The 138,093-nt window shown below is 38.3% G+C and overlaps 11 protein-coding genes and 2 pseudogenes across 14 annotated transcripts; 5 read left to right on the top strand and 8 right to left on the bottom strand.

Moving 5' to 3' along the window:
• Positions 1–3,206: 3,206 nt before the first annotated feature.
• On the top strand, positions 3,207–4,200 carry LOC121789977 (LOB domain-containing protein 21-like). The gene has a single exon (XM_042188293.1). It carries the CDS (start codon positions 3,372–3,374, stop codon positions 3,843–3,845), a length of 474 nt encoding a protein of 157 aa, XP_042044227.1. The 5' UTR covers positions 3,207–3,371; the 3' UTR covers positions 3,846–4,200.
• A 787-nt stretch (positions 4,201–4,987) lies between these two features.
• On the bottom strand, positions 4,988–7,622 carry LOC121789963 (uncharacterized protein At5g43822-like). Of its 2 annotated transcripts, XR_006048171.1 has the most exons (6): positions 7,286–7,622; positions 7,092–7,210; positions 6,541–6,720; positions 5,924–6,088; positions 5,526–5,593; positions 4,988–5,310 (listed from the first exon to the last, which is right to left on the bottom strand). XR_006048171.1 is itself a non-coding variant. In XM_042188284.1 (5 exons), exons 1-5 carry the CDS (start codon positions 7,415–7,417, stop codon positions 5,267–5,269), a joined length of 543 nt encoding a protein of 180 aa, XP_042044218.1. In that variant the 5' UTR covers positions 7,418–7,622; the 3' UTR covers positions 4,988–5,266. The 2 variants fall into 2 exon arrangements, 1 of the variants encoding a protein (XP_042044218.1); XM_042188284.1 differs by lacking the exon at positions 5,924–6,088.
• A 13,557-nt stretch (positions 7,623–21,179) lies between these two features.
• On the top strand, positions 21,180–22,052 carry LOC121793072 (ethylene-responsive transcription factor ABI4-like). Its single transcript, XM_042191282.1, has one exon. It carries the CDS (start codon positions 21,180–21,182, stop codon positions 22,050–22,052), a length of 873 nt encoding a protein of 290 aa, XP_042047216.1.
• A 20,860-nt stretch (positions 22,053–42,912) lies between these two features.
• LOC121761885 (GDP-Man:Man(3)GlcNAc(2)-PP-Dol alpha-1,2-mannosyltransferase-like) lies at positions 42,913–46,611 on the bottom strand. The gene is made up of 7 exons (XM_042157588.1): positions 46,220–46,611; positions 45,489–45,775; positions 44,353–44,539; positions 44,055–44,123; positions 43,756–43,949; positions 43,343–43,452; positions 42,913–43,272 (listed from the first exon to the last, which is right to left on the bottom strand). The coding sequence occupies exons 1-7, from the start codon at positions 46,520–46,522 to the stop codon at positions 43,028–43,030; spliced, it is 1,395 nt and encodes a 464-aa protein (XP_042013522.1). The 5' UTR covers positions 46,523–46,611; the 3' UTR covers positions 42,913–43,027.
• A 10,555-nt stretch (positions 46,612–57,166) lies between these two features.
• On the bottom strand, positions 57,167–72,745 carry LOC121789938 (clathrin heavy chain 1-like). The gene is made up of 30 exons (XM_042188269.1): positions 72,358–72,745; positions 71,905–72,109; positions 70,041–70,129; positions 69,856–69,934; positions 69,636–69,763; positions 66,154–66,252; positions 65,954–66,062; positions 65,754–65,833; positions 65,316–65,543; positions 65,163–65,228; positions 64,751–64,867; positions 64,450–64,647; positions 64,220–64,336; positions 64,049–64,108; positions 63,831–63,917; positions 63,583–63,666; positions 63,349–63,483; positions 63,196–63,258; positions 63,017–63,121; positions 61,882–61,994; positions 61,548–61,800; positions 61,328–61,464; positions 60,971–61,249; positions 59,882–60,884; positions 59,278–59,763; positions 59,002–59,172; positions 58,740–58,925; positions 58,149–58,271; positions 57,899–58,009; positions 57,167–57,707 (listed from the first exon to the last, which is right to left on the bottom strand). The coding sequence occupies exons 1-30, from the start codon at positions 72,400–72,402 to the stop codon at positions 57,543–57,545; spliced, it is 5,121 nt and encodes a 1,706-aa protein (XP_042044203.1). The 5' UTR covers positions 72,403–72,745; the 3' UTR covers positions 57,167–57,542.
• Positions 68,393–69,118, top strand: LOC121789951. Its single transcript, XM_042188276.1, has 2 exons — positions 68,393–68,584; positions 68,787–69,118. Exons 1-2 carry the CDS (start codon positions 68,569–68,571, stop codon positions 69,101–69,103), a joined length of 333 nt encoding a protein of 110 aa, XP_042044210.1. The 5' UTR covers positions 68,393–68,568; the 3' UTR covers positions 69,104–69,118.
• Positions 72,746–80,693: 7,948 nt separating the features above from the next.
• On the bottom strand, positions 80,694–85,053 carry LOC121762539 (annotated as a pseudogene).
• A 6,209-nt stretch (positions 85,054–91,262) lies between these two features.
• Positions 91,263–95,376, bottom strand: LOC121774551 (annotated as a pseudogene).
• A 655-nt stretch (positions 95,377–96,031) lies between these two features.
• LOC121770320 (protein ESKIMO 1-like) lies at positions 96,032–97,842 on the bottom strand. The gene is made up of 5 exons (XM_042167072.1): positions 97,458–97,842; positions 97,215–97,386; positions 96,946–97,145; positions 96,553–96,699; positions 96,032–96,454 (listed from the first exon to the last, which is right to left on the bottom strand). The coding sequence occupies exons 1-5, from the start codon at positions 97,784–97,786 to the stop codon at positions 96,106–96,108; spliced, it is 1,197 nt and encodes a 398-aa protein (XP_042023006.1). The 5' UTR covers positions 97,787–97,842; the 3' UTR covers positions 96,032–96,105.
• Positions 97,843–111,698: 13,856 nt separating this feature from the next.
• Positions 111,699–114,323, top strand: LOC121789914 (3-hydroxybutyryl-CoA dehydrogenase-like). The gene is made up of 6 exons (XM_042188258.1): positions 111,699–111,759; positions 112,344–112,412; positions 112,535–112,706; positions 113,018–113,239; positions 113,466–113,578; positions 113,790–114,323. Exons 2-6 carry the CDS (start codon positions 112,372–112,374, stop codon positions 114,127–114,129), a joined length of 888 nt encoding a protein of 295 aa, XP_042044192.1. The 5' UTR covers positions 111,699–111,759; positions 112,344–112,371; the 3' UTR covers positions 114,130–114,323.
• LOC121789925 (pleckstrin homology domain-containing protein 1-like) lies at positions 114,314–114,892 on the bottom strand. The gene has a single exon (XM_042188267.1). It carries the CDS (start codon positions 114,816–114,818, stop codon positions 114,402–114,404), a length of 417 nt encoding a protein of 138 aa, XP_042044201.1. The 5' UTR covers positions 114,819–114,892; the 3' UTR covers positions 114,314–114,401.
• A 2,690-nt stretch (positions 114,893–117,582) lies between these two features.
• On the top strand, positions 117,583–119,229 carry LOC121768089 (clathrin light chain 2-like). Its single transcript, XM_042164447.1, has 3 exons — positions 117,583–117,888; positions 118,477–118,630; positions 118,841–119,229. Exons 1-3 carry the CDS (start codon positions 117,635–117,637, stop codon positions 119,114–119,116), a joined length of 684 nt encoding a protein of 227 aa, XP_042020381.1. The 5' UTR covers positions 117,583–117,634; the 3' UTR covers positions 119,117–119,229.
• Positions 119,230–119,631: 402 nt separating this feature from the next.
• LOC121789891 (probable serine/threonine-protein kinase nek3) lies at positions 119,632–124,235 on the bottom strand. Of its 3 annotated transcripts, none has more exons than XM_042188234.1 (6): positions 123,916–124,235; positions 123,408–123,728; positions 123,059–123,179; positions 121,845–121,959; positions 120,262–121,314; positions 119,632–120,177 (listed from the first exon to the last, which is right to left on the bottom strand). In XM_042188234.1, exons 2-6 carry the CDS (start codon positions 123,568–123,570, stop codon positions 119,941–119,943), a joined length of 1,689 nt encoding a protein of 562 aa, XP_042044168.1. In that variant the 5' UTR covers positions 123,571–123,728; positions 123,916–124,235; the 3' UTR covers positions 119,632–119,940. The 3 variants fall into 3 exon arrangements, with proteins under 3 accessions (XP_042044168.1, XP_042044175.1, XP_042044183.1); XM_042188241.1 differs by having other exon boundaries at positions 123,940–124,235; XM_042188249.1 differs by lacking the exons at positions 123,408–123,728; positions 123,916–124,235 and having other exon boundaries at positions 121,845–121,977; positions 123,059–123,180.
• Between the last annotated feature and the right edge of the window lie 13,858 nt (positions 124,236–138,093).

Below are 138,093 nucleotides of genomic sequence, written 5' to 3'. Positions count from 1 at the left end.
GCTTCCTCTAGTATCTCAACAATTTTCATTCTTTTTTTTTTAAAAAACAATTGGGGTTAACTACCCTTTTCAATATAATGTGTTATTGATCACCCTACATGGTGGGACTACTCACTAAAATTAAAGTGCACCAACTCCTTAAATCAAACAACTAATCCATATATAAGTTGCATCATAACATATAATGCAATTCTTGAGAGTTGTGTTTCCTATTCATCGTATCATTCTTTATATAAAATCTTTTGCCAATATAAGTATCATCTTTTAAGATTGTACATCTTGTCAATAATTATCCATGGAAACCACCCAAGTCTTACCATTACCAGTGTTTTTTGCTTCTCCTCTTTAATAAATTTTGAAATGTCCTTTCATCTGTTCTTTTCTTCTATTCCTTTCTCTTGAATAATAATTTCATATGTGTATACATAAAAAAAGATAGAGCCGTGGATTGTCCTTATTGTATCGTGCACTAGGATTTGATACACAAAATTATACATACATAGCCACCCTAGCCAGGCCTTCTATTTGATTTAATTTAACGTTTTGCCAGTTTGTACTTTCTTTTCAACGGATTATCCCTTTTCTCATCCACAAATATGATTTTTATCACATGCAACAAAATATTATTTCAAAGGGGGGGTTTGATTTGGGGTGGCAATTTTGATATGATATTATTAATTTTCCAACAAGTCAATGAGCCACTTATACATTATCATTAACCCTTCGAAACATTGAACGAGAACTATTATAATAATAATATTATTATTAACTAATAATAATTAATAATAATGATATATGTTAGTAAATAGTCATACTTGGGTAAAATTTGAATATTATTTTCCCAACATTTATGCTTCAATTAATTCGTAGTACCGAGGCATTAATGAATTATTATTGAGGCATATATGTATGTCAAAGAGACCCTAGAATTTTCTATTGGATTGACTAATGCTTAGTGACTCAAATTGTGGTCAAGCAATTTGGGTGGTGGAAATAAAGTCATTGATGATATATTTGGTCATTTTATTCCTTCGTAAGAGTTTGTAACCTCTAACATGGGTTGGGATAGAATAATTAAAAAACTAAAAATTGCCGCACACACACAAAAGAAGCCGCTCAAAGTTTTGAATGAATGAAGGAGATTCTTCGAAATATGAATGTAGAAATTTCTCTTACAAATTGATGGCTCATTTTTCGAAAATAACATTTTGTACAAAAACTTAATTTTAATGAAAGAATAAATGCCAAATGAATGTATTGTTCAATTAAGTGCACAATATACACAAATTTTGACCAACCATATACCTTCATTAATTAGAGATACATATACCTTCATTAATTAGAGATCCAATGAACTTCACATTTAATATGTACTCTCTCCGTTCCATTATAAGTGAGTCACTTTCTTTTTTAGCAAAAAAATAATATTCCCCACGTCCGATAATAGATATCATAACTACAACAAAATCCAAACCAAACAAAGGTGAAATAGAGAATAATCAAAGCAACTGAGACACCAACTAACAGAGAACCACACCTAAATACTACTTATAAACTAGAAAAAGACAAAACCCTGCAACACCACGAGCACCAAAGTAGGACCTCCAACAACGCATATAATTAAGAACCCAAAAAAGTAGCGGGAAAAAGAGACAAGGGATCAACAAAACCTCATCAATGGTCTTTGGATGTATGCTTCGTGTTGCGACTGCCTCTCAAGCATCTTCTCACTTCAGCCAAATTCTGACTCATTTGCCCCTGTAAATAAGGAAATTCTAGGCACTACCCTTTAGTCCATGGCCCCAATCTCCATAGAATTAGCTCCTTCTCCACATTCCATATACCTTCAATATTTAGAGATCCAAGGAACTTCTACATTCGATATGAAGTACTCTCTCCATCCCACAAACTACAACCGAGTCACTTTCCTTTTTTTTGTGTCTTACTACGAGTCATTTTCCTTTTTAGCAAAAAAATAACACTTTGTATATCTCATAGTAGATGTCACACTTTTCTTTTTTGTTTGTTTCATAAAAGATGTCACATTTTCTTTATTGAAAAAAGTTTTCTCTTATATGGAAGAACCATCTGTAAATAGAGCTAAAAATTCTCTACATGGATAAAATACCCAAGTAAGAAGTAGAGATTAGAGAGAGCAATTATAGCTGGAGTTAGAAATGAGTGCTTGTTGTGGATGTGAGATGTTTCTCCACAAGGCAAGAGTCTCTATTTATAGGAAAACTTATGCAAAACTTGTTGGACATTTCAATGAGAACTTATTTATGAGTAGCCACAATTGTTGAAACAATAATCCTAGGAGTAGAAGTAGACAGTAGTTGTATTGACTTGCAATTGTTGACTCAAAAAATGAATCAATCTAACAAAATGAATTAACTGTTTTCTAATGCTTTTATAGTTTTAACGGTGATTGTCCTTTCTATGAGTTCGATATCTATTATACTGCATTGCACGCTTATTCTTTTGCCGATGGTAGTATTTTTAGGGTTTTATTATTTGATTGTTATTATGCATACCCTAAAAATCACAACATTAGGATCTATGAATAGAAGTGTAAGTTAAGTGATGAGATTTAGAAGTGCATGCATCACATGTATGCTAGAAACAAATAAGCGCCTGGAAATTATCACACTTCTACGGAAATTGAGTTAATATTTGGCCAAAACTTAATTTAATTATTATCCATTTATATTAAAAGACAAATCGAAAGCAAATGATGTACTAATGTTCGACAATATTAGGAACGATACTTTCAATTGTGCTACAGATACATATTCTGTTGATTGAAAGGTGATATGATATAGAGTGCCTCTCCATTTTGTAGAATTGAATATTGGAATTTCCAAAACTTATAAAAGCAGAGTGCATATATAGTATAGGCTTTGAGGTTTCCAAGCTTGTTGATAAATCAAATTTGAACTAGGGTTTCTTTTCTGGTGAAATAACTTTTCTTGAATTATATAGATATGTGAAACATCTCATCTAACTTTGTTGATGAGTCCATATAGGCCCCATATATTCTCATGAAGCCACAATTGTTTCGTCTGCTTTGTTGTTGAACTATCATATCCCATCATACCTGATTTAGACATTTTTCATCATTCATCACTATATGCCTAGGTGCCTCTAATTCATTACTAATGTGCCCCTAAATTACAAGATGTCTACATAATTAGAGTTGTTATACATCACTTAAATGTGTTCCACAGTGCATATCCACCCTCATGAAAATTAACAAACCAACTAATACATCTAATTAATCAAAACCTCATGAAAACAACCCCAAATCTAAAAAAACAATCTTTTCCTCTATAAATTGATATATACCCAACAACACTAGACACATAGATGAGATGAAGAGCCAGGAGCCTAGGTCGAGCTCTTCGTGCGCGGCGTGCAAGTTCTTGAAGAGGAGGTGCACCCCGAACTGCCAGTTCGCACCCTATTTCCGGTCGGACGAGCCCAAGAAGTTCGCCAAGGTGCACAAGGTGTTCGGGGCGAGCAACGTGAGCAAGATCCTGAACGAGGTCCCGGAGGAGCACCGGGAGGACGCGGTCAACTCGCTCGTGTTTGAGGCCGAAGTGCGCCTCCAGGACCCGGTCTACGGGTGCATTGGCGCCATCGCATCCCTGCAGCACAAGATGGTCGAGCTGCAGCACGACCTCTTCCTCGCGCGAAGCCGCCTCGCGTGCTTCCTCGACCACCAGCCCCCGCCCCCGGGCCCCTTCTTCGACGACATGCCCCCTCTCTTCGAGCCCCCCGTGCCCGACCTCTTCGACCACCCCACCCTCCCCTTGGACCATTTTGCCCCGTTCCACTACCCTTGACTTGATCTCTCTCATCAAATATTTATGTGTAACTGAGAAAAATTGAGTGAGCTATCGTTTTCATCGATACGGACATGTGAAAACATCTAGCTAACTACGAGGTACTATTAATTTTATGTTTATTGTCTAGGCCAAATTTGATCGATTGTGTTTCCATCATGTAAGGTGCAATGTTTTGCTTCATTTTTTGTGTGGTTGGTGAATTAGTTTGATTTTACGAGTATGATTTAATTGGTAAGACGCTTCTCCTTCAATCAATAGATCTTAGGTTCGAGTCATCTAGTGTGCTATGTGTTGTAACTTGAGAATTAGTTTTTTTTTAACCATGTGGATAATAAAGTTAGCTTTCTCTCTATCTTTTGAGAATTGGCTGGGTTTTTGGGCATTTGAGGCTCACTATTTTCATGAAACAAGTTAACATCAAGCTTAGACTAGGTAAGTACAGTATGTTGACATCACATTCACAAAGGTGTTTTTATTGTTCGTCATTTTCTGATTAAAAAGAAATAAAAATTAAATTTTGTGATATGTGATTTATATGAGATGATCAAGTGTTAGCTAGGTTGCAACTCGATCTTGTTTCAATTAATTGATTAAGGCCTTACTAAAAATTAGGAAAAAATAAAGAGATAGTAATGAAAGATGAAAACAAAAGCGGTTGTTTTAGTGTTTAACTTTATGGTCAAGTTTGAATGTTAATAATTGAAATGGCATGATGGAAAAGTTGAGGTATTTTGGGTTTTGGCATCCATAATGGAGTTTCTCCTTCCCATGTGCTACATTAACGGCCACCATACTTATGGGATAACATAACTATGATTATTGCTTCAAATTTGCCATAATATTTCATGCGACTACCCTCATCATTCACTTGGATCAATTTTAACTTAGCTGTATTTCAATTAATTAGTGATGGGACTTGTCATAGGAAGGCGGTTTCTTTCTCTTTTTTGTTACTTAACTTTATATGGAGTCCAAATCATTGGATGCACAACCAGAACCAGAATCCAAAGTCATTACAGTGGCCAACAATTTTTGGTCCAAAATCATCATCCACTGTTCCAAACCGCAACCATTTTTTATCGACGGACAAACAATAAATTCTCAAGCTGACAACTTTGATCAACAACTACTTATGCACATTTTCATACGAAGGATCTCTTTAAGCATGCAACTGAAGGTCCAAAACAACACATCATCACTTCAAAAACTGTACCTTACTTGGAATTTTCCAACGCTTGCTGGGAAGAAAAATTTCTAACCTTGTATAAGTAAATACAGATATTCTATTAAGCAAAATCAAAACTCCCGATTCAGTTCATGGTTAATGCTTCTTTCACCATTTCCGTTCAGTAATGAATGCTCAAGGCCATCAAACTTTCCTTCTTCACAATTCGACATTACCATGTACAACAAACACTTCAAGAAATTTCTTCAGCAAATATAATGTCATATATATATTGCACTGCACGAGCAAAAGCAGATACTGTCAAACTAAAATATTTGTTGACATTTAGCCATATTTGATAGAATCAAGAAATTTTTGTTGTTCAAATTGCAAAGCTGAGCCAACTAGCATTCTTGTCATATTAGTTAAACTTGATGAACATTTGAACAATCCTGTTATAAGAATTCTAATTTTAGGAATATACTAATGCTTCTGAGAGAAAGTTCTGTTACCTTCTTCTTGGGGGATATTAAGTTGATCTACTAAAAGCTGTTGAAGTGCCCCTAAGTCAGCACTTGCACTGAAAAGACAAATCCAACAATGAACTCATGAAAACTGAAAGCAAGCACATGACATGAACAAAGAAAATACAGTATGATTCTTAGAAATAAAATAGCAACCAGGTGCAAACTTCCTCAAGTCAACTTGTATGAACAAGGAATTACCCTTACTAAACCGTACAAGTATTAATAGTTACAAGAAGCGTCAATAAAGCATGATGGTAATCCGAAGATTTGATTTTAGTTCATTCTTCATTTGCATAAATCAAGTTTTTAGCTTGTCTGAACGAATTAATGATGGGTCCGGAATCATAGAGTTACGAAAAAGGATGCTTGGTCTGATTGTTTACCATGACATACTCGGATACTCCACACTAAATAATATTGTGCCCATCTTTCCAGAAGGCCATTAAAGGAGGCGGAGGTTTTAGCTAGATTATATTAAGAAGTGTGTTAAGCTGGGTTTCACTGCAAGGGCAGGAAGCGCTGACATCATACATAATTTGAGAAGGTACCTGACGAAAAATAATGAGTTACAATTAATATGTCGAATCTCTAAATCACGAAATACATTCCCTAAACATAAGACAGGGCGTCATGAGAAAAATCTGCGCCTACCTTAATAATTTTCAAAACAAAAATTTTAACTTCAACTATAATTACATAAAGATTGTACAGGATAGCATCTGAAATTAGTCTATAATACTAAAGCTAACTATTGATAGCATTAATCTCACACAACATGTCCAATACTCGAAATAATTATAACAGAACACAACTTCAAGTCTTTAACCACAACAGAAATTTCAAACTTTCAATGCAACTAACTTAAATTCAAAGCATAAGAAATTTATCCATGTACGATCCAGGACCAGGCTTGCCTAATGTTCCATTTTCTGGAACAAGCACCAATCAAGGTAAACGAATAAAACAACGTTGCCGGTAGATAGAATTGTGACATCCTTACTCTGATTGATGCATTTCTTCAAGAAGTCTAAGTCCTTCTATGCAATCTGCAAGAGTTGGTTTTACTCCAACCTGTAGCTTCAGTTGTTTTCCAGTCATCTGGGCAGACCCCACTTTCGCAAGCTGCTTGCTATCACGAACTACATTCTCAAGGAAAGAAACAATCCCACCGAATTCTTTCCTGAAAAAAAATTTACTCTTAAAGGCAAAAATTCCAATATTCCAATTTCAAAACTTCCTCAGTCCACTTGTCAAGGAAAATTGCAATGCTAATAAAGAATTACAACAAGCAACGCATGAACCTAAGTACTCCTAAAAGTTATTATAATCAACAAGCATCTGCAAACAAATTCATGCATATATTTCTTCAATACATAACAATACACATTCTAGTACATTTTGGCAAAGCTTTGTTTCTTATCGAGTGGTTTCAATTTTCAAATAAACATAGATATATATAATAATTCAAAAGTTACACGAAACACAAACATACAAAAACAGCTTGCAAATAAAATAAAACAGAAAGCAGCAACAAAAAGTAGAACACACTACATAGTGTTGTTGATGGTGATGATGATAGTTTGAAGGGAATCCATCTGCTTTTCCAACACAACATCTTCAACTCCCTCAACACATCTCAAAGCTTCATAGTTTTGCAAAATTTGAAACGCCTAAAATATCAATTAAATCAATAAACATTTCCAGAAATCAAACAATTAAACACTCGAAATTATAGAGAGTAACACCTGCAGCCTCTGGATTATGGAAGATGCGTTAGAGAATTGGGAAATAAGCCGAGACTGGAGCTCTTCACATCGGCTAATTTCGCCCTTAATTTTCCGGAATTGTCTCTGATATTTTTTCACTATTGACTCCATCCTTTCACTATTTTTTCACAAAGACTGCAGCATTCGTCATCTTTTAAGTCACAACACAAAATTCCAATCGAAATAAATAACCCTCCATGGCTCCACAAATATGCATAATGCAATTTGGATCGAATTGCATATATACAGAATTCAGTTTGTAGGCTTATAAATAATTGAAAGAAATTGCTTTTTACAGAATGGTTATAAACAGAAACAAAATATAATTTGAAAAGCAAACTGAAAGTGGAGAATAAAAGAATTTTTACTTGGAGTTAAACGACGCCGGCGCTGAGAGCATCTCCAATGATAATACGTTAGTCCTAGGCTAGCCATAAACTCCTCCTGTCACGTCATCAATACTAAAAACTTCTTCTATCACATCATCATGACAAGCAATTAGACAAGCAATAGGCTAACAATAGACTAGGCACGATAAACAAAATATAAAAAACAAATAATTAACAATCACACAAAATACGGAATTAAATTTACGACACAGATACGAGAAAATTCAATAATAATATTTTAATTAAAAAATACATTAATTAAAAAAATTACATTAATTAAAAAAAATCTAACGACGTGCAGTCCTCCGCACCCACAACTCTTCAATTAAATCCTTTTGGAGTCGAATATGAGCATCCACTTAGCGTATGTCGACATGTGCCTTGAGGCGGCCGACTTCATCGTGAGGTACCCTCCTTCGTACGTTGGGGGCGGCCACGCCGTGGCTTGGGCCGACTTCATTAGCATCGTCATTGGCCCAACTAATCAGTTGTACACCTTCATCTTCGACAATCATGTTGTGCAGGATAATACAGGCCGCCTGAAAAGAGGCGCCCCAAACCGCGGCTCCTCCACAAAATAGTCTTCATATAGCCGCTGATGTGCAGCTACGTGATCCCGATCAATCACTGCTCGTCGGTGGACAACGGGTGGAGGTCGAGGTACCGCCGGCTGCAAGGCCCTTTGTATCAACCGGTTTATCTCGCGGGACGTATAGGCCTCCAACTCTTAGTTCATTTGTCGTTCGTACTCCTCAGCATCACCACCACTACTACCACCCGCGTTACTAATTTCACGTTGTTGCTCTTGTACAGAAATTAAGATGGAGAGAAAACTCGTTAAAACAAGTGGTGCGAATGAAAATGACGTGCAAATCGCGTATATATAGTGTTTCGAAAAATTAAAATAAAATTTGAGCTGGTCGATCGCTAGCCGATCGGGAGCCTGCAATGGCGGCCAGCCGACCGGCGAGCGGATCGCCAGCGCCCGAAAATCGGCTAGCGGATCGGCCAGCGCCGGGAATCGACTAGCCTGTCCGCTCGCCGCCATTGGAGATGCTCTAAAGGAGAAGGGGCCGGCTCTACGCGAGTACGAACAAATGTACCATAATTTTGAAAATTTGTTTAACTTAAATTAAATAAGTTTAATTTATGATTATTGTCAATCATTTACTTTTGTTATTGAACGGTTATTGGTTCAGAATAGATAATCGAGACTAGCAAAATAGGCCATTGACTAGCCATAGACTTGCCAACGCCCTAGCCAAGCAAATAAATTTACAAATACGACTAATTCATTTTAACTGTTTGTGTTTATTAAATATTAAAAAAATGAAGTGCAATGAGTTGTAAATATAGAGTATAAATAAAAAAATTAAAAAAAAAATCGGTTAGCCTAGCGCTCGTCGCGCAGTAGGCTAGCAATCGGCTAACGCCTATTGTCCGCGGATGAAAGCTCGTCAGTCGCGTTAGCCTAACGCAATAGCGGACGTCCACCACACCTTTCACACTAGCCTATGGTTAGTCCGTGTGGACGTCCGCTACTGTGGATGCTTGCAAAAGTGCCCTTAAAACTTGTCCTTAAAATCAGTCATAACTCATTTTTCTCCATCAGTATTTTGAATTTCAGTCCCAAAACATGTAATAGTGTCCGCCCCAATTTCCGCCACAACTTAATATTTTACCAATTTTAATATTTTATTATTTTAATTTTTGATTAAAAAAATTAACGTCAATTGAAATACGAAAAAGATACGAGAACAATGAAGATATTTAAAGATCGAATAATGTATTAATATTGAAAAGCAAAAATTATATATATGATATTTTATTAAGAAAATTTATAAATATTTTAATCGACGGCGGAAATCGCGTCGCAATAGCGCTGCCACCTCAGCTGAAGGATATTCCCACGCCGCAACGACTGTCGAGTCCCAACGTTGGCAAGTTTATCGGTCCTATTGCGAATGACCTTGCCAATGATCAATTTACCATTTAAGTACCTCATATATGTGTGTATTTATTATAGTATTGCATTTTGACTAGTTGTTTAATCGGTTTGATTGATTGCACCACAATTGATGATTTGTAAATCATATGAATTTTAATGGGTAATTGGTAAAGTAATATAAAAAGAAAAAAAGATTTTTTTTAAAAAAGTAGATGAAATAGTGTAATAGATAGTGAGGGACATAAATGAGTAAAGCAAAAGTAAATGAGAAAAAGTGTTCATAAATGGATATGAATTAATTTTGATATTCAAGTTTTAATTAAGCCGATCCAGAGAATTATAGCAATATCGTTTCAAGTTTATAGACCTGAAAAATGCAAAATATTTTCAGTGACTAAATTTGAAGTCCACTTTATTCATAAAAAAGCGTTGATTTTTATTGTAGATAGAAATGAAGAATGCTTCACTCAATTATAATGTGATGATTTGAATTATTTGGAACTTCGAGAGGAAAATGAAAATATTATTAAGTACAGAATTGAATAAATTAGAGTGACATAAACATCCGATTTTTATATAGACAAAATGTAATAAGCACTAGAATTCAGACAACTCACTCCTTATGCAAAAATATTTTAGTATAACTCGAAGGATCGTTCAAATATCACAAGATTCACGAAACATATAGGCCATGTTTAATTGACAATAAAGTAAAGTTGGAGGGAAAAATAATTCCTACAATATGATGTCTAGTAAATTTAATTTCCTGTATTTAAAATTCTATTAATATTTTAAATTTTATATTTAATTTAAACACTAAATTTAAAAATGATCAATAATTTTATTTTTTATTATTATGAGCATAATTCAAATAATTAGATATTTGTTAATAAATTATTAATTTATAACATCATAATATAAATGATATAATAATAACATAATTACTATTATAATTATAGTTACTTATTAGTACTTTGAAATTTATAATTTTAAAATTTCATTAAGTCTGGCTTGATTATTTATTAATTTATCATAAAATGATAATAATAATAATAATAATAATAATAATTATTATTATTATTATATTAGTAATATTAAAAGTAAAATCATAATAATAATAATAATAATATTTAATATTATTATCATCATTATTGTTATTACTATTTTTATATTATTGGTTATTACTACCACCGTCCATAGAAAATAGAAACTTTTGAAATGCAAAGGTTTTAATAAACAATTGTAAAAGTACTAATAGATAAGAGAAGAGAAAAATAAGTAAAATAAGAGAAATAAGGAGAAAAAGTACTATTAAAATAGTACTCCTATTAGTGGACTGTGGGGTCACTTTCTAAAATAGAAAGTTCGGAAATTTTCTATTTTTAAAGGCCGGACCAAAATAGATTTAGTTTTATTTTTAACGCGACGGAGGTAGTAAAAAAGCTGGAAATCATAATTCTGGAAAATCGTACTCCCCACGTCCCACTGAAGATGACTCAATTTCATTTTTAGTTTTTTCCCACCTAAAATGACTCATTACTAGAAATATAAACTTTTTATTTATACTTTATTCCTCCTCTCTTTGTTTATTCTCTGCAAATAACACACAAAATAAAATTCAATAAAATCATGTGTCGCTCAAAGAAGTAGTCATTTTCCTTAGGACGGAAGGAGTACTATTTTCTTTATTTTTAAGATTCTAATTGTTTTTCAGTTTAATTAAAAATCAAAGCAACATTGAATTCTAAAAATTAAAGAAAATCGGATTACTTTCATTAATAGAATCCTCACAAATAAACATGGTCATTGTGAGTGTGTATTTTTATCTGTGAAAAGTGGAGCATGAGAGCACCCGCAACGCGTTTCGCGGGTGTCTCTTATCTCGTCCCTCCGAAACGAGACGGACGCGAGACGAGTTGCAGCGTCCCGTCTCGTCCCTGTCTCGCTGAGACGCCCGTCTCACCGAGACGACTGTCACGCGCCCGCGTGACGTCCACTCGCCGGCCCGAGAGTGGGCTTCGTCACACTGACGCAATAAATCATTTTTTAAAAAAATTCAAATTTAATAAAAAAAATAGAAATTAAAAAACGGTAATATGACCGTTCAACGGTCATTTTTTTTAAAAAAATATTTTTTTCTTTTTTTATTCTATAAATACTCCTCTTTCACACACACAAACACACATCTATTCTTCTCAAATCGTCTCTCTTTTCTCTCGAATTTTCATCTCAAATCATCTATTTTATTCTTCTCCCAAATTTAATCCATTCATGGATCCATTTGAGCAAATGCTTCGAATAATGGAAGAATCGCTTGAAGAAGATCGACGTAGGGAGGCGGAGGAAGCCGCGCCGCCCCAACGACGATCCCGGACTTACATCCATCGTAACCGGGAGGAAGCCGCCGCAAGATTAGTACGCGACTACTTCTGTGATAACCCGATATGAGGAGAGACCTACTTCCGTCGCCGTTTCCGCATGCGGAAACCGCTATTTCTGCACATCGCAAATACATTGGCAGCCCAGGAAGAGTTCTTCCAAGAAGGGTTCGACGTCGTTGGCCGTCCCAGCCACACGACTCTGCAGAAATGTACTGCAGCAATCCGTCAGCTTGCTACTGGACAAACGACGGATTTGTTCGACGAATACCTCCACATTGGAGAAAGCACTGGGAGAATGTGTTTGATGAACTTCTGCAAAGGCGTCCGGGCAGCCTTCACCGACGAATTTCTCAGGAAGCCAAGCACGGCAGATTGTTAGTTTCTGCTCCACCTTCACGAAGAAGTGCACGGAGGGGGTCATACACGAATGCATTACGAATGGAAGAATTGTCATGTGGCGTGGAGGGGGTCATACACGAGCGGCCGCAAAGGCACCCACCCCACCGTTATACTCGAGGCCGTTGCCGATTACCGGCTATGGATTTGACATGCGTACTTCGGGGTCCCCGGATCGAACAACGACGTCAACGTGCTCAACCAATCTGACCTCTTCGCCGAAGTTTTGGATGGTAAAGCGTCGGTCATCAACTTCATCGCTAACAACCGACAGTATAAAATGGGGTACTATCTTGCCGACGACATCTACCCGAAGTGGCGAAGCTTCGTGAAGACGTTCAACAGGCCGGTGAACGAAAAACAGACTCTTTTTGCGCAGAAGCAAGAGGTTGCTCGCAAGGATGTGGAGAGGGCGTTCGGGGTTCTCCAAGCGCGCTTCAACATTATCAAAGCCCAGGCTCGTACGTGGTTTATAGAGAATATGGTCTACATCATGTATACGTGCATAATCTTGCACAACATGATTGTCGCCGACGAAGGACCTGAGGCGGGAAATTGGTTCGACCCTGAAACCTCGGGAAGCTCTACCGCAAGTAGTCCGCTTCGCAGTGGAGTGCATCCGTCTATGCAAGATCGGTTGTCTATTCGGGCAACGACACATGATTCTACCGCCCACGCCCAACTCCAAGATGATCTAATGGAGCACATTTGGGCAAACTTTGGCAAACAGTAGAGTGCGCGGAAGAAATTAAATTATGTATTTTAAATGTTTTTTTAGGATTTTAATTATGTGTTTTTTAAATTTTTTTAGAATTTGAAGTTGTAATTTTATTTTATTTTATTTAATGAAGTGTGTTTTTATTAATTGAATTTGTTGGAAATAAAAATAAAAAATGAAATTGAATGAATAGTTAAGGGATGAGATGGTTAAGAGACGGATAAGAAATGGAGGGTTGCAGGTGTTGTCTCTTAGTTAAGAGATGGAGTGAAAAGTACAGTGGGGCTCATGAATAGTTAAGAGATGAGACGGTTAAGAGATGGATAAGAGACAGTGTTGTGGATTGCTTATTTCATCCATAACTTTATGTTATTATAATAAAATAAAATAAAATATTATAACTTATATCACAATTTCAAAGTTTATTGAAGTAGAAGTTTGGAATTTATGACTATCACTAAACGAATCCATGGTTATACTCTCTATCTACAAAAATAATCTTATATTGCGATCACATATATATAAATTATAAAAAAATCAGTATAATTAAATAAAAAAATTCATAAATATATAGAAATTTACTTTGATAATGATCTGATTATTTTTCATGTAAGACTATAAATTTTAGTACTATTAGAGAGGAAGCAAAAACTTTTAGTTATGTTCATAACTTTAAAAGATAATTAATGCCAAAATTATAAATAAAAGATTAAAGTCCAATTTTGATCCCTTACATTTTCTCTAAAATTCTTTTGGTCTCATACATTAAGTTTGTGACTTTTTGATCCTTAACATATTGTTTTAGTACATTATGATCCCAAACAGGGCCACAAACTTAATGTATGAGACCCGAAAAGAATTTTATGGAAAATGTACTGGACTAAAATTGGGCTTTAGTCCTAGATTATAATTAAGTTTTTAAATTGATCAAACATTTTGACTGTTAATTTTAACAGAAAATGGTTATTTTGGACCAAAATAATATATTTGAGACTAAAAGGTACTAAAATAATATGTTAAGGACTAAAAGATTACAAACTTAATCTATGAACTAAAAAGAATTTTAAGGCAAAAATAAAGTACCAAAATTGTACTTCAGTCAAAATGAAAAGCAAAACAATCTTTATGCCATATTCATCCCAAGCTATTTAATGCACGATTGTCATCAAGTCAAGCATATGTACCATAAATGATGACCGAATTCCTAGGAATGATAAGAATTGCGAAGCGTTCCTCGTCCAAGATTATTTAAAACACCATCAACTTCAAGATTTTGTGTTCCTTTCCTATGAGTTGATATCAAAATACTACTCCTTTTGTCCCGACTAAGATGACACATTCCTTAGCCGGCATGAGATTTTAGGAGTTATGGGTTAATATATTTAATTGGAGAGAAAAAATATGAGCGTAAGTATTAAAATAGAGAGGGAATGAAAGATGAATAATTTAATAGGAGTGAGAAAAAGTGGTTGGGTATATTAATTGGAGAGAGAAAGTTTCCAGAAAAAGAAATATGTCGTCTTAGTTGAGGCAAACTAAAAAGGAAAACGTGTCATCTTATGTGGAACGGAGGGAGTATGTTTTTCTATACAAGAAAAGTGATTTGGAAAATGAAATAATAAATCCGATCGACTCCATTATAAAATGGTAAACTAGTATGATAAACTTATATTTCATATACGGATTTGCATAACTGTAGCTAGTTTTATTTTTATATTATAACTATAGACTATTTAATTTGCATTATGGATGTACATTTATTGTATTTATAGATAGTTTGTTTTACATTATGGACAACTTATATTCATAATACAAAACTAATCAATTTATAATGCAAATTCGCCTAAATTTATGTTGCAGTCATCTACAACATCCACTAATTTGTATTACGTTTACAATTTTGCATGTTACGTGTTACGTGTTACGTGGCAACACGAGATTGAAAGTATGTTGTCACTTTAAGGAAGGATGCACCCTAATGCACCAGTGAGAACTTTTTTGAAATGGGAACTTTGAGAACTGAAAACCAAATCAGTTCTCTAATACGTTAATATCAATTGCATTACAAAACATATTAGTTATTTATATTGAGTCAGAAACTGATAAAGAGTCGTTAGTATTTAAGAATTATCAAACTGATATTGAGTTAAAAACTGATATATTTTGTGATGTCGACTGATATCAATGTGTTTGTGAACTAATATAGTTATGTATCATAACCGAAAGTTTTGCCATGATCCATCTCCTATACATATATACTTTTTTAAAAAAAAAATTAATGGCTCTCACTCTTAAAATATAATGAAGCACAAATAGCAAATTAAGAAGTAAGACCATAGATGATTAATTTGAAGTATAAATGTTGCTCCCGAAATTAGTTAGAGATGTTAGTCACTATACATCACAATAGATTTTATGCCATGAACAACATATGTAAATGCAATTTATTGATACACAATGAGCAATTCACCAACTACAATCAATTTTTAACTAAAATTTCAATAGAAGTAGTTATCAATTATTTCCAGTGATAGATTATTTTATCTTAGTCGCCTGGAATAAATTATCTTATTCTTTTATAAAGAGATTCAATAATGGTTCTATTTAATCTATACGTTGACTCGAACTTTTTACCTAGCTATATGTTAACGATGAAGGGTTTTACCAATTGAGTTTCGTTTCATTGTCTTCTTCGGTATCTTATTACATTTCTCTCTATGATCCGGTGTGAAATTAAGAAATATTGAGAAATTGGAAAGTTAGTTGAACATGAACCTTATATTCATATACTAATATATTATAATCAAATTTAAATTTAAAAAGTGTATATTATATGAAGTTTATTATTAGAACAATAAAACCAAAATAAGACGATTGAAAATGAACATTCTAAAATAAAAAAAGTTAGAACATGAAGGACAGACATAAGTAGTACTATAGTGGATTACGGGAAGTGGAAACTATAAGAGCATCCACAGTGGCGGGCCCTAAAGCCCGCCCTATGCACCGCCACGTCAGCATTTTATCCTCCTCCCCTTCCACCTGCAGTCTAAGCATTTTACTATTGTTTTGTTAATTAATTTAAATGTTTTCAAATATATAAATGCAAACTTAGAAAAAACACAACGATTAACTAAGAACGGCAAAAAAATCATTGATTATAAAAAAAAGTTACATGGGTTAAAAATAAAAAAAAATTGACTATCCTACAAAAGCCCCAACTTCCGGCCGGATCCGTATACTTCATAGGGCGTTGTGCATATCCAACAACGTCCGTGCCATCGAGGCCGTTGCCAAATCCGCGTAAGCAACTGTCGCCGGGGTCGGGGTCGGGATCGGCGATGGGGGGGCGGCAGCCGAGGAGGATGTCGCCTTCGCCTTCCCCTTGTTCTTCACAGCCTTGACGCCTATGGGACGCCGCCGGGAGGACATCGGTGTGTCGGAAGTCTCTTCCTCAATGCACGTCTGTTGAGGTCCACCGGACGAGTTCCGCTTTCGCTGGTCGTGTAACCACCAGAGTCGGTGGTCTTCGTCCTCTTCGCCGCACCGGTGTGCAGAATCCCGCCTTGGAACTTCTGTTTTTCCCTCAAGAGCGCCCAGATGTTGAAATGCTTGAAGTCGCCGTACATGGACTGGTACAACAACAGCGCTCTATCGCGCACGTCGCTCAAGCTCTCGCCGCTTCCCTGATCCCTCGAGCACTTCTCGTACTCCGCCGCGAACAGGTTGACTTGCTTTTTCACCTCATCCCAGTGCTTGCGGAGCTACTCCCGTTGGCGCTTGTACGCGCTCGGCGGCTTTGCCTCATTGTAGCGCTCGGCGATGCACTCCCAGTACGCGAGCTGCCTTTGTTGTTTGCGAATATCAGGTCCTCCGATATATCCACCCAACACCTCGCCAAGACGAGGGTTTAATCCGGCTGATAGTTCATACGGCCGGGGGCGTACTCTTCACAAGTTGTCGGAGGTGGCAACTTGTGCGCCCGGTGCTTGGTCCGCTTCTTTCTGGCCGGGGCGGGGGCGGCGGCGGTGGCGGCGGCGCGACGGGAAGCGGCGGCAGGGCGAATTGGAGACGACTCCATGTCGGAGAGACCGTATGAATCCGTACTGAAGTCCGGATCGTACTGCGTGTTGGCGTCGAACGACCGATATTCGCTAGGTTGTGTACCCGGCCACCGTGCGCCAACTCCAAACATCGGGCTACTAGGACTTAAGTATCCACCGGAATCCATTTTATAGCGTAATTTGAGAGTATAAAAGTTAATCGAAAAGTTACAAATGAAAAGTGAAGCTGGGGTATATATATAACAAAATTTTTGAATTTTTTTAAAAAAAACTAAAACGCGTTGCATCGTCCGCGTCGCCCACAGCTGGGGGATGATGGCGCGGACGATGCCCTATCGTAAGCGCTTCGTCCGCGAACTAAGCGTCGGGCGCGGACGACGCATCGTCCGTCGTCCGCGGAGCCACAGTGGCAGACGATAGCGCCCGATGCATCGGGCGTGCTATCGTCCGCCCCACTGTGGATGGCCTAAGATTCATGTATGTGTATGTTAAAACGACTTGCGTCATTATACTCCCTCTTTCCCCTCAATTTAACGATTTTGGATATAATATAATTTTAATTGAAATTAATAAAGTAATATAAAGATTAAAAAAACAAATTATTAAAGTATTATTATTAGAAAATGACCTATTTTATAAGAGCATTCGCAGCGGTGAGTGGACATTCGTCCGTCCGTGCCAGCGGCGCGGCACCACCTTCTCGACGCTGCGCTCTTGCCGCTGGCGCGGCGCTGCACGATGCATCGAGCAGGTCCGTGCCAGCGAGCAGCTGACGTGGCGCGTTCTGATTGGCCAACGGCATTTCCGTTGGAAATTCATTTTTTTAAATCGAAAATAATACCAAATTTAAAAAAAAAAATCAACTTCCCAAAAATATGGCCGTTTTTTAACCTGGAATTTTTTTGATTTTTTAAATTTTTTATTCCCAAAATCATCTATAAATACACACATTTATCATCGATTTTTCACATCAAATCATCTCCCATTCATCTCTCATTCATATTTTTTATACAACTTATCTACATCTTCATCTCTCACTCAAACCCTCTCAAATGGATTTCACCAATCTCATTGCGGAAGCGGAGCGCGAAGAACAAGAATACTATGAACAATATCGTGCCGCTTATGAAACCTATGTCACCGCAAATACCCCCACCCCTCCTCCTCGACCAACTAGATCAACTCGCCGCTACATCCATCGTGACCTGGAGGGAGCCAACGAAAGACTCGTTGCCAACTATTTTTCCGACCAGCCGCGGTTTCTGGAAGATTACTTTCGGCGCCGTTTTCTCATGTCAAAACGCTTGTTTATGCGTATTATCAACACATTATCCGCCCGTGTTGAATACTTTCAAACAAGTACAGACGCAACCGGTCGGCAAAGTCTCTCGGCGTTGCAGAAGTGTACGTGTGCCATCCGACAACTTGCTACTGGGCAAACGGCTGACCTTTTCGATGAGTATTTGCATGTCGGCGAGTCAACTGGAATCCTTTGCCTTAAAAATTTTTCCGACGGCGTTCGTTTAGCTTTCGGGGATGATTTCCTTCGGGCACCCACCACCGATGATTGCCAACGGTTGCTTTGTCTTCACGAAACAGTCCATGGTTTTCCGGGTATGCTTGGCAGCATTGACTGCATGCATTGGAGGTGGAAGCATTGCCCGACTGCTTGGAGGGGGCAACACTTAAGCGGCCACAAAGGCGGTGGCCCAACACTTATCCTTGAAGCGGTCGCCGACTACCGCCTATGGATTTGGCATGCATATTTTGGTATTGCTGGATCCAACAACGACTTGAACGTGCTCTATTTTTCACCACTCTTCAATGATGTTTTGAATGGTGTAGCACCGACGATCGACTTCACTGTCAACGGAAATGCATACCACATGGGTTACTATCTCGCCGATGGTATCTACCCAAGGTGGTCGACTTTCGTGAAGACGCTCAGCAACCCGCAAGACCCGAGACAGGTTCTTTTTGCGCAGCGTCAAGAGTCCGCTCGGAAAGACGTCGAAAGAGCTTTTTGGGTCCTTCAAGCCCGATTCAACATTGTGAAGGCCCCGTCTCGGCTGTGGTACGTGAAAAATATCGCCGACATCATGTACACGTGTATTATCTTGCACAACATGATTATAGCTGACGAAGGACCGATGGCGGATAGCTTTTACGATGAGGAGGAAGCCGGAAGCTCAACCGCAAGGTCTCCCCCAAGCCGAGGTGTGCATACGACGGTGGGCAAGAGGATCGAAACAAGGAACACAATGCGCGATACCCGAGCCCACATTGAGCTACAAGAAGACCTAATCAAACACATTTGGGCGAAATTCGGCCATGAGTAATGGGTTTTTTAATTTTATGAATTTAATTATATAATTTTTCATTTTTAAGATTTTAATTATGTACTTTAAAATTTTTAGGATTTTAATTATGTAATTTTTAATTTTTTTGTAATTTGTAATAGTATTCCACATATTTTTAATGCATTTTAATTTTGTGGAAATGTTTTTATTTAAATTGAATAATAGAATTATGGGACCCTTGAGCTTGTCCTTGCGGAAGAGCATGGATGTGGGTGTTGTGCTGTTGTCTAAGAGCATGGAGTAAAAGTGGGTCCGGGCCCACATCCGTGCTCGTTGGCAAGAGCACGGATGAGGATGCTCTAATAGAGAAAATTTTATTAAAAATAAAAATAGACTAATTTTATAAAATCAAAATAATAAAAAAAGCCTATTATTGGGGATGAATAGATGTCAAGTGAAGCGAAGGGCACAAAGGCGGCAAAGAGGAAAGCGAAGGGGAAGGCAACTGCGAGCTACTCCTTGGCCGCCGCCCAATCCTTCCCTAGATAAGATATCCGACTCTTTGTCAAATATGAGTATTACTTTGCGGATGGGCCAGCTGGCGGAGTTGACATCGAGGGATACATCGACAATGTCGGAGTTCGAGCTCGAGTTGCACCATTAGACGATCGGATACCTTCGCACACAAATGAAGAAGAAGTAGTTTTTAAAAATTTATAGGATTTGTAATTTTCTTTTTTCTACTGAAAAATGAATTTTCTCGGTTTTAATTGTTCAACGTATTCTATTTTACGAGTAAAATAGGTTGGAGTTGTGAATAGTGCAATATAATAGTTGTAGCCCGGGTTGGGGCCTGCAGGATTAAAGAAGTTGTGACCTGTGACTCAAATTTAGGAGAATGATGACATAGAGGAGAGTTGGGCCTGAATCTGGGATGGGGTTGAGATGCTCTTAGCACTTGATCAACTAAAACTGCTTTTATTACTAATCTAGTGGGGTTGTCTTATTTGAGACAAACAGTGACTATTGAAATAATTGTTTGTTTTTTTTAATTGTGAACAGTAATGTAAAAACAAGGGAGCGCTAGAAGAATTACTGATCTATAGTTCCCTTTTTTGTCAAACTCAATATATCTGTGAAGCTGCATTAAAACCCATCCTACCAAACTTGTAGCATGCATGATACAATAAAATCTTGATCGAAAATTTAACAATTAAACTGTTTCGCAAAGTATAACATGACAAATTAAGCATATTCACGTATGAAAAATCAAAAGAAAACGCTACCATCCCTAGTCACAATATCTTCAATTAAGTGAACCGTCATCCATTTACAATTATTGGTTCCAAAAACTACTTAACTTCATCCCATGTATAGTATCAATTCCAATTGTAAAAAATGAAACTTTTTTTTTATCTTCGGGATAGAGCAAGTCGTATACATAAATGTAAGAGAATAGGTAGAATTTAGAAATATAGGTAGAAAATAGAACACATATATAAGCACATGAGCACCGCCCTCTTCCACCATTTACAGTGGAACCCCTTTGAACAGAGGCATAAACACACCCAGTCTTCTCAATTGGGTAAACACAGAACGAGGCAAACCCATCTCTCTCTCTCTCGCTTTAATATTTCTTTAATTTTAATTTCCCACCTCTCTCGGCGTCCACTCACCATGAGCGGTGCTGCAATTTCAGACCCTAATCATCACCCTCCCCAAGACGATCACCCCAACATCATCAACCCCTCTCCCGCCGCCTCCAAAAAGGGCAAGGGCAAGGGCGGCCCCGACAACGCCAAGTTCCGCTACCGCGGCGTCCGCCAGCGCAGCTGGGGGAAGTGGGTGGCCGAGATCCGCGAGCCGAGGAAACGCACGCGCCGCTGGCTCGGCACCTTCGCCACCGCCGAGGACGCCGCCCGCGCCTACGACCGCGCCGCCGTCATCCTCTACGGCTCCCGCGCGCAGCTCAATCTCCAGCCCTCCGCTGCCAATGGCGAAGGCGGCGGCGCCTCCTCCCAGTCCTCGTCACGGAGCAGCTCCTCCTCCTCCTCCTCCGCGCAGACGCTCCGCCCCCTCCTGCCGCGGCCGTCCGGCTTCGGCCTCACGTATCCAGCGCCCAATTTCTTGCAGTACGGGTTGTACCCCAGCGTACAATACCCTAACATTTTGCCCCAATTAGCTCCGCACCAGCCGTCCGGAATCCCTGATTTGGGGATTTCTGAGTCCAATTCCCAAATTAGGGTTTCTTCAAATGCAGTTACAAACCCTTCCTATCCAAACCCTAACAATCACGATTGCCAACAAAATCAGAATCAAAACCAGAATAATAATCAGAATGCGATTGGTTACGATGCGATCAGCTCGCTCGTGTGCTCGACCGGTTCGCTGCTGTCGGATCCTGCGCCGGTGCCAGCGCTATCGGATCTGACGGCGGTTCTGAACGGGTGCGAGCCGTCGCCGTCGTGGCCATTGATGGCGCAGGAGGAGGAGTACCCGGCGATGAGCATTTGGGACTACGGCGATCCCTTCTTCTTCGATAGTATCTGAAAATTAGGTTTTCATCATTGCATGCAAAATTGCAAAGAGTGCTAGTGATACATTGAGGTGAGGTGGCGAAGATTTGGAAGATATATATGATTGTATGTATATGATGAGGTAAGTTGCATGGAGGGGTGATTTCTTGATTTTCCTGCATATTAATTATATGTGTTTTAGGATTTGGAGGAGGGGAATATGTTTCAGAATTATGTCTTCAATTCTTGATTTATTGTTCCTTTTTTCTTTGTTTTATTAGGGTATCATGTTATTTAATGTGTAATTAAACAGATGGTCTTATAGAGTAAGTTTTATGTTCTCACATTTTCAATATTAAGCCTTTCATATGTTTCTTTACCATATGCAATCTGATGGATTTGATAAATTCTTCAAGTAGGGAATTTAGGCTTCTTTCATGAATAGTGACATGTAGAAATTCACTGATATTTATTAAGTTTTTGAAGTATATTTTAGAGAAAAAAATCTACGAAAATATGTCAAATAATCGAGTATCATATCATATTTGTTTTATTTTTTTTATGAATTAACTTAATTTAAATTTAAAGGTTGGATCATTAATTATTGCAATAATGGTTAGTGAGCATCGTGTAGTTTTTATGAATCATCTTTCACAAATTTCTCCACTATGCACCACGTGTGATGATGGAATTAATAAAGAACGGTCGTGTAAGCTTGAATAGCAAGAACACTTGAATTTTAAAATTCTTGAGTTTTTCAAGTATGCATTCTTGCTAATTACACCTTTCATGCAAAATGTTTTACATTTATTTCAATTTAGTATTATGAAATGTTTTACATTTGTTTCAATTTAGTATAAAAAGTATTAAGTTTATATATTTTATATAAAAAATTTACTTAGTGTTCAACATAATACATTCCATCAAGTTCATACTACATCGTTACTTCTAATTATATCATACATACAAAAAGTTTCACCAATGTTTTAGATTTATACAAAAAATTTAAATTCAAACATTCCATTAATTATTTCAAACACATTTTTTATTACTCACAATAATGAAAAATACATAGAAAAATAATCACCACTCTTCACCATCAAATTAGCAAATTGCATTTTATTGTCGAAGCTTTCTCATGTAATAATGGAGAATACAACTAAAAAAATATGACTCTTTTTTGTAAAAATTAAATACTGACTTATTGACCATTCGAAGCTCAAATTAGTCATTTTGTAAAGATGAATATGGACTTATTTTATACCATGTTCTATAAAGAATACAATAAAAAGAAATAGAGTATAATGAGAGACATATTTTTTTAAACCACAAAATTGCTAGAAGAATTGATATTGACTGTTAGTAGTATTTTTTTAGAGTGATTAATTGTATTAAATCTCTAGTTATTCTATTATTATGCTTATAAGTTGGACAAATTAGAAACTAACTAACAATGTTTAAAATATTTAACTGAATGTATTAATTTTAAACACTAAGTAAATTTTTTGTATAAAATATGTGAACTTAATACTTGTTGTACTAAATTGAAACACATATAAAACATTTTGTATGGAATATGGAATTTTCCCGCATTCTTGATTTTTAATGTTTTTAATTATATGAGTAACTGGGTGCTCCTAATTGCTGATGAGATCTAGTTTCGGAAATTGATACACTTATTAGACTATCACCGAGAGGGAATAATACCTCTAACAGTCTTGTAAAGTCAATTATATTAGTAGGTTTTTGATTTAGTGTATTCTAAGTCTAAATCAAATTATATTTATCAAAATAAAATAGGAAAGGAAGGGAAATTAAAATATAAAGAACGGAAAATTTTATAGGAAGAAAGCAGTGTTGTGGAAAAGAAGATATGAAATAATAACCTGGAAAAGAAGATATGAAATAATAATCTAATTTAATTCTATTAATATTTGGTTAGTTATAATTAGTTGTCTGGCACATATTAATATACCATTTAATTTTTATTAATCACTCTCTCTATCCATCAATACAAAGCAAATTATCGGGCACATGTTTTAAGAAATGTAGTAGAAAGTGAGTAGAAAAAATTAGTAAAAGTTGAGTCATATTTTTATATATTAGTTTTATAATGAAATTTGAGTGAAATAAAGTCAATGGAATGTAAGATCCATTACAAATAGTAGCAAAAAAGCAAATTAGATATTTATTGGTAGATGGACAAAAATGGCAAAATGAGACATTTTGGTAGACAGAGGGAGTAGTTAAATTAATACTCTCTCGTCCCACAAGAATATGCACTTTTGGTTGGATACCAGTTTTAATGCATAATTGGTAAAGTAAGAGAGAAGTAGAAAAAAAGTAATTAAAGTATTGTTAGTGGAGAATATGTCTTACCTCTTTAGAGAAAAAAAAACGTTTCCAAATTTAGAAAGTGCATATTCTTGTAGGACGGATTAAAAGGGAAGAGTGCATATTCTTGTGTAGGAAGGAAGTTTTTTTTTAATTTTCTCTCTAATTAGGTGGGTACCATTTCCCACTAACACACATTTCTTTCTTTCTGTCTCTTACTTTATCAAATTTGAATTAAAACTCATATCATTTCAAAATTTCTTATTATTGGGGTACATAGGGGAGTATAATGTACTTCCTATATTCCCAAAAAATAGACAACTTGTATATATAACACCAGTTTTGATGTGTAATTGGTTTAAGTAAGAGAGATTGAGAAAAGTAAGAAAGAAGGAAAAAATATAGTAAAAGTAGTGTTAGTGGATTGTGAGATCAACAATTATTAATAGTGCGTAATTGATTAAAACTTTTTATATTTAGATTTTATCTAGTTTTGAAGTACGACTCAAACTGGTAAAATTATTTTATTTTTTTGGGATGGCGGGAATAATTGATTTACCAATTCAGATATATAGTGTCTTGATTTGAAGACTCTACTATGTTCTTATTTAGATATTGTTTACTCTATTGTAAGAACGTCTTACAAGTTCCTTCTCAGATTTTCTACAGTTCTACTCCCAATCCTAAAAGATAAATGGAACCGCATGATTTACACGTCTATCAATATATAAATGGAGAGTTTTTTAGGATGCCATGTGGCACAGTTTTGGTAAGAAAATTGTTCATTGGTTGAAATGTATTCATTAAATAAATAATTAATTGAAAAAAGAAAAGTAACTATTAGTCAATATGGTTGTCCAAACAGATGATAGCGTTTCACAGAAGTTTAAACCTCTGTAAAATTATCATTTACAAGTTCCATGAATTACACAGAAAAACAAAAAAAGAGCATTAACTTAGAAACCAAATCAATACTTGAATCAACTAAGAAATCTGCCGGAGCACACCACCACTGAAGGCAGCAGAGCAGGTGCAGGCGGGAGGAATGGCAGCTAAGCTGTGCGGAAGGAACTGGCGAGGTAGGAGGCATGGCGACGAGGCTGTGAGGAAGGAGCGCCAGCGAGAGCCGTCCGGCGACGCTATTGCCGGATAAGAATAGAGCCAAGAGAAAAGGGGAGATGGACGAATAGGGAGTTCAACCACGGCGAACAGCTCGCGACGGTCCGACGTCAGTAGCGGTGGTGGATCGGTGACGAGAGGGAGGTGACGACGGCTCTTATTGTCAGCGAACTGAACGGGCGAGGAGTTAGAGGGTGTGATGTTTAGAGGGTCTTTAATTTGAGGAGAGAAGAAAGCATGGGAGAGAGATACCGAAGAAAGAGAAGATCGGCGAACGGGGGAGGAGCTGAACCGCTTAGTACAGATCATAGGCGGAGAGATCTGTATGTTCTGATTTGGGGGACTGTGGAGGACCGATAGAGGGGAAGAGGCGTATGTGTTTGTATGTATATTATGTTTAGTTTGTAGGATGGATATTGGGGGGATTTAATAGTTTAAGTTTTGTAGATTTAAATTTATGCTTTTAAGTAATATATCACCTATCTATATTAATTGGATATGTGTAATTTAAATAGGCAAATAAAAAAAACTTAAAACATTATTGATTGCTTTCTGTAGCTTTATATTTACCTGTTCCGCGTTCTTCTAATTTGTTGATAAATTACACAAATTAAAAACTTAAATTATACCCCTACATTTTATATTTAAAAACATTATTATGAGATTTTAATAAAATTGCATCCTATTGGTTCACAATAAGATGAAAAAGACACTAACGTACGAGTTACGACATTAATTTATAAATTTAAATCATCATCCAAATAGAAATTTTGATAAATTGAATAATGTTTTTTATCTTGAAAAATACATTACAAAAATCTGCAGTATCTTTGCATTCGGTAAAATCTTTCAAAAAAATAAGTATTTAGTGACAAATTTAAAAAATATTGGAAGAGTAAAAGATTAACATGCTGAGACCATATAAAATTGGAGTATCATTTTCATTCTTAAAGGTGGAGCTCACGCACACCTCTATTTTCTTTTTCTTTTTCTTTTTTTATAAATTGTACACATGTCCGATTAATATCCCTTCTAACTTTCAATTATATGAATAAAATTGAGTGGTCATAATAGACATTTGTTATTACATATTTTTCAAATTAGGATGATTTTCAATTTTGGCAATTTACTTTAAACTGCTATTTGGATTTTATGAAACCAGTATAAATGTACTCCACTTTATTGCGTATCATTATAATTGAACGTTTATTTTTTTGTGTTTTTGCAATAGTGATATTACTGATAAAAATATTAAAAATTACTCCATCTGCCCCGCTCAAGATGACACATTTTCCTTTTTTGTTTGTCCCAACTAAGATGACACATTTCTTTTTTTTTTGAATTTTTTCTCTCCAATTAATATACCCAACTACTTTTTTCACTCCTATTAAATTATTCATCTTTCTTTCTCTCTCTATTTTAATACTTACACCCACATTTTCTCACTTCAATTTAACACTTTAACAAATAACTCCTAAAAATCTCGTGCCGGCCTAAAAATGTGTCATCTTAATCAGGACGGAGGGGGTACTATTATGTATTTTATGCAATGTTATTTTATATGTTAAATTGTGAGAGAATGAAATATAGTTGGTGATATTTAAAAGAGATATGTCACTTAAATGGGATGGATCGAGGAAGTAGTATATCTTTCATAATTAAAGAAATAATGCATGATCAATATCGATGCAAAGAACAAAAACTATTATAGCAACATAATTAAAGAAATAATGCATGATCAATATCGATGCAAAGAACAAAAACTATTATAGCAATATCAATAGAATCAAATGAAAAAATAGCGAGAAATATATTATCCAAAAGATAGTCCATGATCAAATATCGATGCACAGAACAAAATTAAGTTAATTCGGGTTTTCATATCGTCAACAACAAATAATATTATAAAGAGATGTTTGGTTTGCAAGATTGTATATCGAGATTAAATATATAATATGTTTTGTTCATACAATTGAACTTCACAACTTAATTATAGATGGATTATCATATGATAATTAGTTATAGGCAATTCCCTCTAACTAAAATTATCTTACAACTCAATCTGTATTATATATTGATACTATTTTATCTAGTAAATCAAACACCACTTCGTTGTTTCCGTTTCCAAGCTCTCAAGTGAATATTCTACCAAAAAGTCATCTTCTCCATTTTCCAAACTTGTTGATAAATGATGTCCGATATTCACCTCCAAATATTTAATTAAGTTCAAAATGAATTTTACCTTCTAGTCTTCAACCTAAAACATTTCAACACAATCACGAACAATCAAACTTTGTTGGGCTATTTGACTTTTAATTGCAATTTTGCAAAAGCAGTTGGGAGTGTTGGCCCAAACTCGCGCATAAACCATCTCTCATCTTCGTGGATAAGTCATTTTTATAGTACATTTTTTATTAGTAATTTATACTATGATGATAAGTCGTTTTTATTTTATTTCGATATTGATTTATTTTATTCATTATTTATTGTTCAAATTTTCATTAAAATAAATTCAAATTATTATCAATATGATTTTTTTTTTGATAAAACCATTTAACATTAATATTGTGTCACTGAAGGCAATAAACATTTCAACACAAAATTTTAGTGAGATTTTTATTCTTGAGAAAATATAATTAATTTTCTTATCCATTAAATATATTTCACTTTTATAGGATTTATATAAAAACTTAATAATGTTGAACAGACAATTAAAAAATTGATCATACTATAATATCATGAATCATATGGTATAAATATTTGAGAGATATTGATATTTAGGTCATATTGGGTATAAACTAAATAATGTTCCTTATTTTTGGATTAATGCATCTAAATTGATCATGCTTCTAGTTGATTAAAAAAATTCTAAGGCTTATGTTAATGACAAATAATTTTGACGTAAATAATAGATTGGTCTAATTAATCAGAAATTAGTTTTTAATTTCAAAAAGGCATTTGAAGTGTTCATATATATATAAACACTAAATTTTAGTTAGTACGCATTAAAAAATATCCATATTATGACAAATATCATACTAATACGATAACATTTCGATTGTTCTTGTGTTAATATATTTTTTTATGATGAGTTAATATTTATTTCAAAAACAATTTGGCCAAAATATCTCGAAACGTGAATGGTTATGGTAGAGATATATAAACAGAAAAATTCACAACTGAATAGTTCGATAGCTTGAGGATGTTTAATACTAATGCATATAATATAATGAAGAAGATGTGGTCTCTTGTGTAAAGTCTAGTTTATTGATGGTTGGGCGAATTTTTGATAGTAGTAAATGCAGGTAAAAGAAAATATAGATCACGACACAAGGGATTACGTGGTTCGATTTACTGAGGTAAATCTACATCCACGGGAAGAAAGGAGGGCAAGATTGTATTGCTTGATCTGGTTTACCAGCTTACAAATACAGACTTGCTATATGATCTTTGATGTCTAGAGAGCTCTTTTCTATCTGATCTAAGTTCTATTTATACATTGAACTAAGATCGTGGCTTGCATCACCACTAACTAGGTCGTGGCTTGCATCACCACTAACTAGGTAGTGGATGTCGTGGAGGTCATGAGATCCTGCATGGGTCCACTATCTCTTTGTTTGGTCCGCTATCCTGCATGAGATCCTGCATGAGTTGACACCACTAAATAGATCGTGTAGTGGAGGTCGTGGAGGTTCTGCATGAGTCCACTATCTCCCAGTTCGGTCGAATACTGAGACCGAACTTCTGAACTATGACCGAGCAGCTTTTGCCGATCTGAGAGTAGAGCTTGATTGGTCGGCTTTTACCGAGCTGTAGGCTGGGGCCGAACTCTTTGGTAATGCGGCTTGTTTAGTACGTACTCCATCACTACCCCCCCCGAAAAGCGAAGTGAATCACTTCGGCGAAGCGAGTCACTTCGGCATTCTGGATAAAGGTACGGGGGAGGCTGACGTCAGGGGACGTGCCTTGCGCGTGACTGCATTAAATGCGACAGTAAAATCCGGCCGTTGAATCCTGAAAAGGTGGGATTCGAAACGGTGCGATGATTTTGAAATCTTCTCCGAATCTGATAAATACGTCCTTTCTTCATCATTTGAACACTTTTGCTATTGCTTCTTCTGCCTTCTCTCTCTTTTGCGCAAAAATTTCCTTCCACTTGAAGAATTTCTTCAGAATTTCTTCAGACTTTCAAAGAGTAAGAACCATGTCTTCTTCTTCTTCTTCTGAGTCAGGTAGCGGTAGGAAAGGGGGTAAGGGGTCTTCTAGCCGGAAAGAATCCGGGGAGAAGACCGTAGAGTATTTTCACAGCATCTTGAGTAAGGATACTGTGATATCCTTACACGAAAAATATTTTTTTCCTGGGGGGAAGGTTGCGATTCCCGACGACCTTCATAGGGCTGACTCGCCGCCGGAGGGTTACGCCACCGTTTATGAAGCCGGCTTGGAATGCGGGCTTCGTTTCCCTCTTCCCCCTGCCTTTGTAGAGCTGCTAGATTTTTTTCAACTCCCTTTAGGTCAGGTGACTCCGAATTCTTGGAGGCACTTATCGGCCTTTGCTGCCGAACTCCGTAGGCTAGATAAGGATCTGTCTCTGCGGGCAATCCTTAATTTTTTCCAGTTTAAGAGGAAGGGATCTTGGTTTTACTTGATCCCTTTACAGCCCTTTAGAGCCTTTTGTAAAACCAAATGGCCGAAATGGCAAAATCGCTTCTTTTTTTATAATAGGACTTCGGCTTCGGACTTTTCCTGGAGAGGGCCGAAGTCCGTTATTCCTCATCCTCGGGTAGAACCGTTGGACGAGCTCGAGGCCGAGCTCAATAAGATTCCCATGATTAGGAAGCAGTACTCGGAGTCTGAGCTCGTCAAGGGCGACTTCGTGTTCGACTCCTCGTCTTCGGACGAAGAGACTGAGGGTGAGGATTTCTTTTTTATGCATTACTGCCTTGACGACGAAAACTAACCTTGTTTTCTTGCTTTTTGGCAGTGAACTTGCTAAACAAGCTTGGTCGCAAATCCTCCGAGCTTAAGAAGCCGGAGAAAGAGAAGGCTACCAGCTCGGCGCCTGATGCCGAGAAGAATCCGAAGAGGCAAAAGACCTCTTCTTCGGATCCAAAAAAGCCGGAGTCGACTTCGGCAAAGGGGAAGGGGAAGACCCAGAAGCCCCCAAGAGCGCCAGAGAAAGACGTGGTCTTGGCGCCTCCTTCGGAACATATCTGTGAGCCATTTTTATGGCCCACGGATTTTGCCGAGGTGAATTCTCTTCTTGATTTTCTGGCCTTGCTTTTTTCCTGTATTTTTTTGGTGGCCCCTCTGTTGACTCTTTCCTTTTTCCATTTTCAGAGGAACGATATGCTCTCCAAGCTCGTCGCCGTTGAACTCTCCAAAGCGTCCAACGATTATGCTGAGATGCAGAGGAAGTTGGCGGCTGCTCGTCACCAGGCCGAACAGGCTAAGGCAGACTTTGAGAAGGCCAGAGCTGCTAGGATCTCGGCCCAGGATGAAGCCCAGTTTGCCAAAAACCAGCTCGTCATCCAGCGAGAGCAGACGAAACGGAGGGATGCTGCCGCCGTGGTTGCCCAAGGGGAGGTTCTCCGTGCTTTCGCGGAGAAACTCTTTCTGAGCAATCAATTTTCGGCCTTTGTCGGTGATCTGCTGAAACTGATGACCGATAATGCCGAGCAGGGGCCCGAAGTCGTTCTGCCGCTGTACGGCCGAGAGATAGCAGCTCGTCTCCAGAGTCTGCCGCTCCTTGAGGAGCTTGCTTCGTCCTCGGTCCTGCTTTCTGCTGACCGAGTTCGTAGTTGCCGAGCTGACCGGGACGAGAATATGGAGGCTATCTTTGCCTCCTTAGGGTCAGTTTCACCCGCTCCAATTTTCCACGGAGAGGGTGAGACCGAGCAGCCTGATCAGCAGACCGGAGACAGGCAGGCCGAGCAAGAGGTGCTGCTGATCGGTGATGGGGGCACCGAGCAGGCTGGGAGGAGCAGGGAGGCCGAGGCTGAAGCTGAGGCAGACAAGGAGAAGGAAGCTGAACCTCACCGAGGAGCCGGAGACGAAGCTGGCGGAGTATGATTTCGTCTCCCTTCTCTTAGTTTAGTTTCTTCCTTGTTGTAAAATGGCTTTGAAGCCCTCCTTGTGTAAAAAATTTTTTCTTATGAATGAAAAAATTCTTCTTTCTGCACTTGTGTCTTCGTATAGCTTTTCGTACTCTCTTTTACTCCTGTTGTGGTTTACTACCTGCTCAGTAAACTGAAATGCCGAACTGACATAGCTGCTTTGTATTCTTAACTCTTAAGGAGCTGGAGGTACTTCACTGGAAGCGGCTGTACTCTTCCGCTTTAGACGAAGCTGAGAAAAAAGCCATAGCTGACCAGATGAAGAATGACGAACTCTTGGCTTGTTTAGTGAAGCTGGAGGCCGACAATAAGGACTTAGAGTCCGAAAAGAAAGATCTGGAGGCCGAGCTGAACACTGCCGTCGCTGAGAGGACTGCGTATGAGGATTTCATCTGTAGGCGCGGGGGAATGACCATCTCTGAAGTTCAGGAACGAGTTGACGAACTGTGGGAGGAATATCATGTACTCCGGAGGAACAATGCGCTGGAGAGCTCGGCTTGCCAACAAGTCGTGAAATTATTGCGGCGCTGGGCTTCTCGGTACGACATCATTCTTTCCCGGCGTCCCTCAATCGAGAGATTCCTTAGGCATTTCCCGCCAACAGATGGTCACACTCCAGCTCAAACCCCTGATTCACTTGCTCAAAACGACCCTACTCCAAGTCAGCAACGAACTCAGGAACAGCCGGAAACGTCAAGACGAGAACGGACTCAGGAGCAACCGGAAATGTCAAGACAAGGACGGACTGAAGTTCGTAGAGGAGCTGTGATTATGAGTGAGCAAGATCAACAAATGCTTCGTGAAGAGACTCTTCGCCGCCGAGGTGCTAGAGCTTCCCGGGCTCAGGGAAGAGGCGGTAGGTCGATTAGAGCATCTCGTCGACCTGCTTATTCTTCAGCTGCCGAGAACGCCCGAACTCGGCTTCACGAGGATTTTGTGAATAGATGGCTCAACTTTAGCAACCAGGGACAGTAGAATAGTCCTTTGTAATGGCGTAACGCCTTCTCGTAGGGCAGCAGGATTATATGCCGAACAAGATTTAATAAATGAAATCTTCATTTCGCTTCTATCACTGCGTATTTACAGCTCAGCGAAAAAATTTCATCGTGCTCGTCCTCGGTCTTATGAAGTAAACTTCTTTGACCGGACTCGTCCTCGGTCTTATGAAGTAAGCTTCTTTGACCGGACTCGTCTTTGGTCTTATGAAGTAAACTTCTTTGACCGGACTTGGTCCTCGGTCGTATGAAATAAACTTCTTTGACCGGACTCGTCTTTGGTCTTATGAAGTAAACTTCTTTGACCGGACTCGTCTTTGGTCTTATGAAGTAAATTTCTTTGACTGGACTTGGTCCTCGGTCTTATGAAATAAACTTCTTTGACCGGACTCGTCTTTGGTCTTATGAAGTAAACTTCTTTGACCGGACTCGTCTTTGGTCTTATGAAGTAAATTTCTTTGACCGGACTAAGCTTGTGTCCTAATTTGGCGAGTTTTATCGCTCGGATCGGACTTTCCCTTGTCCTAATTCGGCGAGTTTTATCGCGTGGATCGGACTTTCCCTTGTCCTAATTCGGCGAGTTTTATCGCGTGGATCGGACTTTCCCTTTGTTGCAGTTCGTTTCAGACGGACTGCTTGTTTCTTAAGCTGAATTGTGGTCTTGTATCCTCCTTAGAAGCTTGGACTCACAATCGTTGGCTTATATATGTTCTAAAAAGGGGATCAGCCTTCGAAGAACAAGATACCTCAGTAACATTTGTAAGAGACGACACGCACATAGACAGACAAAACGCACATAGACAAACAAAACGCATATAGACAAACAAAACGCAAGTAAAAAACAAAGAAAGCACATACCCCTAGGACCGAACTAGACACAAGACTGACTGACCGGACTGTCTCTTACAAATGGAACTTCATGAGGTTGGAAATGTACCATGTTCGGGGTGCTTGTTCTCCTGACATGTGAGTCAATTTATAAGACCCTTTGCCGAGGACTTCTGACACCCGATATGGACCTTCCCATGTGGGTTCGAGTTTGCCCAGCTTTTCTGCTCGGCTTACTTCGTTGTTTCTCAAGACGAGATCTCCCACTTGAAATTGCAGCTTTTTCACCCTTTGGTTATAATACCGGGCTACTTGCTCCTTGTACTTGGCTGCTTTTATGCAGGCCAATTCTCTTCTTTCTTCGGCAAGATCTAGTTCGGCTCTCAGTCCGTCATCATTCAGTTCTGCTGAGAAATTAAGAGTTCGGGGACTGGGTATGCCGATCTCAACCGGAATCACGGCTTCAGTGCCGTACACCATCGAGTTCGGCTCCGTTGTGACTTCGGTCATTTCGCCTGCCTCTGACTCCGGCTGCTGTGATTGCTATGCTTGATGGTGCCGATCTGATTGCTCGGCACTTTTAAGCGCAATCTGCAAACACTTGCTCTTTTTTGATCACCTCGGATGACCGCTATCCCTCCTTTAGTGGGGAAGGAGTTCGGCGAGGGAGCCTCTGATCGCTATGATCGGGCTTCTTTTTGTCTTCTCTAGATGAGCTGTCTAAAGACCGTTTTCGACGGTCTGCCTCATCGGCACGAGAAAACTGGTCCGCAATGTCCCACATCTCTTGAGCTGTTTGCGGACTGCATTCCACGAGCTTTCTGTAGAGAGCTCCGGGCAGGATTCCATTTTGGAATGCCGAAATGACAAGTAGATCATTGAGATCATCTACTTGTAGGCATTCCTTGTGGAACCTCGTCATAAAGTCGCTGATCTTTTCGTCGCGACCTTGACGTATAGAAAGCAGCTGAGCCGAAGTGATTCGGGCTTCCGCTTTCTGAAAGAACCTCCTGTGGAAAGCATCCATTAGATCTCGGTAAGATCTAATGCTGCCTTTGGGGAGGCTATCGAACCACCTTCTTGCGTTCCCGATAAGCAGCTCGGGAAACAGCTTGCACATATGGACCTCATTGAGACCTTGGTTCGCCATGTTATACTGATAGCGTCCCAGGAAGTCATGAGGATTCACTAACCCGTCATAAGTCATCGACGGAGTTCGGTAGTTCTGTGGCAAGGGAGTTCGGGTGATATCGTCCGAGAACGGAGTCTTCAATGCTCCGTACATGGCGAACCCGACATCTCTTCGGTATGGAGGAGATGGAGTTCTCCTGTGATTCCGGTACCGAGGAGGAACAGGAACATGTCGGGGTTGAGGATTCTTTTTCCTGGAAGACACGGCACTACTGCGGTAGTGACTTTCATGTCTGGATGAGGAGGGAGAATCCACCGTTTTCGTCTCCGGCTTTTGGCCCTTTTGCAGGAAAATTAAGAACTCTTCCTGCTTCTCGGCCAAAAACAACTTGACAGCCTCGTTCAAATCAGGCTGCTGGGAAGACTCGGTGCGATGAGTCTTTGAGCGGCTTGTTCCTTCTCCGTGAGAACTGGAAGTAGATTTCTCCCGAGGCTGTTTTCTAGACCTGCGGGCTGGACTAGCTTCCTCATGGTTATCACGGACGGAAGCACGGGTATTATGTGATCTGGTATGCATTTTTTTTTTTTGGTGGAAGAGGATCAAAAACTCGCTTTTATAACAGATTTGGTTCTCTGTTTCCCACAGACGGCGCCAGTGATGGTTGGGCGAATTTTTGATAGTAGTAAATGCAGGTAAAAGAAAATATAGATCACGACACAAGGGATTACGTGGTTCGATTTACTGAGGTAAATCTACATCCACGGGAAGAAAGGAGGGCAAGATTGTATTGCTTGATCTGGTTTACCAGCTTACAAATACAGACTTGCTATATGATCTTTGATGTCTAGAGAGCTCTTTTCTATCTGATCTAAGTTCTATTTATACATTGAACTAAGATCGTGGCTTGCATCACCACTAACTAGGTCGTGGCTTGCATCACCACTAACTAGGTAGTGGATGTCGTGGAGGTCATGAGATCCTGCATGGGTCCACTATCTCTTTGTTTGGTCCGCTATCCTGCATGAGATCCTGCATGAGTTGACACCACTAAATAGATCGTGTAGTGGAGGTCGTGGAGGTTCTGCATGAGTCCACTATCTCCCAGTTCGGTCGAATACTGAGACCGAACTTCTGAACTATGACCGAGCAGCTTTTGCCGATCTGAGAGTAGAGCTTGATTGGTCGGCTTTTACCGAGCTGTAGGCTGGGGCCGAACTCTTTGGTAATGCGGCTTGTTTAGTACGTACTCCATCACTTATCAATTTTACTACTCCTAATTGCTAAACCAAAAACTTTGTCCAAGGTTAGACTCTTTTTCACATTATCAAATGGAAAAACAAGAAAATTGAAAATTGTCGAATTCATAGCCCCATTTTTTTTATAAGTTATCAAAATAAGTAGAATTGTCAATTGCGACAAATATTTCATTTTTCTCTGCCTTAGCGTGACCAATTTCATTTCACCCCTATTATAGAAAAGTTTGCATAAATCTTCTTTACCCAAGTAGTTATCCTCACAATTATTAGCCAACTTCACTCAATCCCATTTTATCGAGCTCACTATAAACAACAGACACGTCTCCATGGTTACGTAATATAAAAAAAAGGCGATGCGTGTTTTAACGAAATGGTTTAAACAAGATTTGAAATGTGTGACAATTTTTTCATGAAGTTGAGGTTGTACACTAAAAATAATACTCCATCCGTCCCTATGTAGCTGAGTCGTATTCCTTTTATGGTTGTCCCATTATAGCTGAGTCATTTCCTTTTTCGGCAAAAAGTATTTTACTCTCTCTACCTTTTTTCTTTCTACTTTATTCTATTTTTACTTAACTCATTTAAATTAATTTTTCTTAAATCCCGCATTGAAAAGAAATGCCTCTACTACAGAGGGACGGAGGGAGTAGTAGTCTACAATGTAGAAATTAAGAATTGGGATAATTTCTGATATATTATTCACACTGCATTGTACATGTTTATATAGACTTAGGAAGAGACTATACAAGGTAACAACGTAAATAAGGTAAAACGTGTATAAAATCTTCCTAATTTCTTGTGATTGATTTCCTCTGATTTCTTCCTTGATTCCATATAATCTTCTTCTTGATTGTGCAGGATATTCTTCGTGATCTTCCAACACTCCCCCTCAAGTTAAGTGACGGGATTCCCGAAACTTAAGTTGCTCAAAACTTCTTGAAAGTTCTTTACAGATACGGCTTTGGTCAAGATGTCCGCTAGTTGGTCTTCGGGCTTCACATATGGGATTTCTACTATCTTCTCTTCAAGGTTCTCCTTTATGAAATGTCGATCAATCTCGACGTGTTTGGTTCTATCGTGTTGCACCGGATTTTCTGAAATACTAATCGTGGCCTTATTGTCACAGAGTAATTTGCACGTCTTTTGTGATTCAAGATTTAGTTCCTTCATTACCCTCCTAAGCCAAAGGATTTCAGTGAGTCCACTTTTGATGCCTCGGAATTCTGCTTCTGCACTTGACAGAGCCACTACTTTCTGCTTCTTGCTCCTCCAAGTGACCAAATTGCCACCCACAAACGTGAAGTACCCTCCTGTCGACCATCTATCAACCGGATTCCCTGCCCAATCTGCATCAGTGTATCCATGAATGTCGAGATGTCCATTTTTCCGGAACAGTACTCCATGTCCGGCGGTTCCCTTTAGGTACCGCACTACTCTAAGTGCTGCCTCCCAATGTTCGTCTTGTGGATTATGCATAAACTGACTAAGTACCCCAAGTGCATATGCAATATCAGGCCGAGTGTGGGATAGATAGATGGGTTTCCCTACTAGCCTCTGGTATCTTCCCCGATCAGTTGACGCTGCTCCTTTGATTATTTGAAGGCCATGATTCTGCACCATGGGAGTATCTGCTGGTTTGCACTCGAGCATTCCTATTTCCGTCAAGAGGTCAAGAACATACTTTCGTTGACTAATGAAGATTCCTTTTCCAGATCTGAGCACTTCGATCCCAAGGAAATATTTGAGATCTCCTAGATTCTTCATCTCAAACTCTGCAGCCAAATGCCCCTTGAGATCGTTTATTTCCTCTGCATCATCCCCTGTAATGATCATATCATCCACATAAATTATCAGACAGGTGACCTTCTATCCTCTTCGTTTGATGAACAGGGTGTGATCTGAGTTACTCTGCCGATAGCCGTATCGTTTCATTATTTCCGTGAATCTCCTGAACCAAGCTCTCGGGGACTGTTTCAACCCATATAGAGTTTTCTTTAACTTGCATACCTTGCCTTGTCCAAATTCCTCTGTGAATCCTGGTGGGGCCTCCATATAGATAGGATCCTTCAATTCTCCATGAAGAAATGCATTTGTGACATCATACTGATGAAGTGGCCAGTCTTTGTTTGCTGCAATAGACAGTAAAACTCTTACAGTGTTCATTTTTGCGACCGGGGAGAATGTCTCTGAATAGTCAACTCCCTGAGTCTGCGTATACCCCTTTGCCACCAATCGAGCCTTGTATCTCTCAATACTCTCATCTGGTCTCCGTTTGATTGTGAAGACCCATCTGCAGCCGACTGTATGTTTCCCATCGGGCAATGAGTCTACTTCCCAAGTACCGTTTCGTTTCAGTGCTCTCATCTCGACGAGCATTGCCTCCCTCTAGTCCTTGATTTTGAAGGCTTCTTCAAAGGTTCTCGGGATCTCTTCTTCACACAGGGCTGCATGGAATGCCCTTGCCATTTTGGATATGTTGGCTTCGACGAAGTTGGCCACAGAGTATCTGCTTTTCCTCCCTATCCGTTCCGGAGAGTATTTCTTGGGCGGAATTCCTCTCGTACTTTGTGGAGGAAGCACGTACTGCCCTGTGTCCTGATCAATAGTAGTATCTTCTTCCTCTTCTACTTCTGTACCAAGTGGGTCAGGAATAATATCGGAACTTTCATGATTCGGACTAGATATTACCTCAGATTCCGTTACAGTTGGATCAGAGGAGCGCGGCGGAAGCGTTGTCGGGATCGTCTCTGCAGACGGGATCGGCTCAGGAATAGTGCCAGCTTGTTCTGTTGGATCCGAATCAAGTTACTTGGCACATACCACCGTAGGGAGTCATTTTCTTGGGTCTCCCCCTATCTCACACTCTCCCCCTGAGTCCCAAGGTGGTAGAAGAATTCGGTTTCAAGGAAGTTGCAGTTCATAGTGGTAATAACCCATTTGGTTTTGGGGTCATAACATCTATAACCCTTCTGGTTAATCCCATATCCCATAAAAACACACTTAATTGCACACGGGAAAATTTATTTCTTTCATGCTTGGGAACATGGACATAAACAGAACAGCCAAAGGTTTTGGGTGGTAAGGATAAGGCTGAGGGGATTTTGGTTAAGGTGGAAAGGTGATTTAGAGGGGTTTTGCGGTTTAGGATTTTTGTGGGAAGTCGATTGAGAAGGTAAACTGAGGTGGCAACGGCTTCAGGCCAAAAGGATGGAGGTACTTTTGAGTCAAATAGGAGGGCTCGGGTCATTTCAAGGATGATTTGATTTTTTCGTTCTGCTACCCCGTTTTGTTCTGGTGTGTAGGAACAAGAAGTCTGGTGTACTAACCCATTTTTGGCAAAATTTTTTGTCATGGAACTGTTTAAAAATTCCCCCCCATTATCAGATCGTAGGATTTTGATAGACTTCTGAAATTGAGTTTGAATAATTTTATAAAACAACATGAATTTGTCATATACTTCATATTTATGTTTCATAAAATAAACCCAAGTAGCTCTACTGCAATCCTCAACAAATATCACAAAGTATTTAAAACCAAAACTTGTTCCTATAGGCGCTGGGCTCCACACATCAGAATGAATCAGGGAAAAAACAGTGTCAACACGAGTATCATTTGGTTTAAACGAGTTTCGGTGGCTCTTGGCCAAAACACATGCTTCACAAGAGAAGTTCTTAGGAACAAAAAGTTTAGGAAATAAGGATTTCAAATAACCCGAAGAGGTATGGCCCATCCGACGGTGCCAGAGCCAAGTATCTTGATTAGTGGATCCGTGAGCAAGCATCGCCGCACCATCTCGTCGAGCAATCTCATCCACAAAGTAGAGCCCACGACGCTCAGTGCCACGTCCAATAATCTTCCCTGTCCGGATATCCTGTAACATACAGAAGTTTGGGTGCATCAGTAGAGAACAATTTAAATCCTTAGTCACATGACTAATCGACATTAACTTCTGAGATAATCTAGGCACATAGAGGCAATTGGGAATATGAACATTAGGAAAAAGTTCTATAGTTCCCGCCCCTTCGACTGGTGTAACCCCTCCATTTGCAGTTTTTATATGTGACTCAGGAGTCTTATGAATTTCCAAAAATTCATTTCTGTCATAGGACATCGTGTCGGTCGCCCCACAGTCAAAGATCCATCCCGTGTCATTAACAATATCACAATTTTGGGTCTCAAAAGCATATGATAAATTCTCTAAGGGTGCAAAGGAATTTTTGCAAATAATGGGGTCATTTCTGCAATTTTCGATAGGCGGGAGGCGATTCCTAACATAATTATCAGGATGGGGTTCTTTTCCATAATACTTAACATGTTTAGATTTAATAGCAAAATCGGATTTATTAGGGTTAGGGCATGAAATCCCCAACCCTTTACCTCCAACTTCACCTCCGCCGTCGAGTCTGAGAGAGGCGATCATCGCCTCTGCCGTCTTTCCCCCACCGCCGCTGTTCTCGCCTCGCCCGCCACCGCCGGTTGGGAGACCACCGGTATCTGGTCTCTTCTCTTGGAATGCCACCGCCTCTTGGCTTCCATCTGTCTGGTTTCGGCCTCCGCCGTTGGTTCTGATGACGACTTTCGCCTTTCCGGCTTTCTCTTCCTCCCACCATTCTGGATACCCCACTAATTGGAAGCATGTTTCTTTTGTATGCTTGTGCATTCCACAATGGGAGCACCAGAGTTTGGATCTATCCGGTCTGTTGTTTCCCCGGCGGTTGGCGGCGGGGCGGTGTATCGGTGGTTGTCCTCTGTTTTGCGGCTGTGATGGGCGGTACTCTCGAGCTCCAAATCCGAATCCGACCCCCGATGATGTTTCGTTCCCGACGGTGATAGAGGTCGAATCGGATGCCGGCGACATGATCTTGAGTCGAGCCGCCTCCCGTTTCACCCATCCATACGCGACGTCGGCTGAGGGGCAGGGATCCTCCTTGAGGATCTCGCGTCGGACCGAGTCGTACTTCTCGTTTAATCCGGTGAGAAATTTGAATAATCGTAGTTCGGATTTGATGTCCCGGTATTGTGATATTCCTTTGTCACAGCAATCAACTGTCTTGTGTGGGCATCGATCGATGTCGATCCATAGCCCGTGGAGCCTGCTCCAGTAAGCCTCCAATGTTGAATCTCCTTGTATAATTCTGCTCGCCTTGTCTCGCAGGTCATATATGAGATACGAGTCCGCCGAACTTGCAAAAGTTACGGCGAGTGTATCCCACAGTGCCTTCGCCGTTTGGTGATGTGCGAAGTCGGCGATGATGTTGGTTTCCATGTTGTTGATAATCTAGGAGAAGACTATTAGGTCTATCTCCTCCCAATCGGTATATCCTTTCTCCCCCGGCTGTGGTGGAGACGGGACTCCTGATATATGGCGGTAGACTCCTCGGCCGCCTATAGACACTTTCATTAATCGTGTCCACAGTGAATAGTTTGAGCCATTCAGTTTGAAGGCTACGGTAACACTCTTGCTTGATCTGATTTTCTCTGCAACAGGTTCGGTTGTTTCTGGTTTATCTTCTGCCATGTTTCTAGCTGAGTTGTTCTTCTCGCCGTTTTGGCCGAGAGAGGTATATTTTTGGGGGCTATGATGAAGGTTTTCTGAGCCTAACCTGCTCGGATGCCATGTAGAAATTAAGAATTGGGATAATTTCTGATATATTATTCACACTGCATTGTACATGTTTATATAGACTTAGGAAGAGACTATACAAGGTAACAACGTAAATAAGGTAAAATGTGTATAAAATCTTCCTAATTTCTTGTGATTGATTTCCTCTGATTTCTTCCTTGATTCCATATAATCTTCTCCTTGATTGTGCAGGATATTCTTCGTGATCTTCCAACATACAAAAACATTGCAGTATAATTATTAGTAAAAATAACCTCTGCCTCCTCAGCTCCTCTTGCTGTGACGCGGGAGAGATGAAATATATTTATCACTCTGTTTTTGTTTTTGCTTTTGCATGCTTCCTTCCGTCTTTGCCTCTGCTTATCCATCTACATTGCAATTGATAATCCTTTTTGTTTAATTCAAAATCCATTTGATTTGGTATAAAAGAGAGGGGTGGTTGAGGTTTTATAGCACAAGTAGTCTAGGTTAGGTTACTTTGTCACTACTAAAATAAGAACGATATTGCCCGTGTCCTATTCTCATCCATATTTCCTACTCCCTTTGTTTCCTAAAATAAGAGCTTTGAAAACGATACAGATTTTAATGTAAAATTGGTAAAATAAGAGAAATCTCTTTGTTTCTCAAAATAAGAACATTGAAAACGGTACAAATTTTAATATAAAATTGGTATAATAAGAGAAAAAATAGGTAAAGTAAGAGAGAGGAAGATAAAAAGTACTTCCTCCGACACAACTAAGTTGAGTCGTTTTCCTTATTAAGATGTCCCAACTAAGTTTAGTCATTTTCTTTTTTGATAAAGAACAAAATATTCAATCACTTTTACTTTATTTCATCACCTACTTTACTCTCTCTTTATCTTTTGTACTCCTCCGTCCCAACTAAGTTGATACAAAACTTTTGGGCACAGAGATTAAGAAATTGTGTTGAACAGTAGGAGAGATGAAGAGAGAGTAAAGTAAGTGATGGGATGTTTGGTTTTTAGTCAAGAAAGGAAATGACTCAACTTAGTTGGGACATCCTAAAAAGGAATACGACTCAACTTAGTTGGGACGGAGGGAGTACTTTATTTCTCTCTCCTACTTTTCAACAAAATTTCTTAATCTCGTGCCCAAAAACTTTGATTCAACTTAGTTGGGCCGGAGGGAGTAATGAAATTAGTATTAATGGATTGGGGCCCATTTTCTGAAATGGAGAATATTTATTTTCAGGAACGGACTAAAAAAAAGAATTTATATTTTTAGGAAACTGGTGGAGCATGAATTATGATTAAATCGTCTTAAACCTAGTGCTACTATTTTAATACAACTTTTACTTTTTTTTTTGTTAAGTGAAAAGAATAAATATATTTCTATTTTTAATAATGGGTCATTATAATTTGGACAAATAAAAGAAAAAGTAAGTCATTTTTAGTGCAACGATAGGAGAGTACCTAATAGTACTATGATAATATATTAGTCCATTTATCTGTGGGGATGCTCAACAATAAAATAAAGAGAAAAAAGAACAAGTTATATTCTGAGTGCAAATGGAGGAAAATTAAGTCATCCTCATCCGTTTAAGTAAGTTGAACAAATTCTCCTGTTGAAGATTAGCTAAAATTGTGTCATGGTGTGGTATTTGACATAACTGGTCGAACTGCAGACTTGAAATCTTGATAAAATCTTTGTTCTGAGAAGTGTGAGGCTCGTTTCCTCGCAGCAGCAGCCATCTCAAGCCGTTGATATGCCGGCATTCTAATAACGTTAACGATGGCATCTGCATATTCTTCCAAATTTTGGGCAAGAAATCCTGTTTGCTTTCCTTCTTCGGGTAACACAATGTCCATCTTAGGGCCTGCTGAGTTATGTGCTGAAAAGAGGAATAAGAGAAACCGTGAGGTGAAGGCGCTTTACATAACCTAAATGTACAAAATACGAACCAATTGGTATGGCACCGGCAGCCATATATTCCACTACGCTGATGCCAAAATGCTCATCCACCATGGAATGAATTCCTACTGAAGCACCACCCAAAAGACTCACCAGCTCGCTGATCAGGATTAAGAGAACGAGTATCAAGCTTATAGTCGTAACGGATATGGAAGTAAACAAGCTATAGAAGCTATAGGCAGATAAAATGTACTTCAGGCTCGAGGACATAGGCAATTAGAGCACTACTTAAGCAGTTGCTACACTAAACACTCCAATGATAAAAACACAGTTGCACTGGACGACTATCACCTCAGTGTTTAGACTTTAGACTGCACGATAACTTAAAATCACTGGAAATGTCTATGATCAGTACAGTAATATAAGGTGGAATAAAGGCATGCATATAGAAAGTATTGCAGACCTGTAGGTTACATTTTTCTGGAACTCCACATCATTATCCAATTTAAGCTCTTTGGCTCGCTCCTTCAAGTATTGCAATCTTTTCTCATCAGCTTCATTCCTGCAGCTACCAACAAATTGTAGCTTAGGTCTTGGCAGGTCTGCATCCAAAATCTTGATGGCAGCAGCAAATGCCTCAAGTTGAAGCAAATGTGCCTGTTTCATAAGGAATCGAAATCTAAGTTGAAGTTCACCAGTGCAATGGACCATGAAATGAATGATTCCATAAGCATGGGTACCTTGGTCTGAAAAAATGCCCACCTTCTCTGGACGAAATTGGGCCACAGAAATAATCTTTATTGGCTCCACTGACCTTTCTAACGCCAGTATCTGTTTAGAGCCAATTATCAGGATTTATAGAAGCAGACATACAATATGAATCTCACTCACACCTAACATGTGAGCAACAAGATCAAATCCATTTCATAAACCACTAGGTAGACATGTTCAACTTATACAGAGCAATCGAAAGCAAGAATCATTAATTCATTTCAGCAAGTGAAAGAAGATCTGTGTAGATAATTGATAGCATGGCTAAGATGAGATATAAGATACACACCTGAAGACCAGAAGTGTCACAAGGAGGATAAACTCTCCTAATACGATCTGGAATCCCCCAAAGCTTTTGAATATGAGTTTGTGTCCATGAGGAATTAACCATTGCAAGATGTGCATGAGAGCCTACAATTCCGTACATCAAGCTGAATAGCTTATAATAGATAACTTTACACTGCGAGAAAAAGGCACTGGCAAGAGAAAGTAGAGTTAGCTTCATGAACACACAGGGATTTTCAGGAATTTATCCGTTTCTTAAGATATTTCATGCACATGCCATGACCTTTAATGAGGTGCAAAGATACATATTAAATTCATTAGTAGATCTGGGGCAGATAAATAACAAACTAAGAGGGAGATAAATAGCATATCATCATATATTCACCATGTTTTCAGCAGCAGGAAGATATAACAGAGCTTGGACAGTTGGACCTAGGGCATTCCTCTACTTTTATTCTGAGATTTCACAAAAGGAAACCTTTGAAGGGATGCAAATAAGTTTCAGTCCTCTTCCATTATTTTGGGGTTACTGTGCCTAGCTGCCAAAACTAATGGCCAAGTTGAATTTGCCTGGTGGAATCAGCGTTATATTTTTAAAATTTCTTGCAACCATAAAATAATCCTTACGCGTTTTGTGAGGTGCGACAAACAAAGTACCATTCGGTTTCTTTCAGAAATGGCATTATTGCATCATTTACCATAAAACCCCAGAATGCATTATTTTACCCATTCTCCCGCTTTTGTTTTCATTTTCTGGGTCCAACGCAAAAACAGAATTAGATAAAATATACTCCCTCCGTCCCATAAAAATATGGGCGGAAGAGATGGCACGGGAATTAAGATAAATTGGAAAAGTAAGAGAGAGGAGAAGAATGATATGGTAAAGTAAGAGAGAGGAGGAGAATGGTAGTTAAAGTAGAGCTAGTGGATAGTGGGACCTACATTATTAAATTGATATAACTTTTCAAAAATGGAATACACATATTTTTGTGGGACGGACGAAAATGGAAAGTGCACATATTTTTATGGGACGAAGGGAGTATTTTTTTTCTTCTCAATTCATGTAACCAACATAATATCATAGAAACCTGGATAGAAAAATACGCTGAAATGTGAACGAGATTACGGTAAGAACTGTACCTTTTAGCAATCACGGCGTCATTGTTATACATAGAGTTCCGTGCATTAACCCTGGATAGCATGTCTAAACTAATTGTTGGATAATGTGTGTAGCAAATGATTTTACATCCAAACATCCATGCAACTGGATATGTGAATGCATATCCACTGGTATCAATATAATACAGAGGAGTGAATGCGCATAAGGCTTCCCATGAAAGATACATTGAACCAAGGCTCTGACCAATCATAGTGAATCGAGGATATGTAGCTTCTTCAATCCATTTCCTTTTATAAAGATGCAACACCTGTCAAAGCAAAACATAACCAGAAACCCTATCAAGCAAGATATTGCTAGTCTTCTAATTTAAGTTCTCAAAGCCAAGGTAAAATGACACAATCCAAATCACCCTCCACAAATTTCCCACCTCTGAATTAGGAACTCTACTTGCATAATCATCTGCTATTTATCAAAACAAAGCAGTAGAAATGTAAAGTGATTTCCTCAAGGAGTGCAATAAAATCAATTCCAATATACCAAAAACCAGGTAAATCTCAAATCCTGACTAGAAACCACCATACACAGAATGAAAACATTGGTATATTTTGATGAGCATAAAACAAATACTCGATTTCCACTGCAGTCCACATTTACTAAACCGTAACAAAACTAATTTCTAAAGTAGAATCAATCAGAATTGCCGCCTAGAAAGATATATAATTAAAATAGCAGTTATACAAATCGAATGTACCTTCGGGGGGCGGATCAGCTTGACGCCGAATCTATCAATCGCTCGAGCGGAAAGAGATTCAGGCGAAGCGTCATGATCGCCGGTGTATACGACACAATCGAGGTGCGGAGACTCTTCTTGGACGGCTTTGATGGCGCACCATAGTACTCGCTCGCCGCCACCGCCGTCGTTGGTGTAGGGATGAAAGAAAGCGACGGAATTGCTACGCCTTCGCCGGTGATAAACTACAACCAAGGCAATTCTTAGGATTAACGCCAAAATTAGGGTTGCGAGAGGCAAAGTGAAGATGCCAAGTGCAGCCATTGAAGCGGAGTTGAAATTCAACGGATCTATAATATGGTTTCTTCTTTAATCATCATATAGTCTATATATTTTGTCACTCTTCATATTTCGAACTATAAACATTTTAGACTATAGTCCAAAATTTTTATCCATATTTAACAATTTCATGAAAAATTAATGATCAACGAGTGTTTTAAACGTGTTAGCTTTTGATCTTAGGTATTGTTTTTATTTATATTTAATTCATCATTCATGTAAAATGCATAGGGTTGACCATTAATTTCAGGATTACAAGTTAGTCAAATGGATGAAACCAATTTTGATTTGGACTTTAGTCAGCATTTTATTATTTACTTTTACCATCTTAGTCCATCATCTATTTTAATGTTTAAAAAATATACTTAATAGTTTATAGAAAGTGAATGAAAAAAAATATTAAAATACAAATTTTACTTTTATATATTAATTTTATAATAAAATATGAGCGAGATACAAGACCTAGTTTAATGTTTTAAAAATATACATAATAGAAAGTGAATGAAAAAAAAATTTGAATACGAGTTATATTTTTATATATTAATTTTATAATAAAATATGATTGAGATACAAGACCTAGTTTAACGTTTTAAAAATATACTTAATAGAAAGTGATGAAAAAAATATTAGAATACGAGTTATACTTTTATATTTAGTTTTATAATAAAATATGAATGAGATAAAATTAGTGTAATGTGAAGTTTATTATAAATAATAATAAAAAAATAAATGAAACATTTATTGGTGGATGGATAAAAATAGCAAAATTAAGCATTATTGATGGACTGAGAAAATACTTGTTAGTAGAATCTATAAAACTTTTGACTTAAAACTCCTTCATCCCCTAAAAATAATTTCCTTTAACAATTTTATCAATATAAGGTCCACTTTTTATTTACACTATTTTAACTATAATTTTTAATTTTCTCTCTTATTTTATAATTACACAATTAAATCATACCATTTTAAAAATCTCTAGTTTTATGGGAACAATAAGTACTAAAACTCAAGCCCATCCAGTGGCGGATCCAAAACTATATGGGAGTACGAATTATATGACAAATAATTATATTATATATTAAAAATAATAGTATAAAAAATAGTAGTATAACTAAACTAATACTTCTACTACTTTGTATTTGTAAAAAAACACAAAACAAAATAAGAAAAATAGCAAATTATTTAATTTTGAACTTTGAAATTCATACCTAAACATTGAAAATATAACTGAAATAAAAAATATATATATACCTAATTTTTGAAAGAAACTCAAATTGACAGAACTACTATTAAGAATATAATTAAAATAAAAATATAAAATGCAATATATGCCTAATCTTTGAAAAAAGAAAATATACTAACTGAATTTCAACTATATTTCAGATTATAGTAAAAATGCAATAAAAAAACTACAAAGAGATAAAAATAGACTGCAATAAATCATTTATAAATATTCTAGGCTGATTGAATTTTCAATTTTTATAGCACATTAAGAGTATAATTCAAATTAAAGTAAAATGCATTAAAAAACTATATAGAGATATAAATAAAATCAAATAAGATTATTCACACAAAATAAATTAAATTTTCTGAACGCATAACGTAGAAGTAAAATATACGCATAACGAGGAATCGAACACTGGCCAACAAGTAGGAATACTGAACGCTAAACCACTCGACCACAAGAGCTTTTATGAAATATTACTTCAATAATTAAGACCAAAATATTTGGGGGTACAGTGGTACCCCCTTATTCCCATGTGTCTCCACCACTGAGCCCATCATATCACGCCACTGTGGATACAATTATAACTATAAGACCATTCTTGGTAGATGGGGAGTGTTATATTATTAACTCAATACTTAATTGGTAACTATAATTAAATAATAGCCATTAGATATTTAAATCAATGGCCTAGATCATCAGAGCATCCACAACCGTGCTCTTGCCAGCGGCACGGTTGTGGGCCCGGGCGGTACTATTCATGCCTGCTCTCTGGCAAGAGCACAACACCCACAACTGTGCTCTTCCGCAAGGACGAGCACAATTAATATAAAATTCAATTACACAAAAACATTTCCATAATATTAAAATTCATTTAAAACCCACAATAAATATTACAAATGACAAATATAATTAAACATTGCATAATTAAAATCCTAAAAATTAAAAATTACATAATTAAAATCCTAAAAATTAAAAATTACATAATTAAAATCCTAAAAATTAAAAATGACACTACTCGTTGCCGAATTTCGCCCACATGTGGTTGATTAGGTCTTCTTGTAGTTGATTGTGGATTCGAGTATCGCGCATTGTGTGTCTTGTCTCGATCCTCTGGCCAACCGTCGTATGCTCTCCCTCCCGGTCACGATGGATGTACCGTCGATTTGATCTGGTTCGTTGAGGAGGAGGAGCAGGGGTATTCGCCGCGACATATGCTTCGTAAGCGGCACGATGTTGTTCGTAGTATTCTTGTTCTTCGCGTTCCGCTTCCGCCATAATATGGGTGAAATCCATTTGAGATTTTGAGTGGGTGATGAATGTGTTGATAGTTTGTATGAGAATTATGAATGAGAGATGAATGAGAGATGATTTGATGTGATAAATGGATGATGAATGTGTGTATTTATAGATGATTTTGGGGAAAAAAAAAATAAAAAAAAATCAAAAAAATTCAGAAAAAACGGGAAAAAAACGGCCATATTTTTGGGATTTGGAAAATATTTTTTTTATTTTTTAGCATTATTTATAATTAAATACCGATTTTTAAAAAAAAAATAAAAAAAAGTTTAAACACAACGGCTATGCCGTTGACGAATGGGAGCGCGCCACGTGTGCGTCCGCTGGCACGGACGTGCTCGATACATCGAGCAGCGCCGTGCCAGCGGCGCGGCTGCAGCGGCGGCGGTCCTGCGCCTTGCCAACGGCGCGGACGGCGGTGGCGTCTTTCGCCACCGCTGCGGATGCTCTCAGCTCCGAAGTATCAATACAATCAACAAAAAACGTTAATAAAGTATTAATGTCAATTTACAACAAATTAGTTGGAACTAAATTTTGAAAAATATAACATAACTTTAAAACGCATATAACTTTCTCGATTTAAATTATTTGTTCGCGGAACATATATCAAATTAAAGATAATTTCATAAAAATTCTAACGAGATCTCACTTGCATATGTTCGGATGTCAAAATTTGAAAAAAATTCAAAAAATATCAATTTTTTCGTACAGCAACAAATGTCAACATAGTAAATAATATATGTCAATATAATACATGTAGAATGTCATTCTTAAAGTAATGTGTTGACATTTTCAAAGCATTGTGTTGATATTTTCAAAACAATATATTGACGTTTTCATCCAAAGCATTGTCAAAGTATTGTGTTGATATCTTTTTCGATTTAATTAATAAAAACAAAAATTACACGTGGCAAATTTTAGACCACTAGATTTCTAAAATCCTATAGTCTTAAATTAATTGTAGTTAACAAAGAGTGAGTTAGCAATTGATCACTCCCCCTTGGAAGATAATGTTATTCTTACTTTCATTTGCTTAAAACAATGTGACGAAAAAGAGAATAAAATAAAAATTGAATAAAAATATCATTTCATTCATATTCTCATTCCATTCCCACCCTCATTCCGCTTCACTATACGAAAAAGAGCCAACATACTTGCAAGCTTTTATAAGAGCATCATTACTTAAAAGAGTGAATTATGTCAAAGTCCCTAACGTTTCCATTTGTGACATTGCAGGCCCCTAACAAAAAAAATATCGCCAGACAACCCTAACCTTAAGCGTAATCACATATCGTGTTTTTTGTGACTATACTGCCCCTTAGCCCTAAAAGGGTATTTCGGTCAGTCCAGTGCAATGTCTGACATGGACCCTGGCCTGCATGCTGTCGCGGTTACTGTGCCTGACGTAATTGATGGGTTGGTTGGCCGGAGATGTGACATAGTGTGCAGCCATTACGTATTCTGTGAGATAAAAACTTGGGGTCTCGGCGGGTATTTGAAACTTTTTCAAATAATTCACAATTCTCTTCTACACTTCCCTTCACACCACTTAATTCCAACACCCCTCTCAGTAACCTCCTATCGCCATTGACGGTTCTTGCATGAGTGGCGCCAAAACGTAAGCGGGTCGGGTCCTCTGGTGCCTCCTCCTCGCGAGGTGGGCCTCGGCGTAAAAAACATTCGCCACCACCGCCATCTCCATAGCCACCACGACCACATAGATGTGGACCGGAGGTCATCTATGTGGACACAGAAACATGGGATGTCCGCTATCCTGATCTGGATTTTTTCTATCCCGAAGAAGAAAACAATAAGTTACGCTTGAAAATTGCAATTTACAATTTCACTGGTAGATAGTCTCAGTTTGTGATAATTTCACTGGTTGATAGTCCCCGTTTGTGAATTAGGGCTCCGAAATTTGTACATTTTGGTAATTTAGATCCATGGCTTGGTTCGATTTTATTCCATTGCTCAGGTTATCAGAAGTTAAGTTATTTAGTTTTTGTCTTATTTTGAATAATCGCAACAGGGGACGCTCCTGGGAAGTTTTCCGCTGATGCCCATTGTTGAGGATGCACACCTAATTGAATTCCTCAAGGTTGCTGCTACTAGCACAAAGCTAGTTCACATATACGTGGTGGAGATTACCTGGACGGCCGCTATACTAAAAAAGATGAAAGATGAAGCGCAAGAGGTTCTCAAATTCTGGCCGGCGAAATCCGCAGGGGTGATTATTGAAGTGATTGAAGAACCTCAACCCACTGTCCCAAAGCATCCACCGAGAAGGAAGAGAATGCAGGAGCATGTGGTGGTGCAAAAGAAGCAGCCTTTGATGATTGGGTGGTATGATAAAGATGTAGAGTTTGAGGAATTTCTTATAAAAAGTCTAGAAACTGACCGTGCTAAGAGGAAACGGGAGGACGAGGTAGCACGTCAAAATTTGGAGAAAGCCTTTGAAGAGGTATCATCTGAGGCTGTGGAAAAAGTATCAGATGCTATACCAGCTTTGGCCGAGGTCGAAGTTATGCCACAAGTTGAATCAATCCCAGAAGTTGTTGAAGCTATACCACAATCAATACCAGATGTTATTGAAGTTGTGGAAGATGTCGGAGAAGTTGGAGGAGAAGACTACCATGCACACGTGCAAGAGGTAATTGGTTGTGATTTGCAATAAATGAGTATGACATATTACCCACGTTTGTGAGTTGTGATTTACATGAATGATTTAGTATCCCATTTGTGATTTAATAATGTTTTGTTTGTGTCCGAGGGTGTTTACTTTTGTCAGTGTGTTCATTGAGTTTTGTTTTGCGTAGGATGTACTTGGTTCGTCATGCGTTGGAGATGCAACTGTTGGTCTCAATGTAGTAGAAAATGTGTACCAACCGGTCATGGACAACATCTCTCAACCTCAGGCGGACATACCGGTTGACAGTTCATTCTTCCCGATTGTTGAGGACATTAGCCATGAAGAGTTCATGGCTGAATTTCAGACCCATGTGCAAGAGACAGCTCCAACTACTATAGAGCCAGATGCAGCCGAACCAACTGCAGGAGAAGTACCCCAACAAGTTGCCTAGGATAATGCTTCTTGCCCTACTGTCGAGTATGTTTTGGACGGCTGCCATCTTCATAACGAGGGATCTCCGAGTGATGATGATGATGAGGATGTGGTCGGCCATTTTATCTCTTTGGCAAACATGTGTTGAGATGAGCAGCTATTTACATCCTATTATGAATCCCTATGTCAGCAACAACCGGAACAACAAAGGGAACAGCAGCGGACTGCGGAAGCGGAGACCGAACAACAGGGGTCTGGACAACAGATTGGTGAGGACAGTGGAGGATCCAAGAAACGGCAAAAGTATTCCCTTGTTGTAGACCAAGGAACTCGACGGATGCAAACCCTCTACGCGAGCAAGAAACAATGGATGAACTACAAGATCTGCAGGATCTTGAAGATTTGGAGGGGTTAAGGAAAAAGGGCATAAAGTACACCCCATTCAAGCTGACCAATGAGCTTCTAGTTTGGAAGCCGGGTGACATTTTTAAGGATCGAGATTTCTTCTACAAGGTCATTCGCCAGTACGCGATAATGACCAGACGACGTGTCCATGTACGCAAAAATGATGGCAAGAGACTGCGTGCCAATTGTAGAGGCAAGGCATGTGAATGGTATGTGCATGCAAGGAAGATCGAAACCCACAACAACACCGATTATGTGGTAGTGAATATGCAGAGAGATCATGCTCACACGTGCTCGCAAGTGTTGGATCAAAGATGGCTCACGTCCAAGTGGCTAGCTGAGCGTTACATGGAGAAAATCAAAGCTAATCCCCACATTCCATTGGCAGCTATAAGGCAGTGTGTAGATGAGGAGTTCGGGCTAAGAGTTGGTAGGATGAAGGCATACCGCGCAAGAGACAGTGCATAGAAGGTATCTTTGGCAAGGTGGGACGCCAATACCGGAGACTGTTCGACTACAAATCTGAATTGGAACGGACACATCCTGGTTCCAGTGTGCATATACACTACGAAAACTTCAGGGATCCTGAAGCTGAGGGACCGAGATTCATGAGGTTTTACTGTTGCCTCGGGCCGTTAAAAAATGGTTGGACGCGGTTTTGCCGTCCAATTATTTTCTTGGATTCCTGTTTCTTGAGAGATATGTATCGAGGCCAACTTATGACGGCCATGGGGATTGATACAAACAACGGTTGGTGGCCTATTGTGTGGGCTGTGACTGAGGCAGAGAGCTACGATCAATGGAAATGGTTTCTTGCCTACCTCTCAGAGGACCTTCACATACATGAGAATGCACCAAGATACGTCTTCATGTCGGATCAGCAAAAGGTACGCGTACTGTGATTTCATTAAAAAAGTGTAAACTATAATTGTGATTCTTTGAATAATAGTACTTTACTTGTGATTTAATCATATAGCGTAATAGTTCGATTGTGATTATAGCTTTTGTGTTGTGGCTTATACATGTGCTAATTTGGTAGTTCTTGCAAAAGCCATCGTTGAGGATTTTCCACATAGCGAGCATCGCTTCTGTGTTCAGCACATCTACAACAATTTCAAGAAGAGATTCATCAGGGAAAATTTCAAGGAATTACTATGGGAGCTTGCATCCAGTACAACCCACGAACAGTACGTGGAGAGGATGGATGCGTTGCGGATTATATATCCGCAAGCGCATCAATACCTACTCGATGTTGCCCCAAAAGAAAAATGGGTGAAGGCATATTTCTCGTCACACGTTTGTTGTGACGTTATCCTCAACAATATCTGCGAGACCTTTAATTCGAAGATAGCAATTGCTCGCAAGTTGGTCATTATCACAATGTTAGAGGAGATCCGAACTAGTCAAATGGAGAGGATTCAGATCAGAGGCCAGTGGATCAGGACGTACGATCACGCACTGCCACCCATTATCAAAGAGATCATGGATAAGTTGTACGTGAGGGCGTCTTCCTAGAGATCAACATGGAACGGAGAGGATTCGTACCAAGTGTCGGGACCGGCAGGCCAGTATGTAGTGAACATGCGTGAATTTACTTGCTCGTGCAGATCGTGACAGTTGACAGGGATCCCGTGCACTCATGCCATCGCTACAATTAACAAGAATGGGAATGATGTATCAGACTATGTATCCCGCTATAATTTGCGGTCTACAATGTCGATTCTGTACGAGAATGTCTTGTTCCCAATCAATGGGATGGATAATTGGCCCAAGAATTCTGACGTTGGATTCGAACTGGCACCCCCAAGGACAAAGCGACAGCGTGGATGGCCAAAGAAATTGAGGCATGAAGAGCCCCAGGTGTGTCATCATGCGGATGGTTCTGAGTCACTACGACGCACCTTTATACTCAGATGTCGTCGGTGCAGACAAGATGGTCATAACAGGAGGACATGCACCAATGATCCCCGTGTAGATGCACGAACCGAAGTGGGACAGAGTTCACAGCTCAATGAGCCCAGTCAGCCCAGTGAGCCACCCACGACGGATGGTGGGGTCAGGGCAGAGTCGTCTACCATGTCTCAAAATCAAGAGGTAGTATCCGGTATCAATTTTTGACTTTTCTTTCCCAACCATTGGCCAATATTTTAATGGTTTGTTTGTTACAGACCAATCTGCCTAGTCGGGGACGACCCCGCACACGTCGGTCTACGCGGCCAAACGAAGAGGTAGTGGGTGGTGTCAATTTTTCACTTTTCATTTCCTGACCAATGGTACTCAATTTGACCGGTGTCTTGTTTGTTGTAGACTAATCCCACTGGTACAAGGACTAGCACACGTCGCACCAGGGGTCAGCCGAAACGTTGTGGCCGTCGCGGGGATCAGGATTGAATAATCGCGGGGATCGAGTTTGGGAACCTGAAAAATCTGAAAATGTTGTTGGTTTTTTGTTAGTGCTAATGTATGCAGTTGACAGCCTTTTGACAAACATTATGCTTAATGGGAAGCCTCTTGTATGTATTTGTGGTTAACTGTATTTTTCGTCTGTATTTTTGTACTATACTTGTGTGTATCCGTTATAGGAGAAGACCCTTCTTGTGTCTTGATAACTACCTATACATATGTTATTAATGAGCACTGCATGTTTTAGGTTTGTACATAGGATGTTATTTTACAAAATGTTTTGTACGTATTATTCAACAAAACGTCTTGTACGCATGATGGTATTTCACCCAAACATGGATACTTCAGGTGTTATTCAACAAAACGTTTTGTACGAATGGTGGTATTTCACCAAAATAAGGGTACTTCAGTCATTATTATAAAACTTGCGTCGGGAACTCACTTGCGAGGTATGTAATACTTCAATCGTGTACACTTGAGAGGTATGTAATACTTCAATCGTGTACAATAGTTAAAGTGTCTCTTATTTACCTACCTTATAAATATAGTGAAACTTAAAACGTTTAGTACTTAAGCTCCTGTTATTGATTGGAGAAGAGAAGAAAAGTGTTACCATTACATTAGGAAAAAAATTACAACACATAACAACAATATTAAAATCTTCATATTTCGAGACATTTTGGTGGTTTTGACAACTTCTACATTAAGACGTACACACTCCTCACTCTTCATGCTCAGCTTTAACTTCAGCTCTTCACATTCGTCACTTTTCATCCGCAATATTTCTTCAAGAACGCACACCTCAGTATTCTTGCATCGGAGTTGTTCTTCAAACTTGTCTCGTTCGAGCTTGATCCTTTGAAAGTAAGTGTCTTGGCTTGGCGATAGACCCGCATCAAACCAACGAAAGAATCTACAATCATCTTCCTTCCATATTGGACAACGATAATTACGTCGCCCAGGATTAGCTGTCGTCCTAGATATCACGAGCTCAGCCTCAAGATCATGCTTACAGTACACAATCTGTGGACGAGGCCAATCCCAGTTGAAACTTGAGCCGAAAGATTGAGAACTAGAGGACGACATTGCAAAAGGACCTGAATTGAAAAGTAAAACCAAAAAGTTTTTCACACCTTATACGCTATTATTTGTCAGACCACTCTCCAAGAATTGGAATGACACAGCCCAAAAATTGGAACGACACCCATAAACCCTACACTCAACACAACCAAAATCAACTGCGGGAATCACAACAAGCTTCATACAGTTATCCGGTGACCGTGGAAATGACCTAAATTGCGATGTGAAACTCAGACATAGAGATGAAAACACCCTAAATTGAACACAACCAAAATCAGACGCGGGACCTCACAAACAACATCCTACATTTTACCGGTCACGGTGGAAGAAATTACCTAAATTGCAATGTGAAACTCAGCTATTGGGATGAAAACACACTAAATTGTACACAACCAAAGTCAGCCGTAGGAACTCACAAAAAACATCCCACATTTTACCTGTCACAGTGGAAGAACTTACCTAAATGCCGATGTCAAACTCAGCGAAATCGAAGAATGAACCCTCAGTAGCGAGTGCAGGAATGAGTGCAGGTAATGACTGGAGGAATGAAGATGGGAATTCAAAATAGGAGAATTTGTGCCTTACAATTTGTATATATCATCGGAAAATTGCAGTGTGAAATGAAATGTGAAGTGTGAGAATGGAAATGAGTTATGGACTATGCGAGTACAGAGAGTAGGTCTGCAGTGGATGTCCTCATGTTAAAGGTAAGGTTACAAAAATGCCCCTAAAGGGATTTGGGCATTTTGGTCTGAAAAATGGCTACGATATTTTGGCGATATTTTTTTTTGTTAGGGGCCTGCAATAAAAATTGAATAAAAATATCATTTCCCACCCTCATTCCGCTTCACTATACTAAAAATAGCCAACATACTTGCAAGCTTTTATAAGAGCATCATTACTTAAAAAGATGAGCTTTCACATTTCACTCACATTATCTATTTATCATCACATTAAGTCCTTTCGAAGGCATAAAATAAGTAACAAATATTGTAAGATCATAATAATATTGTAGGATACAATAGAGGTATAGCTCATGTAGGGAATCAATGTATTTATCTAGTTAGACCAAATGAAACAAAAAAAAGAACTTTTATTAATAGAATTACTCGCATCAATTTGTGAAGAGAGAGTATAGCATTTGACAAAGTAAACATACCATCAGAAACGCTTTTAATGGAGAAGAAATCGAGACAGTTTATATACAAACAAAAATATAAGATAACAAATTAGTCCTGTAATATTTGTTTGTCATGTTCAAGTACTTACTTTTAAAATACAAATAACCTCAGCTTGCGGCCTAGACCTGCAAAAAAAATGCCTCACTACCAAAGAAAAGAATATTACAATAAGCCTCGCATCCCACCACCCTATCACAGCAAACACCAAATCATCTTTTATTTTCTATCCCCCATCTCTACCATTGGCCCCTTCAACTGTTAGGAAAGCGAGGTACTGTACTAGATAACACGAAAACTTCATGGACATCCATCCACTTCTCGCTCACCAACTATCGCACAATTAGTTCGAGCTCAATATGACCCCATTGATGGCATTCCAAATGGAGGCATTCCCATTCCCATACCCCCCATGGGCGGGGTTGGCTGACCAGCATAGCCCCCTCCCATACCACCACCACCCATGCCTGCCATAGGCGGGGCTGGTAAAGCAAGAGGCAACAGCTGGGCATACATATTCTGCACCAAATATCAAGCAAGACGAATCATCATCAGCATCCAATCACGTTATTCTCAAACCAGAGCATCATAGTGAAGACATCACGACTTAAGTACAAGAGCAGACGCAATGAATGAACAGCAGCAACGCTGTATCACCAGAATTATAATACCAACTCTTTCTCAATAAAGAACTTGCTAGTATATTATACCTGTTGCATGATGACATCTTTCTCCTCATTTTCTTTAGCCTTCTCTTCCTTCTTAGCCTCGATCTTGTCCTTGATTAGCTCATCAACTTTGCCAGAGTACTCGCGGATGAACTGCAAGATGGGAAAATATTGGACAGGGTTATGTATGAATCAAGTGATCAAGTACACATATTATTAATTTTGGTAGCTCTTTAAATTATTATGAGAAACCTAGGGATATATTATGAAGGTAAGGAGAGAAGCTTGTTACCTGTAACAGATAGGGGAAGGCAAAGTCAATCATGTTATTCACCCAGGCTAGTTCAAGTGCGACGTCTGGGCGAATCAAGTCGTAACAAACAAATAGGCAAGAAGCAAAGCACTCCTTCTTCCCCTACAAATCACAGAAATAATATGTAGACATCAGAATTACAAACATCCACAGTAACTACTTCACATAGCTCCACCAGAAAGCAAGTGAACTGCCCAAAACAAGAATATTTCATGCACTATCAAGCAGGTACAAACTTCAAACACTTATCTAAAACATGAGTTTATTGAAGCATAAAGTAATACATAGTCAACCAGCTATTGAGAGCAACAAGGGTTGTGCACCATAAAACCAGCCCAAATTAAATAACGGTACAACAGAAATGTCAAAGACCTTACACGTATAAGTTCTCATATACAACATACAAATTGTTAAAGGCTAGGACAACCAAATTTGTTAGGGCTGGGTAATTACATAAAACAGAAAATTATTCTGAGAAGAGGAAAACGAGGTATATTTTTTACGTAATTCCTTATCATAATATTTTGATAACTGCAGAAATAAGATTTTATATGAAGTTTAGTGTCATACCTGTTCAATGAAGTAAACAAGCAACTCCTCAGCAAGTTCACGATCACCGGATTGTGAACCTGTCTCCATTGCATCTTTGTAGAGGTTATCTTTCTTTGACAATGCAATTGACTGCTTCCATCTGCCTGCTTTTTTGTAAATGTAGGCTGCAACACGCCTCATCTCAAGCAGTTCGTGTTTCTCAATCTGTTCAGGCAAAAAAAGGGGAGATGTTTACATTTTTCCAATGTTTCATGGATGTTGTATAAATACTCCAACTCACCTTTTGGGCAAGGCCAATTAGGTCAAAGTTGTCATGCAAGTCAATAGATTCACGTAATCTGTCATAATCTTCTTCTTCTGTGTAGATCTCATTCAGAGCTTCATTCACTGCAGAGACATTATTGCTCTGGACTGCAACCATATATGGCTTAACAAGACGTAGGTGACCAGCCTAAATGGTTAAAATTAAATGTTATTAGTACAAAGTTAATGCTGCTGCTGGAAACCAAACAATTACAAAGTTAATAGGCATATAACACATTAATTCAACATGAACCTTTCGCATAATGTCCACAACACGAGTGTGATCCAGGCGAAGTGCAAGGACATTCAGGACATCATTGATGAGATCTGGGTGCTCTTGTAAATAGAAATGTACGGCCTTGTAGTATAGCTCCACATTGGCAACCTTGACAATAATATCTTTGAATTGCATGTGATCCCAGGCTTCAGGTGAATGGTTCATGACTGTAGTTGCAGCATTATCGAACTCATCGTACTGAATGTACAAGTATGTAAGTTCTTGCCAGTGCTGTTGTTCATCACATGCTCTGATCAGCTTGGGAATATTGAGACGAGTGGAGAACAATTTAATGTGTTCCATGAGCTTCTCATGGCGGTATCTGGCATATAAGACTCCCAGCTCTGTAAAGATACCCATATGTGCACGTTCCAACCCTAGACCACTCTCCATAAGAGATATTAGCTCATTGAAGCATCCTCTATTCTGATAATACTCACTGACCTCTTCCAGATCATCCACCTATAATAACAAGAGTGTTAAAAGGTCACAAAGAGATTAGAAGTTCACAGCTCACTGGATGTGATACTGGAACCTGCTTTTATCTTATGAATCCACAGTAGAAATAACTATAGAATACCTGTATGATAATATTGAGACCACAGATCTGAGCCAATCGGAACTCCTCAGCATCCACACAGGCAAAACATACTTCTTTCCATGTCTTTGCACTATTAGCTTTGCGAGCTGCATCAACAGCCCCTTGGAATTGCTTCAACTTAACTAAAGTGCAGGCCAGCTTGCCCCAGTTAGATATAAAAGCAAAGATAATCTTTGCAGCCTCATACAAGGCTTCATCATACAAGCGGTCACCAACACTAGGCAGATTTGCAACATTTGGCATGAGAATAAATTCTTCAATGTCACCCAGCCTCTCAATTTTGGCATATGCATAAATGAGCTCACTATCCACTTTGGGCTCCTTTGATTTCTGCCTGACCATGAGAAGGTATTTCACTAGGTCATGATAAACATCAGCATCTTCCGCAGCCCGGATTACTTCCAGAAATTGGGTTGCATCATCTGCACGAATGAATGACTCTATCGCATCACTAACTAGACCTTCCCGAAGCTGAGCTTTAGCAACTTGACTCCAAACAGCATCCTCTTCAACACGATAAGCAAATTCCACAGCTCGGTTAATATCCCGAATATTTTCCAGCAACACATTAACAGCCTGCACATTCAAGTTGAACTTCTTGAAAATAGCATAAGCTTCTTCATACAATTGAGCATCAACAGCCACTTCACCAACAGCTGGTCCGTCAAAGTTATCGAGTCTATTGATATAGTCCATAACCCTCGATGGGTCAGCTTTAATTGCTGTCAAGATAAGTAAATTTTGCAGATTAAAGTTCCCACTGAATGCTGAGTTTTGAAGCACAATCTTTTCAAGCAACTCAATTAGCTCATGAGGAAGGTCAGCTGTCATAAAAGCTTTAACAGCAGCAGAGACTTGCTCTGGGCTTTTGCTTTCAGGCAAAGCAGTAGATACAACTTGATCAATGAGCAACCTTCTGAATTCATTTTCAGGATCAAGAACTTTGGCCCAGAGATCACCATCCATTCTTTCAACAACATACCTGAGAAAAAGATGACAACAAATTAACTTCTAGAAAAAAATGATACTGAAGTAAGAAATCACAGAATAAAGCCATAAATGACAAACCTAGCCTGCAGCTTGAACAAAGAGTTCTTATTTGTCACATTGATGAGTTCATCATCGCATTGCCCTCTGCGGTATGCAACAACAGCAAGTGTAGGATCACGCTTCTCACAGTATTTTCCCACAACACGTGAATCATAGTATGGATTGGTAGTGAGGAAGTGTTCTGGATTGTTATTGCTATCAATTATGATTTTACCCAAAGCATTGTGAACATGCACATCCTGGCTTCCTTCACTCACAAGATGTTCCAGAAACTGGGTAAGCAGGCGAAGCCGATTCCTGCACATCAGAGGCTAAGCATAAGGATATCAAGGAAAAACATGCCCCCAATTCAAGTTGGGAGAGCAGATATAGTACCTCTTCTCACACTCCTCCACAAGAGGTTCAACTGGAAGCAGAGAGCGGACAGAAAGGATAAGGCCCTTAATGAAATCTTCTGGGCATTCATCATCTAACAGCTGTCCAACAACTAAAGGAGCATTTCCTGGATTGACCTATGTATAGAAACAGCAAGGTTAGCCTTGCATGGATAAAAAATTCTTTATCCAATGAAAATTTTCAACAGAAAAATACAAACCTTTTGCACATAACCTTCAATGTAGCGAAGCATGTTGTTGGAGTACAAGTAATGTGTGAGGTCGGGCACAAAACCAAATCGGTCACACACATTGATTAATGGACGTGCATCAGGAAGTTTTGCTTCCATTAAAAAGTTCTTAGTCTTTTCAGGGTCATAGAACTCTGATTCTCTTGTAACACGTTCGACCTCTTTAATTTGTCCAGTCTTAGCAGCTGCCTCAATATACTTAAAGTGGATCTCGGGATCCTCACTGCCAGGTAATAAATAGTTAGTAACCTGATTAGAAATAGATCCTCACTCATGCTACAAGACTCGTCCATAAATAGATTACCTGGAGCTCAAATACGATCCTAGGAAGAAATACAACCCTTCATATGATTTGAACTGCTCAAAGAGCTTAATGCATGCTTCGACTCCCAGATGTTCACAATACTCCTTAGCAACCTAAAAATGCAGAAAGACAACATAGCATAAGAAGACTACTACACATTAAAATTCGTCAATGGTTTGATTAAAATCTTCTAAGGGCAGCTTTCTGACACACTTCAAAGATAGCGTGAAAAAAATGATAAGGAAAAAAGGGTTTGAAGGGACAATATATTATACGAACCACATTTATACACTCTTTATACCTAGGGCTGGGGGAAAATATCAAAAAAATGATATATCGCTCGTATCGTATTGAAAAATATCGAAAAATTATCGAATTTTCTATATATCGTAATTTTCGATACGATACGATACCGTATCGTAAGTTTTCGATACGATAACGATATGAATTTCCTTATATCGCGATATATCGTTTTATATCGAATATACGATATATATCGTATATATCGAAACATATTGAAATTCAATACATATTAAAATTTAAAATTATAAATGTATATAAATCCATTTAACTGTACTTCGTTGTGTTGTATTTTGATTATGGAGATAAGAACACTATTAATTTTATTGTGTTGAAGTTTTATTAATTTTTGTGTGAATTTTAAGTTTTGAAATTATAATTTTCGATATACAGGTATTCGATACGATATCAATATTTCGATATATCGTACCGAAATTCGATATATCGATACTTCGTTGTGTTGTATTTTGATTATGGAGATTATATAACACTATTAATTTTATTGTGTTGAAGTTTTATTAATTTTTGTGTGAATTTTAAGTTTTGAAATTATAATTTTCGATATACAGGTATTCGATACGATATCGATATTTCGATATATCGTACCGAAATTCGATATATCGATATATCGAATTTCGGTACGATATATCGAAATATCGATACGATAACGATATTGATATTATCCATATCGAAAGTTCGATATATCGAAACTTCGATATATCGAAACTTTCGATACGATAACGATATGAAATTATTTCAGATCGATATTTTCGATACGATATACGATACAACATTTTTGATACGATATCTCGTATCGACCCACCCCTATTTATACCTGCACAATTATCTGAAGATTTCCTCTTAAGTTAACCAATAACAGATCCTTCATACACTCCATAGCCCATTCCTTAGAAAGTGTCCCAAAGAACTCCACAAGTGCCTGAAATGATTGACCATTAAACACTGACAAGACCAGCTTAAGACAAGGAAAAGATCAAAAAAAATGTTAGCAACCTGTGGCTCAATTGCATGGGTGTTCACAATAACTCGCTTGATGTCAGGCAGTTCGGAGTAATGCTGCAAATAAAAGTGAATTGAGCAACACATACAGTAATAAATACTTCATATACTTGACAGTGGCCAAAGAATGAAGAAGATTGCCAAAACCTGAAGTGCCCGAATGTAAAGACCAGCTTTCTCACATAGTTGTGCTACCCGTGGCCTGTCATAGTGACTAAACATGCCATTTGCCAAAATAGCATCAGCAACATTCGGAAATGTCACAAGATTTATCTCCAAGACCTATACAGAGAGAAAAATGGTCATGGACTCATGCCATGGTCTAGATATATATAGGTAGACTGATTTTGATTAATAGCAGGATGAAAAATAATGATTAACCTTTGTTTGCAAGAAACCATGTTCTGGTAAATTTGGTTTCAAAACATCCAGCAGAAAAGCCGTTGCTTCACGAATCAAGTTCCTCTGGAGAAAAAATATTCAACAGCCACATATATTACCAAATTAGCGAATAGCGTTACAGGGGGAAAGAAGACATGCTTTCAATTTTTCAAACAAGAAATGGAGAACTGAGATGAGGATGTTGGCAATGCAAGTCACAATGTTTGCAAAACAAGATACGCACGGACCTGAAGAAATAGATCGGTAATGGTATTGTAATCAACAGGACAACCTCCTTCCATTTGAGACATCATAAGGGCAAAATTAACAGCTCCCTGCAGGCAAGTAATACATTAAAAACCCAAATGACTCCCTAAAACAATAAGTCATTGGAAAACAAGATCTTTTGAAACAGAACAAGCACACATCCTAATATAATGAAAAGACCAAAATTTGTTTAGCATACCTGAGGATCTGCTCGAAGAATGGTTTGCAGAAGGAAAAGATAGTCAGGTGTGTACCCAACCTGTTTCAAGATAAATAACAACTTCATTGGAGCAGATTACACAAGGATATGACATTACTAACAATAAAGGAGTCCAGTTACTCCAACAAACATAGTTATCCAAAACCAGACCTGTTTTGAGTAAATCAGGATTTTGTCAAACTCCCGACGCTCGGCAAAAGCAGCCACAACTTTCGGTGTAGCTCTGGCTTTGATATAAATTTTCAGTGCAAGGTCGTTGTCAACAGTCTAGAATGTTTAATATGAAGCAGATTCGTGTTAGGCAAACAGAGATGAAGATATTCAGGGTAAACAAGTAAAGAAGTGGCCAGTGGATACATTAAAGCTTCTGAGAATTTCACCTTGACGAGATCTCCAAGTTCCTCACTGCATTCCAGTTTGTCTTCAGCCAACCAGTTCTCCAGTAGATTCTTCTTGTTCTGGTTGACCACAAGTCGAGACAATTCCAAAGACTCAAATGCATTGAGCTTTCCTTTGGTTAAAAGTGTTCCAAAATACTGCAACAAAGGTGGTGTCTGCCCAGCTTGTACAGGAACACTCTGAATAAAACAGAAAGTGGTTAACAAATTATACCGCTGTACTTCCACCAGCTGCATGCTTGGGGCTTGGGAAAATCATTGATAGATAGTGAACATGATGTACCTGAAATTTGGCAACAGTATCAGGTGTCCTAAGGATGCCTTGTGGAGATTCTGCAGCAAGCTCAGCAGCCTCTTTGTACTTTGTCTGAGCAAACAATTCTTGAAAACGCTGAACAACCTGAGAATAAGGCAGGGAAATTTAAATCTAGGTATACCCCCAATCATACTAAAAATTAAATCATAGGAGCAACGAAGACAGTTGTAACCTTTCATACATAAAAATATATAGCCAGTCTACCAATAACCAAACAGCTTTTAAGTTTTAACTGACTCAATAATAACCATGAATGATTTTAACACATAAATCATAATGGAGAAGCTTCCAAGTTCCATCAGTGGTTCGCGAGAAATGTTTTGCATATCACAAACATGTTTTGCAAGAAAAGAACATGAATATCCAAATAAAAAATTACCAAATTCTCTGCACCAGGTAAGTTTCCTCTTTTGGCAAGATTTACCGCAAGCTCCAGATTGTTTAACTGCCATTAACCATTTAAGACTAAAATTCTTGAAACATAGTAGACTTCTCAATAACTGGTGCAACATGTAGAAGTTGGAAAACATACTTGTCCACTGACAAATGGGACAATAGTCGATTCATTTACTGTGGCAAGTAAAACTTGGCCACGCCTATTAATTGCATAGAAACCTCCAACTGATGAAGCTTCGGATGTTAGAAATATGGGATCGGGGCTAATTCTGTTTCTGTAAACAGCTGTTGCAGTTTCAAGGTCATATACAAATAGCAGGCCAAGCTTTGTGATCACATATGTCAGGCCATACTTGTGGGAAATCTGCAAAAGTAAAATATAATATAATAAGCATTGTGGAACAAAAGTGAGATGCCTAACTACATGGTTAGCACCTACAAAGGTCCAAATAGATTCATAAGATACAGGAAAACCAAAAGTGTCCACAACTCCAAAGTAATGACAGATATGATAGTTCATATACACACCACATAGAAAACATAATAAAATCATAAGTTCTCCAACAAGAGATACCTGCATGGCCACTGGAAAATCATCAGCAAAATCTGGAGGGAAGAAAAGATCTGCCTGCTTCTTCGTAAATGATGGTTTTCCTGTAAATGTTGACAGTTGTAAGGTGTAGGATAGAGACCCCCGTGATGAATTACCTATCCACTTATATACAGATAATATGACAATGACAGAAAACAACAAAGAAAGGAAGATAAACCCACCTGGCTGAGCACCAAGCTCAATAACATGCAACTTAGAAGTAGTCTGTCCAGCATTAGAGGTCTTCGTAGCAAAGGAAATAAGAATGGAATCCTTATCGTTTCCTGGTACCTGTTCACAATCAGACAGAAAGGTATAATACAAAATTTGTTCATAGAAACAGCATAGAGCATGTCACAAATCCAAAGAAATGATTTCGTACTCTGATAGAGGCAAATGATGCAGCATGTGCTTCAAGTGCTTGGCTACGTTGCTGATCTACAGAAAATAGCTGCATACTTCCTTTGACAAGTTGTGGCCTCTAAGAAAAATAAATATCATCTCACTGCATTAGTTTTCAATGATAAACATAAAAGCCAATTGATGGATGGAAATACTACGATAGATAATAGCAACTGAAGCACAATATATCTGCAGTTTGATTCAACTGAACACAGTCCGGAGAATCAAAAGAGAAGGGACAGTGAGGGAAAAAGAGGACCCGCATCATTATCCAATGAGCCTATGCACTATTGTTATGCTCCATGAACAAAGCTTAGTAGCAAGTTAGAATGAGGAAGCAGCAAAATGATTTTAAATCCAGTAAAAGGACATAAATGGCTGTCACAAGCGCTTCTTCATTTCCCAAAATACAGCTAGAATCTACCCAATGTTTGTAAGTCGTCCGATATATCGCGATATATCGCGATATATCGCCTGTATCGGTAGGCCAAGGGTCGATACACACCCAGATGCGACTTAGGCGACTAACATTCGAGTCGTCCGATATATCGCGCGACTCGACCGATTAGTCGCCTGATCGAGTCGAGGACGACTTAATGGGCTTCACTCCAGATTGGGCCAGGCGGACAGGTAGGTGTCTATCATTGTTTGTAAGTCGTCCGATATATCGCGATATATCGCGATATATCGCCTGTATCGGTAGGCCAAGGGTCGATACACACCCAGATGCGACTTAGGCGACTAACATTCGAGTCGTCCGATATATCGCGCGACTCGACCGATTAGTCGCCTGATCGAGTCGAGGACGACTTAATGGGCTTCACTCCAGATTGGGCCAGGCGGACAGGTAGGTGTCTATTCAGCCCATTAGGGTTTCTTTATAAAAACCCCCACTTCAGCCCATTAGGGTTTCTTTATAAAAAACCCCACACCCCCTCCCCACGTCCTCCTCCTCCCAGAACTGACGCCGCCCCTCCTCCTCCCAGAACTGACGCCGCCCCTCCTCCTCCCAGAACTGACGCCGCCTCTCCTGGACACGCCTCCGGCCTGCCTCATCCGCCGCCTCTCCTCATTCAGGATGAACTCTATTTCCGGTAATGCTCCAGTTCCTCTTCCTCTCTTATGTCTCTCCTCTCTCGTCTATTATTTGAGTTCCTCAAGCGCTGCATCTGTTCTCTATTGTTATTTTTTAGAGCAACTTCAATTCTTGACTGTTCAGTGTTCTATTATGATTTGTTAGCAGTGTTGCATCTGTTCTTTTGACTCTTCATTTTCGCTGCATTTGATGTATTGTAGATGAAAATGCTACAGTCGAAGTGGTGTTCCCAAATGCAGCAGCTGCTGCTGAAGCCGATGCACAACTGACTGGAGGGTATGCTGCGTCCGATGAGCCAAATTCTGCTGCTGTTCCATCATCTGGGTCTGGTAATGTCACTCCTAATGAGAAGGACTTTGAATCCATAGTTGCTAGCACATTAGGAAAGATGCCACCAGAACTTGCTGCAATGGTCAAAGATCCAAAGAGGCATGCTAAATCCAAAGACCCTGGGTGGAAGTATGGGTTCTGGCCATATGAAGGAAAGAGAGATATGGTGCAATGCATCTTCTGCAGAAAGGTGGTTCCTGCAGGAATCAAGAGAGCTACTGGTGCAACTCAAGGTCTAGGAGGTCGTAATCTGCCAAGGGCTGCTGCAATGAAAAGGAAGAGTGGATCTAAACATGCTGCTGCTGCTGCAAGTAAAAGGACTAAGCAACCTAGGACAGTTGCAATTCCAGTTGAAGATGAAGTGTCAAGTGAAGAGGATGATGAAATGGGAGATGAGAGTGGATCTGATTACGAAGATGATGAAGAGGGTGGTGGAGGTTCAGCTGCAGGGGCTTTCCAAGTGGATGATGCTGTGCTTTGAGTTTGCTTAATTGCTTGTTAGTTGTTATCATGCAAATCGTTGAACATGACTAAATCATTGAACAATATGATGCTGTGTTTTTTCCTGTTGTAATTTGAAGTATATATTGCATATTTTACATGTGTAAAAGGGCAAGTCGCCCGATATATCGATATATATCAGTCATTCAGTCTTGAGGGACCTGGACGACTTGTCTGGTGAGTCGCCCGACTTACTATCGATATATCGACTAAGTCGCCCGATATATCGGCTGAGTCGATATATCGGTCCTCTGGCGACGCGGTTCGATTCACCGACTTAAAAACATTGGTGTCTATTCAGCCCATTAGGGTTTCTTTATACATCCCCCACACCCCCTCCCCACGTCCTCCTCCTCCAGAACTGCAGCCGCCGCCGACGCTCCCTCCACCTCCAGAAACTGAAGAACGCCGCCGCCTCTCCTGGACACGCCTCCGGCCTGCCTCATCCGCCGCCTCTCCTCATTCAGGATGAACTCTAGTTCCGGTAATGCTCCAGTTCCTCTTCCTCTCTTATGTCTCTCCTCTCTCGTCTATTATTTGAGTTCCTCAAGCGCTGCATCTGTTCTCTATTGTTATTTTTTAGAGCAACTTCAATTCTTGACTGTTCTGTGTTCTATTATGATTTGTTAGCAGTGTTGCATCTGTTCTTTTGACTCTTCATTTTCGTTGCATTTGATGTATTGTAGATGAAAATGCTACAGTCGAAGTGGTGTTCCCAAATGCAGCAGCTGCTGCTGAAGCCGATGCAGAGCTGACTGGAGGGTATGCTGCGTCCGATGAGCCAAATTCTGCTGCTGTTCCATCATCTGGGTCTGGTAATGTCACTCCTAATGAGAAGGACTTTGAATCCATAGTTGCTAGCACATTAGGAGAGATGCCACCAGAACTTGCTGCAATGGCCAAAGATCCAAAGAGGCATGCTAAATCCAAAGACCCTGGGTGGAAGTATGGGTTCTGGCCATATGAAGGAAAGAGAGATATGGTGCAATGCATCTTCTGGTGAGTATATATTGCATATTTTACATGTGTAAAAGGGCAAGTCGCCCGATATATCGTTATATATCGGTCTTGAGGGACCTGGACGACTTGTCTGGTGAGTCGCCCGACTTACTATCGATATATCGACTAAGTCGACCGATATATCGACTGAGTCGATATATCGGTCCTATGGCAACGCGGTTCGATTCACCGACTTAAAAACATTGAATCTACCACATGGTTCAAACGGTTCTAGATACTCTTCAAAATCCAAGAAAGCAGTACACAAAGTAACACTGACTTACTTTTCCACAAGAATTCTACCACTAAGTATGTACATTTATGTTACTCCCATAGATCTCCATTATTGGAAAGTAGCATTCTTATATTTTACTGCCAATTTCCACATGTATACAAACGAACACAGTACAACAACCATTGGAATATTTGAAGTCTTGTAGTCTGAATTAACAGAAGGAAACTTTTTCACAAGCAAATAATCCATGGAAACTATGATATACAGGCAAAATGTAATGCATGGTTTAGATGGATCGAACCTCAGCAGAACCAGGAGCGATCCCTATCAAAACCAACCATTTTTCGGATGGATCGCACTTATAATTAATTATCTGATTGTTTGCTAGATTGGCAGCTCGGTCAAACATCTTTGCAGGTTCAGACTCACCTGTTCAAAAAGAAAATCTTCAAATCAAAAGAGACCACGATGAAAGAAACCCAACAAAACTGAATCAGAAGCTAAGAACATGCCATCATTACCTTCAATTGACCAGTGATACACTGATGATTGTGTAACTAAACCCAACATCTTAGGTGTAATCCACTTCCAAAATATGACCTGTGGGAAAGTATAATATCCAGGAAAATCAACATCCAAAATCTACCCACCATATAAAACATTATACGAGAAGGAACAAAGTATTAAACAGGTAAGAAAATCCCACCTGCTCAGGCATCTGATGGGACTTCAGTTTGGCCTTTGCCTCAATGTTAAATATTTGTAAGTGGTCTTGCGTAGTTCCAGGAAGTTGAGCTTCAATACATTTTAAGAAAAAAATCAGTATAAACACCAAGAGAAAATTAAAGCATGCTATATTGTTAAACAAACAAATGTGGTCCCAGTTAATACAGCCCCAAGCATATTATTGAACATGACAACATTAGCAATTACAGTAACTAAAGGGGTGGCTGATCGGAGGTTTTAGAGAGGGAAATTGGAATGAAGCAGTTGTTTAGTATGGAGGAACCGTTCCTCCAATAGGACCAATACCACTTCCATATTCCCAAAAGTGCAGAATGGGACATTTCCATCACAAATGGAAGATTCTATCCATCCATTGCAACTGACACCAATTCAAACTTCCCTCATATTACCAAGCACACCTTAGATGTAACACAGTATAATTTTAACATTAATTAAATAACAATATAAAGAAAAATTTCAAGGATGTGTTTGATATCAATAATTCAATATCAATTTTGGATATGTTGAAGAGAGTTTTTCAAAAGAGTTGAGGAAATTGACAGTATTTCTATTATGTTGTAAGGAGTCTCAGAAGTGGAATTTCTAATAATTATACATAAACATATACTACTACATTTGTTAAAATATAAATCAATTCAATATATTTGTAAAGCTGGAAATTGGTTTTTCTCTTGAAATGCAAATTTAGATACAATGGTGATGGTTAATGGTTTTTGGTTGCAAAATTGGAGAATATTAAGATTATTTGAGAAAAATACATGCACTAAATGAGAGATCATTAGTGACATAGGATTAGAATCACTTATGTATGCTTCTACTGTAGATAATATACAAACAACATTTCATATTTAACCAGTATTATTACTATAAGGGGTTCTGTAGATAATATACAAACAATATTTCATAAACATATTTAACAATATTTCTTTATAAAATAATTATGAGCAGAAAGTAGTTATTCTTTGTAGAAAAATTATGACCAGAAAATTGTAGAGCCAAACATGCAAAATAATCTCCCCAATAGAACAGGAATAATCCTCAGCCTTCTTGACATCCCTGGCTCCAGTTCCCTACTTCAATTTAAAATAGCAGGGATATTATCTGACATCAATATCCTAATTTAGAGTAGCCAAGGGAATTTCGTCATTGTTGAGTTCAGCCCTTCAACCCAAAGCTTTAGAAATAATGGTCTTTTAATAAATAATCTATTTTTTGTTTTTTAGTATTATAGTCATTTAGCCTCTCTACTATTTAGTGCACAAGTGTTTAGCATCTAGCTGCGCCTTTTAAAAATCAACCTCCAATATTAACAGCTGTTATACCTCACCCTTTTAACTGCTTTGAAAGGTTATATAGAAAAAATAGCATTGGAAGCTAAGAAGACAAAATCATAATCGTAGAATGATCAAACGAACTGAAATGGTAAAAACGTCACCATCTTGAGTTCTCATCAAATATTACTCGACCCAAGTCTCAATTCCCTATCTACAGCTGCAGCTCGTTTCTCATTATATACTGGCTCTAAGTTTAAACAATTCTCCCAGATTGACATTCATGGTTGTTGCTTATTCAAAACATTGATGATACCAGCTAATGTTAACCAGTACTCACTCAGGCACATGAGTTTCAGATACAGAGACAAGAATATGTTTTTGGCTACTTTCAGTTAACCGCGAGAACACACAAACAAATCACTCTAAGTATTGATGTCCTAGTAAATGAGGCCCCAAATAAAAATTATTACAATCAACTCAATCCAGTGCAAATGAATCGTTAAATATAAAAATTTTAAATCTAAAAAGAGCTAATGAGAACTCGGTCACCTTTTAGAGCTAAGATTCGAGAAATTGGATTCATAAGAGCGGAATCTGCAGTGATAGGACGCCTCAAAGGCTGATTTGGCATGCTCATATCGACAATAACCACACTGTTTTGAGGTGCCGTCTCCCGAACACATATAAACTTATCAGATTCCATAGTCACATTTGTGAAAGTAATGAACTGTGGATTGATCCCAATGCTAGTCAGCTGCAATCACCACAAGACACAATCAAAAACATGAATTCCACTGAAACCAGCTCAAATCACAAAAGCCTAAGAACATTATTGATAGATCTGATATTAAACTAAACGATATGTTTTTCGAACTCCACAGTGATTAACAGTGCCAAGTGATGATTATGCCAAATTGAATCATTTCAGCCAATTGAATAGTCAAAACAGTTGGAAATTGAATCAAAGCTCGAAATTGGGTCGGAGAACGATCAAATTAATACCGTTAGGGTTTCCTTCATGGTGATCGGAGCATTTGCGGCCGCCATGATGTCAGACGGCGAATCAAATCCTCTAGTTCGGAGCTCCGGATCTGGGAAAGGATAGTAGGAATTAACAGAAAAACGACGGCGCCAACGGGCGCTATGAGATCTGGAGCAGCGGGAGAGAAACCCTTGAACCCTCAGGTAAGCAACCAGAGTGAGATCTGGAGAGGGGAAGAGAAATGTGGAGAGACGCAGTGAGAGAAACTAAACTAAGAAATGTATTTAATTCATTTTCTGGTTGTAATATAAAAACTTTGAATTTTCGTGAGTAGGAGAGGGATCTGAGCCTGATCGTAGAGGAATTGTTTTTCTCTAATGCAAGTGCGTGAGCGGTGGGAAGGCTGATTGTCTGCGGTTAGTGGTAATGCAGTTACTTGTCCTTTTATTTTTATTTTCTCTATTTTATTTGAAAATTTTGGTAACTTTTCAGTGACAATTTTTTTTGGACTTCTCATTTTAATTAACACAGTTTTATAATAAAAATATTTCTTACTCTTACTTTATTCTCTCTATTCAACTCACAAAATTAAATAGATAAAATTGTGTGCCGAAAAGGAAATGCTCAAAAGGAAGTATTATATCAAGATTATCATAATGGCTTCTTAAAGCATAAGCTAGTACTCCTTTCTCCTTCTCCCGATTAAGATGAAACATTTCTTAGTCTAAAATTTTAAAAGTTATTAGTTAATATATTTAATTAGAGAGAACAAATGAGTATAAGTAGTAGTATTTAGCTAGAGAGAGAAAGAGAGTTTAATATTTTAATTATAGAGAAAAAAATGGTTGAGTATATTAATTAGATATAAAAACTTTCCAAAAATAAAAATGTGTTACCTTATTTGGAACAAACTAAAAAGAAAATTGTGTCATCTGAGCTGGAACGGAAAGAGTGTTATATAACAATTGATCTCGTGTCTATTTTGTTGCTCCGTACAAATTGATGTTGCTTGCAAATATGTAGGAAAGTAGGACTTGGAGAGACAGGAATGAGAAAAGCGATAAGAAGAGTGCATTTGTGAAGGGAAATAAATAAAGTGTCCAAATCGCCTGGTGAGCTGCCTCTAAATTCTGTCTCACATCGACTTGGTGAAGATCCCATCTAATCTATATAAGTGTGGATAACCCTCCCCCTTATGAGGCCTTTTAAGGGGTGAGTGGCCCATTTCTAATATGGTATCAGAGCGGGCCCAAGTCGATGATGGTTTTCTCTTTATCTCTTATCTACCTCACGAGTGGAAGACCGATGTCCTTTCCGGCCCACATCGATGATGGTTTCTCTTGCATTGCCTACCCACGTGATGGAAGACCGATGTCCTTTCCGGCCCACACGTGAGGGGGCGTGTTAAATCCTCTAAATTCTGTCTCACATCGACTTGGTGAAGATCTCATCTAATCTATATAAGTGTGGATAACCCTCCCCCTTATGAGGCCTTCGACTTGGTGAAGATCTCATCTAATCTATATAAGTGTGGATAACCCTCCCCCTTATGAGGCCTTTTAAGGGATGAGTGGCCCATTTCTAATAGCTATCAACAAGAAGTACTCCAAATGACAAGCTCCTAAGCTAATGAGGACTCACTCCGCTTCTACACATTGTGAATCCAGCTGGCTTGTGCTGAACGAATGAGGGATAAAAACAATGATATATATTATTCACTTTTAATATTGATCTTACTTTTATCTACTTTAACTCTTTCCCTGCATTCTCTTTCTCTGCTTGCCTACTTAACATACTTTTCAATATAATCTACTGTACTAGTTAACCTGCTCTTGAATATTATCCCTAATAATTGTCTTTTAATTCATTTAAAATTCAACTAATGTTTAAATGAAAGAATAACCTATAAGTTATTTTTTTTCCAATTTTGGGTTGATAAAGAAAAGCACGCTGTGTTCATTTATAAATGAAGTAAGCATATTCATAAAAGAAATTAGACAGGGAGCAATGTAAATAAAGAAAATGATAAACTTGCTAATCTTGATAAAACTGTTAAGATGTGGAGTAGTTCAGAGCATTCGCAACGCGTGTTGCGGATGTTTGGTGTAGTTTAGAGCATCCCCTTCCAGCAGAACTCACACGAAGGGAGAGGGAGTGCGGTTGTCCTGCCACGCGCCCCCCACCACATGGTGCCCCTGGATTCGGTCGTGAAGCCCACTCGCATCACCTCCGAAAATAGTAATCTTTAATTTATGTACTAATTTTTATTTTTTTAGGATTCTTTATTATGTAATTTTATGATTTATAATTATGTTATTTTTTATACTTGTAATAAGTATTTTAAATCATTTTTGTTAATTAAATTGCATTTTTAAATTGGATAAATAAAATAGCGGGACTCATTAATAGTTAAGGGGGAGGGGTGGAGACAACGGGTGGTGGGTGTTATATTGTTATTTGTTGAGCAAGATATGTGTAAAAAATAACGTGAGATCCATGAATAATTAAAGCAAGTAATGGTTTGAAGGGATGAGATATGGATGGCTTAATAAAGTCATACTTTCTATATAGTCTCTGTTTTTGCCTCCTAACTTACTATTTTAATTTCTTCACAATTAAATCTTATGCCCCTCTCTTCACCTATACATTTCTATCTAACATAAACACTCATACTTTGTCAAGAAGGAAAGATTACAGAGGATTAATGAAGATTGCAGAAGATAATCTATCCCGGGAAAGTAGCGCAATTAGCATGTAATTTATACGTAATTGATTCTACTAGGAATAGATTGGTTCTCTACCTTATTTACATTAATCCTCCACCTATAAGAGGATGAAAAGAATGTACAAAGTAAATATAGCAATACAATGATTCCTTCTCTCTCTAATCTCCTCTTCTCAATTCCATACGCCATTTGAGATGGTATCAGAGCTGGTTCCATACTCCATGGGACTCAGAAACAAAGTCATCATCGCCCCTAACCATTCTCGGCCATAGCCTAATCTCCTCCAAACCGAAACCTGCAAATCAGCAACCCAAACCATGTCAGACTCAGAACCAAACACTCCAAAAAAACCTCAAACCGAAGGCAGCCAATCTGCCGCCTTTCCACCCGAATTTGCTGCACAACTTGCGGCGTTCATGAAACAAAATTTCAACATGCCACTAGAAACCAAGCCACCGAAAATGACCCAGCCAGTTCAACCAGACCATCCCGAGAATTTCGGGGAGGTCTCTGTGAAAACCAAACTGAACGGAGATAATTATCCCCTATGGGCGACCCTCATGAAGCGAGCAATCGGGGGAAAAGGTTTGACTTCTCACATAATCGGAGTTTCAAAACCTCCCCCGATCGAAGACCCCGGTTATGCAAAATGGCAACAACGGGATGATACGGTGTTCAATTGGATCATCAACAACCTCGAGACAAGCCTGGTGAATGAGGTGTCCCGGTATGAGACGGCGAGAGACCTATGGGATGGACTCGCCGTCACATACGGAAACGGTTCTGACCCTATCCAAATATGGGATCTGCATCAACAAGCATACGACATGAGACAAGGGACGATGACATTAGAGGAACTATGGAACAAATTTCAGGATCTATGGATCATGATTGACACCCGAGATCCGAATCCGATGAGTTATCCGACAGAAATTGAAAAATACAACCATAGAGAACAGAGATTCCGAGTATACCAGTTCCTACGAGCCATAGATCACAAATATGATGCGGTCAAAAAGGAAATCATCAACAAAGAACCCTTTCCAACAGTAAAACAAGCATATGGATTGATTCGAAGAGAGACCATTAATTCAGGAGTTCTCAAACCTGAACCGAAGGAACCACCGACGGGAGGCAATGGCGCTGGACTAGTGGCCATAAACCGACCACCGCCACTCGGCTACTCTCCGCACCCAAATCGGAACCGAACAGGAGAAGAAGATAAAAGTAGACTTACTTGCTCTCACTGTGGAGGAAAAAGACACACCAAAGAGGAGTGTTTCCTCTTAATCGGTATCCCGAGTGGTGGGACGAAATGAAGAAAACCAGAGCAGCAAGGGCGGCCAACCGGAACCAGAGTCGAGGCGGCGGCGGAAGAGCAGCGATGGCCGTGGCAGGAAGAAGCTGGCCTACTGATGCTACCACCACCAGACCACCACCAAACGGCGGAGGAGTCTCGGCGAGCAGCATCACGCCGACAGCCTCGCCGGGGGCAGCTATCGGAAACGGAGCGCAGCAGGAGATCGGGAAGGGAATGGCGGTAACGGCTAGGGTTCCAGAAGGTAAAGGGGGGTTTTATCCCTTAAACCCCTCAAGTTCTCTTAATCTTCAACTCTTACCCCATATGTCCCTTTTATGCAAAAAGGCACCCACATCTTATGTTAAATCCTATTTCCGACCCCCCATGTCCTTCATGTGTCAATCTACACCCCAACCTTTTGAGATATTACAAAAAGGACCACCTGAACAATTAAAATCATGCTTAGAGGCCCCACTTGATAAAATTCCATGTACCGAACCCAATATCGAGTGTAGAAATGCTTTCCAAGCACTGGCCGACCTACCAACTATTCCCGAAAACCAAGAAAAAATTGATCATTGGATATTTGATTGCGGAGCCACTGATACCATGTCTTATGATGCCTACAGACTGCGAGTGGAGATTTAGCACATGTTCAAGGAGCCGGCCCAATTACTATTTTACCGGATTTAAAAATGTCTAATTGTCTATATGTTCCTTCGTTGTCTCACAAACTTATATCTGTTAGTCAAGTAACGAGAGAACTTAACTGCAACTTACTAATGCAGCCACAATTCTGCATTTTACAGGATACGAAGACGGGGGGGATAATTGGGCGTGGCACTGAACACAGAGGATTATACTATGTAGACATGATGGCTCAACCCGAGGCTGCGATGCTGACTCATGGACTGACGGACAAGCAAACCTGGCTTTGGCATCGTCGGTTAGGGCACACATCTCTAGGATATTTACGCCTACTTTTTCCTAAGATTTCTGCTTCAAAGAGTTTAAATTGTGAAACTTGTTTTTTGGCCAAAAGCCATCGACACTCTTTTAAGTTGAATAATACTCGTGTGAACAACCCTTTTTCTTTAATACACTCTGATATTTGGGGCCCCGCACCCGTTACTGGTGGGAATGGATTTAGATATTTCTTATTATTTGTGGATGATTGTACTAGAATGTCTTGGGTTTACTTCTTGCGGAATAAGTCCGAGGTTTTCGAGAAATTCGTAATTTTTTACAACCTTATCCACACACAATATAAGCAACGTATCCAAATCCTTAGATCCGATAATGGGGGGGAATTTGTGAACACGAAAATGCAAACCTTCTTTTCTGATAATGGCCTTGTTCATCAAACCACCTGTGCCTATACTCCCGAACAGAATGGGGTAGCAGAACGGAAAAATAGGACACTCCTTGAAATGACCAGGGCACTCCTCATCGAGTCGCACACAACAAAATCCTTCTGGCCCGAGGCAATAGCCACCTCAGTCTATCTACAAAACCGACTCCCCACTTTTATCCTAAATTTCAAAACCCCTCTCGACATCCTATCCACCTTTACAGACATACCATCCTCCATTTCCCTAGAACCCAAAATCTTTGGATGTACAGTCTTTGTCCACGTCCCAAAACACGATCGATCAAAACTCTCACCAAGTGCAATCAAATGTGCCTTCGTCGGATATGGTGTAAATCAAAAGGGCTACAGATGCTATGACCCAAAAACTCGACGCCTCTACACCACCATGAACTGTGACTTTGTTGAAACCGAATACTTTTACCACCAACTTGGGAGTCAGGGGGAGATAGACACTAGCGACTCCACAAGTTCCCTTTACCCCACTAACTCTCTGAAACCACCCTCACCTTGCCTTGTTCCCCTAACCAATCCGATGTCAAGCCAGGAGCCAAAGATGGTCCCACAGAAGAGATTGGAGACACCGTTGAGCCATCCACGATGTCTCATGAGCAGCACCCCAATCTATCCTCACCGTCTTCTACTCTTGAGGTAAGTCCCAGTAATATTTCTCAAGTTATCGAGACTAACAATGTGAGACAGGAGGATGATGGAACTCGGGGTGAGGGGGAGGCCAGTGAAAGGAATACATATGAGGATCAAGGGGTGGACCCAGACACAGGATTATACAAGTTGCCCTATAGACGTACTAGGGGAGTCCCACCCAACCGGTACTCTCCAGACTGGCAGGGAAGAAAGTCGAGATATCCTGCAGCCTATACTATGATTGGGCAGATGACTGAGATGGCCAGAGCCTTTGAAGCAAGTCTATATGAAGACGTGGAGATACCCCGTTCTGTCGAAGAAGCCATGAGACATAAGCATTGGAGAGCAGCAATGGAGAAGGAAATGGAAGCCTTGATAAAAAAACAAGACGTGGGAGAAACACATCTTACCAAAGGGGAAGAAGCCAGTAGGATGTCGGTGGGTATTCACAATCAAGCGTAGAGTCGATGGATCAATTGAAAGATACAAAGCCAGATTGGTAGCCAAGGGATACACACAGACCTATGGGATAGACTATGATGAGACCTTCTCCCCGGTCGCCAAGATGAGTACCGTGAGGGTACTGCTTTTCCGTAGCCGCATGCAAGGACTGGCCATTACACCAATTTGATGTGACCAACACTTTCCTACATGGAGAACTGAAAAAGAATGAAGAACTATACATGGAAGCTCCCCCGGGCTATTCTGGAGAATTCAAGAATGGAGAAGTTTGCAAATTGAAGAAAACACTCTACGGTCTCAAGCAATCCCCTAGAGTATGGTTTGGGAGGTTCTGTTAGGCTATGACTTCCGCTGGATTCAAACAAAGCAACTCTGATCACACGTTGTTCTTGAAGAAAAGAGGAGACAAGATCACATGCTTAATCATATATGTTGATGATATGATCATCACTGGAGACGATAAGGAGGAAATCGAGAATCTGAAGAGAAGTTTGTTTCAAGAGTTCGAGATGAAGGATATAGGAGCAATGAAATACTTCATAGGAATCGAGATCTTAAGATCAAAGTATGGTATATTTATTCGTCAGAGAAAGTACGTTCTAGACCTATTGGCAGAGACTGGTCTACTTGAGTGTAAACCGGCCATGGATTGAAAATTGAAGAAGGAGGCAAGTTGACGGATCGGGGGAGGTACCAGCGCTTGGTAGGGAAATTGATCTATCTTGCACACACTAGGCCAGACATAGCCTACGCTGTTGGGGTAGTAAGCCAGTTTATGCATCAACCCCAAGAAAGTCACATGGAGGCAGCATTGAGAATTGTGCGCTATTTGAAAGGCACAACGGGATATGGGATCTTTCTCGAGAAAAGGAGCACTTAGAGGTTGATGGATACACAGACGCCGATTGGGCAAGCAATCCAAATGATAGAAGATCCACGGCATGGTACTTTACCTTTCTCGGAGAAAACCTAGTGACATGGAGAAGTAAAAAGCAAAAGGTGGTAGCTTTGTCAAGTGCTGAGACTGAATTTCTTGGAGTAAAAAACTGCATAACCGAAATCTTATGGCTGTACGATTGCTATCAGAAATGAGCTTTCCACCTACACAAAGCAGTCGACTGTACTGCGACAACAAGGCTGCAATCAGTATCTTCGGAAACCCAGTCCAACATGATCGGACCAAACATGTAGAAGTCGATCGCCACTTCATCAAGGAGAAACTCGACGAGGGAGTTATTGAGCTCCCATTTGTCAAGTCCGAACATCAGTTGGCAGATATCTTGACCAAAGCAGTCAACACCAAATTTTTCAAGGAAGTTCTAGGCAAGTTGAACATCAGAGATGCCGTTGCTCAACTTGAGGGGGAGTGTCAAGAAGGAAAGATTACAGAGGATTAATGAAGATTGCAGAAGATAATCTATCCCGAGAAAGTAGCGCAATTAGCATGTAATTTATACGTAATTGATTCTACTAGGAATAGATTGGTTCTCTACCTTATTTACATTAATCCTCCACCTATAAGAGGATGAAAAGAATGTACCGAGTAAATATAGCAAAACAATGATTCCTTCTCTCCCTAATCTCCTCTTCTCAATTCCATACGCCATTTGAGATACTTTTGGGAGCAACTATGGTAGTGTACTAGGTCAGGTGTCGACGAAGTCTCTGCTGAATGACGGCTTAGCCTACGCTAGTCCCGTCGGGTTTAAAACTATCCAAAAGACCAAAAAACCTAAGTAACACACCGAATCCATGCAATATAACAATATTAATTCTATATCTAATAATCAAAATCGAGCGCAACACGCTTTTGAGACTTCGTTAATGCATAAATTTATATAATTGGAAGTTTGGAACGTTTGAGACTTCATAAATGGATGAATTTACAAAATTAGAATCTAGAAAGAATATGCAGCCAAAACACACCATGTGGGATGATGACTTAGCGATAACACGTTTTAAAACATTCAGTCAACCTTTATCAAAACTTAAACTTTAAAGTAATCCGTCCTGAATAAATTGAGTTAATTGAATAACCATAATGCTAATGTCATCAAGAGATCCTCTTGTCAATGACAAATCCACAAGTTTCTAGCAAGCCGGTAGCCTTTCTGCCTGATCCATGCCAATGCACACATCACGGACAATGTCCACCGCTTCCTGATTGCTAACCTGCAACAAGAAACATAAAAGGATTCAGTATCTAACGTGTCGATGATCAACAAACGAAGACGATGGCTGAAGCTTACATTATCTCATAGGCCATCCGAGGCCATGATTAAGAACTCGCATTCTGGTCTAATCTTGAATATCTTAGTTGTTGGCTCAGCTACAACCCCATTGCTTGAGATAGCGATCTCCGATTGCTCTTGATACAGCCAAAGATCTGTGCACTCTCCAAACACCACGACAGCAGTCCACATAGCCACCCTGCTAGAAACTAAAATCTCATCAGCAAACATGGATCACTTCGACACACTCTATTCAACGAAAAAGCAGATGGTAATGCTGACCAGATTCTCGATCCTCTTCATTTCTTCATCCAACGAAGGCCGGTGATCAGTTGTAAGGGCTTCAGCAACCCCTCCATGACTCATCACAGCACGACAGTCTCCGGTGTTGGAGACCACAAGATCTCCTTCATGAACCAGTGCTGTCACACAGCCAGTCCCACCACAGATATCTTTATTCAAAAACCCAGAATCTGGGGCCAGATAACCCTCCTTCACAGCCTCCTCCATCTCATCGCCTCTCTTCACCACTTCCTTCATTATGTTCTTCTCTAACCTAGCTGCAGCAAACTCTGCTGCTCCAGCTTCTCCATGACCATCAAATGCACCAAAAAATGCCTGAAATTAGAGTTAATGCTAATCTAGGTTATAGCAATTCCCCAAAACTTATCACCTCCTCAATCCAAATCATCAAGAAACATTAATTTCTCCAACCACTAATATGCTATTTCCATACCTAAATTCCATCGTTTCATGCTGTGAATTACAGTTCTCATAAGTTAGTTATAAACGCTATAATGCAAAAGCCAATAATGCTTCAATCTTAATCAAAAAGCTCAATAAAAAAAATCTCAAAATCATCTTTATAATAGGAGTAACAAATATCGAAATGTAAAAAGTTGAAAAGGAAAATTGACCTGTTTAGAATCGCAATGAATGTCGGAAACGACGGCGTATCGATCCTCTAAAACGCCACCTCTTTTCCCACATTTGGAGTAAACTGAGTATCCGTTCCCCTTCAAACACGACCTCGCCAATCCTATCCAAATTCGACGTCGTATTAGCTTCATCCATGCTTAAGCTTGTAATCGAAATATCAATCCTCGCCGGCCTTTTCCGCTTCGACGGCACTAATCCATGATTGGTTTTCCACACTTAACTAAATTAAATGAGTTGTGACATCTATATCCTTTTGCTGTGCGTTTCTCAATATCAGTGAAATGAATTTAGCTCTGAAATTTGGACTCTATATAGCATGATATGTCAGTGGTGACTGGTGAGGGATGGTCTAGAACGTCGTCGTTTTGTCAGGTGTGGAGATAATAAATTTTCTGATTGTTTTACGATCTAAGATAAATACTTAAACTGTCTCCATATTTTATGTTGTTAAATTTGACTATTTCTCAAATGCATTTTTATTTAAATTCACTAAATATGTGTGATTTTTTTCCTTTTTGAAGGTATATTTGAATATTGAACTAATCAAAAAGCAAATAAATAAATGATTAAAATGAGAGTGTGAGATAATGAGAATGGGTAAGAGCATCCACCGAAAGGACTTCCCCACGGACTACTTCCCAAAAATACATTCTGCTATGTCACTATGACTCTTCTGCTATGTCACTAGGACTAACTCTTCTGCTATGTCACTAGGACTTTCAATCCCACTGCCACATTAGTAGGACATCCCACTACACAATAGTGGACAAGCACTAGGACATCCCGGCGAACAAATACAATAATAAAAATTCACAAATGCGCAAATAAGCAATTACAGAATTAAAATTTCGACACGAATACGGGCGGAAAAAGTTCAATAATAATTTTATTAATTAAAAAAATAAAATAATACAATGCAACAAAAAAAACAACAATTTAAACAAAGTTTAGTATGCCTTGGATCTTTATAGTTTGATGCTAGTCTTTATAGTTTGCCACTAGCCGAACGGGGTCTCGCTGTGCATGATATGTTTATGTTTTACACCTTCATTTTTTACGATAGTTGTGCATGATATGAAATGCAATTGAAATGAAGTGCAATGAGCCAAATATATAGAGTTGAAATTAGGAAAATAAAAAGTAAAAATTAAAAATAAAAAAAATCAAAAAATGATCTCGTCCGTCGGGTGCCCGCAATAGCTGACGAGACGGCGGACGAGCTAACGGACGAGGGGTCATCCACCCAGCTCATCCGCGACGCGCTCGCCAGTCGCAATAATGGACGAGCGCGATGGAGGAGCGGCTCGCCGGTCGCTCGTGCGCCGGCTCGTCCACTATTGTGGATGCTCTAAACAAAAAGTGAAAGGTGGTTTACACAGAAAGATGGTCAACTGAGTGAGGTGGCAGGCTATTAATGAGTAACTGAGTCAATATGATACTCCCTCCGTCCCAGACTACTTGCACTTATTTCCTTTCTGGGCGTCCCAAGTTATTTGCACTATTTTCATTTTTAGTAAAAATTTTCACCTACAGCCATAATATTTGACTTTGCTATACACTCATTCCTTAATCTCCGTACCGAAAATGAAATGTGCGAGTAGTGCGGGACGAAGGGAGTACTACGTAGTTAGAAATTCATCTCCAAGAAACGAAATACTCTATGATAGTAACATATTTTGCAATGGAAGAATTCAAAATGGAGAAAGACATTAAAATGAGACTATAGAGAATGATAAAATTAATTTTATTTATTTATTTATTGTTTCTTATTAAAAATTATACACATTTATAATACTCCATGTGTGAATAAAAAAAGATAGTAGTATCTTATTATAAGAAAATAAATCAAATCATATAATTATAGGAATAAAATACAAAAATATAACTAAATAATATCAATAGGCAAGAAATAAATGTGTCTATATATTTACAGTAAAATCAATAGGCAATAAATAATTTGTTCAAATCTTATTGTTATAACAAAATAAACTCGATATATTTATGGACTTCATTACTAGGCAAATCAAACTTAGCTAGATTCATACTTTACCAAGGAATTTGCTACACTGACTGGGATTCTAAAATTGGTTAACCATAATAGCATTAATAAACCTAATATCTCTTGCAAATGCTGAAGATTAAAGTTGTCGATATTATGAAAATTATGATTTAGACATTTAGGATCTCAAAATGTAACAATTATGAACCAAATTGACTTGCAGATAACGAGTTTTATATATGGAATTTCATTAAAATAACCAAACATCAAATTAAATACTCATATTAGTAACAAACTCATAGTATTGGTTCCCAAAATCAGTAAATATATTCTCCATTAAAAAGAAACAATAAATAATAAAAAAAATCATAAGACCGCAGTAATTTGGATCGATCTATTAAGTTGATCGGTATATCTCTTCACATAAAAAAACGAAAATATAAAAACAGTAATAAATCAAAAGACAGAAAACTTATTTGGAAGGATCTGTTTGGTGTTTAAATCGTAAAATAAAATAAATTAATCAAATCTCTACGAACAGAAATTGTAAAATAAAATTTGGAAATTTGATAAATTATTAGTATGTATATTTTCAACCACCCCAAAACTTTTCAGATTAAATAATGCTGCAGAAAAGCACATAAGAAGGGCAGCTTGAAATCATTTTGGCTTCATGGTTACGAATTGAGTGGGCACTAATTAATCCCATCAACAAGACAGTGAAGCATATTCATTAAAAAACAGTTATTTAATTAAAAAATATGAAAATCAAATGAATGTCTTGATAGCCTCCTCCCAAAAATATTACGTGACATCTATTATGGAACGGAGGGAGTAAGATTTTTGTAAATGAATAGGTACTCTAAATAGAATATATTTCTCATAAATAACACGATTTAACTGCAAAATCGGCCTTCTTTGATATTTGTCAACGAAATTGTACACTAAATAAGCATAAAATGACATTAGGAAGGAGAACTTGTGAGAAATTCATTAGCTCTAGGAAAGCTTGAAAAATAGAAAGCCCAGAAAATGGAGATGAGAGTAGAAGAAATGCTTAATTAGTCGATTATAAGCTTTGGTGGGGGAGAAATATATAGAGTGGCAATGGAAAAAGTTGTTACTATGTTTGGGGAGAAGTCGCTAGAAATGTTGAAGCTGTTGAGATATAATTGGCTGTTGAATAGCATCCTATTCCTTTTTCAAGACTCCATTCCTCGAGTGACACTTATATTTTGAAATTATGCTTTTCATCTCTAAATTTCTTAATTTCATGTGATGGGGAAATCAATTACTCGGAAACTATTGTTGACACGTTGACATCCAAACAAAAGAACTGCTTGGAACAAATTGAAATGCTTCGAATTTGATTAAATGGCTTGAGTAATTAAAATTTTTATTCTTACTTAGGTTTCAAATTTATTACTCCTACTATGTTGCTTTGAATTTTACTTCTATGCCATTTTTATGTTTGGAGTGAACTACATAAAAAGTCTATGACGTTTTCATTTGTGACACTGCAGGCCCATGACAAAAAAAATATCGCCTCAAGACTCTGACCTTAAACATAATCACATATCATGTTTTTTCTGACTAAAAGACCCTTCAGCCCTAAAAGGGCATTATGGTCATATCAAACGGAAATCTGCAGTGGCGGCCTGCAACCTGTCGAGATTTGACGTCTGTGCGTCAGCCATCAGGTTTGACGTCTGTGCATCCGCGGCGGTTTGTATGTAGTTACACCACATATACACGCCACGTATACAATACTCCATTTGTTATTTATCAAATAAATTTCAAAAATTTCACCACCAGTATTTTCAGTCTTCAGTCTCTCCCACCCCGCCTAAAAATTTCACAAACTTATTTTCACTCTTCATTATATCTGCTCCCCTCTGTAAAAATCTCTCTTGCATGAATGGCGCCAAAACGGAAGCGCGCTGGATCCTCAGGCGCATCGTCATCACGAAATTTGTCTCGTCGTAAAAAGAAACCCACACCCCCGCCATTGCCACCACCACGGCGACCACCACCAAGACATGCACCGGAGGTCATAGATGTGGAAGAAGAAACCTGGGATATCCGAGATCCTCGGCTGGATTTTTTCGTCCCAGAAGTTGAATATAGTAAGTTATGTTTTTAATCCTCACTTTGTGATTTAGGGTTTAGGAAATTGATTTTTTTGTGAATATTTTTTGGTCCTCCGAAAATTGATTTTTAATCCTCAGTTTGTGATTTAGGGCTCCGGAAATTGAATTTTTGTGAATATTTGTTGGATGTTTTGGTTTGATTTTTGATTGTCCGATTATTGTTCCTTAACAGGGGAAGAACCTGGAAAGTTTTCAGTTGCTTTCCATCATGGAGGTTCATTCTCTCGAGTATGGTGTTAAAGTTGAAGTATGATAGGAAGATGATATGTGAGTTCTATTATTGTGATCCAAAGTACAGTCATGACTGCGAGAGGGTTTTAATAGGCGTCCCTTTGATGCCCATTGTTGAGGATGCACATCTATAAGATTTCCTCAAGTGGAGGCTACTACGACAAAGTTAGCTCACATTTACGTTGTGGAGATAACCCGGGCTGACGCTATATTGAAAAAAATGAAGGATGAAGCGCAAGAGCTTCTCAGATTCAGGGCGTCAAAACCCCGCATGAGTCATTATTGAAGAGATTGAAGAAACCGAGCCAAATGTGGCAAAGCAAAAACCCAGAACGAAGAGGAGGCAGGGGGATCAGTTGCAAGGGCACCGGAGTAAGCCTTTGATGATTGGCTGGTATGATAGGGATGTTGAGTTCGAGGAATATCTTACAAAGAGAGAAGATGATCGTGCTCAGAGGAGGAGGGACGAGGAGGTAGCTCGTCAAAATTTGGAGAAAGTATTTGAAGCGGTATCATCCGAATCAGTACCATCCGAAGCTCCGGTCTCTGCAGTTGGAGAAGTACTAGTAGCAGTACCACACGTTGAATCTATAGTAGAAGTTGGAGGATGATATGTTGGAGAAGTGGGAGAAGTTGGAGGAGGAGACTCCCATGCAGACGTACTAGAGGTAATGAGTTGTGATTTACATAATTGATTTAGTACCTCATTTGTGATTTTGTGTACATTTTGTGTACCTCATTTATGTACATTTTGTATCTCATTTGTGATTTAGTACCTAATTTGTGATTTTGTGTATTGTAGGATGTACCTAGACCTTCATCTGTTGACCATTCCAATCCGATTGGTCCAAGTGTCCATGTTGATGAACCTGCAACTGAATCTGAATCTGAATCTGTAGTTCACCACCCAGATTCGGACAGGGCAGGAGCATTTGTAGATGAAGACGTGTACCAACCGGTCATGGACGGTGGTTGTCAACCACAGCCGGACATACGGGTAGACAACGAATTCTTTCCGATCGTTGAGGACATTACCCATGAATTATTCATGTCTGAAGTTGACACCCATGTGCAAGAGTCAGCTCCAACTGAAGCAGCGTCTGAAGAACCCGTACCAGTTGTAGGAGAAGTACCCCAACAAGTTGTCCAAGATGATGTTTATTGTCCTTCTTTCGAGTATGTTCCCGACGGATGTCATCTTCATAATGAGGGAAATAATAAAGATGATGATGTTGATGAGGTCGGTCATTTTATCTCGTTGGCCAACATGTGTCGAGATGAATAGATGTTTACCTTATACTACGAGTCGTTATGTCGGCAACAACAACCGGAACAGGAAACGGGACAACAGTGGAGTGCGGAGCCGAAGATCGAACCACAAGGGTCTGGACAACAGACTGGTGAAGGCAGCGGAGGGTCCAAGAAAAGGCGAAAGTTTTCCCCTGTGGTGAAAAAAAGGAACTCGTCGGATACAAACCCACTATACGAGCAAGAAATAGTGGATGAGCTACAAGATCTAGAGGATTTGGAAGGGTTGCGTAGAAAGGGTATCAAGTACACCCCATTTAAGCTGACCAATAAGCTTCCAGCTTGGAAGCCTGGTGATTTTTTTAAGGATCGAGATTTCTTCTATCAGGTCATTCGCCAGTACGCGATAATGACCAGACGACGTGTACATGTATCCAAAAATGATGGCAAGAGACTTCGTGCCATTTGTAAAGACAAGACATGCGAATGGTATGTGTATACAAGGAAGATTGAAACCCACAACAATACCGATTTTGTGGTAGTGAATATGCAGAGAGATTATGCTCACACGTGCTCGCAAGTGTTGGATCAAAGATGGCTCACGTCCAAGTGGCTAGCTGAGCGTTACATGGAGAAAATCAAAGTGAATCCCCACATTCCATTGGCAGCTATACGGCAGTGTGTGGATGAGGAGTTCGGGCTGAAAGTTAGTAGGATGAAGGCATATCGCGCAAGAGACAATGCATTAAAAGGTATCTTTGGCAAGGCGGGCCTCCAATACCGGAGACTGTTCGACTACAAAGCTGAATTGGAACGGACACACCTTGATTCGAGTGTGCATATACACTACGAGAACTTCAGGGATCCAGAAGCTGTATGCCCGAGATTCTTGAGGTTTTATTGTTGCCTCGGGCCTTTTAAAAATGATTGGATGCATTTTTGCCGTCCAATTATCTTCTTGGATGCCTGTTTCTTGAGAGGTATGTACAGAGGCCAACTTATGACGGCCATGGTAATTGACCTAAATAACGGTTGGTGGCCTATTGCGTGAGCGGTGACTGAGGCTGAGAGCTATGCTCTGTGGAATTGGTTCCTCGGCTACCTAGCAGAGGACCTTCACATACATGAGAATGCCCCAAGATACGTCTTCATGTCTGATCAGCAAAAGGTACAAGTACTGTGATTTCAGTAAAAAGTGTATACTGTAATTGTGATTTTTAGATAATAATACTTTAGCTGTGATTTGACCTATATATTAATAGTTCGATTGTGATTATAGATTTTGTGTTTGTGTTGTGGCTTATACATGTGCTAATATGGGTGTTGTGTTACATGAATTTTGGAAGGGTCTTGCAAAAGCTATCCTTGAGGATTTCCCACAGAGCGAGCATCGCTTCTGTGTTTAGCACATATACAACAACTTCAAGAAGAGATTCATCGGGGAGAATTTTAAGGAAATATTGTGGGAGCTTGCGTCGATTACAACCCACGAACATTATGTGGAGCGGATGGATGCATTGTGGATTATATATCCCCAAGCACATCAATACCTACTCGGTGTTGCTCCAAAAGAAAAATGGGTGAAGGCATATTTCTCTTTACATATTTGTTGTGATATTATCCTCAACAATATATGCGAGAACTTTAATTCGAAGATAGCAATTGCTCGAGAGTTAGCCATTATTACCATGTTGGAGGAGATCCGGACGAGTCAAATGGAGAGGATTCAGATTAGAGGCCAGTAGATCAAGACATACGATCACACACTGCCGCCCGTTATCAAAGAGATTGTGGATAAGTTGTACGTGAGGGCTTCTTCCTGGAGATCAACATGGAACGGAGAGGATTCGTACCAAGTGTCGGGACCGTTAGGCTAGTATGTAGTGAACATGAGTGAATTTATTTACTCGTGCAGATCATGGCAGCTGACTGGGATCCCGTGCACTCATGCCATCGCTACAATCAACAAGAATGAGAAGGACGTATCAGACTATGTCTCCCGCTATTATTTACGGTCCACGATGTCGATTTTGTACGAGAATGTCCTGAACCCAATCAATGGGATGGATAATTGGCCCAAGACTTCTGATGTTGGATTTAAACTGGCACCCCTGAGGACAAAGCGACAGCGTGGACGTCCAAAGAAACTGAGGCGTGAAGAGCCCCAAGTTCGTCATCATGAGGATGGATCTGAGTCACTACGACGAACCTTTGTACTCAGATGTCGTCGGTGCGGACAAGATGGTCATAACAGGAGAACATGCACCAATGATCCCCGTGTAGATGCTCGAACCGAAGTTGGACAGAGTTCACAGCCTAGTGAGCCCAGTGAGCCACCCACGACGGACAGCGGTGACAGGACTGAGTCGTCTAACGTGTTTTAAAATGAAGAGGTATTATTCAGTACGATTATATGAATTCCCTACCCGTTGGCCTGTATTTTAATGGTTTGTTTGCTACAGACCAATCTACCTCGGCGGGAACGACCTAGCACACGTCGGTCTACGCGGTCAAACCAAGAGGTAGTGTTCAAGATCAATTTTTCACTTTTCATTTCCTAAACATTGCCAGTCAATTTGACCGGTTTGTTGTTTGTTGTAGACCAATCCCACTGGTCCAAGGGCTATCACACGTCGGACCAGGACTCAGCCGCAACGTTATGGCCGTCGCGGGGATCAGGATTGAATAATCGCGGTGATCAAATTTGGGAACCTTAAAAGTCTAAACAATGGTGTTGGTTTTTATTAGTGTCTTGAAGCTTTATATTATTCAGATATTAAATACTATGCTTGTTAGGGATCATCATGGGAAGACCCTTGTATTCAGATATTAAATACTATGCTTGGTAGGGATCAAACATTATGACTATGTTTTTTTTCTATGCTTTATGAGAAGGCTCTTGTATGTAGTTGTAGTTAACTGCATGTTTTGTCTGTATTTTATGACTATACTTTTGTGTATGCTTTATTTGTTGATATCTACCTATACGCATATTAATTGGGTACTGCATATTTTAACTTTGTACGTAGGGTGTTATTTCACAAAAAGTTATGTACGTCGGGTGTTATTCAACAAAAAGTTTTGTACGTAGGGTGGTATTTCACCAAAAGATGCGTACTTCATTCGTGATTATAAAACTTCAGAGTGTTAGTTTAATGTAACATTCGGGAACTTCATTCGTGATTGTAAAACTTCATTCGTGTACAATAATTAAAGTGTCACTTATTTACCCCTTATACTTACAGTGGAACTTCAAAGGTTTAGTACCAAAAAATCCACTCATACTGATTGAAGAAGAAGAGTGTTACCATTACATTAGAAAAATAATTACAACGCATAACAACAATATTACAATCTTCATATTTCGGGATATTTTTTTGGTTTTAACAATTTCTAAATTAAGACGTACACACTTCTCAGTCTTCATGCTCAATTTTAACTTCAGATCTTCACATTCGTCACTTTTCATGCGCAATATATCTTCAAGAACACCTTCCACAATATTCTTGCATCGGAGTTATTCTTCAAACTTGTCTCGTTCGAGCTTGATTCTTTGAAAGTAAATGTCTTGGCTTGGCGATAGACCCGCATCAAACCAACGGAAGAATCTGCAATCATCTTCCTTCTATATTGGACAACGATAGTAACGTATACCAGGATTAACAGTCGTCCTAGATATCACAAGCTCAGCCTCAGGATCATGATTACAGTTCACAATCTGTGGACGAGGCCAATCCCAATTGATACTTGACCCGAACGATTGAGAACTTGAAGAAGACATTGCAACAAGGACCTGAATTGGAAATTAAAACCCAAAACATATTAAAAACATATACGTCATTATTTATGAAATGAAATCCCCAAAAAAATTGCACGACACAGCCTAACACACATAAACCCTAAATTGAATACAACCAAATTCAGCTGCAAAATCCACCCAAATTCAGCTACAAAATCGACCTAAATCCGTCTGAGTGCAAGTTACCTAAATTGCGATCTCAAGCTCAGCTATAGAGAATGAAATGAAAAATGAGTATACGACGGTAGGGATCACACGTATTAGACGAAAGAAAATGGGAGGATGAATTGAAGTGAGAGAAGAGAAATTAATTTCATACCCTTAAAATATAGAGGGAAGTATATAGCTTGGGAAAGATCAACTTTGATTTGAAATGAAATTCCAAAAAAATTGCACGACACAACCTAACACACATAAACCCTAAATTGAATACAACCAAATTCAGCTGCAAATTCCACCCAAAAAATTGACCCAAATCGGTCAGAGTGCAAGTTACCTAAATTGCGATCTGAAGCTCAACTATAGAGAATGAATTGACAACAGAGTATACGACAGTAGGGATCACACGACGAAAGACAATGGAATGATTAATTACAGTGAGAGAAGAGAAATTAATTTCAAACACTTAAAATATAGATGGACAGTACACAGCCTTGGGAAACATCAACTTTGATTTGACAAAAGTGCAGAGCTAATGTCTGCAAAAGTGCAGCTGTGTGCAGAGTAGGCCTGCAAGAAAGGGTAATATGACTGAAATGCCCTTCAAGGCAAGGGCATTTGGGTATTTTGGTCCGAAAATTGGCTACAAAAACATGATATGTGATTATGTTTAAGGTCAGAGTCTAGTGGCGATATTTTTTTTGTCAGAGGCCTGTAATGTGTCAAATGAAAACGTCAGAGACCATTTATGTAGTTCATTCTTATTTTTATGTTTTAACAGAAAATTAACCTTTAGAACTAACATTTAAAAAATTCTACTATACGGAGTATCAATATGTATGTCCAATTCTTATATTTCTAATATTTACTTAGTTCAAAGGCAAGACATGTCATATCCTAAAGTCATTGTACTTAATTTTAAATTATACTGTATTACTTTTTTTATGCAGTAGCTGCTTATATTTTTGTATTGGTAGGCTCACTAAGAATAGTCTTGATAGTGAATATAGTAGACAAGAATTTTTACATAAAATTAATAAAATAAAAATGATTGAAAATACAGAGTATTATTACTAGAGAAAGTGGCCAATATTAGGAAACAAATTATCATAACTAGTAGTCTGTATTGACTACAGAATCCTAACATAAAAGTAACTAAAAAAACTAAAACTAAAAATAGGAGTTGCGAGTGTTTTAAAATGATCTAAACCTGATGAAGAGCAAGGCTTGCTAAAACCCCAACGAGCGGTGCAACATTTGCAGTGGCAGGCTCCGCTTGCTGATAATTCTCTCTGTCATCATTATATTTGTCGTTCCGATTGGGCCCCCCTACAACGGCCCCATAGACAACATTAGGTTTATCTGCATTCTTGTGGAACCACTCTGCAAAGCCTCCTTGGCAGCTCACTGGCCGCGGATATTTTTTGATCGACGCTCCTCTATGGTGCACTCTTTTGGGATAGTTTGTTTCAAATCCAACCATGTAACTCATTCCCTTAGGGTTTAACCCTAGAATGTAATCCGACCAAGTCGTTAGATGAGACCGGGCCATGAGGGCATTGGATGGTGTTTCTAGTAGCGACGAGGGTGTATGCATATGCAGCGGCCAGGAATGATGCGGTAGCAACATACTGAAGATTGTTCCTGATACGATGGTACTCGTATCGGTCCCGGCAGTGCGAGGTTGTCGGAGAAGGGTTAGGTTTGTTCGCGGGATCCTCCCGTCGAGCAGCCTAGGGTTCTCGGTCAATTAAGGTTTGACGAGACGAACTTGCGGAAAATAAAGTACAATAAAAGATAAAGTAACGATAAATGATAAACTGGATTGATATTTCTTGAATTGATCAAAATGACTAACAATGTCCACTATTTATAATAGTGGATACTAACTTAATGAGCAAGATAAAAGATATGAAAAAGATATGCAAATCCATAATTAACTACTAACTAAAGAATAATAATAATAATAATAATAATAATAAGAAGAAGGAATAATAATAAAATAAGAATAAATAATAATAATAATAATAAGAATAAATAATAAGAATAAGAAGCAATGAATAAGAATAATACATAATAATAATAATATAATAATACATATCATAATAATAATAAATAATAATAGAAATAATGATTCATAGATAATAATCATTATAATAAATAATAATAATAATAAATAATAAGAATAATAATAATAATAATAATAATAATAATAATAATACCTAATACTAATCATAATCACTCAGAATAATAATACATCAATAATAATACTAATCATAACTTAATAATAATAATAATAATAATAATAATCATAATAATAAATAATAAATAATACTCCTAATAATAAACATAATAATAATCCTAATAATAATAATAATAATAATAATAATAATAATAATAATAATAATAATAATAATAATAATAATATAATAATAATAATAATCGTATCAGTTCCATTCTTGAAACCATAAGAGACCGGCGTATGTTCTCGGGACGTTGAAGCTTCCTTTTTGGACGCAATTTGAAAGGAACTGCTGACCGTTGTTCTTCATCTCGTATACATTTCCACCATTCGCCCTCATCTTCTTCTCCAGAGTGCTCATTGCCACAAGGAGTTGAGCACCAGCATATTTGTCATCCCACGAAAACATGGTTCATGTGCCGAGGATTTGTTAATGAAATTAAGGTAGATGTTGTCGTTGGTGGCTCTACCTAACCAAGCTGCAGCCCACACCAATTCATCCTATACCAAATCAAACACAATCTTATTTACTTCCAAACATAATTGCAAAAAAAAATGATTGTAGTTTAATAACAACCTCATATCCACTGCTTGAATAGAATTGTCCAGCCGTTGTAATGCTATTTTGGTATTGACCGGTGTACTTTGTGGCAAACTCAAACCAACTGCAACAAATTACAATATAGGTGATGTTCGCTTTCTTAGATAAAATAGTACCAAGACAATATAATCTAGAATTAAGTAGTAAAGATTATTTTAATTTGAGTTGTGAGATTCAATCTCATGAACCAAACATACTGCATATTTAATCCGAAATACAATCTTGCAAACTGAAACAAGGATGAGAGAAACCTGGTAAAGAAGCGTGGAGGAATAAGTACGGAGTCCGTGTGCGTTGAATGCAATGGCAGCGGCGGCCAAAGCGGCGGCGGTTTCCGCAGCGAGATCAGAGGCGGGATGTTGCGCGTCGATCCTTTAAGCGGGGTGTGGTCATGTCTTCGGGCCTTTGCCAACAAGTGTGGTCAGAGGCGCCTTCTCCGACTTGGCCGTAGAGCACATTGGGCTCCGTATGTGCTTTAATCATATAATCCGTGCCCCATTTTATAGCATCCAGAGTATTCCACAGCTCCTTTCGGGCCTCCAGTTGAGGCCCAAACTGCACCACTCTCCACGCCAGCATCGTCACCGTGAATGGCATCGGAAGCCCAAATTTAACGTTGTCGCCCGCGTCATAGTATCCTCCCACTAAATTAATATACATTATGAAATAATTGTTACACTTACACTTCATTTTTTTTACTAGAAAAGTGGAATAGAAATTAACCACGCTACTGCTAGGCCAATTTACTTACCCCGGCATTATTGCCATCACGAACGCCATTGTACGCGTTGATGTGGGGGTAATTTGCCAGATCTTTGTGCCTCAAAATACAGCAAAGATTTGGTTAATGCATCTCCATAGTCAAATGAAGCAGCACTCTGCAACAACAACAACACAACACATAAACCACAGCTCAAGTAACGCAAACCAGACGACATTATTCTACTTTTCTTTGTATCATGAATTCCTACATTCACTATTTATACTAACCAATAACCTTTCTTACCCTATTCAAAATTCTCAGCAAAATTTACAAATATTTTACTGCCGTAATTAGTGCAGCTATTGATTAGCCTTTGAAAGGAAATAGCATCGACTCAGTATTTTAATTTGAAAGTAAAATAAATGCTTCTCAAAGTCTGCGTAGTAGTAATATATAGAAAGAGATCTTTTTGGTCAAAATGAGCCAAGGTATCCGAATATTTTCTCACTATAGTTAGTCTCATACTAATATTAATTCCATTCTAGTTAAAATAATAATATTCATTTCATAACTATTAAATTTGATTCACTAGTAATAGAATTTTCATAAATTTGTGGGAGATTTTCTTCTTCCCTAAGTTGCAATACACAATTATTGTCTTCATTTTCTTCCGCAAAATTTTGATTCACAACTTCATATTCATTCAGCCTCCACCTATATATTCTTCAACCGTATTGGCTTGGGAAGAGCTGGAGATAGTTTTCGAAAATTACTACAAAATTTTAAAGTAGAACAAAAAATAAAAATAAAATGTAATAAGAAAAGAGTCAATTACTTACAATTTCATTTTCCACTAATAAGAAAAGAATCAATTACTTAGTACTTACAATTTCATTTTCTATTCATTTGTGTATGCAATTTCAAACAATCACATTTCCAAAATCAATAAAATTCCATCAAACGGTCAAGATGAAGAGATGATTCGAGCGTAAAGGAGCTCGTTCCACGTGTCCGGCAACCCGGGGAGGCACCAATGTATGCAGTCGGCAAAGGCGGCCGGATCCGCCTTCTGCTCCGGCGTCAGAATCTTCCCCTGCCTGATGGTGTGGACAGCCGTGTGCGCGTCCTTCCGGTACTCGGAGAGGCGCGTGATGTTGAGGAAGCTCACAGGCACTCTCATGCCGCTAGTCACGCTCGCCGCCGCCGCAAACAGCCTCCCGTCCGTCCCCACGTCCAGCGCCGCCGTCGTGTTGACGATCGGAGACGTCTCTTCAGCGCACTTCACGCCCCCCGCGTTGCCCCAATCCGAGCTCCTGCAGACCCGCGATCAATTCACAAATCCAAATCGAAATTGAAATAGAAATCGAGATCCGAATGATTTGATTTGAGGAATTTGGTAGTATTTAATTACTTGATGTGAAGAGGCGACATGCTCATGAAGAAAACTTTGGTGCGATTTGGATCTACATTTTTCTCGATCCATTTCGACCAAGTGTTGAGCACGCTTCTGTAGGCCGCTTCCCTTTCTACTTGCTCGTATTCGCTCGAGTTTTGGTGCCTGCAAATTCAACCTACAAAATAGAGTAATTTTGTAATCGAAACAAACAGAAAAGTAAAGAGACACAAATTTACGTGGTTCACCAACGTTGTGTTAGCTACATTCATGAACAGAAAAGGAGAACATATTGTGTTTTCAGATTACAAAGTTAGGTGCCCCATTTAACTAGCAATAAACAAATTCAAGTCGTACTAACAATAATTAGTAGCACTATTTGCAAATATTCAAACCTGTAGTATTACTTACACAACTTTGATGGAGGGAGTGTTCATCCACCAAATGTAAGAGTTGAAAATTAGGTAGTCGACATTTTTCCAATTGGTGCCATGTTTTTGGATTGATTGAGGCAAGATGATGCGATCCGAGACGGTGTGTGTATTTGGGTAATCAGAGTTTGACTCTACCAAGAATGGGGCCCAGTAGAATTCCACTGTAGCATTGTAATCCTATAAAATAGGATTATTATTTATTAGATGTAGAAAATAGCAATAATTAAGGGTTGGAAAATAATTAACCTGAAATTTGAAAATGGACAAAGAAGCAGAGATGTGGAGGCTCTTTTTGGAGGGAGGGACAAGAGATTGCAACAAACAAATCATGGATTCCCACTGATTACGATTCAACGAGTCTCCAACGAACATCAGTCTCTTATTCCTCAATTTGACAAGCAACAATCTTGGCCTAAACCTGAATCAATAATAATAATAATAATCAATTAATACGATCCCAATTAAATAAATTGATTCAAGAAATCTCACTTGGGCAAAGAGCAATCTCGAGGCTGCCACCGCCAATTCTGATAAACGGAGTCTTTCCTTCCGTTACGCATGCAGGTGACCTGCGCCGTTAAAAACTTGCATTCATCCTCTCTGTAGAGAGGGCGGGTGACGTTATCGAAAACCCAGTTCCCCGTGAATAAGTCGCACTCTTCATTGCGGTTTCCCATTTCTTCACCATTCGAATTCAAGACGATTTCTTGAATGTGCAGGGCTCCGGATCGGGAGAATGGGAACCCAACGATGTAGATGAAGCAGGCCAGGAGGAAGACGGAGGCCACGACCATGAAAATCGGGAGGTTGGGCTTCATTGTGGCGGATGCAGAGTGAGAAATTGGGGGAAATTTTAAAAGATCAAACAAGCAAGAAAGCGACTGAGTTGGTAATTATGGTTGATGGAGTTGATTTAAATTTTCTTCGAAAGGGTGAGAGTGAGAACTTAATTGAAGATTTTCGATTGGTCATAAAGATTGTTAGTTTATAAGATTATCTGGGGCCGGGGCTTGACAAACAAATTATCTTGGATGTGTATTTCACGAAGAAAGGTGATCATTACACTCTAACGTCCACGAGTTTTAATTTAATAAATATAAAGAAAAGTGAGTTGAATAAGTTGGTGGACTAGGACTGGGAATCGGTTCGGTTCGGTTCTAACCGAACAAAAGGTCGGTTAAACGACTCCCCAATTTTCCGAAAATGAAGAACCGGAACCGGAACCGAGAAGGCATCGGTTCGGTTCAGAACCGATTTTACACGGTTCGGTTCGGTTCTAACCGATAGGAACCGAATTGAAAAAAAAAACAAGTTGTTGCCGGGATTCGATCCCTAGTCAATGTGTGAGAAAAATGGCCAGCCTACCACTTGCTGTACAATGCACTTTGTTTTTCTTATGTTTGTAGAAATAATTATGTTTATATTTCGTATTATAAATTAAAAAAACAAAAACAACCTATTATAATACGCTACAATGTCGCCGCTGGGAGGATGAGAGCCGTCGCTGCTGGTCGGGCTTGCTTCTGGGAGGAAGGTGAAGTGGTCGCTAGTGCTGGGAAGAAGAAGGAGAACCCGCCGCTGGGAAGGGAAGGAGTCGCCGCCGCTGCTGGGAAGGAGTCTCCGGCCGGTGGGGAGGAGTCGTCGGGCGCTGGGAAGAAGGAGAGTGGCAGAATGCGGCGGTGTGGGAGTCTCCAGATTCAGCGGCGTGTGTAGGGCTGGGAAGTGGGAAATAATATTTTGAATAGGGAAATAATAAAGAATTTTTGAGGGAAAATAAATAATAGGAATTGGGGAATTTTAATCTCGGTTCCCTCGGTTCTTTCGGGTATAACCGATCGGTTATCGGTTAACCGATAACCGGTCGTGGCTTCAAACGGGAACCAAAACCGAACTGATAACCGAATTTATCGGTTATCGGTTAACCGAGAACCGAATTTTTCGATTCGGTTATCGGTTAACCGACTAATCGATAACCGAATTCCCGGCCCTATGGTGGACTATGAATTCCACTTATATATACTCCTCATGTCTCATTAGAAATGAAATGTTTTCCTTTTTAGGTTGTACCATTACAAATGAAACGTTTCATAAAACAGAAATAAATTTATATCTACTTTTCTCTCTCTTGTTTTACTCTCTTTGTTACTTTACTCTCTATTCTTTAACTCATAAAACAACACTGCATAAAATCTCGTGCCGAAAAGCAAACGTTTCATATTTATTGGGGCAAAGGAAGTATTAGTTTTATGATAAAATAGGAGGGGAATAAGTTGGTGGAATGTGTGGTCTACTTATCATTTATGATAAAAGTAAAATGTGACTCTTATTGTGGGACGAACTAGAATGATAAAATGTGATTCTTATTGTGGGAAGAGGGACGGAGATAGTAATTTATAAAAAGGATACATAATAAACTTAAATGAGACCATCGACTAATATACTCCTATCGTGCTAAAAGCATACCCACGTTCTATTAACTTTTTCGGTTATTTTTTAAATTTTTTTTAAAACATATGCTCGGTAAAATATGATAAACTTATTTTATTAGGAGTAACTTTTTTAGCTCATTTTTTGTTGTACTTTTTTATAAACCTATATCGGTTATAATGGGAGTACTCGAATAAAAAGCGAAGGCCTACCTATAGTATTTTAAACAATATAGTAATTGATTTGGTTTAGATAGAGATGTACCCCTTCTCCCTCTTTATTAAAAAAGTAGAAACATTTGAAACGATACGGATTTTAATGCACAATTGGTAAAGTAAATGAGAAAATTTGGTAAAGTAAGAGAGAGAAAAAGAAAAATGAGTTAAGTAATAGAGAAGAAGAGAAAAAATAGTGAAAATATAGTTGGTAGATTGTAGGGTCCATGTTCTAAAATAAAAAGATTATAAAGTTTCTATTTTTAAGGAATGATCAAAAAAAAAAATAGTTGCGATTTTAAAAAAAACTGAGAGAGTATTGAGTTGAGGTAAAGCGGGTTATTTCACCTTTATTCTCTATCCCTTATTCTTTTTGAATTGTTATATGCCCACATATTTTGGTTCTTGTAACTGGAGCGTAATGCGAGGAGGATGTGGTTATCGCGGTTAGAGGTTTACATATAGTTGTGTTCGCGAGTATAATTTTTGTTTAAACAACGCGTAAATATAATCTTCACTAATGATTTCTTTTTCATATTTTGACTTTCCTATTTCATATCACATATGCAACTATTATTCGTTAAGTAAAGTTTCAATCAACAGACAATTTTCCCTCCAAAATAATATTTTTGTAATTTTCAAGACAACTCTCCTTTTATATTAGTATGAAAGTATGAATATGGATTAGTATAGATATAAATGAATGAATAGATAACAAAAATTTCTCAAATTAGGGAATTTGATCAGAACAATATATTGTTCATAGAAACTGAAAAGTATATTTATAATAGCACTAATTGTAGAATCAAAAATATTATTATTATTATTATTATTATTATTATTATTATTATTATTATTATTATTATTATTATTATTATTATTATTATTATCAAAATGGATAATAGTTTATCTTAAGTATAGATCTACATATTTGAATCACAAAACTAATAAAATAATAAAATATATTGTCTCCGTTCCGTAAAGTGAGACATTTGTATACTAAAAACGAAAGTGACTCACTTATATGAGACGAATGGAGTACTTTCACATTATAAATTATAGGCATTTATTATTATAATTATATTTTCATATAATATATTCTAACATTAAATAATTACAAATAATTTATTTTTATTTAAATTTGAACTTGTCAATTATTGTGATCTCTATTGAAAGAAATATTATCGACGTAGAAATGAATTAAATGTATTTTCAAATATAGAAAGCATAAATCATAATTAATTTTGTTTAGGCCAAATTTCCTGCAAAGTCATAAACTTTTAAAATAATTTAGTTTTTTCCATAAACTTTAAATGTTGCATGAAAAGCCATAAACTTTGCTGGACTATGTAAATTTCTCATCTGATCCGACCCGATAAATTTATGACACAAACTTATCCTATGTGGGGTGCTGAAAGCATGACTTGACAACTCAACTAATTCTGATTGTTTCTCTTCTATCTTTGCAATCTCTGACCTCAAACTTATCACAAACATACAAGTAGCACAAATGAAAACATACAAATCGAATTCAGCATACATATTGACATAAACATATAAATTGAATTCCATAAATCGAATTCAGCATAAAAGTAGCATTAATTCCATAATTTGAATTGAACCCCAAATTTGTCATTTGTCAGTCATATCTCCGACGCGCCACATAGGACATATTTGTGTCGGAATTCTATCGGGTCAGGTTAGATGCGAAATTTACACAGTCCAATAAAATTCATTACTTTTTCATGTACTCTCTCCCTTCCACAATAATTGTCGCTCTTTTCTATTTCGGTCCATCCCACAATAATTGTTACACTTCAGTTTTACCATAAATGATAAGTAGGTCTCACATTCCACTAATTCACTTCACTCACATTTTATTATAAACCAATATAAAAAATGGGTTCCACATTTCACTAACTTTTCCAACCAACTTTTTTTTTACATTTCTTAAAACGTGCCCACCATAAAAGTAACAATTATTAGAGCATCCGTAACATCGGACGTAGGACCGGCGTGCCGGACGTTCGCCATTAGGCGAGCGACCGGTGGACGCGGACGTCGCTTGCGGACACCGGAGTTCCGCGGATTTCCGACGACGTCCGTCGGGACGTCACGACGGACGTCCCGATTTTAATTAAAAAAAAACTCTATATATACGGCTCGTTGAACTTCATTTCATTCGCACCACTTGTTTTAACGAGTTTCTCTTTCTCTACGTTTCTTTTAGTATATCCAAAATGGCTAGTGGTGCGGGTGCTGATGACGTACGCCGGCGAATTAAAGAAGAGTTGCGGGCCGTTACGTCCAGGGAGATAAATCGCTTGATACAAGAGTCCTTGCAGCATAGCAGTCGGCGGTACCTCGACCCATCCACCGTCGAGCTATAGTACCCCGGGACCACATCGCTACACACCGTCGGTTGTATGAGGACTACTTCGCTCCGAAGCCGCGGTTTGGGGAGAACATGTTCCAGCGACGTTTTAGGATGCATCGTCCGCTATTTCTGCATATCGTGGGCGCTTTAGAGCGTCGATATTCATATTTCAGGATAAGGGAGGATGCGGTTGGTAAACCCGACCATACGCTCATACAGAAGTGCATTGCCGTAATCAAGCAGCTGGTATACGGAGGTGCGGCCGACATGTTCGATGAGTGCCTCCACATCAGCGAGACGACTGCCTGCGAATGTCTGCAATATTTTTGTGAGGGTGTTAGGGAGATATTCGGGGGTAGATATCTTCGGAAGCCTACCCCCGAAGATTGTCAGGCTCTGATGGATATGCACGGGAGTCAGCACGGGTTTCCGGGAATGTTGGGCAGCATAGATTGTATGCATTGGGAGTGGAAGAACTGCCCCGCTGCCTGGAAAGGGGTGTACACTACCGGTTTCAAGGGTAAGAATCCCAGGATGATCCTTGAAGCGGTAGCTGACTACCGGCTGTGGATTTGACATGCGTATTCTAGAATAGCGGGGTCAAACAACGACATCAACGTCATCTAGTCGTCACTCCTTTTCAACGAGCAGTGCATGGGCGTTGGTCCATCCGTCAGTTTCGTCGCCAACGACAACCAGCACAATATGGGCTATTATTAAGCGGATGAGATATACCCTATGTGGCCCGTCTTTGTGAAGACGATCAGATGTGCAACAGACGCTAAGAAGATCTATTTAGCGGGTCGTCAGGAGGCAGCGCGCAAGGATGTGGAGCAGGCATTTGGTGTGCTCCAGGCTCGATGGGCGGCAGTGAAGGGTCCATCACGGCTGTGGTATATTGACAGCATCGTTGATATCATGTACACATGTATTATCATGCACAACATGATTGTCGAAGATGAAGGTCCAGCAGTCCAGAGCCTTTGTCCTAGCGACAATGAGCTTAGACATTATTGCATGAGGTGCCGAGTTCGAGCCCTCTTGACATCAGTTGTAAATTCCTCATATCTATAGCATAGGAGTTTATTTGTCATTTCCTCCCTTATATAGGAGTTGATTTTAAAAAAAAATGATGGTCTAGCACTGACTAATTGGGCCAATGATGATGTTGATGCTGTTGGTCCAAGCCACGGCATGGCCACCGCCAATGTATGTATAGGGATACCCCATGAACAGGCCGATCAAATCCTTGCATTTGCCGACGTGCGCTAACGACAAGCCCATATTCGTCTCCAGAACGATATAATTGAAGAGCTATGGACGCGGAGCGGTCGTTGATATTTACAATGTAATTTGTTGAGTATTTTTTTTTGTTGAAATGTACTTTTTTATTTTTTTATTTAATGAAATTATCATTGCATTTTCTCCGTATTGGTGTCGAAATTTTAATTTCGTAAATTATTTAATTCCGGTGAATTTGTGAATTTTTATTAATGTGGATGTCCGTTGGGATGTCCGCCATTGTGTAATGGGATGTCCTTATGACGTGGCAGTGCAGTGGGAGGTCCTTATGACGGAAAGTCCGTCGGGATGTCCGTCCCACTGTGGATGCTCTTATGGAACGGAGGGAGTAATAATTAAAGTTAATGGAAAAAATTAATTTATTTTAAAAGTTAATGATTTGCAATTTGTCCTTTCGTTATTTTTTAGTTTTTTTTGTATGCAATTTGTCCTTTTGTTAATAATAATGCAACATACTCCAATTTATGTAGAAACAAAATTAATAGTACTCCATCTCTATAGGAGCCCACGGTTTCCGGTTCCGGCTGTTAACCGCCGAACCGAAACCTTGACAATAATCTTGAACCGAAACCGTCATATTTGGAATCACGGGCTAGTTCCGGTTCAAGATTTTACGAACCGAAACCGTCGCCGAACTACCGGTTAACCGGCGGTTTCACTGTTCCGGCGAGGTATCCGAGGCGTCAGACCGTCGGTAGCTTTTTTAGGTGGTTTTTTGACCGGAACAAACGGTTAACCGTGAACACAAGGCTGACACGTTGCAGAGCCGATGGGATGTTTCATGCAGGTCGTCAGACGGTTAACCGGTGGTTTTACCCCAAAACCGGCGGTTCCGACGGATTTTCAATTTTTTTTTAAATTCTGATTTTGATATCAAATTGATCCATTTCCCCCTCATTTTTATCTATAAATACCCCCTTCTATCCTCACTTACATTCACCCCATTTTTGTGTTAACAAGAGTTTCTCTCTTCAATCTCCCAATTCTCTCTCTTTGTCTCTCATTTCTCATTTGTGCTGTTGTGCTTACATTTGAATTATTCAAGTGCTACTCTTATATTACGCATTGTTATACTTGTTTCGTAGTTCTATAAGTTGTCTTTCTCAATTGCTAAAATGAAAAATATATATAATTCCATATTTCTACTATATAATTTGTTACTATCAAGATGTCTTCATCCCGAGAAGGTCGTGTTGATAAGGGAAAGGGAAAGTCCAAGAGGCCAAGTCGAAAATCCGTTATTGATGAGACTTCTCAAAGGAACATGAATATGTGGCAGGTTAATAATTATTATCTACTAATATTATTAAATATGAATTATATTACATTATTGTTCATAATTCTATTTGATATTTACAATACAATATTATTTTGTAGATTCAAGAAGAGCAAGATATGGCCAATGCTATTGCTCTCTCTCGCTCTCAATCCCAAGGCGGACGTGGATATGATGGTGGCGATGCTTATGTTGGTACTGGTAGTGGTGCTTCCGGTCCCGGTGCCTATTCTCTACAAATTCCAATACCGGTGAATCTTGATGACAACGATGATGATGATGATGATGATGATGATGATGATGATGATGATGATGATGATGACGAGGAGGAGGAGGAGGAGGAGGAGGAGGAGGAGGAGGAGGAACAACAACAAGAAATGCCACCCCAACCACCACCAAGGACAATGAGTCGTCGTGGTCGTGGTCGTGGTCACCCTCCTCAACCTCCTAAACCAATTGAAAGGTCTTTAATCTCAAACATCATGGTGAAACATTTCAAAAAGGTACGAGATAGTACCGATCCAGACATTTATAATGTGTATTGCAACTATTGCGAAAACGTATACACATTACGAAATGGTGGAGGATATGGTACATTTACCCGTCACATGGAGAAAGCGCATCCGGTCGAGTTTGGTATCGCTCCAACCCAAACTCAACTCAACTTTCAACATGGAGTCGAGACCGGGAGTGGGACGGGTTCATCCCAAACATCAAGTATGTGTAGCATTACTCTTTTAAAATAGGGCAAACTGCCTTAAAAGTCACAAACTTTTTCCATTTTCCGGTTTTTCCCACAAACTAAAAATTGGCGTATAATGTCATGAACTTTATCGGGTTGTTGGAATTTCCCATTTGACCCGACCCTAGAGTTTTCCGGTCGAAATCTTGCGCACGTGGCAAGCCTGAAATCTGATGTGGAAAACGTCAGAAATTCATTAGCCCTAAAAGTCACAAGCTTTTCCTATTTTCCGGTTTTTCCCACGAACTTTTCCCATTCTCCCGTCGCGATTTCTTTTCACGGGAATTATGCCGTAATCCAATTTCAATCTTTTCAATTTCAAACAATCGATTTTTGGTCAATTTTGATTGAATGTGCGATTTTTTTATTTGTTCGAAATTAGTCAATTTTCTGGTTTGAATGTATGGTTTCAATCTCAATTTTGTTTTTTTTAGAATAATCACTCTAGCTCCCAAATCTCGACCAATTCAATGTATCTTTCAACAAATTAAACGACTCCATTCCAAAAAGCCTTGTAGGAAGCCTCTTGACACCGTGTGCCCCAAAAACTCTGGCTATTGCCACGAGTGACGGCGGCGAAGGGAAGAAGAAGCTCTCTAGCTGCGCCCTTGTGGGAAATGCAATTGGATCTGTTTTAGGGCGGTTTCTCTTGCTGTTACTACTCCCTCCGTCCCAAGATAAGCGACTCGTATTCCTTTTTGGGATATCCCACTATAAGTGAGTCATTTCCCTTTTTAACAAAAAATTCTTTCTTACTTTATTCTCCACCTACTTTATTCTCTCTTCACTCCTCTACTTCTCTCTCTCTCTCATATACTTTACTCTCTCCACTTTAACTATTTAAATATGAATTCCTTAAATCTCGTGCCAAAAAGAAGTGCTTCACTTATATTGGGACGGAGGGAGTATTATTTACACTGTGTAGGAAGCAGAGAAAGAAGAAGTCGCGGTCAGTCGACGTGGCGGCTATAAAAAAATAGGAAAGTGACTCCTCCGCCGGCGCGCAGAAGCCCCTCGCCGCCATCGTGCTCATTGTCGTCGGCACCGATTTGAGAGTGAAGTGAAAGGAATTTGGGGATGAATTTAGGGTAAAAAATGGAGGTGAATTAGGCTAAATTTGGGGATTTTGTGGGCTAAAATACGAGTAAGCTTAATTTTAACACGTCAGTGCACACTCATCACGCTCTCAGCAACCACGTTAGCTTAAAAGAACACGTCAGCAGGACAATTTTTTAGTTCGTGGGAAAAACCAAAAAATGGGAATAGTTTGTGACTTTTTGGGCAGTTTGACACGTCAGCAGCCACGTCAACTTAAACACTCAATAACCACGTCAGCTTAAAAAGACACGTCAACTTGCTTTATGGCCGGAAAACTAGTCATGGGAAAACGACAACCGAATGTAAAGTTCATGACATTATACACGATTTTTTTAGTTCGTGGGTAAAACCAAAAAATGGAAAAAGTTTGTGACTTTTAAGGCAGTTTGCCTTTTAAAATATGATCACAAAAATGCTCTTAATGTGATGTCTAGATTTGCTGTGATGAAACATTTTCCGTTCAATGCTTTTGATAATGATGCGTTTGAGTCGAGTATGCGACAAGTTTATAATGCCACTGCAAGAAAATTGAGTCGAACTTCTATGACTCGAGCTGTTGTTAGACAATGCTTGGAAAAGAAGGCGCAATTAGGTACGTTTATTGTTAACTTGGGTCATAAAGTTTCGATTTGCTCTGATGTGTGGACTGATTGTTTTTGCAAAAATTCATATATGGGCATCACTGTGCATTTCGTTGATCACAGTTGGACTTTAAACAAACGTTTGATTGCATTTCGGGAATTTCCCGCACCACACACTGCACAAGCAATTGCTCAATTGATCATTCAAGTTTTGAATGAATTTCAATTGATCAATAAAAAATTTTCCATTGGTTTTGATAATGCAAGCGCTAACACTGCTAGTATAGATGAACTCATCAGTGCATGTTCTCCTGTTATTGATGGCAAATATTTCCATGTGCGGTGTATTGCTCATATTTTGAATTTGTGTGTTCAAGATGCGATCGATTTGTGGCAAAAGTATGTTGATTCTTGGTGGAACGAACACAGAGTGATTTCGATTGATCAAGTTATATAGAAGATAACCGATCGGATGGATCAGTTAGCAAATGACGTTGCCACTTGATCAAAGCGTTCTCGCTCTCGCTCGCCACCAATGTAATTTATAACTCCCAGACTCGCACTACTTTAACTGTAAAGCGGTAAGTACGGGGTCGATCCCAAAGAAAAACCGGTGTATCGAGTGTGTGAGTAGTGAACAGGGTTCGGCTGCTGCCACGCTTTAATTTGGGAGTTTTTAACTACTGGATTTACCTTAGGCAGAATGTAAACTAACTACTTGATCAAGCTACTCATCATGCTGACACAATTTAATGGATCAAGTAAGCGACAGGCTGAAATTAGGACTTACTACCTAGGCACGCTACGCAAAACACAAACACTTTTCCATTCAACATAATAAATATTCGGACACTTGATCGAAAACTTGAAAGCGAAACTGAACTGGAACAGTAAACAAGACGACGAAAACTAAACAACTTCAACTTTTATACCCAAGGCTCAGAACAGTGCTGTGAACATGCGGAATACAAAAAGATCATTTCTTTAACTACGGAATTAAACTAAGCTATGAACTTCGGAAAATAAGAAAGCGAGTAAAGCCGAGAAGTTCTCGGTCGGAAACTTCGAGAAGACGCCGAACAGATATTGAGTATTCTGTCGCGCTCCATTTCTGTCGCTCTCTCTCTAATTGAACCTTTCTCTAACTAAGCTAACTTTGGAACTGGAAACTAAACTCAACTAGAACGGAAAAAAAGAAACTAAAAGGAAGATGCTGAAAAAGAAGATCTTTTATTATGGTGGCACATCCTCTATTTATAAATTCGCCGCAATGACCTCCAGCTGGATAACGATCTCGGAAGAGGATATTCGCTCACGCTATGATCGAGCGTCTCATCGATTGATACGTGCCTTCCTTCTAGAATGACGTCGCTCCTCAATAACAGAATGATGACTTAGCTCCGTTCTTGCGTCTTGCGTATCAGCACGTGTCCCCTTCTAGAACGTCGTCCTTGATAACAGAATGATGATCACCATCCAGCTCATTAGCCTCATGTGTCCTTCTTCTAGAACGCAGTGGTCACCGCCTAACTGTCTGATCACTCCTCTGATCAACTCCCCCGATTTTTTGGCCTTTTTCGCCTTTTGTACTAGCTTGATCAGCTTGCCTTGTTGCCTTGGTCAAGCGACATTCCTGCACAATTAACATTTGCTTTGCGCGATAAACTGATCAAGTAGCATACATTTTACCCATAAACCGATGCATGAAATAGGCCTTATCAATCCTATTAGAACTACTGTTAAGTTGATTCATAACAAAGCTTTTGTTGGTAGAGCTTGGAAGAAATATTGTTATAGCAAGCAGTGCAGGTACACCAATTTTCGTTTGGATGTTTCAACTCGTTGGAGTCGACCTTGAACCACATTGAATATTTATGTGATTTTTTTAGAACTTGCCCGCATGTTCCTTCTGATTTGCTTTTGATACCCTCTTGTTGGGACCACATCATGGATTTGTTTCGATTATTCCAAGCTTTAAAAAATGTCACTGTTAAGTTATCCGGTGTTTATTATCCTACTTCTGTGCGCGTTTTCGAGCATTGCATGTATGTGGCAATTGGTTTTAAGACAAGTGTGAAAAATACTCAATTCATAGAATTGAAGGCTATTTTGTTTTATATGGTTGAAAAATGGTTGAAATATTTTGCGCGTATTCCAAATGTGTTTTTGATTGCAAAATGCTTGGATCCAAAGTGGAAGTTGCATGGTGTTCATAAATTTTTAGACATGTACTATGGTTGTTTGCACGATTTGAATTTTTCTCAACCGAAATGGGCTTGACAAGAGGAGAAGCCTTCGAACTAAGTCTTCCGAATGTTGATGAAATCAAACTAAGGTTAGATAGTGCACTTCGTGCTCTCTACGCGGAATATGAAATGCGGTATAACACCACTCACCAGGTACGTGCTCCTCCTAGTCCTTCTACATTTGATTTTGATGGCGGGAACTATAGCAATGTCATGATTGCTCCAGACGTAGTATCACAATTGCAAGATCTATACGGTGCTACAACCAATAGGACTAGAGCTATTAGTGAGTTAGATATATATTTGGAATCGCGCTCTATTTTTCAAGATGCAGGTCCTCCTACTCAACAAATTGACGTCCTTGATTGGTGGGGAACACATGACAAAGAGTTTCTGATACTCTCGATAATGGCTAAGGAGATTTTCGCCGTTCCCTCTTCCATGTAGCCGTTGAGCAAGCTTTTAGTGTCGGCGGTTGTGTCTTAGACGACAAAAGGAGCAATCTCTCCGCCAAAAACATGGAAGCCACTATGTTTCTTGATGATTGAGCAAATGCGGACATGAAAGCACAAGAGCCGGATTTCGACTTCCGTGCAGAGAGTGATGGTGAAGACTTTTCCACCGATAACGAGGTCGGAAGCGAGGACGCTCAACAATATCAATGACCGGGGGTAAGAGAACTACGTGGGCTTTGATTCCTCAATAAAATTGTGGATACGTAGGCAACTCAACTTAAATTTGAAAAGTTTAACTTTGAAAGTTTAAGTTGAGCTCAAGCCCTTTTCAATTTTTTCCTTTTTCCCCCATTTCATGTATTTTTTTATGTTCCGACGACACTTGTAAATTATATCACATTGTTGTATACTTGTATATGTATTGTAAATTGTAATGTATCGTTGTCCGTTACAACTCAAATTCAATAAAATTGATATGATTTTCACCTTATTCGTCTTATTTCAATTTAAATTATCAATTGTCTTGTTCCAATTTATTATATAATTCCAAAATTTCAAATTACATAAAGGAGGAAAAAAAACCGAAAAAACCACCAAAACCGCCGGAACCGTGAGAACCGTCCGAAAACCAGCGGTTCGGAACCGGAACCGGAACCGGAACCGCAAAATAGCCTCACGGTTCGGTTCCGGTTCCGCCATTCTCAAAACCGGAACCGACAGTTCCGAACCGGAACTGCCGGTTTACGAATCGTGGGCACCTCATCTCCCTTTCTCTCCTCTCGTACTGTCATACATATCTTTCTCACAGAAACTGCACTCCATCGCCTTCATTGAGTCGCTGGATTTCGCTGCCGATTTCTGCACTCTTCTCCCTCCGATTCCTCTAAAGCTGCCACCACACATGTGTTGTCGATTTCCAGCCTGATTCCTTTTCTTTCTTCTTTAATTTTGGAAGTTCAACTCCAAATTCCAAGTCTTCCATTTCTAAATTTCGGGAAATTAAAGGTATATTCATTTTCATACGGTGCAATTTTATCATGAGAGTGATGAGTAGAGAAAAAATAGAGAGAAATCCCTGTCAATTCCTAGCTTGGAAATTCGAAATTTGTTGTCATAATCAAGCTAAAAGATGGATGATTTGAAGGGGGAGGATCCTCTGCTGTTTAAGAAAACACAGCATGGCCTGCTGTGATTAAAACGCAGCTCCTTACACGTGAAACGCAGCCAAACTTCAGCCAAAGAGATTTTTGGATGAATTAATTAATATATTAAAACCATGCACTTCCATTTCTCTGATTTATTTTTTTACCCCATTTCTTTTATTAATTAATTTTAGGTGGGCCGCCAAAGTCACTTTTACATGCATGAATATATGAACGTTTTTCTATTTTATTAATTATTATACAGTTATGATAATAAATTATTTTAAATTAAACACACAAATGTTGTAATTTTTCTTATTGATGCATCAACATACAAATACAAGCGTTTTAGTTTAATTACTCATATATAAGAATTAATCTGACGACAACTTAAGACATCATTTGTACATCTAGCAATTTATAAGATATATACTAAATTATTTATATATATTCTAGAATAAATTATGGACTTTGAATATTTTAAGAATAAAAAATTGTAAGAAAATAAGATATAAATATAAACAGAATGAATGATACAACTTCTAAATGTATAGCAATAATTTACTATATCATGATCAAAATTTATAAGTGTTTTAATATATAAATTTAATTGTTTTTTATTCAAATAAAAGAAATGTCGAATAAAAAAATCCATATTGTTTTATAGTAACTTGTGAAAAATGAGTATGATCCACTAGAAATTTGATCAATGACAGAAATGGGGTAAAAAAATAAACCAGAGAAATGGAAGTGCATGGTTTTAATATATTAATTAATTCATCCAAAAATCTCTTTGGCTGAAGTTTGGCTGCGTTTCATGTGTAAGGAGCTGCGTTTTAATCACAGCAGGCCATGCTGTGTTTTCTTAAACAGCAGAGGATCCTCCCCCTGATTTGAAACCGAAACTAATGGCAGCGTCTAGTTAGAACGGTACCTTTCTCTCTCTACGACTCTCTCACCCGTCTCTCTTTCTTTCAGTCCCTGCGTGAATGTTTTTTCTGTGTTGAGCTTTGGTTTTTTTCACCGTTTTCACAAAGCAATGTTTTGGTTTTATAATGGACTCGGCTAGTTGCTGCTTTATTTATTCTTCATATTTATTGAAGATTACTAAAGTGGATTATCTAATTTACTGGGAATTTTTGTCATGTTCAAAAGCCCTACTCATGGAGTATCAAACTGTAACTCCAATTTGTAATTTAGATATCGGATCACGCAGTAATTGTATGGAGAAGTATCGCAGTAGAATATTCTTTTCGCGTGTTTTTGTGCTCGAGTTTTTTACTAGGTTTTCGGCATCAATTTCGCAATCGATAGAGGGCTATAGGAGCCCGGGGAATGGGCTGCCTAACCGCGATGCCGCTTTGGCGATCCAATGGCCGGCGGTGGTGAATTATGATGTCAATTGATTTAGTTTTCTTATGAAGTGAATTAGGCATACGGCAATTGGTTATAACTGCTTGTATTGTTTTCCTGCTAAGTATTATACTGATACTCATTATGAAATGAAATTTCAGATTGAGGAATAAGGCTGCAAGGATATAGATGTTGAGCCGACGAGGTCTCCCACGCGAAGATGTTAAAATGTTAGTATCATGTTTTTAGTGATTCTATATTTATTTAGTAACGTGGTTCCGAATTCCTCTCTGAATTTTCAGTCTTTTGTTTGATTGGTATTGTTAGTTATTGTGAGATATGTCTGCTGCAGGTGTATTGGTGTGGTGGGATGTGGCCAAATGGGTTCGGGAATCGCACAGCTCGCTGCAGTGAATGGCTATGAGGTCTGGCTTCATGATGCTGACTCTGTGGCTCTGTCAAAAGCGCGTGAATCTATCTCATCAAGAATCGAAAACCTAGTCCTCAAAGGCTATCTCACCAAGGTTTTCTCATTATGCTCATTTGATGTAACTAATGTTTGATTTTCTGATTGATAATTACTACGCTTTGCAGACTGTTTTTGCACTAATTATATATAGGATCCATGTGTTGTCAATGCCGGTTGAGAAAGTTTTCTTGATTTCCTTCAGCTACCATTTTAGTTCTTAACCTTTCATCTTTGAGGGGAATTTGTTTAGAAAGGAACGTTTATTTTAGCTTTGATTGGGAATTTTCCAAACGAAAAATTTCAGCGATTCCTTTAATTTCCTTATTTTTGTACTGTGAGTTGGTTTTCCAAGTCGATTATCTACAGGGAAAAGGTACTGAAGCGATAAGGAACTTGAGGTGTACATCAAATTTGGAGGATTTTCACTCTGCAGATATGGTAATTGAAGCCATTGTGGAGTCGGAGGATGTGAAAAAGAAGTTGTTTGTTCAATTGGACAACATTGTTAAAAGTTCTTCTATCTTGGCATCAAACACCAGCTCAATCTCGATTACTAGATTAGCTTCTGTGACCAGCCGACCAAGCCAGGTTACACATCCAATATTTTATATGACCACTTTGATTGATTCAGTTATTCAATCTCCATGCATTTGATTGTTCTTAGATTATCTTTTTTAATCTTTTTTCATTTTCAACTTCAGATTGACTTCATTTTTACTGGTTTATGTATAATAACCTTTGTATTTGCATAAACTGTTTGTTGTCTACTTATCAACAATTGTAAATTGCTCTAATTAAGTACTTTTGTCTGCAGGTTATAGGTATGCATTTTATGAATCCTCCACCTGTTATGAAGCTAGTTGAGATTATTCGAGGAGCTAGTACATCGGATGATACGTTCAATGCCACAAAATCATTGGCAGAGAGGTGGGTTAGAAAAGAAAAAAAGGATAAAAAACTTTGGCTTTGCTAGTTGCAACCAACTTTAGTGGCAAATTCTAGTCTTTTGTTACTGGTAAAAATCAAGAAATAAATTCATGTTCCTCTTCTCGCCTTCCACTTCATTCAGTGAGGTCCATGGCTCAACATTACTTTTTCTATGTGTACAATAAACATTGAATAGTGGGCTGGCTTGCAGGTTTGGCAAGAAGATTGTTTGTTCCCAGGATTTCTCCGGCTTCATTGTAAACCGGGTTCTGATGCCAATGATAAATGAAGCTTTTTATGCACTGTATACGGGTGTGGCAACGAAGGAGGACATCGATGCAGGAATGAAGCTGGGAACAAACCATCCGATGGGTCCCTTGGAACTCGCTGATCATATTGGACTCGACGTTTGCTTGTCAATAATGAAAGTCCTGCATGCCGGCTTAGGGGATAGTAAGTATCTGCCATGCCCTTTGCTCGTGCAGTACGTTGATGCTGGTCGCCTTGGTAGAAAGAAGGGTGTCGGCGTATACAATTACAGTAAAATCTGAGGAGTTTGTCTCAGGCTGTCTGCAACACTAGGGATCTCAGCTATGCCTTTTGTTGCGATCTAGTGTAGTACTCCCTCCGTCCCATTCTAAGGGACACAGAATGGGACACATTTTCCTTTTCGGGATGTTTCACTTTAAGTGTGTGTGAACTGAATATGTGGTTTGCAATAATATGGAAATATGCTTGTGAGAAAGCAATGTATAATAAACAAATTACACAGACCAATCTCGGAACATATCAATAAATCAAAATAGGTGCTACTTCATTGAATCTATTTCCGGCTATCATAGTCAAGGATCTCGTCGTCGGTAAGTGACCTCGAGTTCTGAACAATGGATCGCCCGATGGAATTGATCCAATCCTCCTCCTCCTTGTCCGTATCCGCGATGAAATACATGGTTTCATCCCGAGTGGACAATTCCAAGGCGAATTGGCGATTGAGCGCGGTCAGGCGATCACCCAAGGGGATGATGCCGCGGGGGCAGGAGGCACGTGTCACGTTCGATTCCTTGAACCAGAACAGTTTCCCTTGCTTCAGGATGAACCACCGGCGCCGCCAGGTTTTGATGTATTCACCCTGCTTCGTGAGCAACCCGGCGTGCTCTGCCATGCCCCAAAACTCGACGCCGTCGTAGTCGTCGCCATTTGCCTCGCTGGCGCTCATCGCCGCTCGCCACAGGCTCAACATTGATGCAGATTCGGAGGTTTCGTGGTGGAGATGAGGCGATGGTAGAGAAAGGAGTTTGTTGGGGTTTGCTTTTTAGGTGGTAATATTATTATTGGTATAAAGTAGTTTGGATTTCGGAACTTTTCAATCAATAAAACATACCATGCAACAAAATCATTTTTTCCTAAATGTACATGACAAAGAAATTTTAAAATTAAAAATTCGATTTAGTTTTATTAGTTATAGTATTGTTCAATAGCAATAATACAGAAATGATATAGAAAATTTATGACAATTTTTTTTATATTATTATTTTGAGCTTGATCAAAATAATTATACTACAATATTCAATAAAAAATATAGATAAGCTTATTTTTTTTTAAATCTGTAAATAATTAATTTAAATTATTAATATATTTTATACATTCATATAGAATGATTAACATATAATTTATTTTAAATTATTAAAATTTTCAATGCAAAAATACAAAAAGTTCGATAATATAATATGTACATTTACACTATCCATAAAATATTAAATTACATAATTTTTATTCCTTTTATTATTCAAAAATTCAAAATGATAGTTTTAAAAAAAAGGATTGGAAAAAAAGAAAAACTACTTTTAAAACAATATGGTTTGAATAAAATAAAAAAATTAGTTCATCTACAGATAAAACAATCAACAAAAAAAATGTAATTTTATGATTTGATTATTTTAATAGTACTTTATAAAACTTTATTTCACAAACCTTTGTGTTTGTAATTCAAATTATATCACAAAACAAAATATAAATTTCAAAAACTGATTTGGAAAAACAGAGTTATCAATACCATTAATTCAACTTACCATATAAACTAATCAGATACTACAAATAATTACTAATATTTGTATTGGGGTGTTACTTGTTAGGCATGCACACGGTTCAAACACCGCTGGTTTCGAACGTTCAAAATTTCATTGAACCTGAATCGGCCCGCCAAGTTTCTAGGCGGTTTCGGTTCCGGTTCAAAAAATCGGCGGTTCATGGGGCGATTCAAAACCGTCGGTTTTCAGCCAAAATCGCCGGTTTCGGGCATGTTCGGCGGTTCAATTTTTTTTCTTTTCATTTTAGTCTTTATTTGACCGAGACTACAAGTCACAACTTATAATGTTGGACTTGAGCCTTTGAATTGAAATATAGTGTATTTGATGATTCTCTTTTATAGCTACATTTTATTGGATATGTTGCTCCTTTTTTCAATATGGGATAAAAGTCATTATTTATAACTACATGGTAGAATTCCATCATCTTTGTTTATATCTTGAGTATTTTCTATTATTATAATTATAATTTAACAACATTAAGAGAATAATTATTATAAATTGTATTAATATAGCAATAACTATTATATGAATGATTATTTATCTATATACAAATCATATTACTCAATAATTGTTTATTCTTATCAATCAAGAATATATTCACAAATAATAATTTTATTTATATAAATTATACTACATCTATTAGAATAATAGCTATTATACAAAATCATACTATTAGTCTACTACTAATATATAAATATATAAACTATATTATATCACTATACAAGTCATTCTTTAGTTATCTATTTTTATCATTATGATACAAATTATATTAATTGTTGTTCTTTTCACATTTTAATCAATATATTGAGAAAAATTAACAACATGCTTATATTTAAATCCAATTATTTGAACACGTCCACATTCTATAAATATACAAACTATGAGCAACATGCAAATTCAAATTTAATTAAACTATTCAAACTAAACTATTCTAGTTGATACTATTATTATCTATAAATTTGTCTTAGAAAAAAAACATACAAAAATAAAGATAATGTTAGTGAATTATAAAATGTAGTATAAAATAAAGAAAAGTAGAAAACAAAAGAAAGTTTTGTACCCCACATTGTAAAAAGATGAATGAATGATCTAAACATATAGTTATAAAAGAAAATACTTCAACATATTTTGTCCCACAATGAAAGCGAAACACAAAATATTCAAGGATGTCTCTATAAAAGTGAAACAACAAAAAATGATTTCTTAGAATTATTAAAAGTGAGCACATTTAAATCCAAATATTATTTGAACACATCCACATTATATAAATATACAAATTATGAGCAACATGCAACATTCAAATTTAATTAAACTATTCTATTTGATGCTATTATTATCTATAAATTTGTCTTATAAAAAGAATCATGACAAAAATAAAGATAAAATTAGTGAATAATAAAATATAATAAAAAAATTAAGAAACGTAGAAGACAAAAGAAAGTTTTGTATCCTACATTGGAAAAAGATGAATGAATGAGCTAAACATATAGTTATAAGAGAAAATACTTCAACATACTATTTTTATAAAATAGAAATAACCAAGAATGATTTTTAGAATTTAGAGGCCCAACAAATAAATATGGGCAATTATGAAATTCTTGTATTTATTTATTTGTGAAAATTGATTGATTTTAAATATAAAAATTAATTTTTATAAATGATAAATAATAAATATTTTTTAAAAAAAATTCATTTGAACCGCCGGTTCAAACCAGCGAACCGACGGTTTTGAACTGCCGGTTCCGGTTCCTGAAATTCTTGAACCTGAACCGGCCCGTATGAACCGCCGAACCGTTTGACGGTTCGGAACCGCCGCGCCGGTTCTGGTTTGTGAACCGGCGGTTCGGTTCGGTTTGTGCATGCCTAGGGTGCCTACAAACCGTTTTCAATCCCATTTCTTGTTTTTTCCGTTTAGCCTTTGGTGAAGAACTGAAGATCAGTGAAACACATTATCATCATCGCATAAACAATGTCGTCTCCCTTCACCGACTCGATCGATCAATTCGGTGCCAACTCGCCGGTATCCCCCTCCTTTGACGACGGCTACTCCTTTTCCAACTTTGATTCGACCGTTGCCGAGTCCCCCACGCCAATCTACGTCTCCGGCGGAGAATTCATTGATCCGACGTATTTCTCGTCGGAAACCAATGAAAACGTTCCGATTCTTCCGCCACCGGCGGAGATGGGACTCGAGGAGAGTTATGCGCTCCGTGAATGGAGAAGGTAAAGCTTATTATTTTTTTTTTCCTGATTAGCGAATTGAAGGTTTTATGTTCGTGTTAGGGTTTTGCAGAGTGAATTTGGGGTTTTCGCTTTTCTATTATGTTTATGCAATTCTTCCGCAGTTAATTGGATTTTCAATTGTTTGGGTGGAATCTTTATTGGGGAATAGAAGAATCGAACATTGTTCTTCGTGTAAATGTTCTTGTGATTTCGAAATTAATTAATTATGGACAAAATCGTTTCTTTGAAACAAAAAGCCTCAGCTATGTTATGGGAGATAACATTCTGTCAAATTTAATTAGTTGGCTGTATTGCTAATTTTGATACTTACTGTTGGCATTCAACTAGTACCTAATCATGGGAATGAATGGATTTTGTATTAGTATATAGTATATTCTAACTTGTTAATATTTTAGTTTATGTTCCAATTCCAAATAATATTGTATATTATCAGTGTATAGTTTGAAGAGTTTGTATGCTATAGTTAAATATTTCACCAGATATGTCAGCATTTTATAAAGCGTTGCTGCTGAAACTCGCAGTCGAAGCTCTCATTTGTTTTTTTTCAATTGTTTATGTGGTTAACAGACAAAACACAATTCGGTTAGAGGAGAAGGAGAAGAGAGAGAAGGAATCGTTGAGCCAGGTCATTGTTGAAGCTGATGAGTACAAGGTTGAATTTCACAGAAAGAGGCAAATTACCTCAGAAACCAACAGAGTGGCCAACCGTGAGGAGGAGCAGGTACATTAAAGAATCGCGTTAGTTTACCTTGCTTTACTTCAACGTATGATGCATCGAATGTCATTTGTGCAAACACGTGTGTTTCCTTGTTCCATACTGGCAAACAGTAGTGGATCATTGTGAAAGGTTGATGTAGTCATTCGTAGAAGCTTCCCAACAAAGTTCAAAAATCAAGAATTCGATAATTGAGTGATTCGTGTTTTCTATCAGGTACTTGTTGCTACGCTGGAGAAATTCCACGCTGAAGCTGACAAGGATTATTGGAAATCTATAGCAGAACTGATACCTAAGGAGGTTGCTACAATAGAGAGGAGGAAAAGAAAGACGAAGAAGGCGTCGGTTGTGGTGGTTCAAGGACCTAAGCCTGGGAAACCCACTGATTTATCCAGAATGCGACAGCTACTACTGAAGCTCAAGCAAAACACCCCTCCCCACCTCAACCAGTCTCCTACTGTGCCTGTCGTCACCAAAGAGCCTATGGCTTAAAGGACTTGTTGCTAGATGTACGAGTCTTGTGGCTCTACAAGTACTACTACTTTTCAATTGGTGTTACATTTGGACAGCTTACATACGAGATTCAAGAATGTCTTTTGAGTAAATCGTTTCTTTGCATTATTTAGCCCTTTAAGAAAAGATTAGTTAAAAGTTAAAACAGTCAAGAATCAGTTGCTGCCAAGTAGTAATATCAAACGAAAAAGGAAAAAAACAAAGACATAGGTGTAACCTTACTTGTCCAACTGTGTTTCGACTTGCAAATAGCGATTTGAAGCTCGACGTCGAGAGATAATATGCATCAGCTACTTGTGCCACATTACTAGTGGCCTTTGATCCAACAAAGACAAGTGAAGAAACAGAGATAATGTGGTCCAGTTTAAAGGGCGTTTTAAGCATCATCACACATTATAATTTGCTAGCACAAGTGACCATATTCTGAAGTTTAGTATTCATAACTCATAAGCCCCCTCAACTATCTAAACAACTGAAACTACTGCAGTTTAACATGAATCAAGATGTTGACAGACATTTTTCTTATAAATTAGAGGATTGATTCATAATAGGTGTTACATTCAATTAGCCAACAACAAACTGAAAGACAGTGCAGTGCGTGTGGAAGCAGCTGATACAGATTAATACAGGATAGTTGAGGCATTACTACTCATGAAGCATAGTTGAAATTTACACCAACATATAAGACAGCTCTTTAGCTTTTTTTCTTTCAAGAGAAGAGGTTATGTCTCAGTTGTTACTCATGCTTTCCAGTAGTGGTTCAGTAGTAAGTGGGTGTCTACAACACAAAATATGTATCATCATCACCTGCCCCGTAAGCTACCTGGAGAGCGGAGACACTTGTCACTGCTCACATCCTCATCTGCTTCACCCCCGTTGTTGACACTCAACTCAGAACTGCAGTTACTGCTTGTCGCAAGTGGAGAATCTGAGATGCTGGTTGTCCTTCTGTATGCCCCTGATCTCACACTATACATCGATGATGCAGGGATGTTGGTCATAAGAGGCCGCAGATTTCCTGGAATAGTCCGTCTAATATCCTGCACGAGGCAACACATATATTAAGTCTATTATGCTGACAAAATTATGCCAAGGATCACTTCGATGATGGATAATTGTATTACCATATGTCTTATGGCCATATCTAAGGATTTCTTTGAAAGTGTTCTTCCGAACCCAGCACTGTCTGGTGATGAGGACTTTCCGGATAAATTGCTGTGGGGAGAATGTTTATCGTCTTGCTTGGGAGGAGCTAGCTTCCGCATATTTATCACCCTTTCAACCATTTTAGTTCCGACCAGAGCAGGGCTCACATTGTCATTAGCCTTAGCATGCAACCGACATGAAGCAGGAACAGGCACAGAGCTTCCACTATTATGATTCATCCCATTAGGGGGTCGGCCTCTTGCAGGAGAACAAGATTGTCTTCTAATCCTTCCATTTGAAGTGGGTTCAATAGATGATGACCGAGAACTTAGTGCACCAGGTCTACCTCTTGTGGCTGAAGTAGGCCTGTCGGACACAGATGTTCTCAGATTTGGTGGAGCATCAAGTGAAAATCCAGGCATCTCTGAAGGCTTCCACGGTTTAGGTCTCACTGTGGGAGAATCTGACCGTGCTTGCATGGGATTCTTTGAGGCAGTAGGAATTGGCTTCACAACTGAAGAGGTCGTTGGGGATTTCGACGAAACAGCAGGTGTTTTTGTAGCAGTGGATGCTGTTCGTCTACGAGTAGGAGTCGAGGCTCTGGATGTCGACTTAGATGTTGGTATGGAGGCTCTGCTTGTCGGTGTTGAGGATCTTACAGAAGACCTGGCTGTCGGGGTGGAAGATCTTGGAGGACCTGCTGGCTTTGCTGAAGACAACGTGGGGCGAGAAGTGGGAGTAGAAGATCTTGAAGGTTTTGATGTTGTGGTTGACATTACTTTAGATGTGGCATTGGACGTAGATTTAACTGACGCAGTCAATGAATGCTTATTAGATGTTGAGGTCAAGGTGGATCTAGATATTGAGCTCACAGTCGGACGACCAGTTGGTGTTGCAGGTCTTGACCCAGGACCACCAGAAGAAGTAGGCCGGCGAAGTCCTCCAGTTGAAGTATTCAACCCAGGAGATGAGACTTGCTGTCTAGATGATAAATTGCTCCTAGCAGCAGGCTCCGATTGTACATTGGCTAGCTTCATAGATAAATAAATTGGATGAAGAGTTCGTATAAAAAATGTTTGTGAATGTATATGATCATATAAGAACACGCTCAGGAGGTTGGCGCAGAAATAAATGTTGAAAGTTTGAAATGCTAAGCTATATATATTTCCACTCAACTGGTCCAAGACATGCCCATACAGCAGAGTAATCATGTTCTGAAAGATTGCTGCCTCCATCAGATTTTTTTTGGGTTCACTGTGGCCTCCCACATAAGTTAAGAATTATTTAAGGTAAATGAGTAGTCGACATTAATTTCCAGGAAACATGAGGGCTTTATATACTATGAAAAGATAGTAGTAGTACCAAATAATGGAACATCACAAAAGGCCAAAACTAAATGTAAGACTAAATATTTGGGGCAGAGGGGCATCGCATATGTCAGCCCAGACTGGGTGAAGTCACTTAACAGTGTTTTGTACTTACGGTAGCATAATCACAGTACACCCGTTTAAATGGTTGTTGTAGGATTGTAGCACAGAATCAAAAATCAAAATTAACTTACTCTAGACTTGAGACCAGTAGGGCGAGCTTTTGGAGTGCCCAGATGGCTCATGACAGTTTTTTGTCCTTCCATTTCCAGCGAAGGAAAAAGTGGGGTGCCCGGAGGTGTTAAAAGCCTGAAAACACACAATTACCTATAAAATAGTAAATAAAAAAGAATATGGAGGGGACTCAGATACAGAAGTTTTGAAGAATAATCTCAAGGAAACTGAAACAAAAATCCAATTAAACACCAGCAGTAGTAGTAGACATAGCTTTAAGAAAACCACAATTCAAGTTCCGGTTTAGAGTAAAATGGGAATTATTCCAAAAAATGGTAAATAATTTCCAATATGCTAAGATATTCAAGTATTAACACATTCATCTTGGTGGACAACCACAACAGAAACTACTCCCAATAAAAGAAAAACAGACAAGCTAAAAAAAGGCTGGACTTGGTTCTGTAGTAACCATTGTCAGACTATTCCAGACTTCTCTGTAATCTCACCAGAGAATTAGTACACGCGGGAGAAAAACTAAAGAATGGAGAATGCTAAGTTTACAGTGGTTACGTTCTAGCAGAACAATTATCTGCACAAGAGCAAAACCAACATACGATAATCTATCATCATTGGTTAATATCTAACATGAACATCCATCATTAGTGAGCTACATTGGGCTTCGTCATTGTGCATTATCACAATATATGCACCACCATACATTATTTAATGGAGTATTTACTAATGAAAAAAAAAACTAATCGGTTGCAAATATATCTTAAATTCAAAGCAAGAACACACAATAATTAACAAAAGCTGCAAGGATAGTAATAGCATTCAAAATTATTACTCCGTACATTAGAAATACCTGAAGAAATGGTATGTACATTGTGCATTCCTTGAGCTACAACTACTAAAAGTTCATCTTCATAGGGATCACCCTAAGATGGTGAAGTTTAAAGTTACACTTAGCTCTGATTATCTTAATGTAAAAATAGTCCTCATGACCATTATGTTCACAGTGCATTTTCCTTGAGCTCCAACTACTAAGAGTTCACCTTAGGTTTTTAAGCCTTTTCATATAAGTAACTTAAGACTTCACCTTAATAGGGTGATGATCAGTATGCAAAGACAAGTCTTTCTTTTTTAAATATTACTACTATACTATTAAGGCATTTATCAGGAGATCAAAAGAAGTACAGAGTACAGTAACATGTAAGAATTAAGTTCCAATTACCAATCATAATCATTTTTATCATTGTCCAAATTGAGAAAATCATCAGCACTGCTCTTCCGGACTGGCGGCCCAGTGGTACCAGATGTTATATTAAATATCGGAGAACTACCGCTTCTTGGTCCTGCAAAGACGATGTGGGTGAATTTTTTTTAAAATCTTAAATTGAAAAAAACAATTGCAAAACTGGAAGACGAGTAGAAGAGAAAAACGACTCTCACATGCCAGTCATTAAGATAAAAATATTAAAGAAGAAAAACTACCACATAGTGTGAGTAAACAATTAAATTGCAAAGTAATCAAGAAAATCTTCAGTAAAACGAAACAAATTTGAAATTTCATTTCATATTACCAAGTGAAGCATCAAACTCGTCGTCGTTTTGAAGAAGAAGATCATTCCTTTCCTTCTCACGCTTCCGCATTTCCCGAAACAACGCCAACTCATCATCTTTATTATCCCTTAATCTCAGGCTCCCCAGTTGCCCCCTTTCGGGAGCCCTAAAACTCCGATTCATCCCCAAAAACAAGTTAAATACAAGCCGATTATGGTGAAGTTAAACCCTAAGTTTCCCAATCACATTCCATAGTCCACGAATACGAAAACCCTAGCTCCTCTCTAGCTCAAAAACGCTTATTCTTCAGGAATGGCAGATCGACGAGCAACCTCGACCACCTGGAGCAATTTGAACCAAAAGCAGCTCAAAATAAGTCCGCATTCCAAAATTTTCCATAAATGAACATCAATTTGAGCATTAATACACTAAAATCCCACCGCTAAAACCTAGAGAGAGAAAATGCAGAAACAAACATGTATGTCAGCAAGCGTTTTGAATGCAGAGAGAGTGTGTGTGTGTGTGTACCGCGAGAAGGATCGCTGAACGTACAACGGCCACAGCAGCAGTGATTAAGCGAGGACAGATCTCAGATCACCGGAAAATTGGAGAAAAAGCAAAATTTATGTAGGTATTTGGTCTGCAACCAAACGGTGGGTGAGTGAGAGAAAAGGAGAGGGGCGATTTGAATGAGATCGAGAAGAGAGTGGCAGAGGGTGCAATTCGTGGGAAAATGGGGGACCGAATGGGAAAATTGGGGTTTTCTTTCAATTTAAACTCCCCACCGGTATTGATTATCGAATTTCTTCCGCTGAAGAGAAACGAACGAATCCGGTGAAGCAGTTTCTTCCTTTTTTTATGTATATATATTGCGATATTAAATTAAGAAGTTTACTAAATTTGGTGGTCCATCACCACACTCAATTTGTGACTGCAAATTTTGGGATAAGCCCATTTAAGGGATCTTTTTCATTATTTTTATACTAGTATCACACCCGTGCTATGTACGGCTAAATTTATTTATATCAAATTATGAAATACTTATTTGACATAAAAATTATATTATATAAATCTAAAATTGTAAATATGTTTAATAATAAACATATACAATATATATCACATTTGATAAAAATGTTTTAATTTTAATTTTATTAAAACAAAGTTGTTATACAATACACATATATGAGTTTAATATAAGTTGGGTAAAAAATTGATACTATAAGAATAATATACTCATAATATTATTGATAAATGTGCATAAATATAGAAAAAGATTATATCAAAGCTTTATCACGATTTAAATTAAAAAAATATAAATAAAATTATATTATATCTCCCTAAACCATAACTCTAAACTCTAAACTCTAAACCATAGGAAAAAAACCTAAACTCAAACCATAACCCAACCCGAAAGCTAACACATTAGCTTAGTGGGTGTTCGTGTCATGGCAAAAATTTTCAACCTTTCATTTACCATAAGAACCTTATGACTCAATTTAGTTTGATATGACACAATAACGACATGAACAAGATAGTACACAATTAAAACCTAATATTACACAACCTTGGTCTGTCATTGATCTGCAATAAGAATAGAGCGAAGAAAAATATCAAAGGTTAAACAACTAAAATATAAAATATTCTTCCAGGCAAGTGGAATATTGCCTTGATAGTGTTTATTCTAGAAAATAGGACTGGAGACAGAAATATCGTCCGTTGACAGCAGATTATGAAGGCTTTCGACTCCATCTTGGTCCGTCATTGATCTACAATAAGAATAGTGAGAAGACGAATCAAATGTTAAACAACTGAACTATAAAATATTTTTTCACGCAACTGGAATATTGCCTTGATGGTTTTTATTCTAGAAAATTGGATGATCAACTTGAGATGTACAATTCCAATTCGAAAGTAGTATTTATAGGTAAAAAAAAGTATTAAGATTATTCATAATATTTTCACATTCTTCTTCCTACATCTTTTCATTTTTCACAACCTAATTATTTTCATCTCTAATGTAATATTTATTTCAACGTAACCTAAGAATTAATGCATATGATTAATTAGAAGTAAATAGTGCTAATTATGCTATGTCAACTAATGCATAGTACTATTTCCTCTAAATTAGTTATTGGATATATAATGCTTATTATATGATAATTAGTATAATGCATTAAATATTATTAATACAATTCTAAGAGTCACAAATATAATTATATTTACATCCATGGCATAAAATAATTATTCGAAAGCGCCCAAAACTCGCCTTTTATATATGTATAGAAACCTTTTATGTGCATTTAACTCATAATTAAGAATAACCAATTTGAAATTGGTACACACTAATGAATTTGAAACTAATACATATAATTCTGTGAAAATATGAATTAACCTTTTTTGCATTTAAAATTGAAAAATGAATCATTTAAATTATATATATATATATATATATATATATATATATATATATATATATTACTCCATTTTTCAAGAAAACGGTTGTTTTTAGTTTAAGTTTTAATATGGCCTGCTTAGTAAAAACAAACGAAGGAAGTTAGGATTCAACTAAAATATAGATACATGGAAAATAATACTGTACATTAATTTTGCAAAATGGAAAAATGACTCTGACCGTGAGACTAAAAAATAAAGCAAATTTACAACACACAAAACAAAAAAACCTAAAGAATGTATAACTACCACTTCTCCTAATGAGATTTAAGATATTGTTTATCAAAAGCTACTATAATTTAAGATTGCATTGGTGAGACACTTCCTAGTTGAGCTTCATTTCATTGCAATATAGTGACCTATACACTAAAAACTCAAACCTTGAAACCTAAATCCTAAACCCTTAACTTTAAAATATACTCCTCACGACCAACAACTGAGCCAAATATCAATAAATTCTCCCTCCGTCTCAGTTCAATTTTACTTTATTGATCACTTATTCTATTTTGGGTTAAAAATAATTTAATAAAATTGTAAAGAATCTAAAAACTTAAATGAATCAAATACATTAAGTTAATAAATCATTAAATGAGTTAACTATTCGATAAATCCAATAACTTTAAACAAATAAATAATTAAAATAATCAATTAAAATGAAATGAACTAAACAATTGAAACTAATGTACGATGCCTTATTTATCATAGAAAAATTAGTTTAGTAAAAGAAAATATACGATGGCCAATTAATCATAAAACATATGTGGTAGATTGTAAAAGAAAATATACATATTCATTATGCCTTAAAATAATGGGCCGCTTTATTCTTTAACTTCTTTCTTCCCTGCACAAAGAGTTCTTCGCGTTTGTTCAAAGTTAAATATTTCTTATCTTTCTCTTTTCCCTAAAGACAAAATTTGATAGTAATATGGCGACGAACTGACGACTGGCCTAGTACTTCTCGAAAGCCATCTCGTGGATTTATCTCGTCGAAGCACATCAATTAGGAGGAGTCTTTGCGAACTGTCGGATGATTGGCCGTGTGCAAGTAAATCAACCAGTTACCAGTCCATCCATCGTCGGCGGCTCTCCCTCATCTCACTTTCTTCCCAGGCATGGCCACGCCCTGAACACATCTCACGGATCCCAATAATGTACCGCCACTGTTTCTCCAAAAAAAAGAAGTTCTAACTTGTTAGAAGAAACACTATCTGAAAATAATGGAGGATAACATACCTCTAAAATAAATATATATAGGTGAAGAGACTGATGAATGCATGAGCGAAACATTGGCCTTGTCTATGTATGTCGAAGCACATAAGCTAAAAATTTGAAATTTTTTTTCACTATTTTTGAGTAAAAGGGAATTTGTACAATATTTTCGATTTAGTGAGTGAGTGAGTTCGTTCACGTCAATTGCTATTTATAGAGTTTTGTTGAGATGAGTAATTAATTTGTCTTACAAAACCTTTTCATTTCCAAAACTTTTTCACTTCTATTTTTTAAGTTATCTTGAATTTTAAAAATATTTATATATTTAGTTTTCACCTCATGAGTTTTCCATTGTGTGGAATGTTGAAATTCAAATAAAGTAATTTTGATATAGTTACGATCCACGATGCGAATGTGTATGAAAGGTTTTGTGAGATAATCAGATGCCATTAATAATCTTTTAAACAATTTAGTAGCCCAACATTTTGAGTGCTTTTAGAATTCAAGAATTATACTCCTCGTGAGAGTAACGGCAGCATAGCCTTTAAAGTATGATGATGATAATCACTCACATATTGCATATATCAACCACATTTTTATTTAAATAACTTTGCACGTCTACATTTATATTACATTAATAGTTATTACATTCATCACAAATATATAAAGATGTGTATTAGCACTTAGCATTAGTTTTCTAAAACTTTTCCTCTTCCATACTCCCTTCAATTATCATAAAATCGATAAAAGGAAATGTTCAATTTATAATATTATTAAATTATTCATAATGATATTTTTGTTAATATCTCCAAAACTCCCCTTTTATATGTATAGATATAGATGTTACATATTTTAGCTTTTGGATGAGTTCTATTTTAAATTTATGGAGTATTAATTATGTGTAATCTAATTTCGGTACATTGTCATTGAGAACAATTGATAAAACCATATTGACTATTGTGAAAGTCTTGAATTAAATGAGAATAATCCAATTACAACGGTCACATAACTGGACAATAATTTATGAAGGTGCTACAATCTGTACTTATTAGTAAATGGATTAACATTCATAATTAAAGAAAATAACGTTAGTCACTCAAATTTAACTTGACAATCAATCTTAATCAATCAATGTTTATTTCACTAAAACACCACATAGAACTGGACAAAATAATTTTCGAGGATTATGAAAGTATAATATACCGTACATAATTAGTACAATTTAAGGATTGATAGATTTAAAGTGCATTTAATGGTCCAATCTAGTGTTTGATATATATAATTTAATTTTTTTATGGCCCATTCAATGGGAAAGGGTCCGTTGAATTAATGCTAAAAAATGGTGTTTTATTATCATGGAAAATTGAGTAATAATAATATGTGCAACACTATATCAATTTTAAATTACATAAAATTACTAATATAGCCCCCAACTTTGGAAATATAGAAAAAGACAGAGGATAGTTTTGAAATTTCCTACTATAATGTTGCTTTATATAACAAACCAAATATGTAATAGAAATGGACTACAAATAACATTACATCAATTCAAACACCACAAATAGAAATGGAAAACCAAAAAAAGCATTTCCACAAAATGATTTTATTCTAATCTAAATGAAATATAAACTTCAATTCAAACACACCCTTACATTTTGCGTGTCCTCTCAATATCAGAATAAAGAAATTTCCTAATTCAAGTTTTTAGCATTGTGTAGTGCATGAGTACATATTTCCACCCAACAATCGAACCAAACTGGACACGATACATATCAGCCACTGTACGAGCGATCTAGTCATCGTCAACCTCTCCCTTCTCCCCCCGGAGTCACGTTTGCTCTGCACGTGGATATGAGAAATTATTACGATATTATGCACGTGTATGTTTATGATAGGAGTATATCGTTTCTGACTACACTTAACTTCTCTATTTATCATTTAAGAGCACTTGTACTTGTGCTTGCTAATTTGCGAGCTTCTTACTAGCATATTGTTGGTGGAAAATAATTAATTTTTTACTCCCTCCGTCCATGAAAAATAGGACACATCGTAACTGGCACGGATTTTAATGAGAAATTGGTAAAGTAAGAGAGAAGGGAAAAAAGTAAGAGAGAAGTAGTGTTAGTGGAATGTAGGGTCCATATTAATAGTAAGAGAGAAGGGAAAAAAGCAAGAGTATCTGAAATAGCGGACGTCCGCTATTGCATCAAACTAGGCGGACGCGGACATCCCCCGACGGATGAGAGGTCGTCCGTCGGTTTCAGCAGACGTCTGCTATTGCGGCGTGACGACAAACCTCCCATTTTTTGATTTTTTTAAAACTCTATATATGCGGCTCGTTGCACTTCATTTTATCCGCACCACTTGTATTGACGAGTTTCTATCTCTCTACTTTCATTTCTTTTGAAGATAAATGGAGCACGACAGTGATTATCCCGCCACGAGCAAGTTACAAAAGCAGATGTTCCTTGTTGGAGGTGGGGAAACACAGGCGGAACTGCAGGGATACCCATGATGATGCCTTGAATAGCGGGGATGATGCCCCAAATGTAGGGGATGATGCCGGGTATGGTGCAGGGTGTAGTAGAGTGGGGGTCTCCCAATCACCTGGCGACAACGTGTATGCCCCTACATGGATTTATTGTCTAGTGACAGTACTCAACTGGAGACTCAGTTCACCGGTAATGAGACTTTCTCTTTGGAGGAGCCTGGGTTATCTTCGGTCAGGAAGTCTCCCACTGAGATGCCACCGGCGACAGAGGGACATGGCAAGGGAAAGGGCACTAGTCAGTCCTCGCGTGTCCTCATCGACGAGGGTGGGGCGGGGAACGAGGGATAAGAGGAGGAGGAGGAGGAGGATAAGGAAGTCGGCTAGGGAAAGAGGACCGTCTGGAGTGAGGCGTAATGCGTTGCGCTGGCAAAGGCCTGGACTAGTATAGTCGAGGATCCCTACATCGGGGCTAACCAGACTATCGACAGGATGTGGTGGCGCATTATTCAGAACTACATAAAATTCAGCCCGCCAGGTGGGAAGCCTCACGATGGAGAGCAATGTCGGAAACAGTGGGAGCGGCTGAGGAGACAGCTCACCGGATTTACCGGCATCTACGAAAACAATGTCCGTTCGGCAACCAGCGGCATGTCCGTGGAGGACGTGAAGAGTTTGTCCATGCACCAGTTCTTCGACAAGAAGAAGAAGTTCGGCGTCTTCAACTACTGGGATGTCTATCTTGTGCTGTGCCAACTTTCGTGCGGGTGTTGAAGGTGGCTGGCCGAAGCAGACGAAGCTCAACTCCTTCGGAGAGTACAACAGCAGTGTCGGTTCCCACGACCTTCCCAAAGCCGCCGCAGATGTCCCGACCCTCCATCGTTTTCTCACCGCCGTCGCCCGGTTGGGCAAAAGACCGCAATGCGAGCGGCTAGGGGAAGCGCCAGCGGGTCCCACGAGGTCCAATCGGCAGCTCCAGCTCCAGCTCCTACCGAGGACAGTGCCGAACTCACCCACCTCGCCCGCATGCAACACAATCATGTTTTGCTAGAGACCATAGAAAAGTGGCATGCGGCGACTGACCCCTTATACAAGGAGATGTTGAAAGGGGTCATCGACAGTATGAGGCGCGAGTTGGGTCAACCACCCATGCATGGGAGTGACGGCTGTGACGGCGGGTCTGGCCAAGGGGATGACGAGGAGTGAGTCGGAGGCCGCGTGTGTTGAAGCTTTGGGATGTTTTTTTTAACTATGTATTTTTTTTTAACTATGTAATTTTATTTTAATTATGTATGTTTTTTAAATAAAATGGTTGCATTTTCCCCATATTCGTGTCGAAATTTTAATTTCGTAAAATTGCATATTTGTAAATTTGTGAATTTTAATTATTGGGATGTCCGCCGGGATGTCCTTATGACGTGGCAGAAGGTGTTTTGGGATGTCTGTCGGGACATCCATCCCTATTGCGGATGCTCTAAGAGAAAAGTAGTAGTAGTGGAATGTGAGGTCCATATTATTAGTAAGAGATAAGTTGTTGAAAACTTTTCTTTTTAAAATGTGCTCTATTTTTTGTGGACATCCAAAAATGGCAAATGTACTCTATTTTTCGTGTACGGAGGGAGTATTTTATATGAATAAATTTCGAGCACGCATGATTGCTCACAATATGGAAGAACAATGTTGTGGGAACTGTAGGAGCGATCGCAAAACTACTCGGAAATATTCCCATTTTTTAAAACTGGTCGATGTTTTCATTTGTGCTCGGAAATATTTCATAATTTGCGAGCAAACGCTTTTTTTAGTGTGATCATCTTCTAATCATGTTTGTTATTTTCTATTCTACTATGTAATTCTAATTAAGAAATTTTTAATCTAATTTAAATTGATATAATAATTATCTTTACTTTAGATTATTTATTTACCCAACATATAAGACAATCTCAATTAAAAACTATTCACGCCTCTCATAGAAATCAAACTTAGGTGGTGCATCCGTCTAGTTCTAGCAACACAATGCCTTCACAACAGATATTCGACATCAAATAATGAAAATTATTAAACGATATTAACCATAAAAGTAATTTATATTTAAATTTTTTGCAATGAGCACCAAAGTAACGCCCATATTTACAACAAATCTCAATACATACCTAAAGCAAACCTATCTATTACACTTTTATTTATCACCATTATAACCTAATCATGTAGTACTATGTAGAAATAGATGTATATATATATATATATATATATATATATATATATACCATGTTGGCCTAACTTTTTAGAGCTTAATCATGGCTTCGGCGATGGAGCAAGCGCTGGCCGCCTCTTGGGCCAGTTTGATCCCTTCGGCGGTGACTTTGGCGTCGTCCCCGCCCGCGCCCTTGGCCTCCTCCTCGCCTCTCTTCAACGCATCAACGCAGCTCTGCATCTCATGAGTGGAGATATCCACGAGCTTCTTGGGGATGGCCTTCGCCATCTTCCCCGAGAGTGGATGCGAGCCGTCGCTGGTGTCGTTATTGAGCTTCCGCAGCGCCACGGCGAGTGGGCTCTGGCCCGCGTGCTCTACGCACTGCGAGACCGCCTCCTTCACCTCCTTGTGCTTGGCGCCCTTCGCCACAGGGCCCTTCATGAAAGTCTTCACTTTGTTGACTTTCTCGATGGCCGCGTTGACGCCCGCGTTCTCCATCTTTGTGGTGTTGTTGTCCGCAAACTCGGCCGCGCTGGGTTTGAGGAGCGTTGCGCAGTAGGCAGGGTCTGGGGTCTGCTTGCACGCTTCGTCCAACCCAGCGTATGCCACTGAGGTCAGGACGAGGGCTAAGGCCGCGACGGCGGTGGATTTTCCTAATTTTGCCATTGTTATTAATATTATTTTTTTGTTTGTTTGAAAAAGAATGAAAGGATTGTTGTTGCTAGTTTGTTTTATTGTTGTGAGAATGGAGAGGGTTGTGGCTGTTTTGTAATGTTATTCAATCCGATTCAACGGTTCAAATTTTTGCGATCCGTTTTTACGGTTAGCTTAAATATGTTTATGGTAAGAAATAGTCCATATATTTCTGTAATTGAATTACGAGGATTGTGGTGGAGCGTTGGATTTGTCAACCAAAGGTGATGGGGTGATTGTATGTCGTGATACATTATTCATATTCTATAAAATCGAATCATTTCTCTCCTAAAATTAGGACCAAATATAATTATTTCAATAATATAAATGTTATTCAAAAAAATATGAACTTCCTCCGTCCGATTACATATGACACATTTCTTTTGGGCACACGTTTTTGGGTAGTGGTTAAATAAAGAGAGATAAAGTATAAATAAGAAAAAAACATAGAGAAAAAGTAAGAGAGATATAGTGTTGGTTTTTTACATTAAATAAAATGTGTCATTTATAATAGGACTACCCAAAAAGCAATACACATCACTTATAGTGGGACGGATGGAGTATAATAGATCCGTTTAACATTTTAATACATGTTTAAGGTTATAACTTCGATTGTTATTGTAATATACATTTTAAATATTAAAAAAAACGCTGGTTCGGAAGGCGGTTCAAAACCGTCTGTTTCTGGCAAAAATCGACCGTTCCGGGCCGGTTCGGCGGTTCGTAATTTTTTTTTGCATTTTCTTATTTATTTATCTATGATATGTGCGTACGTAAAATTCAAAAATTCAAGATGAAAATTGCAATTTTATTGAGATTACAAGTTACAACAATTACAAATCACAAAATACTTGAAGTCTTGAAGATATAAACAAAAAATTTTAATACAACGAGACTACTTGTCTACGAAGAAGCTAATTACAAATTACAAAAAAGACTTGAAGTTCTAAATAATAAATTTATAGGTATATATAAATTCTAAGGAGGTGTTTCTACATAACTAAATTGAGGACACCTTTAGCAATTCAACCTTAAATGTTGAGTTTAGTCTAACAATCAACAATTATAGTAGAATTGTCAAAAGTTTTCCAGATTTAGCCTTATAGAGAAATCTACTTCAACGACTAGGGTATATACAAATACAATTATTTAATTGTATTTGCATTTTTTAAAGTAGAAACAAATGGAAAAAAAAGAAATTAAGGAAAAAGGACATGAGCTCAACTTAAATTTAAAATTTAAATTTAAGTTGAGGTGTCTACGTATCCCCATTGCTCATTCGCATTAGGGAATCAATGCCCACGTAGCTCTCTTACCTTACTTACCTATTTGGCTTGGCCGGCGGTTGACGATTGGCCTACGATTCATCCCCGGTGAAATCTTTTTGTGATTCCTCCTGACGATCATCCCAATCATTTTCTTGTTCTCTGACGTCAGCTTTGACCCAATCATCAAGTAACATCACGGCTTCCATATTTTTCGCGGAGAGCTTACTTCTTGATTCATCCAACACACGTGATCCAACACTGAAAGCGGACTCGATGACAACAGTGGAAGCCGGAACCGTAAAAATCTCCTTGGCCATTGATGCAAGTATGGAAAAATCTTTCTCGTGTGTTCCCCACCAATCGAGTACGTCGATTTGGGCAGGAGGAGTAGGACCTTCATCACCAAATGAAAAGAGTGAATCGAAATATAAATCTAACTCACTTACCATACCTAAGGTCGACCTTCCGCTGGTGCTGTAGCTGTATAGGTCGGCTAATTGGGATTGCGTGTTGGGGTTATCATAATCAGTTTGAAATGCGAAGCCAAAATTATGTTGTTGAGGAGGGGTAGGTCTTCTGACTTGGTGGGTACTGTTATACCTGGTTTCATATTCGGTGTAGAGAGCACGCAAGTTAAACTCGAAGGTTTGTTGTAAAATTAACCGGTCCGAGAGGTTTATTTGAAATGTTTCGGTTAGGTTTACTCCCAATTGGTCATTGGTATCCGCTTGCAATGCTTGAAGTGGACCAAGATCAATAGAACTCAAATTGTAATAATAAAAATCTAAAAACCTGGAGGTACCGGCTAATTTCCATTTTGGATTCAAGACCTTTGCTATAAAACACACCATTGGAATCTTACTGAAATATTTAAGTCATTTGTCAATCATATAATATAAAACACACATCAATTCAGGAGAAGAGTAAGCATTTTTCATCGCAGTTTTAAAACCAAGTGATATATACATGCAATGCTCTAAAACATGAACAGCAGTGCAATAATAAACAACCGATAATTCAACAGTCGCATTTTTGAAATATTTGAACAATTTAAATAAACTCACGCTATGATCTCAACAACTATGCGACAGATATAAATCAGAAACATGATAGGTTCTAAAGAAATCACACAAAGAATCTTTATGCTCTAAAGTAGAATTCAGACAATCATATATCGAATTCCATCTATGAGACACATCCATGGTAAAATTCGTATATCTTACCTTCTTTTGATGACAATACTTCTTCCAAGCTTTGCCAATAGACGGCTTTTGATGGATTAATCTAACTGTAGTTCTAATAGGACTAACATGCTTTTGCCATAATTCAACCGCATCTTGTACACATAAATTCAAAAAATGACATATGCATCTTTGATGAAAATACTTACCACCAATAACCGGAGCACAAGCCGCAATCAAGTCATTAATACTTGCAGTGTTAGCAGTTGCATTATCAAAACCAACAAAAAATATCTTATTGCATAATTGAAATTCATTCAAAACTTGAATAATTAAAGAAGCAATTTCGGGTGTAGTGTGTGGTGTCTCAAATTCTCTAAAACCAATCAAACGCTTGTTCAAAGTCCAACTATTGTCCACAAAGTGAACCGTAATGCCCATATATGAATGTCTATTAAAAGAATCAGTCCATACATCTGAGCAAATGTTCATTTTGTGTCCCAAGTTGAGTAAATAACGTGATAATTCAACTTTTTTCTCCAAACATTGTCGAACGGCAGATCATTGAACGGTCATTCGACCTACTCTTTTGACAGCTACGTTCAAACCCCTTTGCAAAGTAACCTCAAATTTTTTGTTATCATAAACATTAAAAGGAAAATGCTTCATTGCAGCCCATCCAGTCATAACGTCAGCAAAATATTTAGGATCATATTTAAAAAGAGGCGAACCTGATGAACCTGAGCCACCGGGTTGAAAGTTTAGATAGGTTTGGGTAGCGGTAGTGCCACATTCTACCGGATGCTTTATCACCAAATGACCACGGAGGGTGCCATATCCCCCACCACTCGCAAATTTGTAGACTTATCACAATAGTTACAATTTGCATGAAACGCCGATGTCTCTTCTTGAGAGAGCGGATCATTAGGACTTGAAATTACCACCGGGACCTTCTTGTAGTGTTTAACAAAAATATTAGTTTTCAATGTTTTTTTAGTGGGTGGAGGGGGAGGCATGTCTTCATTTCTGCCGGTGCTAGACAGAATACGAGAACGAGATATATCAACATTGTTGTCCAAGTCTGATGATATAGCCACGTCGTACTCGTCATCTTGTTGCACGGAACTACCACCGCCCCCACCTTGATGCATTTGAGCGAGTAGCATGGCGGTCCTATGATCTTCTTCTATCTATAAATATTATATAAGTTGAAGTTTTAATTAGGAACACAAAAAAAAAAAAACTCAATCTTATGAAATTATGAATTGTAAAAATAATTTTATTTTTTAGATCTTACTTGCATGCGTTCAGCTGCCACTCGGGAACCTCTTCCATAACTTCTCCACCACTAGGTCACTTTGATTTTTGGGGACGACTACTTTGATTTTGGAAAATTCTTTTGCCCCGATCACCATGTCTCGGTCCACCACGAGAAGAAGACATGATGCAAAATGAACGAAGTATGGAATATGGAGTATTGAATAAATGGTAAATGACGAACACAACAACAAATATAGTAGTAAACAACTTGAGCAATTAGAGAGAATGGGGATATAGAATAGAGAAATTGAGATTGAGAATGAAATCCTTGTTAACACAAGAATGGGGTGAGTAAAAATGATGGGGGAAGTGGGATATTTATAGGAGTAAAATTGGAAGACAAAAAAGGTTCAAATTTCAAATTTCGGCTGGTTTACAGCTTGAACCGGCGGTTCAGTCCACGGTTTCTGGCCGAAAACCGGTGGTTTCTGACCGGTTATCAAGCCTATACACTGCCACCTATATGCTACCACCTGAAAAAGGACCTAAACCGTCAGAAACCGGTGGTTTCTGACGAAAACCGCCGGTTTTTCTGTACACCTAGCCTGAAAACACTTGAAAACCTACGCCCTAGCCGGAATCCTACCTTTTGAACTACTGAACCGCAGGTTCAAACCGGTGAACTGGGGTTCTGAACCGCCGGATACGGTTCATGATTTTTTTGAACCAGAATCGGCCCGTTTGAACTGTGGAACCGCCGTCGCCGGTTTTGATTCCGGTTTGTGAACCGGCGGTCCGGTTCGATTTGTGCATGCCTAGATAAAACCATATTGACTGTTGTGAAGGTCTTGAATTAAATGAGAATAATCCAATTACAACAGTCACATAACTGGACAATAATTTATCTGATGTGGAAGGTGCTACAATTTGTACTTATTAGTAAATGGATTAACATTAACGTTAGTCACTCAAATTTAACTTGACAATCAATCTTAATCAATCAATGTTTATTTTACTAAAACACCACATACAACTAGACAAAATAATTTTCGAGAAATATGAAAGTATAATATACAGTACATAATTCGTACAATTTAAGGATAGACAGACTCAACTTATTTTAACACAAGAAATTCCCGCAAGTGTACGGGGCTAGTGTAGCATAAAGTAAGCAAGAGTATCGTATCCCACAGAGACAAATTGTGTAAACTCAAGTACCACGAACCGATTTCAACTACTATTTAGATAAAGCAAATGTTTGGTTTTGATATTTAACTATTAAACATAAACAAAGTAAAACAAAAGACAAAAGATAAAGTTCCAAATAAGAGAACGAGGTGGAGCTTTGGATCCGACTACAATACCCACAATGTAAACAACTCAACAACTTTGATTACCCGTTGAAGTCTCTAGGATTAGTAGGACAATCGCTATTCTAGGCTAAGCCCCCTCTCGAGTGCACTCAACCCGTTGATTAACTATTAATATTGAAGTCTCCTTCTAATACTTCACAATTAACTCCTATACACCAAAGATTCAAGCCCTCACTCTAGAATTCCTTCTCTCGAATGCAAATTATCTAGGTGTTGTTCATTCTTTTATCAATCCTAATTAGGTATCTCTCGATTACTCAAAACTAGGTCAATATATCCAATTGTTAGCTAGGCAATTGAATTGAAAGGCACAAGAATGAAGCAAAATAATCACAAGAGCATAGGTAATCAAAAGCTATTGAATTAATCACAAGTGTTCATTGTAGTCCTCACCAAAACTCTACAAATGATTTAGCTACTCATATTCAACTCAAAAAACATAAGAATAAACCATAGTCATTGAATAAAACATGAAAACCAATGAAAATACTCCCAAGGGTGGATTGAACGGAAATTCGACTTCGTCTTCAATCTTGTTGAGGATCGGGACGCCTTTCCTCTCAATTCCACTCTCCAAACCTTCAAAAGCTGC

Source organism: Salvia splendens, chromosome 2, assembly GCF_004379255.2.
Source record: "Salvia splendens isolate huo1 chromosome 2, SspV2, whole genome shotgun sequence".
NCBI classification, from domain to species: domain Eukaryota; kingdom Viridiplantae; phylum Streptophyta; class Magnoliopsida; order Lamiales; family Lamiaceae; genus Salvia; species Salvia splendens.
The sequence above is the reverse complement of the archived record's forward strand: the minus strand, read 5'-3'. Positions and strand labels throughout refer to the sequence as shown.

Excerpts from the sequence above, each read along its gene's own strand:
- LOC121789977 (XM_042188293.1), top strand. The coding sequence starts at position 3,372 with ATGAAGAGCCAGGAGCCTAGGTCGAGCTCTTCGTGCGCGGCGTGCAAG.
- LOC121789963 (XM_042188284.1), bottom strand. The coding sequence starts at position 7,417 with ATGGAGTCAATAGTGAAAAAATATCAGAGACAATTCCGGAAAATTAAG. Across the intron at positions 7,211-7,285 it reads CCATAATCCAGAGGCTGCAG|GCGTTTCAAATTTTGCAAAA; the intron begins GTGTTACTCTCT and ends TTGATATTTTAG. Across the intron at positions 6,721-7,091 it reads ATCACCATCAACAACACTAT|GAAAGAATTCGGTGGGATTG; the intron begins GTAGTGTGTTCT and ends ATTTTTTTTCAG.
- LOC121793072 (XM_042191282.1), top strand. The coding sequence starts at position 21,180 with ATGAGCGGTGCTGCAATTTCAGACCCTAATCATCACCCTCCCCAAGAC.
- LOC121761885 (XM_042157588.1), bottom strand. The coding sequence starts at position 46,522 with ATGGCTGCACTTGGCATCTTCACTTTGCCTCTCGCAACCCTAATTTTG. Across the intron at positions 44,540-45,488 it reads GACGCCGTGATTGCTAAAAG|TGCCTTTTTCTCGCAGTGTA; the intron begins GTACAGTTCTTA and ends TTCTCTTGCCAG. Across the intron at positions 43,453-43,755 it reads CAGAAAAATGTAACCTACAG|CGAGCTGGTGAGTCTTTTGG; the intron begins GTCTGCAATACT and ends AATCCTGATCAG.
- LOC121789938 (XM_042188269.1), bottom strand. The coding sequence starts at position 72,402 with ATGGCGGCCGCAAATGCTCCGATCACCATGAAGGAAACCCTAACG. Across the intron at positions 66,063-66,153 it reads CATCATTTGCCTCTATCAGA|GTACCAGGAAACGATAAGGA; the intron begins GTACGAAATCAT and ends GATTGTGAACAG. Across the intron at positions 65,834-65,953 it reads TGAGCTTGGTGCTCAGCCAG|GAAAACCATCATTTACGAAG; the intron begins GTGGGTTTATCT and ends CAACATTTACAG.
- LOC121770320 (XM_042167072.1), bottom strand. The coding sequence starts at position 97,786 with ATGAAGCCCAACCTCCCGATTTTCATGGTCGTGGCCTCCGTCTTCCTC. Across the intron at positions 97,387-97,457 it reads CGAGATTGCTCTTTGCCCAA|GTTTAGGCCAAGATTGTTGC; the intron begins GTGAGATTTCTT and ends TTATTGATTCAG. Across the intron at positions 97,146-97,214 it reads TGTCCATTTTCAAATTTCAG|GATTACAATGCTACAGTGGA; the intron begins GTTAATTATTTT and ends CCTATTTTATAG.
- LOC121789914 (XM_042188258.1), top strand. The coding sequence starts at position 112,372 with ATGTTGAGCCGACGAGGTCTCCCACGCGAAGATGTTAAAAT. Across the intron at positions 112,707-113,017 it reads TCAAAGGCTATCTCACCAAG|GGAAAAGGTACTGAAGCGAT; the intron begins GTTTTCTCATTA and ends GATTATCTACAG. Across the intron at positions 113,240-113,465 it reads TGACCAGCCGACCAAGCCAG|GTTATAGGTATGCATTTTAT; the intron begins GTTACACATCCA and ends TTTTGTCTGCAG.
- LOC121789925 (XM_042188267.1), bottom strand. The coding sequence starts at position 114,818 with ATGTTGAGCCTGTGGCGAGCGGCGATGAGCGCCAGCGAGGCAAATGGC.
- LOC121768089 (XM_042164447.1), top strand. The coding sequence starts at position 117,635 with ATGTCGTCTCCCTTCACCGACTCGATCGATCAATTCGGTGCCAACTCG. Across the intron at positions 117,889-118,476 it reads GCGCTCCGTGAATGGAGAAG|ACAAAACACAATTCGGTTAG; the intron begins GTAAAGCTTATT and ends TGTGGTTAACAG. Across the intron at positions 118,631-118,840 it reads CCAACCGTGAGGAGGAGCAG|GTACTTGTTGCTACGCTGGA; the intron begins GTACATTAAAGA and ends GTTTTCTATCAG.
- LOC121789891 (XM_042188234.1), bottom strand. The coding sequence starts at position 123,570 with ATGAATCGGAGTTTTAGGGCTCCCGAAAGGGGGCAACTGGGGAGCCTG. Across the intron at positions 121,960-123,058 it reads GATAAAAATGATTATGATTG|GCTTTTAACACCTCCGGGCA; the intron begins GTAATTGGAACT and ends GTGTGTTTTCAG. Across the intron at positions 120,178-120,261 it reads ATATGGCCATAAGACATATG|GATATTAGACGGACTATTCC; the intron begins GTAATACAATTA and ends TGCCTCGTGCAG.